The following is a 100992-nucleotide window of genomic DNA, read 5'->3' as shown; positions in this document are numbered from 1 at the left end:
AGATTTTTCCCCAAAGTTTTCTTAGTTAAGGATTCCGAAGGTGGTATTCACAAGTTCTTGCATTTAAATTTTTATTGCAATGGTATAGCTGAATACCATCGTTGGTATCCTTAAATTTTATTTCTGCTCATGAAGGTTAATCATGATTGTCTATATAGTAATCACTTATGAATTGTGTTCAGATACAGCAGTTTCAGGTGTAATCATCAGAGCTGGTTAGTCAGGCATTCCAGATAGTGGTTCTTTTCAGAACCTTTTTTAAAGGGTTGGTTAACTACCTCAGTAGCAGAGGATTGAACTATACCCTGTCTGTACTGTACATAGAAAATCTTTGTAGATAAAAGCAAGGCTTGTTTAATATGATATGAGGGTAAGATTATAATATACCAAATGTAACATTCTTAGTTGCCTTTAGTTCCAGAGGCTTTGTAAGACTTCCTCATGACCATCATAACAGGCCTTGCTTTTGTCGTATTTTGTGGCTGAAAAAGCAGCCTTGCTTCTTCAGATATTGTAGTTATTTGGATGTATAATAGTTTAGCAAGATGTTACTTTTGTAAGACATCAGATGTTCAAAAAAGTGCATCAGCAACTTGTACTAAATACTGCAGTGTCCCTTTATAAAAGGTCAGACTAAAACTGATAACTGTACAGTGAAGCCTGACATTTGGATATTTTGAAGTTTTTCATAAATCATAGAATAGTATATGGCTGTAGTTTAGCTTTTTAGGTAAAAGGTATGTTTTCATTAGTGCATTTCTTATTGCTGATCACTGTAAAAACATGTGGATCAGCTTTCCATTTCTCTTATGCAGATCATGATAACCTGTAGAGTAGAGTAGAGTACAATCATTTGTGCTATGTTTTTAATTTTCTAAAGCACCTTGATGACAGTGAGTGTTCAGTGGTGAAGCATCCTCTATTGAACCACCCTTAAAAAAAAAAAAAACAAAAATGAAACAAAAACAACAAAAAAAGAACCTTGCCAAGTCCAACTTCATATAGGTAAAAGGTAGATAAAATTATGGCTTACTTTGGACTTGGCATAAAGAGCTTCCCTTAACCCCCTGCCCAAAGGGATACTGCAGTTATACTACATACCCATAGGCACCACAAGGAAAATTGAAGCTTATACCTAATTTAGGTTTTATACACACCAGTTCCCCCAGTAAATGCAAATTTTGACAAAATTAGACATGTCATATGTTGAAAATGCTCATGGCAAACAATCATTTTGCATTCCTGCAAATAAAATTGTTTTATACTGTAAGCTGGAGGCGAGTGTAACTTATTTTTGTAATAAAGTTTTTATTTTTTTTATGTGTCATTAATATAAATGTGTGTTAGTACAGAGATCTTCTGGTTTAAAAACTTAGAATCGCACACATTTCAGTATGTTTACTTGTATTTACATAATTTTTAGAATAGTGGTTGCCAATAGCCTGTATGTTTCACATTAATTGATTTTTTTTTTTGTTATCTTAATAAACCATTTTAGTATGTTGTATGTCAATTACTGGGATAGCTGGGACATGAAGTGTAATTTAAAATTGTCAAGTATTCATTGGAATATGTAAATGTGCCTTGCCAGTTTTGAACTTTAAGACAAAGTAAGTGAATGATGGTGAAATGAGTAGTCAATGCATAAGAGACTTGCTACCACAGTTTCATATACTGCCCTTGCTAAAAAAAAAAAAAAAAAGTAACTTTTTCCTCAGATTTGAGCATAAAAGTATGCAGTTGCATTAGCTTCTGAATTTTCAAATCTAGTGATAGAATATTAGGCTTATGGAAAGTGGGTTTGCTAATTGTAGCCTTAAGTATAATTTTGAATTTCAATGTAATCCTTGGTGCTGGCATTCCCAGTGCCAAGGAGTTTAAATGCTCCCTTCAAAGAGGTTGCCATGCCTACTGGCACTTTTACTGTCATATGGTTTTATAAGGAACACTGTCAAGGTGTGGAAAGCAATTCTGAACTTGCTAGAAAATGAAAACACTGGGGGCTGTAGGAGAGGGGAAGTCCTCAGATTTCTTAATCTTGAAATCTCTCCATTGCTGGAAAACTTTAAACACTTGTGGGATCACAAGTGCTAGTGACCAGTTCTTAGTCTGGAAATGTGTTTAGGGGTGGGGGGGGTAATATATTTATGGAATTCTAACAGTTGATGGAAGTGCATAAAAACATTGCTGTTAAGGCACTACATGTGTTGAAATTGAGGATGATACCCTTAATTTCAGCTCTGATAAAAGCACGGGGAACTATTGCAAAAATGTCAAAATTGACAGGAAAGTGTTTGTTTTCAGTGGAATGCAAGCAATGGTGAGTGAGCAAAATATCAAGATCTTGACAGTGTTCCCTCTAATTATGAACTCAAGCCATTATAACTTTTAAAATTAAATATGATTTGCACTGTTCTGATATTGGTGCAGTTTTTTAGCAAAATGATCAGAAAACTAAATTGCATGTGGTGATTAATATTGTGGAAAACTAAAATCAAATAATGTTGTTTTCAAAGCTTTAAATTTGGTTGTGTAAAGAAAAACCCTTCATTATTAAGTGTGGAAAGACTGGTGAGAGTGGGCAAGTGCATTATCTACAGCATTGGTTCAGTTGCGCTGGGTGTTGGTAAACTTGAAATGTTCTCCAGTAACACATCTCTTGCAAGGTGCTTCAGCGACAAATGGGCACCTAACACGCAGTTCTTTTTGGCATGTTAAAGGCAAGTTTTGACCTACTGGATATGACCTATATCTGGATTATGCTGCCTCTGATTATTCTCATAGGAGGCCTTCTACACTGAAACACCTGCGAAGGTTTGAGCATAGCTAGCAAGAGTTCCACATTGATTTGTAATGCTTTCGTAAATTTGAAGCCTAATTGAGTTTAGTAAGAAATTAGAAACTGCTGCTTAACACTTCTGGTTTGTAAACACTCCGATACACTTCTTGAATTATACTTCTGTTTTAACATTTGTTTGTTTGAAGGGGTTTCATCCAGGTCGTACCACTGTACTTTTTTTTGCAGAGGAAAAGTGTTAGAACGTAAAACTTAGGTTTGTTTTTAGTGTTTGGAGAAAGGCTGTTAATACAGATACTAAGACCAGCTTCTGAAATTCTGCACAGTACAACTCATACCTAAATGCTGTCTTAAAATCTAAAATAAGGAATACAAATTCTTTTGTTGGCAGGGTTGTGGGGTATGACAGTCTAAAATAAGCTTAGCCTCCTCTGAAGGTAGGATTCCCAACTTCGCGTTTTGTTCTAAAAATGTTTTATGTGGCTGCAACTTACTTTCCTTTGTGTCTTTGATAATTCTTCAGAGGCATCACACTTCTCGTTCAGCCTGGCAGTTTTGTCTTGTTGGTGCTTCTCTATGTCAGTGGCAACAGGTACAAAACCACTTATAAAATTTTCTGAAAAGCGTGTGCTCAAATTGATACATTCCACAAAATTACTACTGCTTGCTCCTTGCATTAGTGAAAGCTAAGTGGAAAATATTAGCCGTTTAAAATGGAGTGGCAAGGTTTGGAAGTAGGTAATAAGGCAGTAAATTTTGCAACGTAGTGCTTGGAGAACTGAAATCAGCAAAGCTGGAGTTTGTGTTTGTAGCTTGAAGCTTATGAATCCAAATTTCATGACTGGCTTTGATGGACTTAGTCTGTCTTCACTGAGTGTCTTGCCGAATTAACTCCTAGCGCTAGTGCATGACATCCCCAGGCTGGGACTAGCTGGTTGTGTTAGTTGGGCAGAGGAAACGCCAGACTGTACTTTCTGCACTTGCTTAGTCAGATTAAAATAAGTAAATGTGTTGTAACAGGAGGAAGAAGCCTAGCTGAAGATACTTGGATACCTGATACAGGTGTTGGTGGAAGAAGGAATAAACTATTAGGTGTTACTTTAGGGCAATTAGTGCAAACAAACAAAGCTTCCCAGAAAGTGATATTAAACTTTTTTTCTGGGAAACTGATTTTCACACAGTCATCTGATTGATTGATCAACACTTTCAAGTATTTAGTTTCACTTGTGTTATAAAATCCACAGGATGGAAGTGTAACTTTTGTGGTCCTGTTTTGTCTTGACGGTTACAATAGATAAATACGCTGAAAAGTAAATCTAGGGCTAGCTTCTAAGCTTACTTGGAATTTGGAGAGAGGGGTGATCGTCTCATGTAATGTCTCTTTCTTGCCAAGATATAACTGGTTAGATTTTTTTTCTACAGACTTAATCTGAAATGGCCAGTTCTCGAGTGGATGTTGCATAGCTGAGGCTATCTGAGAGCATTGGGTTAAATTTGTTTAAGGCTATCTTCGTGAGATCTTCTTTAGACTGTCAGGCTTCCAGGTACATGGTAAAAGCTTAAAGCATCTGTGACAATGTGGAAATAAGTCATGGGAGGTAGGGAGGTAAATACAGTTTTAAATTTTAAGTTTGAAGAATTAAATTGTTCTCTCACAAGATATATTCTATTTCCAAGTGTTGCTTTATACCTGAATGTTCATTATACTATCTGCTCCAAAGTCAGCACTTATCTTCTGACAGTCATTTAGGTGAAACAGCCATGTCAGAGATCTGGGTTCCTTCTTGTCTGAGACCGATCCAATTGTCTTGATGAATGGGAATAGTTCATGATCTCTGTTTGTACAGTTGGTATGGCAAAGAAGACCATTTTGCTTGTTTTGGCCACTTTTGCAGAAGAAAAAACATGGAACCTTACTCCTTAGTTTCCTTGCACTAAGGAAGTTACAAGCACATTCATAGTACTGCTACACACCCAATAGAGTAGCCTAAGCTGTTGGACTGCAGAGATGATAATGGTAAGTAAAAATAGACATTCCAGTACTTAAATGACTTTCGGGACCTAAAATCTAGCTTCAGTACACTAATTGACTTCTTATCTGCAGGGATTAGGAAGGTTTTATGGTTTTTAACTTAAACTTTTGAGTGTTTACTTCAATGCTAAGTGAACATTGAGTGTAATCTCATACTGTTAAATACTTTCAAGCTAAGAATCTCTAGAAGGCTTCATATATATCCAGTAGATATTGTTGAACTGATGAGTTAGCAGTTATAGTTTCAAGGGAATTACCCATGAACACGTCATAGAAGAGCCAGGAACGTCAGGTACTGAGTTACTGGTTCCAAGGGTAGCATTTCCAGTATTGTTCTGCTATCTAAAGTAACTTTCTTTGAGGTTTCTTTTCTTCAGGGGAATGAAAAATGCACCTGTGATGAGCGTTGGTTATTTAAAAACTGTTTTATTAAACATAGCTAATTTGGGATAAAAAAAAGATTCTTCTCTGAGAATTGAACAAAGGAACTGAACTACATAGATACCAGTAAATTACTGCTTTTTCTAAGTGCTATTTCAGTATACTTAAGAATGGAGCTCTCTTATAAAATGCTAGTGAGAGCTAGTCCAAATAAAGAAGAACTCTATCATTCTCATAATACAAATATATCAGAAGCTGAAGGTGATTTTAATACTACAGCATTTAAGCTGACAAAAACATACCTGATCTCTGAATGTGGAAAAACTGAAGTGGCTACTGAAGTACTGTTCCTATTTTAGGTTATGGCCAAAGGGTTCCATTACACTGTGCAATGAAACCTTTTTTTCTAGTTCAAACCTGTTTCTGATCCACCATTTTCAACAAAATTTCAAAATTTTGTGCACTTAAATTTATGCTTTGGGGGAAGACAAAACCTGCAGTAACAGTCGTTGGGGTATTCATGAGTAGTAGTTTCACCAGAAGCGCACAAGTTGACTTAAACTAGCCTGCTCTTAATTCATATTAACATACTTCTGTAAAAGTGTAGGCGATTTACTCTTGCTTTTGAATTAAAAGCTACTCTGAGAAAACTACAGCAAGGTACATTTTTTAAAATCGTCAAAATCTAAATGAAATATGCTGCAGCTTTTCTGGTATCAGAATTAATATAAAGGGAAAAAACTGTCATAACTTGTCTCACTGAAGGTACTGTAAACTTTGGATGGATTTAAGCTTTACCAGTGAGAATGGTGGAATCTGGCTCTGGCTTCATAATGCTAACAGAGAACCTCTTAAAAAGTTTTTTTTTAAACAAACAAACTCATAATGGTTTAAATCCATTGAGTTTGATCCCCAAGTTAAATTTAGGAAGAACATGGAAGGTCTTAAATCCATTGGATTTAAAGCGGCTGTTCTGTTTGTGGAGTTTGCAACTTGGTTTTACCTATCGTTGTGATCTTACAATAGGAATGGTGTAATAAATGGTACTTCTTTTTAATGGCATGCTAATCTGATAAATACTGCGTTTGGTTACTGATCTTCTGAGCCATTTAGGTTGCCATGTTTCTATGTTAAAAAAAATCTTAATACTTCTATGGTGTTAGCTGATCAGTAAGTTTCAGGCCTAATAGCTGCTGCTTTCTGGCATACTCAGTCTTTTCTTAGGTTAACTGTTGAAAATAGTACAGATATCTGATGGGAAGTATGGAGGCTTGTTTTTTGTAATGCCAGTGGGTAAACTGTTAGCCTGTTGCTCTCAGTGTAACGTTTCTAGGAGTAGTGCTTTTACTGAGTGATAAAATGAGAGAAGTACACAGATGAACTGTGAAAAAGCATTGCTGGTTAAGCATTTCAAAAGTGAAGCCTCCCAGTTTGTAACTGCACTCAGAGGTGCATTAAGGTGTACCCACCACACAGGTATAAATTGCACGGAAGTAAATTGGGTAGCAGTCACAGCTCAGCAAGGTTGGCACAAATTGCCCTCAATGATAGCTTATGTTAAAGTGGCTGATTTGGTACTGAATTATGCTGAAGTACTTGTGTAGTTCTGTTGTGCAGCCAGTAAAGAACAGCTGGGTTGGTAGCTCCAGTGCAGCAGCAGGTAGAGGATCATCCACTTGTAGTCTTGGAGAAACAATAGATAGTTGTGATGCATAGTGTGTTTTAAGCATCTTTTAAATTTCTGTGTCCCTTTGAAGCAGCCTTTTTTGACTTTAAAGCATGAAGATACAAACTTGTAAGGTTCAAATTCTGAACGCAACTTAAAGATAGAAGGAAATGTTTGCAATTCTGGTGTTAAGAGCAGACGGTTGGGTGAAGTTAGAGCCCAGTAATCAAAGCACATATTTTAAAATTGTGTGGTAACTCTGTAAAGAAAGGACCTGTTATTAAACAGGTATTCACTTAGTCTATCTTAGAATGTCTGTATCTAGCACAAATGCATATATTGGGTAAGGAAGAAAAAAGCCAAAACCACAAAACAAAAACCTGTCTCTGAGAAGTGTGTAGGAGAGGACTTGAATATGCGTTACTTTCCAAAGGCGTGCAGGTTACTAGGTGATAGGTACTGAATTCTTGGATATGGGGTAAGTGAGATGGATGTGATAATGTTGGAACCTCTACCCATCAACCACATGAAAGAGATTACAAAGATATTTTAGGTTTCACAAATAAAATGAAATCATATTAGTCTCTAGTTTAAAAAAAAAAAATGTGGATTTGACTTGGACATCTTAAACAGGGAAAAATGTCCCTGTGAAAATTGAAACTTAGTCACCTGTAAATGCTTTTTTCCTTTTTTTTTTTTTTTTCCCCTACCCTTGAAGCAGTGATCGAAAGCCAGGTAGACTCCCCTCAGAGAAATACAAAGGAGTATGTTTGTCTGGTATTTAGATGGTTGATCTCTAGGAGTGATAAAATCACTAATAATTCCCTGCTTTGGAGAGTCCTCAGCAAAACACGTTCTTGTCTGACTCAAGAGAAAACTTCAGGTCATGTAACAGCTGGAGAAAGAAATCATCCATCCACGGGCACAAGAATACTATTAAATGTGCCTCGACTACTGGCAAGTTTGTAGTCTAGGGTTAAAAACAAAATAGCCAGGTAAATAACCTGGCAAACCACGAGGTAGAAGGACTTCACTTAGTTGTGTTACAGCTTTGTGGAATCATTCTTGCTATTAATCAGTCTGTCCTTTTCCTGTGAAAGGTAGGTATACTCTAAAGCAGGCATCATCTAGCAGCCACAGCAAGATGTGAAGGGAAGGTCAGGTGATGGATCTTGCCCAGGTGCAAACATCAGGTTGAGAGCAGACACAGGGCCTTGGACTTCATGTGAAAAGGTAAGGAGATTCTGTCTGGGCTGGTGTAACCATTGGGGCCTCTTACCTCGGTAGAAGTTTGGGAAGAATGGCAGGAAGGTTGTGGGAACGTGTCCAAGAGAACCAGGGAATTCTGTCTGAAAGTATTCCTGTAACAAAGGAGGTTTTGAATACAGCAAAACAGAAAACCAGCAGAGAAAAACTCTTGCCATGCCTCAATTATGCTACTATTTTAAATGCCCTGTTTGGAGAGGTGAGTGATAGTCCTGTGGCTGGTAATCGTAAACCTGCTGTTTTGAAGTGATGGGCTAATAGCCTCAGCATCAGCGAGCAAGAGACCCTCCTGAATATCTGATGTACCTGTGCCAATGGCTGACTTGTTTTGTGGTATAGGTGAGGAGTTCTTCCATTTCTTTTTACTGGTATTAAATTAATACCTTTAGTAATACTTTAAAGTGTAGTTAAAAGTAGGGTAATAAGAAAAACTTTTTAATAGGGCCTGACAAGACCTCCATATTGAGTGGTGCTTAGGGAAGGAATGTCGTGTTCATAGTGAAGCCTCATGTACCATCTTGATTTGAATGTCTTTTAATCCAGGGGACAAAGTGAGCGAATAGGTGTTCTGTTTGGGAAGCTGCGGCAAATCAAAGCCAACTCAGCAGTCCCTTTAGAGATATTCAAATTGAGGATGGGCCAAATTGGCTCCCAGGTACACCACCAGGTTTTTGCATGGGGTTGTGCTTTTTTTTTTCTGAATAAGTATCCAATCCCAGCAGCCGGAGGGAGAGAAGCGGCTGGTAATTTCTCAGGACTCAGTCAGGACTTGGGTGGTGCAGGTAGATGAGCTGGATATTTTCTACAGTGGAGGTGGTCTTCATGCTCAGAAATGAAGGTACATACAGGGATCGATACGTGCTTGAAAGCAGGAGCTCAAGAGATGATAAGGATGTTACCAATATGGAGGTTGCTAAACTTTGAAGATGTTCAAGTCATGATAGAGCTTACATCTTTTGATACCAGAAAATACACTTTCTTAATGAACAAAAGGGATTTTATTCTAAGCCTGTCAGATGCAAAACCTTGCATCAGGTAAAAAGGCAGGGGGAGGCTGGAAAAGGAGTAGGGCTAAGGCAGAATATATTTGCCCGATTTTGGTTTGCTAGGATGGTCTCTCCTTACTAAGAAAAGCAGGTCAAGAATAGATAAGACTTCGTGCTCATGAACAAGGTACAGAAGTGGGCAGCTTGCAATAGGGGAAAGCTGTCATTTTCTCTGCAGGTGAGCAGCATCTTTGAAGACTCAGTGGGAGATAGGAACATTCCTGACTGTAGAAGTGATGGGAATTGAAGCGTCCAGTGGAGACCGGTGTGCATGTTCTAAGTTCTTGGTGAAACTCAGGTGAGCAGCTTTGAACTAAGAAACCTTGGGCTATGTTCAGCACTTCTGTGTCCCCTCACAGCCAGAACTGCTCCTCCATATAATCCATGACCTTGTTCCTTTCTTTGTTCTGGCTTTTAACTGTTGCCTGTGGGCTTCAGGGAAGGAGAGGAGAGAGCCGTTAAGACTTTTCCAGACCTAATGAACAGGTAAAGGAAAAAAAAAGGAGAAGGAAGCAGAGCTGTGCATTGGTTCCTACCATTGTGGTCCAGGAGAATCTCCAGATAGACTTGTCAGAGTTGAGACCAACTGGTATTCCAAGTTTCCTGAACATAGCATATCCCCAAAATAACACTGGATGCAGACAGTACACCACAGTATGATGATAGGTTAGAACTCGATCTACAATTTGCTGTGTCCAAAGTGGACGATAATGTTCAGTGGAGAACTTACTGCTATTCCTAAACAAACGATGCTTTTGAGGGTCTTATACAGGCCACTAGGAAACCTATATGGTATTAAAGCATCCTTTCTCTGTTTTCTTATGAAGCAAAATCTACTTTTTTGAGGGGGAAAAAAAAAGTTCCTTCCCTCTTGTATCTGAAATGCACTGAACCCAACTTCGGGTTTACCTGATGCCACCCAGGTCCACGTGCAGTGTTGAGAGCTATCTTACATGCATCTGTTGAAATTCCAAATCTCGATCATTGTAATTCCTGGTGGGGGTGCAGAAACTGGATGTACAGAGAATACTCTGAAGTCCGGAGATAAGACTGGAAGACATGCAGCTTCTTGAGGAGAAGAGAACATCATTCCTTGCAGTTTGGTACGAAAGATGGTAAGCTGATTTTCATATTAAGAAGCCCATATATTAGTATATATTTACAAATATTTATATATCTGTGAAAGGGGGAGCCTCATGCCTACCTAGCATTTAAAACATTTTTATACTTCAGTAGAAAAATACAGATAAACCAGGTAGATGATGTAGTAGTAAATCATTTGGTCACATATCAGAAACTGAGAAAGTTGCAGATTTATACTGAATGATGATAATGTTCCCTCATACAATCTCAGTTCCTAATAGCTCCAATGCCTTTCCCAGCTAGAATACTAGTTACTTAAATAAAATAAAAAGCAAAGCAAGACTTTAATTAGTGCAGAACTTTGATGCTTAACTAGTAAATAGATCAGGCTCAGATCTAGATGAAATGTTCAGTTGGTCTGAATTCATTTATCCAGAGGAAATTTGTCTATCCTATGAACTTCAGAGAAACTATTCTATAACTTGTTCAGGTAGTCACATAAATTCCACTACAGAAAACCTACTGATAGTACAGATAGCTCTTCCAAATAGTCTTCATTTCTTGATTTTACAATTTGTCCTGAAAATACAGTTCAGAGTCCTCTTGTCTGCCTAAGCATGCACGCTCCCTTCCCAAAGGACTATTTAGGGAAAACCACTGTGCAGGTGCCAAGCGTGCACCAGGAACTGCATTGCAGAATATCGGGGAGGAATCGCAAGCAGCTGTTCTTCACTGTTCTGGAAGAGAGACTCTTGAGTTTCTATCCTACTAAGGTATGTCTGCTAATAGGCCCCTGGAGGGATCATCTGCTTCCACAGAAGCACCAGTGATACCAGGGCTAGAAGTGAAGTGGTACATAGCAATACACCATAGTACCACTTTTCTATTAAATGAGACAGCATTTTGGGGGAAGAATGGTTTGGCGTACCTTCAGGAACGCGAGTAGCAGCTGTCTGGTAAAGGTGGCGTTGATCAGTTGTGAACTGTAAAGAAGCTTGGCCTTGCAGAGCTCACTACTGAATCCTAAAATTATCTAATTAAAATCATATTCCTCTTACAGTGGAGCTTTACCATAGGGCTGTGTGCTCAAGTTATACCGCAAAATGTCATACTAGCAAGCTGCCCATATGCTTCAAGAAGTTCCTACAAAAATCTTCAGAACTCATCCTCACATATGAAGAGGAATAACACTCTGTTCTGAGTCTCTTTCTCTGGAGATATTCAAGGCCCGTCTGGACGCCTACCTGGGCAGCCTGCTCTAAGGAACCTGCTTTGGCAGGGGGGTTGGACCTGATGATCTCTGGAGGTCTCTTCCAACCCCTGCAATTCTGTGATTCTGTGTGATTCTGTTCATGCTCTCTCACAGTATCATCCTGTGCATCAGTCTGCTAGCATAGAATTATTTTGCTTTTGTCATGTATCCCATATTCTTTCAGGGAAACTTAACGTATATGTCCCATTGTTTTTTTCTGAAAACATTTTTTTGCTGTGCATAGAATCATAGATTTATGATTCATCATACATAATGATTCTACATCATTTAAATGAAGGGAAAATGTCCATTGTATACACCCTCAGCCAACAAATGATAAATAAAACAACCTTAGTTATACAGCTCATTCTGTAACAATTTCTGTAACGTGGTGGTTGAAAGACTTAACTGAAGCACAAATAACTTTCTGAGGGTGATAATTGATGTTGTTTAGCTCTTAACCTATACCACTTTTAAATACTTCTTGTTCTTGGAGAAACTGGTTGCTCAAACTAAAAATATCTCTGTGGAATTCTGACCTGACAAAAACACTCAAGGCATTTACTGCTGTACCTACAGAAGCTAAAGCAGCGGAGTTCAGGATACCAGCTTGCCTGTCACCATTTAAAAAGGAAAAAAAACCTAATTTCTGCATGTGAGTTTACACGATCAGTATCAGGAGGCGCAACAGATGTTAGTATCATTAGAAAGCTTTTTCTGATACAAGCTGGCTTACAACAGCAATCTTCAGTTATAATCAGGCTTTTTTTCTAGTTTTGGGAAGTTCTGAGTGTTGACCAGAAGTTATTGATTATGTGATGACTTGAAGTTGGGGGAATTTTTGTCGCTGTTCTGCTCCTAAGGTGGAAATTGTGCCCAAAGGAGGCAAGAGGATCATAAATCTTTGTAAAAGGCAGACTGTTCAGGTGGTCAAAGTCATTTGATACAATGATAAGCAGAGTAAGGAATGAGTTTTCACCATCTCTTTATAAAATAGTCAGTGAAAGTTCTTTGTGAGATTGAAGGTACATATGAATATTCAAGGAGGATAAAGTGGTGGAACTCCTTGCAGTTCAAAAAGCAACTTGAAACTCAGGGAAAAAAATTCCTTCTCAGGATATCCCCAAGATGCAAATCGGAGTCAAAGAATGTTCTGGGAAAGTATTATATTCCTGCTGTGCTTTTAGAGCTCTTTCTTCTAGGTATCCCCTGTTGGCCGTTGTCACAAACAGGATGTTCACCTGGCTGAAGAGCTGCTGACCCAACACAGCTGTTCTGCGTATCCATCAAGTGTCTGTGGTGGAAAAACTTGCACTACCTTTGAATCCTCCAGGTCTCATCATAGTTATGAAAGGCACAGGTGCTGCACCGCTTTGCAGCTTTTACCAGAAACACATCTTACAAGTATTTTCTTGGCACTTTCTAATTCAGCTGAATCAAGGGAAACTGGCTCACGTTCCTCCTCAAACTCCCTACTTGAGAATTTCCCCCATTAACCACAAAGTTGTCTGGAAACTCCCTCAGGACCTGACATAGCTATTTTCACAAAGTGTGTATCCAGGGCAAGGTTTTCTTTATGCCCACTGTAAACATCTTAATTTTCATTTAGACTGAGCTCTTAAGCTGTGCTGTGGCGTTCACTTAACTATTTGCATTGGTACAGCTCCTTATTTCTTTCACAAACTTTTTCTTACATTTTCTTACAAATTCTCAAATCCAGCCACCATGAAAATCTTCCTCCTTGATCAGTCCAGGTTTATGGAAGGAATTTACGGCTTCAGATAAGTAACTTTCCAAGTCTTCCCCACGCATACCAACCAACTCAGCTATCTCAATACTAAGTTAAATCTCACATCCAAAGAGCCTCTCTCTTGCTCTGGTGGAGGAAAAAAAAATTACAAAAATTCTGTAGACTATAATTTTGCCAAATGTTTACCACACACCTAATGTTCATATCTTTAAGCATTTCTCCAGTGTGTCCTGTATAGGTCTAATGCCTCCCTTTATGCATATTCTTTAAATTTTTTGGCCTCTGTCTTCTGCACCCACCTTGCAATTTTCCTTTCAATATCTTTCTCCCTTAGTTTGTCCTGTACAAATGGTAATTTATGGGACATTATTTTCATCTCTAATATCTTAATGCTCTCCATTATCTAGTCTTTAAAAGAATGCATTCAGAACAGTCCTCTTCATGCAAACAATTTGGAGAAACACTCTAATGTTGCTCTGACCCTTTTCATTTTTTCTCCTTGAGAGTTACAAGTTCCTCAAGACAAAACTGCCTCTATTATCTAGCCATTTTTTTCTTCTTCCCAATGGTACATTTTCCAAAATGAACCTTGTTTGTCCTGGTGAAATTCCAACGTGTTCAGTATTTCCTCAATGTCTGTGCACCTTTGTTTTCCCAAGCATCAGTCCTGTTGCGCATAATAAACTGACCTTCTGGACATTCACTCAAAGTAGGTTCTTTCACTTGAATTTCCTTACCAGAGCAGTCTCTGTGCCTTTTTTCCGGGCCAGTCTTTATTCTGCCTGGTACTTATCTGTGGTTTCATGACCTCAGTTCTTCTATACCACAGCTTGGTATAGGTATTTTCAGTTCATTTACATGAATTTTATTTTATACTTAAAGGAATGATGAATTTTGGGTGGCCTGTTACAACTGATATCCCTTAGCCACCCAATTCAATTTCCTGCTGAATCTTTTTATTTAAAACAAAACATTAAATCTCTAACATCGTTGGTCTCCACGCTTAGGGAAAAAATGAATTGCCAGCTGATTTTTTGAGAAGCATCATCTATATTTTTTTTTTAAGATGATTTTTCCTTTCATTCTACTGTTATGCTCCTCATTCTCCTGGAGCAGCTGACCTCCCCTGTTCTTCTAAAAAACAACTTGTGTGCGATTTTACCCAGTAATCCAAAGCCTCTGTTGCTGTGTCCAGCGGGTACTTTTAACCCCAGCTTATCATTTCCCATCCACTTTGCTTTAATCTTGTAATACCGTGGATCAGCTCATGGTCCATAATGTGGTGGTCCAGGAAGCAAATGTAAGAACCTAGAACCACCACTGGCAGCACGCATTCCCATGCAACTGAGAAGCGCAGGTCTGTGAGTCTCAAATACAGTGAAACTCATTATTAGCAGACTATTAACTCGCTAACAGACTAATGAACATTACTGCATTTGTAACAGTAAAAACAGTTTTGTTTACCTAAATGCTAATAATTATCATCCTACCCAAATCAATGAAAACTGGAAATAGTCAGCCTCTGCTTTCCCCTAAAGCTCGAGTGTTCTTTCAAGAGAGAGGCCAACAAGCCTGTGCTAATAAAAAATTTCACTTCGTTTTTGAATGCAGCTGAATTACCTGAGTTCATCAGCTGAAACTGGTAACTGTTGGTGTATGCCCTTTAAGTTTTAAACTGAAAAGTTGAGCCTAAGTTGCCTACTAAAGCTTAATTTTCTTGGGATTTGAGTCCACGTTCACTTCTTTATTTCTTACCTGTTCCCTAAGTATTTGCTTAAAATTAATTTCAGAGATTGCTTAGGAGAAAGCTGTTGAAGTTAAAAGTTAATATGATTCCTTTGGATTAAACTTCTGGAAAGGACCCACAAAAATGATAAGGGACTTGTGGGGAATGATTTATAAAGGAAAACTAATTCCTGATTGGGTAAAGATGAAGGATTATATTATGGAAGTTAGCCTAGAACAACCATATCCTTGAGGAAAATAAGTAACTTGAAGAAGGAGGCATTATAGACTGGCAACTTTTTTTTTTTTTTAAGATACTGGAGAGTAAAAGCAGACTGCTTGCAGAGTAAACTAAATGCAATCAGCCTGTGTGAATCTGTATTACAGTTCACTGCCTAAAGAAACAACTGAGTTTAACCTTAAAAAAAAAAACAACACAAAAACAGTTAAATAGAATTTCAGCCTTATGACTAACATTTTTCAGTCAACAAGCATCTTTTTTTTTATTTCAAGTTATGCTGGAAAATCTCCACTGGTGTATTTTGTTGTTAGAATATGCGACCTTTGGTTGTAGTTTTTAAAAGAATAAAAAATGGAGAACTGTTTCCTTTCTGTGAAAAGGGAGACTTGCTATTGCCGGTGAATGGTTGAAGTTTTCATTTCTCACGTAAATCTCACTGGAATTTTGAAAAGCTTGGTTTTGTCAATATTTCCCTTTTGTTTTTCCATCTTCTTTTGCTGGAAGACAAACCTCAACTACGTCTTTCAGTGTAGCAGAACGATCCAAGTAGTTGTAGAGCAATGGGCTGCAGAGGGTGGTGATCTGTGGTGCTAGCACTGCTATGTCTGTGGCAGAGGAGGTTGGGACAAAACAGGTTGTTGTAGAGTCTGGCCAGCACAGCTAAACTTTGTGAACTAAAGGAAATCACAGGGCTTCTGAGATGATGAGGTACAATTACTGCCAAATGGGAATGTGGCACTTTCATGCTAAATAAACATAACCCTGAACAATGAAGCTATAATTTAAGAAACTTCACCCAGAGCAGAGAACTCAAATAGAAGCAGAAGTTGAACTTCTGTTCTTGCATGCTGCTGGTCTGCTGTGCAAGTCACTTCCACTGTTCCAGATACATGATGCTGGTCACAACATCTCTATGAAATATTTTAAGCATTACACATAAAAAAAAAAAAGTTATTATTAAAAACATTACAAAATAAATGACTAAAAATTGTAAGCAGTAAAGCTGAGGAGTAAGTAATAAAAATGTGTCTTCTGAGGAAAATTAATTTCCTCTGAATATACTGTATGGAGCTTTGCTGTGAATGTGTACCTTATTTGTTGTTTTTTTTTCCTAATAGAAATCATGTGGACTGACATGAAATAATACTGTGCAGGCGCTCTTAAGGAAATTCAATCCTACCCTGGGCTTTTGCCAAGCTCTCTGAGAAAGGTCAACATACTGAAGTCGAACTGCAGCATTTCACCTGATCTAGAGGTCAAGGGAAGTGTTGCATAAAATGACAAACATCTGAGAGAAGTGTCTGAAAGCTATTTTTGGCTTTTGATTTCTAGATACCGACTCATATTCCAAATACTGTATTTTCCTTCATGGGATAGTCGGAGGGTTTGCACTACAGCTTTGTAAACACGATTCTTTTCTCAATAGACATAGTCTGTGTACACTTATGTATCCGCTTCCCAAATATGCCTGTGTGGGGCTGGTGCAAATGAGTATAAAAGGCAACACCAACTTCTCAATGCAACTCAAAAATAAAGGAAGGCAGTTGTACTTGAGCAGATATCTTTTATATCTGCAACTCAGAAGCCCCCCTCTCAATAAGGTTTCCTAGGACCAGTCACTTAAGCGCTTTTATTTTGCCCACTGAGCTAATCTTCCCCTAACCAGCAGTGTTACATGAACAAAACTTCTGAGCTTCCTGGGACTGAACAACCTCGGAGTTGCTCAGAGCACTGGAGCAATTTGACGTGGCTTAGGCAGTACCTGAAGGCTGTTCCTAATGTGCAGTTGGCTTTAAGCCTTCCTCACTAGCAGTAAACTACATTCCGGGCAGCGCTTTGGCAGCCTGCTGTAACCCTGTGTGTATACTTTGTGATTTTAAGGGGGGGAGAGGCTCTCATCCCTTTTTCTACCCTGCTCCCTTTGCTTCGCGATGCCCTATGAAGCACTGAGGAGTGTTTGCACAGCTTTATGCTCCCGATTCCTGAACGCTTTAGTTCAGTCATCAGCTAAATATAGGGCGTTTTAGCCAGGTGCAGCAGCTCCTGGGCGCCGGCTGTCCCGACCCCGAGCGTTTATGTAAGCGCCCTGTCACCGGAGATCAGCGTAACGGGGTGCCGCTGGAAAAGCCACCCCAGCCTTCCCAACGCCTTCTCCCCGGCCCCCCTCGGCACCTCTCCTCCCTCCCACCCTTCCGCCGCTCCACCCCGTCGCGGCGCCCGGCGGAGAGCCGCCTCCTCCCGGCGAGAGGCAGGCGAGGAGGGAGCGCCCGGCGCCGCCAACAAGATGGCGGCCGCCCCCTGACGCCGCCCGCCATTCCCGGAAGCGGCGCGGCCTGCCCGGGTCGGCTCCCTGCGGGCCGGCTGAGGCGGCTCCGGCTCGGCGGGGGCCATGGGCTGGGCGCGGGCGGCCGCCGAGCGGCTGCGGCAGCGGGCGAGGGGCGCTGAGGTGCTGCGGGAGACCTGCCGCCAGTACCCGCTCTTCTGCTGCCTCCTGCTGGGGCTGGCCGCGGCCACCCTCCTCCTCAACCGGTAACCCCGCTTCGGGAGGGGGGGGGGGGGGGACCGGGGGGCAGCCTCGAGGCAGGGGGTGGCTGCGGGGTGGTCGTCGTGGGGAAAAAAAAAAAAAAAAAGTGAGATCTACGAGCGGTGACCCCCTTTTTCTGCTTGCTCGGAAGGTACCTCCACGTCCTGATGGTCTTCTGGTCGTTTGTGGCCGGCGTCGTCACCTTCTACTGCTCGCTGGGACCGGATTCCCTCCTGCCCAATATTCTGTTCACCATAAAATATAAACCCAAGGTAAGCGCGGCTCTCCGTGGGCTGCCCTGAAGTTCAGTAGCGATAGACAGAGATAGTAATTCTGGTGGGATTCTTGCTGTTTTCAAAACACTATACAGTTTGTATTTATTTACTGATAGATACCTTGTGGCAAATATACTGATTACAGCCTTGGGTTTTTCCTGTATCTGTGCATAGGCCCATCAAATCTACGTATTCATGTAAAGCTGCTGTTGGGAGAGTTCATGGATGTTTTCTAACCATTTCACCTACTTTTCACTTAGGGCATTTCACTTGCAAGTAGCCTAGGAACTATTTAACTGTGTTCTCTTTTATTAAGACTCTTTAAAATGCCTTGCCTTTTGTACGCTACTCCTAACTCTTCTTTATTGATTGTAGTCAAGCTTCCTTAAGTGGTACTGAACTTCAAAGGAAAAAGCATTCCCAAAGGAAATTGCTGTTTTCTATCTTTTGAGGCTATAGCAAGGCAAGGTTTGTAGAGAAGCTAGTTGATCTGATCACAGGCCAAATGATGTCTGGGGAGATGGGTAGAGATGTACAAGGCTATCTACTTAAGTTTTGTTTTAGTGGAAGTGATTTTCCTGATCAGTTCGGTTGTTTCTCATGCCGTGCCTTGTTATTTTGCTTTCCTGCTGGGAAAACACTTTTGCCTGTCTACTGTTCAGTTCTCTGTAATTGTATACTCTAGAAGGAAATTTACTGATGTCTTAACAGAGTCATCATTTTGAAGAATATAAACTTGTCCAAATGTTTTCTCCTAGCAATTGGAATTGCCGGAGCTATTTCCCCATGGTCACAGTTGTGCTGTGTGTGGCAAAGTCAAATGCAAGAGGCACAGGTAAATTAAATGTGACACTGGTAATGATAGTATTTTTGTACGCTTCAGTAGGGAACTTGCATTGTTGTTACATCTACTTTTTTGTGCTCTCCTACAGACCTGCTTTGCTCCTAGAAAACTATCAGCCATGGCTGGATCTAAAAGTGCCTTCCAAGGTTGATGCGTCCCTCTCAGAGGTAATTGCTGCTTTATTTCTTTATTTCCTTGAAATTCAATGATTTTTTTTAATTTCATATTTCTTAGACCTGCTAATTCCAGTTGAGTAGATGAGTCAGATATATGTGCCATGTATGTTAACTTTTCATGTAAAACTCAAATCAAAAGAATATATGGCAGGTGCAGAGAGGCAAGGTGGCTGTTCGTTAATGCAGATGTGACTGTCCCTGTAGTAGTGTGCCTAGAACTCGAGAAACATCTATGCAAATTGGAAAATATATAGGAAAGAACAGCTCTAAACAGGTGACTGTGAAACATGTCAGATTCTTGAAAGGTTGCGGATTTCAGCCTACTTGGTTTGCTGAAGCAGAGGCTAAAGGATGATTTGCTCTAGCTACAAAAATTATGTGATGGAAGATAAGCATGTGATTGTACCTATTTAAAGTCATCAAACAAAGCTGTAACACAATTGGTCAAAATAAGTTAGTCCGTGGAATTACTGAAAGAAGGATAGCATAAATACATCTTTCTGATAAGACTGTAAATCAGGAATTTTGTTTTATTCTTTTCTCTTTAGAAAATATCAAAAGAGCTATTTTGGTTTAGGTTTGTTTCCTATCAACCCCCTCCCCTTGGTTGGTACTTGATAAAATATATCGGCAGCTAAGAAAATAACTTTCAGTCCATTTTAAAAGCTAGGAAAATAAGCAAACATTTGTGTAGCTTAATCTCTATTTAGAATTCCACCTTTGGAGTTCTATGGTAAAGGGAAAAATAAATGGCATGTCAGAGATGAGCAGATTCTTACGTGTCAGCTCTCATAATTACCAGCCTGATGTATGAAGTCAATGCTGTGTGTGCTTGAGGTATAAGCTAATTCTTTAATTCAGCTGTGTGTGATGCTGTTCAGGGCATGCCCCATAACAAGCGTAGCGAAAGGACAAAAACCTTAAGGGAAGGGAGGGATGGATAGTTGAAGATTTTGAAAAAACAAAAACCAACCAACCAAAAAACCCGTGGAGATAACTTGTTGACTTCCTTCAGTTTAATATAGTGACTTCCTTTGCAATTTCGGAAGCAAACATTTGTTGTTTTAAAATTACACAATCTATTAAAATTATTGACTTTTTTAGAGTAAGTTTAGGCCCAAGTATATTAAAAGAGCAGTACCACTGAGTGTCATACAGATAGGCTTATTTTTTGAGCCTCTTGTTTTAATACTAGAATACGAAATAAATACTTTTGTGTCCCATTTTTTCTAGAACTTTGGGCAGCAGATAGTTGTGACAGTTTACCAAAGGATGTGTTAAGTGCTGAAGGACTGGAGGTTGTCCTGTTCAGCTTAAAATGCAATTTTATGCTGAGGAAGTTCTTTGTAGTCCATTACTAGTAAGAGAGCTGAGTAGATACTATGGTTATCTTTTAACACTGCTTCTTGAAATGTGTTGCTACACAATGGTATTTTGTATTTGCTTGTTGTTACTGTAGTTCTGCTTTTACTGAAGTGGTGTGGGTGTTTTTGTTGGTGTTTTTTTATTTTCTTCCTTCACTGTTGCGTCCCCCCAGGCCTGCTTTATTTAGCAGCATCCACGTGGCTGTTGTATATCTATGCTGTGTTTCTCGTTCCTTTCTATTCTTTGTGTGCTTCACTGGAGGGAAGTGTCAGACCTGGGTTCTGTGTGTTCCTGGCACAGTGTGCCGGGGTTATAACCTTTGGTGGACCCAGACAGACTTCTGTTCCCACACTGAAGTCGCCTTTTCACACGTTTAGGATACTAGCTGGAATGAGAAATCCCACTGCATTGTTGCCTGTTGCAACTCTTCTGTACCTGTTAAGAAGGCAGCAGAGGTTCTGCCCATGCCATATTGCTCTTCATCTGTGCTAGGGATCTGCAGCATTTAATGTGTGACTGGAATTGGATAGCCTGCTCAGGGCTGGAAGGAAGGACGGACTGCTCTTATTTTTTGTGGGTTAGGCATGCAATAGGGGGAAGCTGATACACTGAGAAGTGAATTAAGATTAATGAGATTCCGAAGGAGTATGGAGCGTAGCCTGCTTCTGAAAGGCAGATTCTTCAAATAATTAAAAGAATTCTGGGATTTTTTTTTTGATTCTGAATTAGTTTTCATAGTAGTTCTTCTGTGGGTTGAAAAATTTTAGAAACATTCTCATTTCCTAGTGTTTCTAATTTGAATCAGTTACATAGTCTTTAAGCATAGGTTTTCTAGTGGTTAAAGAATAATTTAATTCCCATTTGAATCTGAACGAATGCAATTTTTTCTCACAAATATGGATTTTTCACTCTTGGGTTATGTAGACAGTTTGTCTCACTTTGCAGATTCTTATTTTTTTGCATCCTTGTTTTGCTTATTTAGCTGTTGTACGTGGTTTAGAACAATAAAATTCAAGAACAGGGTTTTCTTCTTTCCCCCTGCATCTATTATTTTTTTATAGTTAAACTGTAAACTGCTTTGACCATACAGCTATCAATATTACGTAGCTTGGGTTGTATCTTGTACAAAAATAATGTAATGACCTAAATGTAATTTTGTTTGTGGGTTTTTTAGTCCATTGTGCTTTATGGTAGTTTTCCTCATGCTTTCTTCCTTTTTGAGTTAAGATATGATTTCTGTTGGTCAGCTTTACATTAAGTAAAATTAAGGTGTTACAGGTTGTGTAAAGGAAAATCAAATTTTATTATTCAGTTAATGAACTCATCTCTACTTACAATCTCATTTTGCTGTGTAAGGTATGGTTGCAAATCAAATTTACAGAAAGCTGCTCACCTACTCTCGATCAGCATCAAGGAAGAAATGGGTTACTGGATCAGGGTGCTGTCTGTTGACTTCACCAATTTTTCATTAATTTTTAGGATCTCAGGTTCTTGCTTTTAGTATGGGACCAGAATTTCTTTTTTTTTTTTCTTTTTCTTTTAAAAGTTGTTAATGGACAAATGAATGGCAAGAAGTTGGTTACTGCCTGAGCGTGCTCCTCGCCAGTCCAGAACTCTTGTGGCACAGTGACCTGCATGGTTTGTGTTGGGAATTGCTTGTTCTGCCCTCAGGAAGTGGCCTCAGCTATTTAGTTGCACAGTCTTTAAAGGCTTTTTATATCATCTCTGTGGTTTACTATCAAATTCTTGCTGCTTTCCAATCTAATTTGGCCTAGTACTTCTGTCCTGCTACTGAATCGTTTATCACTTAGCTCTTACAGCTCTTCCTCCTGGCAACTGGAGTCTGTTTGATGGCAATCCTCAGAAAGCTTGGCTCAGCAGCAACAGACTGACTAGCTTGCAATGTTTTTGTGCTTGCTAGAAATGAATTTCTCCACTTTTTTTTTTTCCTTCAGCTGCTTCCTATACTGAACCTGCTGCATTTGGTTGTATGCTTTTCATTACTTTCCAATTCAAAACTTCACACACAGAACCAGTCATTTTGCAAAATGCTTGAAAAATAGGTAGGCTTTAAATGAAATGACTCATCATTTAAATTTAGAGCTGGAGAATAATACTTTCTATAAGGTGTAATTGCTTATCATTATCTAGCATTCTTTGAAGTGTCCTATCTACTCTATTGGCACGTGTGTGTAGTGTGAATAATTGAGCTTGAATGATATTTTTGGTGCTGCTGCACTAGAAGTGGGTACACATCTCCTGCTTTCTTTGTGCTTTATGAAAATGCAGTGAATGATGTGACATTTTTTTTCCTTGAGTCAGTTTCCTGTGATTGCTTGAGTGCTTGTATTTTGCAGTATGGGTGGTTTCACACTGTATCTCTCTTTTAGCTTCGTTATGCCACCTTGGTGCAAGGGAGCATTGTGCGTAACTGTCTCTGCCATGCTGTGTATTTAGCAAAGATATAAATAGGGATTGCCTTCTGTGTGTCTGGGGTCAAGGCATTTTTTATTAAGGTCATGTAGATAACTTGAGTTCTACTGGGGTGTGTCTTGACCTCTGATATCAGGACCACCAACATATGGACTTCAGGTGTCTTTTGATTTAGTTGTCTGCCTGGTCTGTCTCTGTGCATACAGTCTTTGGCTTAGTGGGATGGTCTGCTTGGCATTTTCCTGTGTAATTATTAACATGGAGCCCTTGCTTACAATGTGGATCTTGAAGCAAAAGATACCAAGAGGAAGACAGACAAGTGCGTGCCATGGTTCAAGTGGAAGTCAGTTACTACAAATATGGAGTGAATCTCAAGAAGACTTTATCCAGAGGGTGCGATGAGCCATTGTGTCTAGCATTTTTCCTGCTTTCTTTTTTGATTTAGTAACCAAAGGATGATTTATTGATTTATTTTTTTCCTCAGAACCATGCATGTTTGGTTTAGTAATCAAGTAAGAACAAAACTTCTCACTGTTGGAAATGATTCTCCTGGTAGCTTTAGAAGCCTCCAGACTGTAGGCTGAGAGAGTGTCGATAAACTGTGCTAGCAGCTGATGAACAGCTGATGAACTGAAGTTGCGGTGATGTGGACAGGTTTTCAGTTTCAAAATAGTAGTCACACACAAAGAAAGCTCAAGAGGAGAGCACTGTAATCTCTTTGAGTACATCGTCTTATGCTTGAAGGCTGTCCGAGTACACTTTCTACTCCAAGGGGAAGATGATCTGCTATAGTTGTTCTTGATGGGGGGTTGCATAGCAAAAGTGGAGGAAGAAAGAAAAAGGATCTTTTAACAGATAGATGCATAGCATGTGTTGTTCTGCAGGTCTTTCCTTTTGACAGGCACTTCTTTGAAAGAGTCTGTGGTTTGACCCCTGAAAGAGGTTTTTTTAGAAACTCTGCATGAACAAAAATAACGCTGCAGTACCTGTGAGACTGAGGTTTCTGGAGTAAATTGGTGGTTTATGTACTGGTAGTATTACAGAAGGCATCAGTAAAATTGTCTTGAGTGCTCTGATCTATTGCTGTTAAGGCCAGTCATCTGTGTTCGCCGGCTGGAGCGGGATTTGATTTCCTTCCTGTTGACTGAAGATTAACTTCCAAAGAAGATTCTTAGGAATTTCTTGATCTTTCCTGTCCTGGGAAGTAAGGCATCTGTCATGTTGTCTCTTCTTCCCTTTTTAATGGAAACATGAGGTAGGGGTGAAAGAAGTTTTTTGGCTTATCTGTCCATCATCAACACATGATCATGTTGCAATTTCATGATTTCAGAAAAGCTTTGGTTCTGGGATTGCATGATAAAAGTTTTAGACTGGATGGGGAAGCCTGGAACAAAAATCCTGCTCTAACAAGAGAAAAAAAGAAAAACAAACACTAAAAATATATTCTTCATATAGCACACGGTGGTAGGAGAAAAGACATTGACCACTTTGTGTTGTCCACAACACAGACACCTAAAATTATCCCAAGCCGGGAAGCATCCCTTCAGAGAAGGTAAAGGAACAAGATTTCTCCTTCACTCTTAAAAACAAAGGGAGGAAAATCCCCGAAATGAAACAGTTGCAAAAGGGAATGTTTCTTATCAAACTTGAGTAGACAGTATTCTTAGTAGGGAGGACAGTGCTCATCAACTGCTCAAGCCTGAAGAACTGAGAGGAATTAGAAAGGCCACAGTGTGCATATTACTGAGCGTACTTACACAATCGTGAGTAGAGCAGAGGCACGTCGTGCCCTAAAGAGAGCATAAATTTAGTAAGTCTTGAATTCTTGTAGTGCATACGTACACGGTGTGAATGAGAATAGCAGCAAATCTTCTAAGAAGAGTAATGCTTATTCTCATAAATCAGCCTTTTATACCAGCTGTTAAATTCAGCTTCCCTTTCAAACAGATCTTAGGTTTTTCTCTGAACGCAGTGACTTCTTTTCAGAACCTCCCCTTCTGTAGAATATGGCCTAAGGGCCTCACGTAGCAACAGACACATTCTGTCTTACTGCCCTTATCAGCATTGATGCTGCTGATCTCTGAAGCAGTCCTAGAATCACAGAATGGCTTGGGTTGGAAGGGACCTTAAAGACCATGTAGTTCCACCACCTCTGCCATTTTTTCCCTTGTCCCTTTTTCTCATTCCTTTCCAGACCTTTTTGCTAATTGCGTTGCAGTGGCTGTACCAGTGACTTGAAATGTTTGTGTGGGTGTGAGGAGGGGTGCCAGAGCTGCATTTTGGCTAGCAGTACACCTTCTGTATGTGGTGGTGGCAGCCTGCTGACTGAACAGGCACTGTCACCTTCCCTGCCTGCCTTCCTTCCGTGATGTTGAAAACGAAGCTGAACGTGGGTGCAGCAGCACTGAGAAGCATGGAAAGGCAACTATGGGACTGGCCTGTGAGGAAGAGGTCTGGTGGAAAGGGTGGAAAAGATTCTCCCATGGAGATCCATATAGCTGGGATATACAGGGGCTAGGAACAGGTACAAGAAAGCCATGAGGATATACATGTAGGATGTGTCACTCTTCTTCAGCACTTCTGCAGGAGGTGGCTGGACCGTAAGGTGGGTTTTGTTGAAAGCTGTGGTGCAGGATTTGGTGAAAGGAGAACAGCGTTCCTAGATGCTGCTTTTTAGGATTCTTCTTTTACTGTCTCTGAGAGGTGAGCATGCAGTAAGGACCATCCCTCTTTCTGTCCTTCAGAGCACTTGTGTCACAGAGCAGCCACAGTACCGTGCTTTGTGTTGTCCGTAATGGCAGCTGTTTCGTATTGAGATCACATGAAAACATCAATTAATTAATGTTTCCCCAAAGTACTGATTATTATGCAAAATGATCAATCTCACAATAGGACTGCAACGTATGTATTTGTACATTGAAGTTTTATGATATAGGAGATCACATTCTGTGAGTTTTGGAGGATGCTTGTGTTTCTAACTCTTTTAACAACGACTTACTTTATTTCGTAATGCCTTTGTCTTTATTCCACACAGGTGCTCGAATTGGTGCTGGAAAACTTTATTTATCCATGGTACAGGTATGAGCTTTTCCTAAAAGTTCCTATTGTTGAATAACATAAATATCAGCAAGCTGTTTAATAGAAACATTTTTGTTTCTTTAATAAAATACAAAGCATGCTTTTAAGTGCTACAATTTCATTATGTTGGTGTCTCTATGTGCAGGGTAGAACAGGTCTTTTAATAATTTAGAAGTGATAGGGATTGTTCTGAAATTTGTATTTCATCCTAAAATCACATTTTTAGATTATTCCTCTTTATATATTAATTTTCTAATAACTCTCACTTGGAAACATGGCTTGTTTAAAACCTTGTAAGAATGTGTGTAGGTATATGGGGTTAAAAAAAAGTATTTCCAGACTAGAGGTATTGTCATCTTTCGTGTCACTTAAAAAAAAATAAATCTTAAAATATTTTACTTCATAGATTTTTTTTTTTTTTAATAAAAACTACAGGGTTAGTTAATATAGAGAAGTTATTCTAAATATGTTGTGGCCACCTTCTTGCAGAGTATCTGCTCATTTGAGATTTAAGGTTGTGAGTGGCTGTGCTGAGCTGAATAGAGTAGTACTGTTTAAATAACTTTAAAATAGTACATAAAGAAAAGACTACAGCTGTAATTTATATTTAAATCAGTGCTTCAGAGTACTTTGTAGGAAGATATTAAAAGAAGTTAAAATTTTAACTGATCATGCTATCGTTAATGTATTAAAACAGCATTTTACCTTAATTCTGAATTTTTTTCCTTTCGATTGAGAGGTTGTTTTGTGCTAAAGGCAATTTATGCTTTTGTATTTTACTCTCCGCATTTTTTTTTCTGCCTGTCTGGGATCCAAAATTTCTGGGCAGACTTTTTTGCCTGATTGGTTTTTAATTGTGGCTGATGTCTGCACGTCTCGCATCTGTCTGTTGTGTGATGAATACATTTCAGTATAAAACTCAGCTGCCTACGCAAACAGCAGAGGGAGCCTGAGCACCACGTATTGTCAGTGATCGAGCTGGAAAACTCAAGGGTTTTAACCTTCAAGTTCAGAAAACTAGAGGGTGTTCTGCTGAGTTTGATAAAATAATGGATGCAAGGGGACCATCTTCTATCTAATTTTGATTTATGATAAAGAGGATTTTTTGGCTGGTGGAATGCCACTTCCCACTTTCCCTTGTTTTGGACTGACAAGGCAGTTTGCATTCCACATATTACTTGCATGCCTCTCCAATACCCAAGGTGACTGAAGTCTGGAATATGTTGCATAGTGGGCATAGGAATATGTCCAGTTAGACGTGTGGTGCAAAATATACTTGGTCCAGAGCCAGCCAGCTTGGACCTTGTTCCTTCTTGCCTCCTGGTGAGCTGTGGGGGTGTTTCTGGACTGTCTTTGGTTTTACATGGCTACACCTCTGAATTTAGAACTAGCTCCATGAAGTCACAGCGTGCTGATCAGACCTAATGAGCTTTCCATGAACCTGAAGTAGTGGGAGTTCAGTGAGCTGTGGGGCAGCGGTATCTGTAATTCTTCAGGCAAAGAGCTTGGTCCTGAAGGGTTTGCTGGTTTCAGCCCAGTAATAGTATTGTTAACTGTTGTCTCATTCTCTGTGTTCTCATTCAGGTGTTTCTGTGCTTTTCTGTGTTGCCAGCAGCAGTCACCCAGGGATGTCTGAACTGTGTCTGTGTGCTGCCATTTGAGGTCTCTCTTGTAGAGCATGTTAGTTCTGGCTTTTCCTGCTTAGATCTACCTTTGCTGTTTGTATAGCTCAGCTGATCCTGGAGGAAGGACTCCTGAATTCATTAAATATTTTTCCTGAGCTGCCACGCCTCAGTAACCCCAGCTAATTCTTCACAGAGCCAAATCAGAGGCTTTCACCTCTAGGCTGGGCTTGTTTAGCAATGTGGGTAACCACCAGCAGGCAATTCAGGCTTGCCAGCTGAGGTTGATAAAGCAGTCTGCTGCTTTCCTTGGGAGAAAAGTCTGGGCACAACTCCTTATGCCAGCTGACCCCCTTTCAAATGAATGGAGTTTATGCAGATGATACCTCTTTTTTTTTTTTTTTGTCTCTCCCACTTTCCACTGCCAGCTGATGCTGCTTGCAGCACCTTGCATGCCCTGGGCATTAGACGAGTAATGTGATGCATCCCACTCAGAAGCTGGAGCAATATAATGCTTACCAGAAATGTGTGTTGTAAGATAAAACCATAGATTTGTTGCTTCAGAAATAAAGTCCTCTAATCAGGGAAAAGCTGTGTTTTATGCTTATATCATTAATTAGCAATGTAATAATTTGTAATATTTAATTAGCAAATTAAAATTTAGAGGTAAACATCCGTAAACTAGGATCAATTTAGGAGAAAGAAGATTAGTACTTAAAATCCTGTGAACTCTACTGAAATAGGTAGTTGCACCTATATGAATTGTTTGGGATTTCTCAAGGTATTTATACCGGTCATATTCCAATATTTTTTTTTGAGTTATTTTTCAAGTATATGGGAATAGAGCATAGTTGTAAGTAATCCAAGTTTAAACTACAAAACACCAGTCTGAGTCTACTTCTTATGCAAGTATGCTGTTCAATAAGACTATGTCATGTCTTGCTTTTACCAGCTTATTCCTCATTTTAAATAGTAGACTTCATGGTTATCACATTCAAACTTTATACTTACTGTATTTTTTGGTCATTGATTCCAGTTCTCTGGATTCTAATCTAATCTGAGTAATTACTGCATTTTTGTAATATGTTACCATGAAAACTTTTTTCCTTGATAGTGACTAAAATCAGCATTTTCACGTACGGAGCTGCTTCTATTCCAAGTGTAAACAATGCAGTAAAAATTTGGGATTTTCATCGAATTACAAATCATAGTCTTAGTTTTATCAGCTTGCAATGTATTTCCTTTGTCCTTTTTTATAAGAGTTGGTTAAATTTCATAAGAATAATTGACAATCAGGAAAAAAAAATCACTTCAGTATTTGTATGTGGTTTTCATTTATCAGTGGATCCCATAGAGCTTTGCATGCAAGTTGGGTGTATCTCTTTTGGGATGTTTGACTCAGTAACTGTTTACAATTAGCAGACAAGGCTTTTTTCTTTTAGCAAATCTCTCCATTATACTGGTAGTTGTGTTTTTAAGTTTTTCCTCAAATTCTGGGAAAATGCAGCCAATTTTAAAAATGCTTCTAAGCAAGTTATTTGGATCTTCCACTGTGTCACTGGAGACTTGGTTTTACAAGTTCTTGATGTTCTTTTAACCATTCTTCAGCCCACTGATGATTAAAAGAATGTCTCTGTTAACCTATGGCACGGCATGAAAGTACGTGGCATAAAGCTGTGTCCAAGTAGAATTAGCCAGAATACTGGTTAGCCAAGTGTCAATAAAATAGCAATGTCTTGGTCCAAATTACTTCATCTATCTTTTTGTCTGTAGAATATTAGTAGTACAGTCAGAAAATCTGTTTGCTAATCCCTTGGCTTCCTTACACAGCGTAGCTATTTGCTAACCATATTGCTTCCAACATGTCAGCTGGTGACAAACCAAGCCTTCCCCTACAGTTTTCTTATCTGCACATGATTAGCTGAGGATTGCTGTATTCCTCATGCCAGGTTGCTTTCTCTGAGGTGCCTTTTCATGCAGTGAGTTATATACTTTATTATACTATGGTCAACCATATCTGCTGCTAACAGCTCACATTCAAGATGCGTTTGGATGCTGTAACTTGGGCTCACATTGCTTTAAAAATCAGATGCTGAATAATGTAAAATGATGCTGTAGGCATAACATACTTGTTTTTCAAACATCCTGTTGAGGCTATTTTTTAATACAAAAGATATTTGCTTTTAATACAAAAGATATTTGCGTTTAATACGTATGCAGAACCATTTGGGGGGTTTGCATATGCATTATGCAAACTGAAAGCTTTGATGCTCATATGCTCATTAGCTAAAGCAGGAGGTAGCTTTCTTTGTTGTGCCATTGCTCAGCTATTACAATGCAGTTTTACCAACATCTTTACTAATACTGTAGTGTCCGTATATGCTTAAATGTTGGTATGTTTTTAACCATTTTGTTGCATTTTGCAAAGTGCTGCTGTTATGGTCCCTTTTTCCACTTAATTTAGTTGCAGTTTCTGCATTTACGACTTACCGTAGTCCTCGTTTTCATCCAGTTTCCCAAAAAAAGATATGGAATTAGGTATTTTTCTCTTGTAATCAACGTCAAATGGTTTTAACGTGATTTTTCACTCAGCATTTCATTCAGTATTGCAGCAGATAGAAACTGGCAAACCGGATTAAAGTTTAGCTGATATTTTGGCACAGTGATATGCAAAGTCTGTTTTAAGTTCTTTATTTCTTTGTTTCCAAACAGGAACCATGTTAAATAATTTCAGTTGTTTCAAGCGGCTGTAGGTTGAGGTTCTTGTTTTGTTCTCTTTATAATTGATAGAGTTTCATATGTCATGCTACATCTAAGGTAGATCAACTTTTAAATAAGTTCTCTCTTGATTTCCTGTGCTATGCTTCCTTTTTTTCTTCTAGGAAATGATTATCTCTATTTAGACCAGAAATAGTCTCAATTCTATATTTTTAACAGGGAATACTATTGAATTAAATGACATCTAAGTATTAGACTTTTGGAAAAATTTCTGGTGAAATTTTTCTATTGGATGAGGCTCAGCTGAAATACCAGGAATGTATCTATGTCATTAAAAGCTACATGAGAAGCTACCAACTTTATAATAAAACTTCAAAAGGTAACAAAGCCACATCTGTACTGAACCAGAAGATGATTTGAAATTGTGTAGTATAGAAGTTTTTGGAGTAGCCAGTATGGAAAATACAGTTTTGACTAGTTTAACTGGAATGGGTGCTTGCAGTACCCTTATTCTAAAAGTTTTGCAGATGTTAATTCAGACTCATTCAGACTTCACATCAATGAACTAGGAAACAGTCACTGTTTTCAGATATGTGGAAACTAGGTTAGATTTTACTTGGCCAAAGTCACGCAGACAATATATTAAAGCAGACCTTGGTGTATAATTCCAGTTTACTCTGAGACATTTTTCTTAAGTCGTTGTGTGCACAAACATACTGGGAATGTTATGTATTTTACTCAAATAGAAGGCAGCTCACTCTGCCCACACTTCTTAGCTTTCATTTCAGTCATTGTCTGTTGAAGCATCACTGACTGTCTTTATTCCAGTTTTTAGTAGTATCATATGCATTGTGGTTGGATTAATATACATGTATTTTCTTCCTTTTTCTTATATGGCGTGTTTTACAATACTGCAGAAATATTACTGATGATGAATCCTCAGTGGATGAGCTGAGAGGCACGCTGCGGTTTTTTGCATCTGTATTAGTTCGGAGAATCCACAAGGTAAGGTGACTTAAAGGTGTGAACATTGTTTTTTTCATCTGAAATAACTGATATCCATATGTAGTTAGTTCTTTAATTTTTGTTAAATGTCAATTCCAAAGTCAGTCTTACAGATAGTATAGGTAGTTTCCATGTCCGTTTTTTCTTTCTATTACCTATTTCCTCCTTCTGGAGCTTATCCTGTGCCTAGTTATAAACCACCTTGGAAGATTCTTGCAAGTTAATGTCTTTTTGACACCAGTGCAAGGCATTATTAAAACCTTGGGATGATCTTTTAGTGACTTAATCTAAGTGGGAAAAAATTGAGAATTATTGAGAAAACTAGTAGAAAATGGTTGATGGTGTACCTGTGTCATGGCTTCTCTTTCCTTGGCTCTTTAAATGCAGACAAGGTCCTTATGTTGTCTGTGGATAATAGAACGTGAGTAGCTTACTGTAAGAATTAAAATAATATCATTCTTATCTTAGTGGAGTTCTTCAGAAACATTGTGCAGAGTAAACATTCAAGTCATTTGTTAGCTACACTTAATACATTAGCACATATACCCAGTATTCTCATAAAGTGCTTCAAGCCTGTTCTACAGGAACTGCTTCTAAATTTCTGGCTGTGCTAAGCAGGAAGAGATGCTAACTCAGCCTCCAGATTTGTTCAGTGCTGGCCGTGCTGTTGGAGCAGCTACCATAAATACGTGTCTTTCCCCCTCCATAGTAACAGCAATATTTTCTGAACTACAACTGGTACATGTACTCAGTCATGTCTGATGAACAGCCTGATTCTGTCCTTGTTATATATCAAATCCAGATGACTTTCTTGTTTACTTGAACTCTGCTTTTAAAGTGATCGTGGGGGAAAATTAGAAAACGATCATTGTAGTGCAGACGTGTAGTTGTGTGAAAGTAAGTAAATCTTCCAAAGTGAAAATCTAGAGCAGGGTCTTAAAATTTAATCTATCTGATGTTAGAATTAAAGGTCTCACATGCAGGTATTACTTGCATTGTTTGTAGTTCCACTGTTGATTCGTAAAATAGTTGTCTCCTCTATTGATCTTGTAATAAGGTATTATTTGTATTAGATCAGCTGTAGCGGCTTTTGCCATCAAGTTTGAATTTCAGTAATAATTTATCCTATCTGTCAGTAATAAAGTAATTACAATTTATTACATTCTATGTGACTGATTAGATGATATATGCAACAAAAACTCAAACATGTATAAGTCTTAAGAAATGTCAGGGGAACTACAAAGCAGAAAGGCCGTTACAGAAATGCATTTCACTTTATAAATGTTTATATTTACTTTATAAATGTTTATATTTATTTGCTTCCATCCTATAGAATAATATGATTTGTCTCTTTGTATGAAGTGTTACAGATATCTCAAGCAAAATGATGTTAATAATAACTCTGTGGTTTGGAACAAAATTGAAACTTGGCATGTTCAGTCATGCAGGGGAGCTTGATATCTGGTGCTATACCATTTTTTCCAGTCTATACTGTTTTTCTGCTGAACAAGTGTTTCTGTGTGCGCACACCCACATACAGATGCAGACAGCCTGAACTAATAATGATTGTGATGCGTATAAAGCTGAAAACGTTGTGCGTAGAAATAAGAGTTGATATGCAAGTTGCAAATAAAATACTATTTTTCTTTTTCATCTTTGGAATATGAGTTTAAAACTGCAGTAATTAGCTGAAAAGGGTTATGACAGAATGTTTTATAACCTTTCATCTGCAGTACAATGTCATTTATAACTTAATTTCAGGAGAAATTCAACACAGATTGCAAAATAAGCCTTTGCCAAACAGCTGTACTTTGATTTGAATTTATTATTAAACGCTTGAAAGCCATAGCTCTGGCTAATGGAGATATTAATCCCAGAATTTAAGATTTTATGTATAAGTAAAAAGCAAAAACAACAAAACTTTATTTCCTTTTTCAGTTTAGATCTTTATTTTTGTTGCTGAGGAATCTTTTGCTTTTGAATTATGGCTTAAAATTACAAATTGCTGCAGTTAATTGAATTTGTGTTCTGTTTAAGGTTGCCTAGGTGGAGTTTTTGAGGTGTGGCTGTTGGAACAAAGCAGCAGACGCTAGTAACAAAGCTAGTCAGCTCTTAACGGTGAAAAACATTTATTTATTAATTTTGACTTCAGCTTGATCTGGGTTTTCCTTGTTGGGGCCGTTTCTGGGTTAGTTTTTTAGTGTTTAAGGGAAAGTGAAGGGCTTTGCTTTGTATGTTGTGATGTAGCAGACCTGCATTTGATTGTTGTTGATGCTGAAGTAAAACCTATCTTTTGACAAAAATTTCAGTTTGCTTGCTGTGATCTTTGCCTTATCTGTGCAGAAGTAAGCACTCTGTCCCTGTGTTCCATAGGAAACTTTTTGAAATATGACTGAAATGCAAGTCCTTAATAACAGGGTTTTACATGGATGAGCAGAAGCTTGAGCTGTGCACCTCAAGTATTACAGAGGAGTATGCAGGAATACATGCTATTCTTATGTGAAAGAATAAGAAACAACTTTCTTCTCAGATCTAGGGGCCTTTGCAATTTTAGGCTCCTTCCTTGTCTGGCAAGAAGCACTCTATGCTTCTGTTTTATTATTTAAGGCCTTTATTTGACTTAGTTTTGAGGAGGGCCAAACTCCAGTAGGACTTCTGAACGTGTATTTCTGCTTCTCTGAGGTGTCATTTGTTCTGGCTTGAAATAGCGGGCATGCAGCGTGTAAATCAGTTTCTAGATAAGTTTCTGTACAGCTGAAATGGCTGAATCCCTTGGATTGGGAATGACTGGCAGTGGAGAGCAGCTCTGCTGCGAAGGACCTGGGGCTCATTGTAGACAGTTGGCTGAATATGAGCCAGAGCATGTAATGGCAGCAAAGAAGATCAACAGCATCATGGGCTGTCTTTACAGGAGCAGAGCCAGTCGGTCAAGGGAAATAGTTATCTCCCTTTCCATGGTGCTCTTTAGGCAGCAATATTTTGGCGCAGTATCTAGGATATCACATCCATTTTAGGGCTCCACAGTACAAAAGAGGCATTGATAGAGTGGAGCAAGTTCAGCCAAAGGACGCCGAGATCATCGGGGCAGGAGCACTTGACCTGTGAGGAGGTGACTGTCTTCATCTCTGGAAGTCTTCAGCGCTCAGATGGATACAGCCATGAGCACCCTAATCTGAGCCTCCTTTGGGCTAAGACATCCAGAGGTCTATTTGTGCCTGAATTATTCAGTAGTCTATACATATTCTCTCTATATATTTCATTCTCATAACTGTCAAAGAAAGTATAAATGCAGGACTGACTAATAAAATCTTTTATTAAATCACATAGGCAGAATTACTGCTTTTTGCTTGACTTATAAACAGGATTACGCAATACATAGTTGTTGGCACTAAAAGTGGTCTTGACTCAGGAACTCAAATTCTCTTTTGGTTCTGCCATCATCTGAGCTTAAATGGTTTTTGTGCGTGTACATAGGGAGGAGTGTTTCACTTTGCTTTTAGATCTTGTGGACTTAAGATTGACGAAGGTTAAAGTACACAAGTACTAGAAGCAGGATGTGATTTACTTACCTTTGGTGGTAGTCAAATCTTCATGTAGAACTAGGCTTCATTTACAGTGACTTGGAAGTCAAGCTATGTTACTACAATTATTGCAGTGGAAGAATCACAGTGAGAACAAGTTGAAAATAAATGTTAGTATTGTTTATGGCATTTAGTTCTACGTGATGTTGTGTGCTTTTCCCACAAGAACGAGCGTAGTCTCAGTTTATCTAGAGAATTCATTGGTTGTTTCTGAAGGACTCTTTTTATGGTTACAGTGGAGAAACAAGAGCAAATTAATATGTTTAATAGTTGTCCTTAATATATTTTGGGGAAGAAACTGGAATAATTCTGGTTTGTTTTTTTTTTTTTTTGAAACTACTCTTTAGGTGGATATTCCAACTGTTGTAACGAAGAAAATGCTCAAGGCAGCAATGAAACACATAGAAGTGATAGCCAAAGCCAGGCAGAAAGGTACTGTAAATACTTGATGTGTTGTCAGCTTCAAATAGCAAGTATAAAAGTTTAATTTTGCATGTTTCATTATATTTGCTAAATCTTTCCACCATCGTTACCTTTTTAAAACAACAACAACAAAAAAGAACAAAAAAACCTAATCCTTTCACATTTTACTTCTGGAGGTTGCAAAGACAAATAAGGAAAATCTTATGGTACAAGTAATCTCTCAGTTCTGAATTCCAGAATTCATGTATCCCCATAACTTTGGAGTACTAAACTTCTTTATCTGTATGGTAAACGAGAATGTGTTTGTCTGTTCAGAGCAATCAAGATCATCTAACAGTGGTTCTTGAAGTTTTTCTTGCGTTACAGCTAAGCCATTATGAATGAAAGGAGTTGCATGTCTGTGCAGTATAACTGTAGCTCTTACATTGTAACTCTTACAGCTAGAATGAGTTCACACCTAACACTGATTTCATACCTGCATCTGGTGGTGAGTAGTTAGTGGAGTTGTTCATTATGTTGAAAAGCTATAGTTATGTTTATAAACTATAGATTTAGACAAGTAGCATATTTAATCATTATCCAAATACAAATATCTTCAATAGCCTAGTATAAAAATTACTAAAACTGCTTATTGAAGGAATATTTGAAAAATACAATGCTTGCTGTTGGAAAATAGTTATCTTTACTTCTTTTTTACTGGCTGTGTTCCACAGTACTGTATCTACTAAATGTGGTTTCATTCAGCTGTTAAGCGTAGATGTTTACTTTCACTGAAGTCACAAACTTTCCTCCCTTCCCTCAAAACATGTGCTTGATATCCATAAATACATACTGTTATTTGAACTTTGGAAGTTCTTATTGAACGTGTGAGTAGTAGGCATGAATAACATGAGATACAGCGTGACTGAATTAGATGTTTTTCAAAGCACAGCAAAAGTTTCAAATGCTAGATTATCTTGCAGTGACTTTTACACCAAATTTCATGTTTCCTTTGATTTCTATGAAGAAGTTGAAAATGCTTTTCTTTAGCAGCAAAGAACTGGATTTTAGATGTACAGCATTGAAAACAGTCGTTTTCTTCAGTTGTTCAATGGAGAAGCCTCTGAGGGCAGATACATGAAGTAGCACCTGAAAATGACTTTTAGCAACACTTCCTAGTAGACGCTGCTGAACCAGCCACCTATCGCACGTTGTTTGGAGGCAGCTCTCTGGCCTTGCTTTGGTGGCTAGTTGAGCTTAGGTTTTTCTGTTAGTTTACTTTCTATATCCTTCTTAAAATTATTGTTCTAGGGAGCATTTCCTTTCTTCCTACTCTTCTTACCTTTACCTCTCCTAATAATTCCTCACTATATACACAGGCACCTCTGTGATTCTCACCTGTCTCTACCAGAATACACGTTCCTCCTCTCTGCTTTTACTGATGCCAAACAGGCAGATTTATCAGGCAACATACATTCCCGCAGCCCCTGTATCAGCTGATAGAATAGAATGGTTGGAGGGACCTGCAAGGATCCTTAAATCCAACTCACAGCTCTTTTTGGTAAAGGACAAGCTATCAGGCTTCTGTGCTAAATTCAATACGCTGAGAACAATCTTTAACCATCCAGATAACAGGTATGTATTCCGTGCCCAACCTAGTACGGTTCTTGCCATCAGTCTGTACTGGATTGATAGTACAAGGAGATGTAAGTTACTGCAGCTCAGTTCTTGCCTTTTGAAGTAATTTGAAGGAATATAACGTTGTTGCTGCAAATTAGCGTGTATGGTTTTTTAACCAGATAAAGCAGGTACTCTTTCAACTCCAGCTGCTTACATGAGGCAGTGTTCTTGCACGTCCCATGCTTGTTTTTGGAACGATTTATGCTGGTTTTATGTATGGTGATATATGTCCCTTCATGTTCGTTTCTAAGTGTTCTAAGGAGGAAATAGATATAACAGTATTGAATAAACGTTTGTTTACATTGATTTTGAATTGTATTGTAGGCAAGTCAGTAGGTAGAAGCCCAGTAAATTAGAGACCAAGAAGGAAGTCAGGAAAAAGCATATAGAGGTGTACTTTGGGCAGTGCAATTTTTTTAGAAGAATCAAAATGTTGAATTCTTCAATAATCATGGATGAAAAAAATCATTCTGGAAATCATGTAAGCTGCAGTTATTTGGTGTAGAAATCCTTATTTTTATGTGAAATTTTTGTTTTTACATAGCCAGACTTCCGAGTCCAAGCCAAGGTTCTTTTTTAAAGTTACAACACTGTATCCCTTTGGCAGTAGTACATGTACTGAAAGTATTAATCTTTAGCTCAAATGAAAAGTGATCACCTCTTTTTTCGCAATAACAAAAAGCTGGAACAACTTGTAATACTTACTTATTTATTTTACTTGCAGTAAAAAATGCAGAATTTCTACAGCAAGCTGCTTTAGAAGAGTATGGACCAGAACTACACGTTGCTTTGAGAAGCCGAAGAGATGAACTTCACTACTTAAGAAAACTTACTGAACTTCTTTTTCCGTATATTTTACCCCCCAAATCAACAGAATGCAGGTATAAAAAGCATTTAGAGTTGTATATCTGCATTACAATATAGTACTGTAATTTTGGGGACTGAAAGAATGAATTCTAGAGGCATCTTCCGTATCACTCCTTGTTATGCTTTCGCTTGCATGTTCAAGGCTGGTGTTAGCTCTTTGCTTTTTAAGACTGATTTTTTGATCAGTCTTAAAGTAATTCTAGCACACTTAAAATGCATTTTTAAGTACTAAAATATTTACAAGTAAAATATAGTGTTATGTAATCTAGTATGGGTACTGATTTTTTTCTTTTTCTTTTCAGATCCCTGGCACTTCTTATAAGAGAGATTCTGCCTGGTTCTGTTTTCCTTCCCTCTATGGATTTCTTAGCTGATCCTGTAAGACTTTGGAACATGTGAATGATCTTTATTTAATATAACTGTTTTCCTCCTAAGTATATTGTGGTAAAACAAACGATGCACAATAGTTTAGTTGCTATGGGTTTTGACTGGGTAAAAGGAAAAAGTTTCTGGCCAACATTTTTGTTCATTATAACTCATTTGAATGATTAACTGACTGAAATTGATTAAAATCCAATATTGTCATGATCTCTTAAGAATGTAATTTTAATGAAGTACTACAATTCTTGTCAAACAGGAGAGTGCTATGCTAGTATAAACACCCTCAAATTGATGTATCCACATTTCAACAGGGGCTCAATTACTTGAACTTGAGCTGTATGCATCTTCATAGCAGTTCAAGTAAACCATTCTTTTTGCAGTTGTATTATTTTGTCTTCAATTCTGCAAATAATAATGCATTTATTTCTGAAGATGGAATGCTGCCATCTTCAATTTTATTTATGTATATATATAAATAGGCAAAATTGCAGTGCTTATAAATGTATCACGTAAGTGCAAGTAGAAGGTACTGTAGTTGTGGAGGCATAGCTCATTTTTTGTTGTTTTTTCCCCTAAGTATTAATATATTCATAGGTTGGAACTTGGGTATAACATGATAGTGAAACAATTTTCATCTAGTTTGTTATTTCTTTAATATTAATTTTGTACTGTGTTTTCTTGCAGGACACTGTCAACCATTTGCTGCTGATTTTCATTGATGATAGTCCAGTGAGTAATGACAGAATTAAAACTAGCCATTTTTTTCCTTCGTTAAAGCAGCTTTCTTACCCAGTTGTGTTTTGTCATTTTTTTCTACAGCCTGAGAAAGCAACTGAACCTACTTCTTCATTGGTTCCGTTCCTTCAGAAATTTGCAGAGCCAAGAAATAAAAAACCATCTGTAAGCAAAGGCAATATTTATTTGTTTTCCTGTTCTGCCGAAGTACTTTACCTGATATATCTATCTACAGCTTTTTGCTTTATGTTCTCACTGAAAATTTGAAAATTGGCTGACCGTGTTTTTAATCTCCTATTAAGGTCCTGAAACTGGAGTTAAAGGAGATCCGAGATCAGCAAGACCTTTTATTTTGGTTTATGAACTTCCTGAAACAGGAAGGGGCAGTCCATGTGCTGCAGTTCTGCCTGACTGTAGGTAAGATTATATGTGTGCTGAGGTGTATTTGATGATCTTTAAAAGGTTTAAGCATTTGTACGTTTAAGTGAATGAGCCTAAGAACAAGGCAGCGTTGTTAAGCAAGAGATTGTGTTTCAGGACTTGTGTTCATTTAATTATGTACTGATTTTTTGAACGCTAATCTTGGCAACGTTAATGTCAGTGTGGACTCTAGGTTGTAATTTTAATTCTGTTTATTGATAAAGTTTGTACGTTTTAAAATAGAATATCCTTGTAAGGAGAAAATTCTGGCCGTAGGTACAAGGTACAGCTGTATCTTTAAAACATATGATTACTAAAGTATTCTTAAAATGAGCCATACATTGTGAAAAGATTCTCATGTTCTTTTATCTCTAAAACCTCTATAAAGAGCAGAAGTGTAACAGGAACAGTAAAGCTGTTGAAACCTCCTCCTATTCAGTAACCTGTGCCTTGCTTATGATGCACGCATTTGGTTTTACCTTTACATAAGTGTTGTCTGAAAAGCCTTCTGCTTTCCAATGATTTTGGAAAGTTTTTTGGTCAACTAGTGGTTAATTATTGGTGTACCAAAAGAATACTTTTTTTTTTGTAAACAAGTATTTCCGTGTTGCATAGGAAATAATGGTTCTGCCTTCATATCCCAAGCTCATACGTACAGCAGCAAAAGATGTTTATTTAAATTAGACAGGCTTTATCCCTGAAACATTGCAGAAATCATTAGTTATTATATAAAAGAAATATAAGTCATCTCTGTGCATGCGCTTTCTTATGGGCTCAGTATCCTTCAAACATGTTGGCTTTTTGTCAAGAAAATCTCAGCAAAGTGATTACTAGTTTAATGCTGGTGATATGTGTAGAGGTTTCTAAGCCAACACAATTCTCTAGAGCTACTTCCTCTAGCGGGAAGGTTACTCAGACTCTGGCTATTGCTAATGATCAATCTTTTTTCTGACTAAGCTTCAGAATTTTCTTCCTTCTAAACTTCTCTTGCTCAATCAGATAATGACAGGACAAGGGGGAATGGTTTTAAACTAAAAGAGGGGAGATTTAGATTAGACGTTAGGAGGAAATTCTTCACTCAGAGAGTGGTGAGGCACTGGAACAGGTTGCCCAGAGAAGCTGTGGATGCCCCATGCCTGGAAGTGTTCAAGACCAGGTTGGATGGGGCTTTGAGCAACCTGATCTAGTGGCTGGCATCCCTGCCCATGGCAGAAGGGGGGGTTGGAACTAGATGATCTTCAAGGTCCCTTCCAACCCTAGCAATTCTATGATGTTTAAAGATGGTGAGTTTGTAGATTACCTTTTAAAACTGAGAGTGAGATTTATGTCTCTCAAATTATGCTATTTCAACTAAATGCCTACTGTAGGTGATTTTTCACTTGATAGAAATATTGTGGAGTCACAAAGGAAACTAAATGTCCAAAAAACAGAAGGATCTTGAAAGACTTTCTCTGAAGAAGCTTATTACTGTCCATTAATTGAAAAACAAAGTGAATGCTACCATATTTTCCCTTCTTTTTGGATAGCATTCATGCCATTAATGTGACAAGCAATAAATCAAGTAGGATTGCACAATGATTGTGCTGAATATATTTTTATTTTTTTTTTGTCAGGGGAAGTGTATTCTGAAGTTATCCTGATACTAAAGATATTATTGATGCATTGGATATTAGGAATGAAATAGCAGCAGAATAGGCAGATGACTAGTTTAAATGGCTGTTAAGGTTCTTCCTGTGCAATTATAGCTTCATGGATGTATCCTCACTATGATAAGAAGAAATTAGCTTTAATGGCAATATACTTTTAGTAATTATATAAACAAATTTAAATTTTAAGAAGAATGCAGCTACCTTGATATTTTGAGATGTCTTCTGTTTGTTTTCTTTGTTTTGTTTTGTTTTAAAGTTTTCTGAATTACTCTATCTGTTGGAAAATGAGTTGATATTGTATGTTGCTTCAAGATGATACTTGTTTGCCAAGTTCATCAACAAATGCATTTTCTCTCCATTAATTCTCAGAGGAATTCAATGACCGAATTTTGCGACCAGAACTATCAGACACTGAAAAAATGGCTCTTCATGAGGAAGTCCAGAAAATTTACAAAACCTATTGTTTGGATGAAAGTATTGACAAAATTAGATTTGACCCGTTTATTGTGGAAGAGATTCAAAGAAGTAAGTTTGAATTTGAAAGAAATCATTTACACTGAAAATTGAACAGAATTCTGTAATAAATTGATTGTGTTAGATGAATTAGTCTTTAATCTTTACTTTTGTTGTAGCTTTTAAGATGTTACCACTATGCTGTGCTTAAGCCTTGCTTTGTCAGTTTATTTCTATTTTTGTCAGGCTTGTATTAGACTTTGTATTAGCTTGCGAAGAAAAGCTGATTTTTTCTCCAAATTTTCTGTAGTTGCTGTAGGTCCATATGAGGATGTTGTGAAACTTCAAACTATGAGGTGTCTTTTTGAAGCTTATGAGCATGTACTTTCTCTCCTTGAGAACGTTTTTACTCCTATGTTCTGTCACAGTGATGAGGTAAGTCTGACAGATTTGAAATGTTAGTCCTAAAGCAAGATTGTATTTTTTTTTCCTAAGATATACTATTTACAAGTCACGTGCACGTGTACCTGAGAAAATGTCTTTATTTTCCAATTGGTTTTCAGCTCTGGCATTTAACTAAATCTCAGTAAGAAAAATGAATTTATTCTAGCTCAACGCCACATCAATAGAATAAAAAGAACCAATGTCTATTCATTTTTGATGTAATAATTTGTGTATAGCACTGCTATTGCAAAATCCCACTCTCCCCACACTTTCCCTTCTTTTACGATTGCAATTTTGGTGCAAAAGTAATCTTCATGATAAACCTAAAGCACTTAAGAATATCTTTATTTACTTTTTAAAACAATATGGTACTTATAGTTACAAAGATTTTATATAGGCTCCTTCAATGTTACTTCTTCCAGCACTTGAAAGTCAAGCGCATGTTCTCAGGAAGATCATTCAAAGTGATGTGTTAGGAATTTGAGATGGTTCTGTGATTAGTGATGAAAACTGGATTCTGAATGCACATTTCAAATTCCTCAAGTTGGCTGCACAGCTGTTTAAAGCCTTCTAATAGGAAACACTTTAAACGCAGTAGTTGATTGAGTTCTTGCCCCTTTTAGAGTTTGTTTGTATAAATCAGGCTGCATGCTAAGCTTCTCACGTTTGAGGCAGATTATATTGGCTGCACTGCAGAGAAGAAACTGGGGGTTCTGGTGGACAAAAATCTCAACGTGAGCCAGCAGTGTGCGCTTGCAGCCCAGAAGGCCAACAGCACCCTGGGCTGCATCAACAGAGGAGTGGCCAGCAGGTGGAGGGAGGGGATTGTGTCCCTCTGCTCTGCCCTCGGGGGACCCCACCTGGAGCACTGTGTCCAGCTCTGGGGCCCCCAGCACAAGCAGGATGTGGGGCTGTTAGAGTGGGTCCAGAGGAGGGCCATGAAGCTGATCAAGGGGCTGGAGCACCTCTCCTGTGAAGAAAGGCTGAGAGAGCTGGGGCTGTTCAGCCTGAAGAGAAGGCTCCGGATTGACCTCATTACAGCTTTTCAGTACTTAAAGGGGGCTTATAAAACAGATGGAGAGCAACTTTTTGCTTAGTCATACAATGACAGGACAAGGGGGAATGGTTTTAAACTATTAGAGGGGAGATTTAAATAGTATAGAAGGAAGAAGCTCTTCAGTCAGAGGGTGGTGAGGCACTGGCACAGGTTGCCCAGAGAAGCTGTGGATGCCCCATCCCTGGAGGTGCTCAAGGCCAGGCTGGATGGGGCTTTGAGCAACCTGGTCTGGTGGGTGGCAACCCTGCCCATGGCAGGGGGGTTGGAAATAAATGATCTTTAAGATCACTTCCAACCTGAGCTGTTCTATGGTTCTCTGACTTACCCTGGAAATGGGTACTTGCCTCATGTGGTGTTACGCTTCATAAAGTGTATCTCTCAAAAATGATATTGATGGTCACCTTTTCAGTAATAGCTATAGTGCTTCAAATGCTTGATTTTAGCAAGGAGAGACATGGATTACAGTGCTTTGTTTTAGTTTGTTTGAATTACAAGGCTATGTAAACTAAAATAAGTAGTACTGGGAGCATTTACTACAATTGCAGTCTGTCCTTTTCTGGATGAATGTTCTCCTCCTCAATTATGGTCAGCCTGCCTTTTACTTCTGATTCTTTTTTCGGAATTCTGCAATGTTATTGCATAGGAGCCCTTACCTCAGTCCAGTGTTTTCTTTGATACCTTATTTTTCTGTTGTAGTACTTCAGGCACCTTTTAAGAGGAGCAGAGTCACCGACGCGCAATTCAAAGTTTAACAGGTAGGTGTGGTAGAATCTTTAAGGTTTTTTTCTTTGTTTTCTAGCTGAAAGTTTCAAAATATTAAACTATGGAAATTTTGCTACTGCCTGATACTAACCAGTGGTACTTCTCTTAAATTGACAGGTTACATGTCAAAGGAGTAAGCAAAATTATACAGGCTGTTTCTTTGATTTGAAGCATTTTATAGAAAAGAATTTAAAATGTAATTTTAGACCTCGATGTTTGGGAAGGGGAAAAATAAATGTACAATGAGGAAAAAATAAGAAAATCAACACTTTACTTCCATTTTACAAGTGACTAATTATGAGTACCATTTTGCTGTGAAATTCTGGGTCGCCTTAGATTTCAGGTCTTAAAGAGATGCGTGTAGCCAACTCGTTCATGCTATGACAATTCTCTCTTGCTGTGACAAGTAAGATTTGCTATTTCTCCTAGCTCAAATGTATTTTCTGTTCCCTTGATTATCCACATTCATTGCAGAAATGTAGTGTCAGAAGCCTTGTTTCTGGGTTAGGGCTATATACTTGCATACCACCTTTAGGGTCCAGGAGTCTGTGGACAAGAAAAGTAAGCATCTCTTGTGGCATGAGTGAGAGCTCTTCCACTGTGGGCTTGGGACAAGTAGGTGTCAGAACTCTCTTCATCTCTTTTCTCCTATTCTGGATGTCTCAGTCATTAAAAAAAAAATCAATTACTTTTACATTCTAGCCAAAAGAAGGAAAACTTAAGTGAGATGGTTTTTAATTTGGGTAGGCTTTTTTTCTTGGTATGAAGTAAGATCAACAGTAAACATATGTTCTGGAGGAGTAACAGCAAATTATTTAACTTTTTCTGCGTAGACACATACTGAGCAGCAGCCCTCTTGACTCACGGCCTACTATGAGTTTTAAGTGATGTGAGATCCCTTTCTCCTCTGCTGATGTTCTTCAAAAACTGCACTGTTTTTCTCTTGTGTCTCTGGCTGTAACATCAATATCTAGTCCTTGTAGTTCTCGTGGATCCAAGGCTTCAGCTTAAGAGTAGTGCTTTCTCAGATTGGTGCTGACAAACTTCTGTTCCTTAGCAAAGAGGTGTAGAAGGCAGCTTGGCCAAACTGTATTTCTCCCTTACTTGATATTCCACTATGAATGGTGACCTTAAACCATGCTCCAGTTTTTGTGGAAGATGGCTATAGGGTTTCATCCAGACCTAAAAATCTGCCTTCTGGTATCTTTTCCAAAGTAATTCATGTTAATGGTGAAAGTATCCTATCACACGTCTTAAATCTAGTTAAACTGTGAAAACATTTAGGCTACCTTCTTGGTTCTTTGCTTTCCAAAAAAGAAAGGGTGAAAGTACAGGCAGTCTGTAGGTGGAGTTTTGAAAATAAATCTTTGCAAAATAAGCAAATCTTATGTCTGGGGACCGTCGTCATACGTTTCCTTGGAGTTCAAGCAGCATCTACAGTGTTACAGCTAAAATTAATCTGTTTTACATTTTAGAATGATTTGAATGCCCTGAGTCAACACTATGGCTAGCTATGTGAGATACTGTATATTCCTGAAGTGGTGCCTCTGTGAATATTCCCATGAAAGAGAGGTCCTATATGAAAGTAGTTGCTTGTTGCTTTGGAGTGTCTGCCTGCAGAATCTGTTATGGAGTCACTGCCAGAAAAAATAAAGAAATTACTTATGGGATTATTCCAAATGTTATCCATATGCATATACCTCATCCTGCCGTTTCTTCCTTCTTCTAGCATCAGTTCCAGTTCAGAGAAATTGCAGGCAAAGAGATTAGTTTTGTTTTCCACATCTTTGATTTGATGCTTTGCTTTGCATGTATTGCATAGATAATGCTGGTTAAAAAGTCTGAGGTCAAGTAGTTGACTGGAAATCCCAGTGGAATGGACATGCAGGCAATGTGTTGAAATGTGTAAAACAATGTCATCTGTGTAGAGCTGTTTCTAGAGAATACAGTGTGTAAGTAGGAGGATGGGAACTATCAATGTATAATTTCCATTTTTAATCATTTTTTTTAACTGTACAAAGCAATCATAATTTTTTGTGTATGGATCAGAGAGACAACATCTGATGAAAACTGTTGAGTTGATAAATAACTACCCTCACAGTAAAGAAATTTTTCTTGATATCTAGTTTGAGAAGAAGCATTCTGATTTGTCATCATTGGGTTAGCAGTAAAAGTAAAACAGTTTTCAAGTAAAGGTCCAAGTAGAAGAAGTTATTAACAATTTTGGGGAGTGGTTAGGAATAAAATGCTCAGAATTAAGTAATTGTATGTAATGTAATTGTTTCTGTTAGTCATCATCAGTTCCAGTTTGCTAGGATATGTTTCCACTTTCACAGTTACCATGACTTAAGACAGTGCAAGATGCCTTAGAAAGCAGTTCGTATTGTAAAACATCTGAAATTTGAGTATTCTGATCCAGTAAACTATATAATATTGTATCAGTTTGTCCAGAGTTCAGTAGCTCCAGTGAATTAAAAACGAATCGTGTGCGGTGGCTGTATGTATGGTTAAGTTTGAACATTTTGGTTGAAACTACTGAGGTATTGGTTCCATGTACCAAGTTATGCAGGATGTCCAAAATAGGTGACAGTTCTTAAAATATGTGAAATTAAAAAAAAATAATAGTAATACAATGTTTTCTACTATTATCTAACACAGATGACTTTACTATGTAAAATAAGTCCACAGGCTTTTCTTCATATTGGCCAAATGAACTAGATTCCTACATGACTTGCCAACATAGATTACAGAAGTTTGCTACCTGCTTGGCACCTTGTGGAAGGTAACTTGAACAATGAAAGTCAACACAAGCAGCTACTGATTTAAAAAGAATGAATGCCAGTGAACGCTCGAAAGTTTTAATAACTAAGGTTTTAAATTCAAAGGCGATGGTGCTGACGACATGTGCAGGCACCTGTTCTTATTTCACTCTGTAAAGATTTTAGTTCAGAAACTCTATTCTACCATGGTTTTGATTAATCTGCGGTGATGGTCCAAGCCTAGTCTGTTCTGTTGAGATAGGTCTGTCAGGGTTTGTTTTTTTTTTTTTTTCTTTTAACATTATTTTCTCCTGGGCTCTGGGGTAATTTTTGTGCCTGTTGTTGCAGAAGTAGCCTGAGTTTGGATGACTTCCGGTAAGTCTATCTAACACTCAATAAATGTTGTCTGCTAGTTGTGCTCCATCTATCATCGCTACATCACACAGCCTTTATAACAGCAATTAATCATCCATTTTACTTTTAAAAACATGCAAATGTCATCTTTTTAACTGCATTTCTCCCCATGTTGTCTTCACATTTGTTTAGAAATTGCTTAATTACTAATTTTCATAAGTTTGCAAAATATTAATATTCTTTGTTGTTAACTATTTGTCTGTTGTTAATTTGGAAATGTATTTGCATAACTTGAAGCGGTTTTTTTGCCTGTGATTTCTAGCTCTTCCAAAGTTTTCCACAGTTTTCTTCCCTGCCTATCGTATTTCCAGATTGTGTTTGAGGTTTCATCCACTTAACTGCTTGTTTTACCTTGTACAACTGTGTCTAGTAGAATTGCCTTGGCATTGCATGCAAACATAACTGCTTTATGAGTATTATGTTTAAAGTCAAGTACTCAAAGACAGCAATTTCCCAAATTAATCATCTATTCAGCCTTTCTCGTGACTGTCAAAGGTTTGATTACAACATACGCTTTTTTTTTATATAATTTTCTTTATTCATGCTCTAGGTAGTCTATGGTTGCTCATTAACGTCTTAATAGCTGTTCAGTGGTTTTTCTCATTATTCGTGCTGCTTCAAATACATTCTATCCAAACTCAGAAAGAAATCTTTTCATTATGGGCTTTTCCTTTGAATTGTCAGTTGTAGCATCAGTATTTATGTATTACTCATAGCATTCTTGAGTCTCAAGGGAACATTAGCAACTTCGTTTTACAGATTAGGAATCAAGTTAATGGAAACTTTTAATCTTTTATGTGCCAATTCAGTGTATGGAGTTATAATTTGCTAGTGTGCTGGGCAAGAAATAGCATTAATATAATTTAGTTTGTTGATTTTAAGTGCAGCTCTGCACACTCAGCATTTTGCCTAATCAGGTGTAGGGATTTTGGCCAAAAGAAAGTGATACTCTGATTTCATGTACATCTATCAGTTTGTCTGATAGATTCAACCTATCTAGTGGTACTCTACCCTGCAGAGGTTCACAGCAGTTTTCTTCAACTGCATAGCCCTGACTGACCATTTGAGATCTGTTCTGTGCGCTGAACGAGCCAGGGATCCTATAAGAAAATTATTTGGTGACCATCCATGATTAAGGAATGCCACAGTGCTCAGTGGCACTAATACAATCCGTGTTCTGCAATTCCTAGCTCTTGAGTGATTAACAACTGCAATTTTGTATGTTACACTTATGTGAATTCTGCAACTTTAAATAAATAAATAAATCTGACCTACTGTCATCACATCGTTCGTCAGGAATGTTGGAACTTGCAGACTCTCCCTCTCAGAGCCTTGCCAAGAAAGTATCCATAGATTGATGGTCTAACGTTGCTGTTCTGTGGATCAGCACTAGAGGGAGTGGGATATTTTCCCAATAAAAGTTTTGTTGACAGTAGCAGACTGGCAAGTCTTGGCAGACTTGGTTCCTCTTCCAAACAGGCCACTGCGTCTCCTCTTTCTTCTTCTGTGCTTTGAACCTGGCCGTGTCTTAATCCCATCTGTTCCCTTTCACCTAGCCTCAGGTTCTTTCTCCTATTTCTACCTGGCCAGTGAATCTATTAATTTCCATCCTGATTCTTGGGTGTTTTTTTAATCTTGCTCAGCTTCTTCAAAAGCTTGAACGTGCTGTTATCTCCATGTCTCTACTAACTTCCCCAGATTTTGTCCATGCTCATCTAATCTGGTTTATGCTGTGTGCTTGCTCAAATATTTCTACCAAACCAGTCCTATGTTTTTACCATATTTTGCCCACTATGTGTCTGTGTAGCCTCTGAGTCACCAGTTTGTGTTCTTAATTCGTGTCTATCGCTGTGAAGAGAAGGCCATCCTAGGTTGTCAACTTATAACTGTTCCAGCGTAGTACTATTCGTGAGGCATGGTCTTACAGGCACAGCTGTATTCTGCCTACTGCTAGAGCATTAGCAGAGTGAAAACAAACCTTCACCAATCCAAGCCTGGGATACTCTACTAAATCTGTAAGCTTGCACAAATTTGCAGTTCTCAAGACTTTGAATATTAGAGTTTTCACAGGAATGACAAAAACTTCTAAAAAATTAAGTCAAGTCAGAAGTATAAAGCATTCACCTTCTTCTAAAGCTGTTTAGCTTTGAATACAGTTTGTACATTGCTAGCCTTATGTTTAAGCTCTTGCACAAGCTTCAGGTAGATCCCAGATGTGGAAGAAGTTCAGCTCAGCTCAATAGCACGTAGTTGTTTTAAATCGAGTAGGACTGTTTGAGCATGGATTAATGCTGCAGTCAGGCAACCTTATCTTTGGTTAGCAGAGATGGAAAAGAGAGATGGTGCTTCTGTTGGAGCTGGTTATGGTAAGAGATAGCAAAAGACTTGAAAGAACAGTGGATAATCATTTTTGCAGTTTTAGTCATGTGTGCAGTCTGGGTAAACTTGTAAACAGGAAGATAGTTTTTGTTAGTAACACGCAGGTGCTTTGAGTCAGCAGTTGGTGATGGCAGCATGGTTTTATGAGAGATGGAGACATCTTACCTGCTTTTTTTGTTACTATCTACTAAAAAGTAGTATTGACATTTTTCGTTTAAAGGAAAACCAAATTTATTTAGGATATTTTTGGTACTGTAAAATATTAATTGGCCTTTGAGTCTTAGTAATCTATAATGTTCTTTTGAGTCTTTGATTCTGCAGTTCACCGTATTGATTTTTTTTTTTTTAACTTACCTATTAACTGTATGTATTGAATCGCTGTAAGTAACCTCAGGTTGATTCCACACACAGTAAACATTTTTCTTCCCAGAGTTAGTCATGACTTGCATTTCTACTTAAGAAATAGTCTCCTCTAGTAGGCCTTCTGTAAGGGCATAAGAATGCTGTGAAATCTGTGTGCAGAGCGCTATTCCTGCCTAAACTTTCTTTTTCCGTAACTTGTTGCTTTTTGGACTCATTATTCTAAGTTGCTTTATTTTTTAAGAAAACGTTACGTCTTCGTCTTTCATTCAGGCTGACTCTTCAAGCCAAGATTTTTCAGTTGCATCTGTTTTGTCTCATGCTCAGTCTTGTTCCTTGTGCATTCCTTTTGTCTGTCCCTAATGCTTAAAAGTCAAGATCTATCTTGAATCATACGTACTTGTAAAATTCTGGGATGTTTATGTGAAAAGTGCATCTAACTACACCATTTATAGTACTTGGCAACAGTGGATAAATGTTTAAATAAGAGTACATGGAAAAGGACAGAGTTAGTGACCTTCTTGGTCTGCATGCCCGTAGGAATACCAGAGTTTCTGCTGTCATAACAAAATTGTTTTGCATAGTTAATTGTTTATTCTATGTACTGCGTTACTGTGATGTTGTTATAAGAGTGCTAATGTTAGCTCATGGCTAAGCAGATGGGAAATCCAAATCTCTAGTAAGAGCAATCAAGAAATTCTGATGATTGATCAATGAACAAGCTTGCCATAAATTAATTTTAAGTTAGGTGGAATTGTATTGACTATGTAGGTTTGCTTTTTTTTTTCTATATCCTCTTAATCTGCAAATTCTGTGCAATGACCTGCTGAGCTGCTGTGTAATATGCCTTGTACTGTGAACTCTGGCTTCTGTAATCCTAGGACCACACAGAAAAGAGGAGAATCATTTGGAATCAGCAGAATAGGCAACAAAATAAAAGGTGTATTCAAGAGTTCTGCAATGGAAGGAGCTATGCTGCCTAATTATAACTTAAATGAAGGAGAAGATGACTTTGTGAGTAAAAGCTCTACATTTGTTGGTAGACCTTTATCATTTCATTTCCCTTCATTCTTGAAAATGTTAAGTGTGTCTTTTCTGCTGTCTTCATTGCAGGTATAACTTAACTTAATCAGAAACCAGCAACTTACCCTCATTTTCCATGTATTTGCTCATAAGTCAAGGCTACATCCCCAGTTACCTTTTGAGCTTTAGTAGAGAGAAATAGTAAAAGTAGTATTGTCAGATTGTTTTGTAAGCAATTAATTTTTCTCTAAAAAACATACTGTACCATTTTATAATTCTGGGTGATAAGATATTCATGGGACATGGCTTTTATTTTGAAATTTGCCACAAGACCTTAAAAACATTAAATAAATTAATGGAGAAATTGCTATGAAGTTGGTCCGTGATCCATTGTATTCTCTCAAGATCGTGAACCAAGTAGTTGTTTCTAATTCATTTTGGGTGTCATCTTCAACTAATGTTTTTCTTTCATGCAAACAGCAATTAATAGAGCCACTGGTAGAATTATTGCTTGAGATGTTGCTGTCTGAAGCACAGTTGAGGGACAAATGGAAAACTGTAAAAGAAGAAGTGGGAGAATTGGTCAGATGTTGGTAGTAATGGTTTTTTTTTTTAAGAACGTGTCTTCAGCCTATTGTACCTGTTGCTCACCAAATAAGATGTGTTTATCACCTTGATAAACTGCTAGCTCATTTTCCACAACCTAAAGATAAGTTTAAATACAAATTTATGTTATTCGCCTTGTTCAGAACCGTGTTCAGAGGAAGGTGGGAAAGAATCAGCAATGTAGGACTCTAAATGTTTCTTTCTTTAAATTGAGAATTTTCTACAGTCTAAATCTTCATATAAGTCATGTCTTTAAATTGTTGCAATTAATTTCTTGGACACTTAAGTTCTTGTTGATGTCATTTATCTTGTCACTCTTGGGAGGCCAGATTCTGATGAAAATGGGTTAATTTTCCAACATTGCTTTTACAGGGTCTACTAGCCAAAGGGTGTAGAAGTAAAATTTCCCTATAGTAAGTGAATTATTATTAGTAGAAGTATAATTGAAGCAGTTGTACTAGAGCTCAGAGAGGGAACATGTTTTTGTTTCAGAGCACAAGAAATTACTTGTGAGAAGTTCCTGAATTCAGTGAGAGACAGACAATGTAGAGTTTAATCCTTACTGAGGAAACTGACAATGGTTTTAACTTAGGCAAGAATAGAAGGTTTTAAGTGCAGCATCGTTTCAAATTCTTTTATTAAATACAGGAGAAGGGAGGATACTACACTTTTACTAAAATCACTTTCTCTAAACTGAGGGAAATACCTCACCCCCTTCACTTGGTAATTGTGTGTGGGATGAAGAGTAGGGGAAAGAAAACACCTAAACTATGGAAAGGTTACTATACATCCAATGAACTGGACGGACCTGTAGCTTCACTTCCTGAGTGAATATTGAATATACAGAATTTAATAGTTTAATAATATCACAGTAAGAGCTGAAGTGTAGTTTGCTGGCGGGTGTCACATAGGGGAAGAGCTGTCCTAGTCAAAACATGATCTGGCAAGTGCTTCAGACAGTATAATTGTAAAATAGCAGCAGTGCAATATACAGACTTAGCAACTTTTGATTAGTGCATGCGCAGAACAAATGGGAGTTATTTCTTACCATAGAGTTTGATCTTGATTTGGTATTGAAGTAATTGGTGTTAATGTAAGTTGGTTGGATTCAAGGTAAATAGGTGAAGAATGGTAGTGAAATGGAGCTCTGTGCATTATGAGAAAAAACAGAACAATGTCTCAGCTTCATTTTTTTCTTTTTTTGACAAAGTCATGTTGGCTACAGTTAAAAGCCTGTATGAAAAATCATGTGGTTTAAGGAAATCACGTACAGATAGAAGTAGGTACTCGCATCCTTCTGTGGCTCTGAGCGATAGCTTTGTAAGCTGCTAACGTGATAACAGTAATTCCATGAAACCAGACTCAACTTTTGTAAACTAAATTTAAATATAACAAGATGTTGTGTGTATTGCATCATGGGTATTGTTCCCACGTTGGCAAGAAGACCTGTAGGCTTGGATTTGTGTCTCTGCTGGATAAAATAAACAGAGACTGAGCCAAGTGATAACTATTATAGATTGGTGGTCTGATTAGAAAGGATTAAAACCTTCAGAAATTCATGCTTCCTGGCTTACAGTTAATGTAAGTGCCATGGTTCCCATAGTGGGAATGCCTGGGAATTTGCATAGCGTTAGTGCCAAAACCAGGCTGGAAGTCAGGTGATGGATCGGGGGAAATTACAAGCGTGTGGAACTGCTGCTGATGGATTACAGTCTCATAAGGGTCAAGTGAACAAGACAGCGAGGTTATGGCCCCTGTATAAGCATCTCAGAAGACCTCTGACCGCTGTATCCGGTCCTTATGCTACCTCTGTGCAGTGGTGTCAGCGTAATCTCTGTGTCAGCCGCTAGGGTAATACAATGCATAAAACTAAATGAGAAGTAAGAGTTGCAAGCAATGGTAAATTAAAGGAAGAAAGAAATTACAAAGTGTAGACAAGAGCTGAGTTTTGCTGAAGTCCATACCTGAGCAAGTAGTCGCTCAGAGAGCTTCTGTCCTGTTTATTCCATTCTTTGGTGTAAGTTGGTCCTGCAGTTGTACTGTGTAATTTGTTCATTTCAGGTTTGGTTTATTTTTGATTAATTACTGTGAAAGAGCACAGGCTGTGATTTAGCCCTCAAATTGTGAACTGTCTTAGCAGAATGTGTTCTATGCGGATTGGCAATTGAGACTGCACTTTGCCTGTCACAACTTCACTTTTAATTGAATAAATTGGGTAAGTGGAAGCAAAAAGTCACGTTGAAAAGAGGAGATTAATGTAGTGAATCTACAGAGATCTGTTGTGGAAGACAGTGGTCCGCAGTAATCAGACTGAGGATCATTTCAGCACTGTGCAAAGGCAAAACAGAATTGGACAAAGATTGCTCGTGTATGTGTATTGGGCTTATGCAACAAGGTTCTGGTAGCAGGGGGGCTGCAGGGGTGGCCTCTGTGAGCAGAGCCCAGCAGCTGCCCCGTGTCAGATCAGAGCCGGCTCCAAAAGGGACACAGAGCCAAGCCAGGGAGCAATGGCTGGTTGAGCCTTTGGGAGAGCAGATCTAAGGAAGGGACAAAAACTGCTGTGTGACAGCAGCTGGGAGAGGAGCAGGCCCCGGGCCGGAGCTGCAGCCCGTGGAGAGGAGCCCACGCAGGAGCAGGGGGTCTGGGGGGAGCTGCCGCCCGTGGGGGACCCGTGCTGGAGCAGTTTGCTCCTGGGGGATGGACCCCGTGGTACGGAGCCGTGTGGGAGCAGTTCTTGAAGAGCTGCTGCCTGTGGGCAGCCCCCGCAGGCTCAGTTCGGGCAGGACGGCATCCCGTGGGAGGGACCCCATGGGGAGCAGGGGCAGAGAGGGACCGTGAGGGAGCAGCGGGGACAAAGCGTCAGGGACTGACCGCAGGCCCTGTCCCCCTGCACTGCTCAGGGGGAGGAGGTGGAAGAGGGTGGATGGGGGGAAGGAGTTTTTAGTTTCCCTGTTCTAGTCCACTACTGATAGGCAATAAGTTATATTAATCTCCCTGCACTGAGTCTGTTTTATCCATGATGACAGTTGTTGAGTGATCTCCCTGTCCCCGTCTCAACCCATGGGTTTGCATCATATTTTCTCCCCCTGGCCTTTTGAGGAGGAGTGAGAGAGCGGCATGGTGGAGCTTAATTACCTGTAGGTATGAAACCACCTTACTGAGTTGAACTATTTATGTTTCTGCTGCAGTTGAGTCATGGTTTTGTGAATATTGTAGCACAGCCAAAATGCATTTGTTAATACGTGGGGAGCCAAATCTGCAATTTATGAAATTATTTCAGGGATGTTGTAGTGCTGTAATGCATTAATTAGATTATCCCAATACAGGCAAAGCTTGTTAAGTCATCTAGGCTTGGTCTTTGTGGGGAATTCAGCTGTAAATTGTGAAGCTAAGGGAAAAGAACTTAAAATTAGATTCAGGTTTTTCAGTTTGCTTTAGTTTTGTGTTTTAAATTTATACGTTAAAATTTTCTATTTTCAATTTAACAATTGGCAGTATTCTCAAGTCTATGTAGCTGAGTCCAAGACCAGTCCTACCCTTCCTTTTCACAGGTGCTTTCTCATTTACAGAAATAATTTTAGTTTCTTCTGGTCACTTTTCTATTATTCTTTGTTCCATCTGCTGAATGAGAATCAGCCTAACCGTTGTTTATATAAATAAATTGCTTTCCAAGGATAGCTGCTTAAGCTTGGATCTTTTAATTTAAATGTTTAAGATAATCTTTCTGCTTGTGATCCTAAAAAAAAAAAAAAAAAAAACCACAAGGTACCAGAAAATAAAAATTTAGTGTGCTGTGTGGCAATTTGGTGATTCATTACCTGTGGGCAGTTTAGTGTGTTTGTAATGAGCAGTATCAGGAACATAAAGCATGTCAGTGTGGTGCTGGGATCACAGTTCCAGTCTGGGAGGATTTCTTCAGCGTTCACATGGCACTGGTTCTAAGGCCTTCTTGCATATGGAAAAAACAGCTTCATATTTTATGATGTGGAGTCTGAGCCTATGAAACTTCAGCACTGGAGCTGCCCTACCCACAGCCAGCAAGGGTTAGATCTGTGTTGCTCCCTGATGCCTCTCTTTATGGGAATGTGATGCTGAAACTGGAACTGATGGGAAATGCAGTGATGCTGACGATGGCTTTGCATGAAACTATCTCTGGCCTGTGGAAATAATTCACTCCCAGTCTTGGCTGTGTTGCACCTTGAAGAGCGAGTCAAATTCGTGTGTCTGCAGCATACTCCAACACACTCAGCTTTTGGGTGGGAGCCCTGTTAGATCGGTGTATTGTTGACTTCTGTCTCTTGTGTTTAGGTAGCTTCTTGGCCTGACCTAATAAGCTCAGGTCTTCAGTTTGAGTACCAGTATGATGGAAAATTCAGCGCAGCTAAGTCTGTGCTGTTCCTGTAGCACTCAGATGGTCTGTGTTGAAGACATTCTTCTAGCTGTCTCTTCCTGTGCGCTTTGCTTCTTTCTCCCCTCTCTCTCTTCTCTGAAGTATCAGATATGAAATTTGATAGCACTATAAAAGCTTTCAGTTATTATTAAAATTTGCCAACTTCAAATTAATCTGTAGCCATTCTAAAAATAAAAAGTTATCTACCTGAAAACTCCATTAATGATATGGATTTTTGTTCTTTTTTCCCTAGTGATCTGGAGCGTGTACTTAAAGACTTGATTCTTTTATTGTCGTATATGCTTTGCAAAGCTAGACTGAACCAATTAAAATAGAACTCGATTGAGTGTTTGAATCCTTACAGATTGAAGAAGGTGTTATGGTGATGGAAGATGATTCTCCCGAGGAAGCTGTTACTACCCCAAATACACCTCGCAACCTTTCTGCATGGAAAATTAGCATCCCATATGTAGACTTTTTTGATGATCCCTCCTTGGAAAGAAAAGACAGAAAGGAGAGAATTCCAGTGTTCTGCATTGATGTGGAGAGAAATGATAGAAGGGCAGGTATGTGGTGTTGTGGATAAATAAAACGTCATTTAAAAATTAACTCACAATACTGTTATGCTGTATCTGACAGCTGTTTCCAGTGTGTTAGGTGTACCTGTTTTTTTCTGATTTCAAAATAATGATTTGAAAATTCTGGGGAAGTGTGTTTGAAAGCTAAATGATTGCATTTACTATTTGCAAGTTGAGAATTGACTCCTCAGCATGAATCAGTTGCACTTAGACTTCACGCAAAAGTTTGAGAACTTCTTTTTCCAAAAGAGAAGGAAAAAAAAGTTGATCCTATGATTCATAGTAATGAACACCTGGCATATTTTTCTTTCACCCTCTTTGAGCTTTGTAATAATGAATAATAAATGTTTTTTTCTGACCTTAAAATATAGCTTTTAGCAAAATAAGCTATTTTTATTGGGAACCACCCTGCCTTGCAGATAGTTCAGTATTTAGATAGCAAGACATCCATATTGAGTCAAAGAATTGCATCATACTTGGGAGTTCATGGATTTGTGTTAGTGAAACTAATACTTCCACAATAAGCAGGAAGTTTTTAAGAGTTGTTTAGTGATATCTTTCAGGAGGAAGAAGGGATAGAATCTGGTGGTGCAAAGGATGTATTCAGCAAGTAATATTTCTGTAAATTACTTGGTTAAAAGTTTGAAAAATAGATCTAACGTAGTCATAATACATTTTAAAGTTATGCAGTGCTCTATTGATTACTATTTAGGAATCCACTAAATGAGATAATTTCCTTCCTAGTACATTTTCTCTCTGTCTAGTATGCATTTTAATTTAATACTTTAATACCTAGCTGTATTTTTTTTAAGTTACTGCAATATGGGGGACTAATATTGAGGTCTTTCCTATAATAATCTAACTAATGTAAAAGTCCAACGTATACTTGCTGTTGCTTAATTTGTCTTTCAAGGGGTATAAAACCTGGTTTATCTTTACTATTGTATTTTTTTATTTCCCCAGTTGGGCATGAGCCTGAACACTGGTCTGTCTACAGGAGATACCTTGAATTTTATGTGCTCGAGTCCAAGCTAACGGAGTTTCATGGTACGTTCTCTGTCACCTGGAAACCCACTTTCCCACTGGTGTGATTTTTTTCAGTATTGAGTTGGAATTTAAAATAAAGAAAATAACGTTTGCTCTGTTAAAGGAATACTTTAACATGCTCAATATCTTTATTAGGTACATTTCCTGATGCTCAGCTTCCGTCAAAGAGAATCATCGGCCCCAAGAACTATGAGTTCTTAAAATCCAAGAGGGAAGAGTTTCAGGAATATCTGCAGGTATCAAACTTTTGGAGGAGAGAATATTCTAAGCTAATAATACAAAACTAATAAATGAATATCTGCTAATTTTTTGTTTATTTCTAAATAATGGGTATAAAGGGTTCAAGTGGTGAACTAAAACTTGCAGTTTAAAGTTTCATGTGACTGAAAACAAATATTTTGGAGATGACAATATCTATGGTAATAGAATGTAGTGGGTAGCACCCATGACCATGGCAGGGGTGTTGGAACTAGACAATCTTTGAGGTCCCTTCCAACCCAAACCAGTCTATGATAATGCTCTTTGAGTATATATTTTTTGCTATAGACAAACTGATTTTGTTAAAGATTAAAGTACTTATACTTCTCTTTCCTTCATTTTCAAAGAAACTTCTGCAACATCCAGAACTAAGTAACAGCCAGCTTTTAGCTGACTTCCTGTCCCCTAATGGAGGAGAGACTCAGTTTCTTGATAAAATGTTGCCTGATGTGAATCTTGGTATGTAATATGCAGTTGTTTGTACTAACAAATAATAATACTGTTGATACTGTGATTGAATACTAGTAGTAATGAATAGATACTCTTGTGTAAGGATGTGCATATGGGAAATAAGAACTCTGCTCCTTCACAGCTGTGATTATAGCTCACAAAGTAAAATATGCTGGTACTTTATCCTTGAAGAAAAAACACATCTTAAAATTATGGAAAAAAAAAACAACAACATTTAAGTGGTTGCTCTTGCACATTTGTGCCAACAAGCAAGGTGATAAGTTTTCTCTAACAAATTTCACAGGGCAAGAAGACTTATGTCATTGTCACAAGTTGCATCTCTACAAGTCAGTCATTTCTTACGGGTGTGATGGTATAAACTGTTTCTTAATACAATCTACCCTTGGGTGTTAGTTGATTAAAAACTGTTCATTTTAATCTGAAAAGTGCAATATTTAATAATTTTAATATTAATTAGTGTTCAGTTCCCTTTTAATGTGAGCTGCTTAATAGCATTTGAAGCAGGGGTATGTGTGATGTAGGCAGGCCAAGTGGAAATTGAGGTAGAGAAATTCTTGACATCTAATGGAAAATCCAGGAAGTGAACTACATTGAAACTTCACAACTTGGCCATAAATGTAGCTTCCTCACAGCAGTGTGCTGGAGCTGCTAAGTCTTACCATTGTGGCTTCTCTGTCTTCATGTAATTGTAGCGCTTGTAGTTTTGGCACCAATGTAGTCCGGGTGAGTTGTGTCTGAACTGCACCGCTGCATTTCTGCTTCTCCCCCTCACTGTGTGAACCTGCTGGGGTGGCCGTGCTCTTAGCATGCTACAAAATTGTTGAATGAGTTTTGATAGTTGTCTTCTAGTAAAGGGTTTTATTTTGTTTCAGACAAAAAAAAAAAAGAAAAAAGAAAAAAACACCCTCCCCTCTAGATGAAACTGCATTGTTCAAACCAGCTTAGAGCGCTTACTGTAAGGCATCTCATGTCTGAGAGTATGCTTCCATTCCATAAACATTATTTTAACAAGTCATGGCATTTTGGTAGGGCTTTTTATGAGAATTAATAATTTTAATTATCATTTAATCCTTTTACGTACTTTCCAATGTAAGTTCCAAAATTCATGATATGTAGATAAGCACTACATTTAGAGCAATATTTTTCTTAAAATAAAGCTAATCCTAGACGCTGTAGTTTTTTCAGCATTTAAAGATACTATGCTGTATCCTGATATATCACCTTATCAGGACAGAAGAGCTGCTTTTTAAGACCACAGCTGTAGCCTATCCAATTTGTAAACCTTTTTCTCAGCAATATTTTCAAGACTGCATCCTTCCAGAATCTCTCCAGCCATAGCTGATCTTTTTAGGGCAAGAAGAGAATTTGAGTTTTTATGACTTCTTTTGTGATAAATGTTTATGAAGGTTTAAGAATTTAGATACTGAAAACTGTGATTACTTTTTTAAGAAATCAGATAATCATCTGTATATTTTTTTGTATGTTAAGCACCTTATCTTAAAGAGTACTAAGTACTAGGTTATAGGCTGAATGTGTGAAAGACTGTTTTCACAGCTTTTTGTACCAACTTGAAAAAAAAAGTTAAACTATAGTATTTTTAAATGAAATACCAGACACTGGCAGAGAAAAATGTCTTGTTTATTGTGGCTTAGTAATTTGTTGTCATATGTAGCTGTTATTAGGCAGTCTCAACAAATATTTTTGAAGTTTTATATAGCAAGATGCTATAAAGACCTTGTGGTCTGAATGGGCAACATAAAGGATGTGAAAAATTGATAGGAGGATAGGAAAAGAGCTGTGTTCTGTTTAAGGTCAGGCAGTAATAATTTTTTTTTTCCTAATTATAGGTAAGATTATAAAATCTGTTCCAGGAAAGCTGATGAAAGAGGTGAGTGAATCTTGCAGGTTGTCAGCATTTTAACTTCAATGACTAATTTTACCAACACAGTAACTAATAGGCTAGTCAAAAACTTGTTTGGAAACTCATGTTTTGTGGGTTTTGTTGTTGTTTGTCTCACTCTCGTGCCCCCCCACTTCCAATTATTCAAGTGATTGGTCACTCATATCTGGTTTCAGAAAGGTCAGCATTTGGAGCCTTTCATCATGAATTTTATCAACTCCTGTGAATCTCCCAAGCCTAAACCAAGCAGGCCTGAACTTACAATTCTGAGTCCCACTTCTGAAAACAACAAGAAGGTACAGTAAGTCATCCTCCTTCTTCACTTTACAGGAATGGGGAAAATTTACCGTACTCTGAAAATGCAGAGAATGAACAGAAAAAGCATAAATAGAACAGCATACCTATTTTGTTTTAACTTTTCACGTGAGAGAGAATGGTAGTGCAGAGAGCTTTATCTCTTTCTGTCATGTATCTTACTCATTACACATTAGGGTAAATGACTTCTAAAGTTCTTTCTGGACTTGGAGATGAGGATATAGAGTAGAGAGCCTGGGAAGTCCTGAGAGAAGAGCGAAAATAGAGGTGTGAAGTGGGGAATATTTTAATGCTTCCTTTTTGAAGTGAAGAGCTTGAGTCTTTGGCAAAAGTACGGTGTGCCAAAGGATTCTAAGACCAAAATTGTCAAAGTGCTGATACGTGTTTATTTTATGTTAGTATTCAGTTCATTAATGTCTAGCATGCATTATAGCTCTTAACTATCAGTTTTTCTCTCTAACATAACCACAGAGAAACCCCAGTGCTTCCATACTGAATTTTTCTTGACTCCAGGAAAAGATGGCAGGTTTCTTTTTTAACCTACTTGTATTTGTGGCTAGAGCCTAGTAAAACCAATTGGAAAGATTTCCATTAGCTTCAGCAGCTTTAAAAAAGCTGTGGAGGAGTATTAATGAAAAGTACTGTCTATGCGCCTTTTCTTCTTGCAAGAGCTAGAAGCCCAAGATCTGTTTATAGTTCTTGTTGGTGATGGGCCATTGTAAAAGTAGACCTTTTTAACTTCCCCTCAGTATGGATGTTTTTGTAGTATTATGACATTTACAGAATTTGCAGCTACAAAACTTCTATACTGATTAAGTGGAAAGTGCCCCTGCCCATGGCAGGGGGGTTGGAATTAAATCCTTTAAGGCTCCTTCCAACCCAAGGCAGTCTATGATTCTAGGTACAATGGCAGTTAAATCTATTAATTTGATTAGATTTCATCTTTTAAACCTGTCTGAATTAGTACAGCCAATGTTGTAGCATTAGCTCATATGCTTATGTAGAAAATTACTAGTTTTCATTTCAAGACTTTTTTTAAACCTTGGGCAGTATTTCCAAGGTTCAGATGTTTTGCTATCGCTGTCTATATAGCGAGGTATAAATCTATCAGCAGTTTTAAAAATCAGATGCAGAGTTTTTGACTTGTTCGAAACAGTACAGGCATAATACTTTAAATATTTTTCATAAACCAGCTGGCAGCATACTACAGCAAAGTATGAATAATCAGTTATTTTTTTACTGTACTTATAATCTGTCAAGAAGTACTGGTGTCAGTAATTTTGATATATTTAACATCCTTTAAAATATCTGAGGAACAAGCTTTGCACTCTGAAGTTTTCCAGTGAAGAAAAGATTCTTTGTGGTATGGTATTTAAAACCATTTTGGATTTGTAAAGAGCTTAAAATTAGCATATAACATTACCCAGTTAAAGTATAAACTAATTTCCTGAAGTGTGAGTGTGTCACTGTTGTAAAAGAACATGTGAAGAAATTCAGGCTTTGAAATGAGGTCTTGCCAATTCTTTTCAGCCATGGTGATCCCAGGAAAGTCAAGAGCTGGCGATACTGTGGTTTTCACTTTATAATACTGAAGTTTCCTTAGACAAGATGAAGATTTCTATTGCTGTGCTTTCTGTATGTCATTCTCAGAAATAATATTGTTGGGGAAATGTCCGTATCACCCCTGACTAATTGTGCATGTATGAACTCCGTTGGAGATACAAGTTGGTAGAGTGTGTCCGACTTGGTAGCAGTACTGCTGATAACCCTGTAGAAGGTGCTTTTGTCATGAGCAGGTGTGTTTCTGTGCAAAGAACAAAAAATTGAGGCTAGTCCCAGCTCTCTGTTCCTTCTTACAACCTGTTGTGGGAGTGAGTTCACTGTTCCTCTACGCAACTTTTTTGTAGCTATTATATGAGTAAGCAATTGGCTCAACATGTATTTTAGGTTTATTTATTTATTTATTCCCAAAAGAAATTGGTTTTGTTTTGGGAGCCACTTGGTGTAAATGTATGGGAAGTTTCAGACTGTAGTACATCTCTGGCAGAACTATGGTGTTGTTATTTAATGATGGGCACTCAAGGCACTTTGCTTTGAGGGGGGCTCGAAGACAGTGCTATGATAAGTTGTTCAGTATTCTTAGATCTGTTTGTGCTCGATTCATGCTACAAATTTTGACTAACATGTATGTATGAGCAATTTGTGTGCTGACTGCTTGCTCACTAACTTGCCTTCTACCAGTTTAGCCAGAGCACAGGTACTTCATCACACGGTCACTGCAGTTATTAGAGATCTGATATCGTAGGTTGTGCTGTGTTCTGGTCTCTGCTGAGTCTTTCCATGCACACCGAAATTCAGCCTTCCTCAGCTGATTTACTGTGCTGCTCATGCCTCATTTGGAAACCAGTTTCTCTTTCTTGAGTCAGCCCATGCTTGGGAAAAGCTTTGTGCCAGGTGCCAAGACGCTGTGCCATTTGCATTTTGTCCCTTCTTGGGTTCGATTTGTAAGCCACGCTGGTTTCATCTGCTGTATCACTTCAGTTTGGACTACTTTTGGAAGCAAATCTCCTAATTGTCAATGCTTACCACCATATTAGAGAACTATATTTGAACTTATTAACTGAATTTCTTTCAGATGAACATTAGCTGGAAAATGCTGTGTAGGAATGCAGGCACCAAGGGTTGCTCAGTCCGCAGGTAGAAGGTAGGCCAGCTCCAGTACATGTAGCATAGACTTGAGGTGTTCAGTTCTGTTGTTTCACATGACTTCTTCATGAAGATTATATGCACTGTGCAGCAGCCCTGTGCCCTTTCCCAACAGAAGCTGGCGATGGAGATGTATGCAAAATGTTTGTGCCAGGGTTGTGTGGGCTACCTGTATGGAGTCAACGAAGAGGTACAACAGGCCATGGAAATGAGATGGAAGGCAGGTCAGGCTGCAGCACTCCTTTCTCTCTAAGCGCCCATCTGTGAGAAGAGCTTGTTATCTCATAGCAAGAAAGTTCTTCACCATGCAGTTTTTGGTGAAAGCTAGGGCAGATTTTCAGTTGATGTTTGCGTTGCCACAGTGTTCCCATGTAACTTATCTGAAACGGATCTGTTTATTCTAGTGTCAGCCTGCTGGGATCTGCTGAGAGTACAAGAACGTGTTTCCGGGTGCTTGTGCTGCCAACTCTGATGCCATGAACAGGGCACACCCAGGCTTCCTCATCATCAGCAGGCTGAACAGTCAGGCAGGGCAGATGAAAGCTTGAGTTTAGTCAGAAATGTGCCTACTTCTCTGAAAGATCTGCGTGTGGCTTCATTCTGGTTGTTCCTGGTGTGTGCATACGTTTGCGTCTTTGAAGTGCCAGTGGAAAACTTTCCAGTTACGAATGCATAATGAAAATGGGTGGTCAGCTGCAGTACAGCCACTAGCAATTGGCTTTTATCCTGCATCAGACTCACCAGATCAAAAGAGTTAACAACCTTCCTGGTTAAAACAAAGATGCAAACAAAAAGCCCTGCACCCTTCTAAGGGCACCAAACAGGATTTTTAGCTTTCCCAGCTATGTTGCTATTCTGTATGTCTGTACCAGCTTGATAGTCTTCTGAACGTACTTTTGTCAGACCTGCTAGAATAGGTCAGGACTTCTCAGCTGATGCAGATTTTGAAAAACATGCCTACAAAGGCATTGTTCTGCTGGCTTGTGATGACCTGCCAACAGCAATAAGAACTGTTCTGAAACATCAGCAGTATAATCTATATTTATGCGTTGTTACTTGGAGGAAAACAGTTGCTTTTCTATACATTAACTGATGTGGTTTAGACACTACATACTCTTTATTCTATTCTATGATTCTTCTTTTTTGTTTGGGTACAGTCATCTGTATTTTGCAAATGAACAGGAAGAACAGTGGGGATGTTCATGCCTCTGGTTGTGGATATTGTTCATAATCAACGGTATTGTTTTTATAAACTTCACACCTGTACTGGAATGTATGGGTGTATGTGTGTGGATGCACTTACTAGCAGTTGAATAACTGTTCGTTTTGTTAGACACTTAATTTAAATACTCATTTTGTTAGCTTTTCCCATTGAAGTACAATAGATAGCCTATTGTATGGGAAATTACTTTGGTTGTTCTCAATACAAGCCTTTTATGTTTCACTCTCTTCAAGAGCTTGTACCATTATGTTGGAACTTCCCCCCGAAAGCACTTCAAGAATATTTCAGAGTTGTAATCACAGTTACTGTTTGATCTTAAAGATCTGAGTAAGGATAACACTGGAGTTTGTCTTGCTTGTCTTTTTTAGTGTAATTACAATAGAGAGCATTATATCATGTCTCAAATACTAAAATGAGCAGAAACATGAAAAAATAAAATCACATGCTTATCTAAATTAGGAATCTAATTTCCATATTTGTATTGGATATCCAGCTGTACATTTTTCACTTTGCTTTCCTTGGAGTCAAAATCCTGGGAAGGGCAAAATACATTCTGAGCAAAGATGTTATGGCTGCTGCATCCTTCAGGTGTGCATTGCTAAAGACTGTATAGTAAACAATTATCCTCAACTAATGCAAAGTATAATTTATAAAATCTGCTCATTGGCTCACTAACTTCAGTGTACACTGATCTGCTATTGCTTTCTAAAATGCCATTTACAAAAGCATGAGCTTTCAAAGCTTGACAATGAACATAGAGCTGTTGTATTTACAGAGCAAGAAATATTATCTATGTGCAGAGGTACATACGGTATCTGAAATATATTGCTTTTGGGTTTGGGGTGAAAGTAAAAATAACTTCAGGAAGTCAGAAAGCTTTGCCCAAAGATAGCCTTTAAGTGTTTTGTTTTTTTTTTTATTGTTTACCCACCAGAGTTAATCATTTAATTTGCCTTGTACACACTCCTCTGAAACTTTATCTGTGTTGCACAATGGGCTGCCATGAGTTGGTTCACTATGTATTGTCTCTGCTAGATTTTGGGGGATATCTAAAAAAATAAATGAAGTTCTTGTTTAAGTTGCAATAATTCAGCTAAGATTTTTTTCTGATGTAGTTTCAGTTTTGAAAAGGCATATAGACTTCAGTTTATATAGGGTTCTTTAAACAACATGCCAGGCATACTTTCATACAGTAGGCATGAATAATTATCTGCTGTTTTTAGGTTTGTTACTTTCTTGGATTCCAGTCGTCAAACATACATTAGCTGTATTTGTTCTTTCATGTAATTTATGTAACAAGTTAGTATTGTTTAATTTGAGTGAACTTTGGGAAAGTGATAATGCCAGCAAGTCAGCACTCATGAAGGAAAGAGCCTAAAGAAGTGCAAGTCAAAACCTGAATCTTGCCAAATTTCCTAGTGTATTTTTTCATAAGACTGCAGATTGTTCTGTTAAGAGACTTGCATGATTCACAGTCTGTTGGGATTTGTATGATTTATGGCCTTATCTACTACAGGGAGAACGATTTTCTAGAGAGTAAACCAAGTACAAGCAAATTGCTAACCATTGCTAACCGTTCTTTGGAACTATTTTTAATTTGGGAGTGCTACTAACAAATTTGTCAGTAGCAATCTTCTCAGTTCAGGCTATACTACGATTACACTGTATTTTCTTCTAATACTGAGATAGTTTTGTTAGAAGCTTGACAAAAACTTTGGAGCTTTCTTTTCATAATATAGTATTATTTTGTATAATTTTTTTTACTGATCTTTGGTTCAACAGGTTTGGGGATAAAATAATTTTAAATAAACTCTTAATGATTATTGTGAGGTATTGTCAGATCTGAAGAGCCTCAGGTCTCAGAGGACTCTTTCCTTCCAACTGCTGGAGCCCACAGGCTTGGTGGGACTGGGAGGAAAGGATTAGTGCCTGGGTGGCATGGGACTACTTAAAGGTTGCAGGACAGAACATCTTTGGATTTTACAAGTATTATAATATGTTTTAGGGAAGAACCAAAGGCAAGAAAAAGGAGGGATCGTGGTGGGGAACATGGGAAAATAGAAGGATAAAGGAATAAAATAGGAAATGGGATAAATGGAAAGAAACCCAAGCTTTGGTAACTTAAAAATACATGAAGTTTCTCCTATAAGTCATCAAGCTGGCGAGGAAAAATGGGGACTTGTGTGCAAAAAAAAAAAAAAAAAAGTGTGTTTTGTCCAGAACCTGTTGTTTCAAAATACAAGACAACAATATATTTTAGGAATGCTTGGATGTTGCAGGTACTCCTGTGATTTATGGCTGACAAACTCATATCCTTTATGCCTCTCAGTGACAGAAGAGGGTGCATGAAAAGAGCAAGGCCTGTAATAAAGTCTGGATGTGTGAAGGTATTGGGAGCAAAAGGGCCTGTGATTTAATGTCTTGGTTGCACCGCTGCCGCATTTTGAATCATGGGGTTTTGGTTGTCGCATATCTTGGCAGCATGTGGTGTGCTTTTTATGTTTTCTCCCTTTGGAATGTGAACAGCTTTTTAAAAAACTTGATATAATGGAAAACTGATTAGTTCTTTGAAAGCTCTGGAAAACAAAGTTACTTCTAATGAAAAACAAACATGCTACAAAAACTTGATGGTTATCCTTTTATTTTTGAATGCAGTGTTTTCCAAGTTATATTTCTGTTTTTAGCTTTTCAATGATCTATTCAAGAATAATGCAAACCGGTCTGAGAATACAGAAAGACGACAAAATCAGAACTACTTCATGGAAATGCTGACTGTAGAAGGTGTCTATGACTACTTGATGTATATCGGTAAGAAGTGACTTCTTTTAGTTATTCTTCTACTTTGTATATATATACTTTCATTAAGAGGTTCAGTTTTTTTGGTAAGAAATAAAATTTGATTGTAGTAATAATTTAGGACTTGTGATGTTAACAATATACAGCTTAGGAACATAAACACTCCAAAAAAAAGACATTACTGTGCTAAAATATTACATTTTATCTCATTATTGTTCAGTTTTTCTGTTTTTATCTTTCTGCATCTTGGACTAATTTTGTGGGAGTAGTGCCCTTTCTCAGACGTCTCTAAGCCGCTTTGTACACTCTGGGAATTAATTTATAGAAATAGTTTAAAGAATATTCGATAAGCAACATGGAGAATAGTAATTTCTCAGTGTTGCACTACCAAAACTAAAATATCTGCTAGTTTACAATCTTTTTTCTTCTTTTAGGAGAATCATATAAATATTTGTTACCGTAACTTTGCAGGTAGGGTAGTTTTCCACGTTCCTGACTGGCTGCATCATCTCTTGATGGGAGGAAGAATTCTCTTCAAAAATACCTTGGAACTGTACACAGACTATTACTTGCATTATAAGTTGGAACAGCTATTTCAGGAACACCGTTTGGTTTCTCTGATAACACTGCTGAGAGGTTAGTAACGGTTACGTCTTTGATGTAGAAGCGTTGCTTTAATTTGATGATAATTGAATTCTCTTCTGTTAAGTTACCACATACTAAACTTTGTAATTCCTGACTAAAGCAGTGGAACTTCAAAAAATCAAGTGGACCTATAAAAAGATTCCAAAAGTTTGTTGCTGAAAAATGTAAAGTTAGCCATGTTGCCTGTCAATCGTGATTACAGGGAAAAAAAAGTACTATGAATAGTTATTTGCTGAGGTGTGCAAAGAACAAGAAAAAGAGAAGAAAGGTGGGTTAATACGTCAGTATGCGAATGGTTCATGCTTCCTTTAAGTTAGTTTTTACTTGTGTTGCATTATCATTAATTTTTTTTGTTCCTTTTATTGTGGTGACTTTTGAGAGGGCTTGAGTGCTTTTGACTTTCAAATAAGGGAAGTGGAGGGAGATTTGAAAAATAAAAATAAAACAAAACAGCACACAAGCTCTCAAATGCAGAGAAGTGTAATCTGACCGCAGTCTGAGCTACATGAAATGTGGCCAAAGCTCTGGAATCAAGACCTGCCCTGTCCATATCAAACCAAGAAGAAATCTTGTGAAAGACAAAAAAGAAAAAGAGTAAGACTTTCAGAGTCTAAAACCAAAACTGAGTGCCAAATATTTCTGATGAACAATAATTATTTTCATTCTTAGGTAAATCTGAAATTTTGGACAGTTTGAGACAGTGCCTTAGGTAAATACTGCTTATAATTTTGAAAGGGCAAGGAAGATTGTAAGTAAGGGGATTATAACTAACTTAAAGTAGAATTGATCCAAACCTAGAAGATAATGCTTTAAAAATTTGAAAAGAATGGAAACAAATAGGCAAAAGATTATTATCCTTCAAGCAGGTGGTTATTATGGATTTGATGAGGCTAATGTAATCAAAAGACTGTTATCTGGCAAGGCTTAGAATTCCCTTCCAGTTAAGATCATACAGAAAAGAAGTTCAACTTTGAAGCCATTATCCAAAACAATTTTTTATGCCAGTGATAAAAAGCTGCCTAAAGACAGTTTCTTCAATGTGTCTTTGCTGCAGATGCTGTGTTCTGTGAGAATACTGAACCTCGCTCTCTCCAGGATAAACAGAAGCGAGCAAAGCAGACTTTTGAAGAAATGATGAGATACATTCCAGGTTATTTATTTAACGGCTCTTTAGAAGAATATGGTTAACTGTTCAAACATACGTACAACCCGAATACAGTAACATTAGCTTTCAAAATTAAATAATTCCTCTGCTGCTGAGGTTTGAGTTGACTGGAATACTGTTAAAGAATTCAGTTTCATCACTTACCTCACTGTTACTGAGTAATGTTGTATGTAGTGTAGTCATTCGTAAAGACATAAATGAGAACTTTACAAATGTGCTTAAAACTGTAATTTCTTCATATTTAGAATGCTCGTGTGCTTTGTATTTTATCCAGATGAAGATCAGGTTAAAAAAGGGATACTGAGAAGCCATGAGATAAATCTGAACTCTACTTAACACTGTATAAACTAGAGAAGAGGGGCCAATATTCTGGGTTATTCAGGAAGTAATTTAAAAGTTCCAGCTTGTGCATTAAACAAAGTGTTCGGACAATAGGTTGAAATTTTAAAAGTGTAATAATTATTTAAGTTTGCAGCACTGAAAATGGGGGTTAAGAAAAGGAGGAACCAGATAAGTGTTTTTTTCTGTTGACTACTTTAGAGGGATAAAACTTGAATTCTCTTTAATTAAAAACATTTTTTTTATATTGCTGAACTTCAAGAAAAATGCCCTCACATGGAATTAGGGAGTTATTTTTATGTCAGCTGAAACTAGTGCAGGGGATGTTACTTAACCAGGTGCTACACTACAAACTGCATAGTACAGCTGTTTTGCAGTGCTTTCCAGTGACTTGTGTATTTGTTGGTGGTATCTGGCCTAGATTTAATCGGCAAGTGCATTGGGGAAGAAGCTAAATACGAAGGCATCAGGCTTCTGTTTGATGGCATGCAACAACCAGTGCTCAACAAACAGGTAACTTGCAACACCTGAGAAACTTTCCATTGGGTAGAGCATTTCCTAAAATGAATGAATGGCTATGGCAGAGGACTGACTCATTCAGTGCAAAAGACAAAAAGCAGTAACGTTGCCTTGGCATATTCTTCATGGTTGGCTGAAGCTATTTGCTTTATTTTCTTTCAGTTAACTTACGTTCTGTTGGATATTGGGATTCAAGAACTCTTCCCAGAGCTAAGTAAGGTATGTACTAACTCTATTCAAGAATTGCAGATTTCTTCAAGCTACTATTGCTCATTGGTCATTGCTACATTTTTTCTGTTGTTCTCTTGTAATAAGTTTAAATATTTGGTGGAAAATATGTATTTTACTAATGCATTGAAATCATTGAAATTCGGATTACTTACATTTCTGATAATTAGGTCTCTGCAAATCTGTTTTGGCCCATTCACCTGGCATGCAGTAAGGGTGCCTTTCAGTACAATTGGGCAGAGTAATCACTTGCCAGGATCTCCATGCATTTCTTTTTGATTGCCTCCATTCTATTTCATGCATTTTCTGTCTTTAGGAAGTGAGTTCTGTATGCAGAGCTCAGATTGAGTTTCAGCATTTTTCTTGAGATTATTTAGTAGAAGGGTTTCTTACCCAAAGTTTGCTCACTGCAATGTCAACTTCCACTATCCAGATAAAGCAGAAAGCATCCTGTGTTGTGCAAATTCTATATAAATGCATATCACTAGGTTTGTGGTCCATCTCATTTAAAAAAACAATAAAACCCCACCTTATTTATCGTTCAGATTTTTGTTGCATGAACCCTGCGTCCGAGAACCACAGGAGTGCCAGCAGTGATTTGTTTTGCATAGTAAACAGAAAGAAATGATAAATGTCAGAACAAGCTAGGGCACCTTCTGTTGTTTTCATTGAAAGGAGAGCAGCTTAGCCTGTTCAGCCTACTTTGTGCATCAGCTCTTAGCTGGCCTATTCATGGCTGTGTTCAAACAGTTAAGAACAAACAAAAGAAGATCCAACCAACCAAGCAAATAAGGAAGTAGCCTAGTGACTTGTGTGCTGCATTGGAAGACCTGACTTAGCCTTGTTGTTTTACTGCAGTGAACTGGTTTTGTACCTCAGCAGCTAACAGTGTATCTATAGGAACGTTAATTTATTTTCCGTTAGTGCTGGAAAAAAGTTAAAGGCTTTGTGTTAAGTACTTAAATAATCTTTAAAGCATCGGTCATGCCTAGAAGGTGATGATCAGCAGTTTAATTGGAGGCCAGTAACCAGAAGGGTACTCCAGGGATCAATAGAGGAACAACCCCGTGCACCAGCACATGCTGGGGACTGCCGAGCTGGAAGGCAGCTTTGCAGAAAAGGACCCGGGAGTCCTGATGGGTGCCGACTGCAGCATGAACTGGCAGCGTGCCCTTGCTACAAAGAAGGCCAATGGTATTACAGGCCACATTAGGAGGAGCGTTGCCAGTAGGTCAAGGGAGGTGACCCTTCCCTTCTGCTTAGCACTGGTGAGGCCCCACCTGGAGTGATGGGTCCAGGTCTGGACCCCCCAGTACAGGACAGACCTGGACAGACTGGAAGGAGTTGAGCAGAGGGCCACCAAGATGCTGAAGGGACTGGAAGACCTCCAGAGGCCCCTTCCAACTTCAACCATTCCATGGTTCTGTAACAGTGTATATATTTAATGGGGGAAAAGATTTTTTTATTTGAAAACAAAACAAGAAAAGGATATTTGATTTAAATGGGGATTAAGGTTTTTACAATTTCTTAATCCATCCTTCCATTCCCTGTAACTGCGTGCCACTGCTTGATTGCTCTGCAGTGTTACAGAAAACCACCTGGCAAGGAAGGACCTCTGATGCTACCTTTGGTCCTAGTGAACCAGAAGTGTTGAGGCCTGGGCTCTGCATGTCCCGCCTCGCTGAAGCTGATGATGGGAGCAGGGAGAGTATTTGCTGGGCCAGATTTCAGTAGGGGGAAGGAAAAGAAGATACTCCAACCAGGAACTTCAGCAGTTTTCCTGTTTTGGATGTGCCAAGAGTAAAACAGAAGAAAGGTCATCACTTCCATGGTGTTTGCCTGTAGGATGTAGTAGTGAGGGTTGTAGGACTGTGGACTAAGTGAGGCAGATGAGGGAGGATCAATATGAAAAGGGAAATGCAAGGGGGAGAGAAAGGATGGGTGGAGGGCAGTGCTTTTCATGTGAAGCCCTCAATTCAAAATATAATTTCTCCCAAATCACTGCAAGCTGACTGTGAAGCCATTTAGAAAGAAAATAGTTTCCTCCAAACAGCTTTGATTGGCAAGTATAAAATTAATGGCTGGTTCTTATGGTTAAAATTAATGGCTAGTTCTTACTTAGTTATCAGTCCTATTGGGGAAAAAAATGACCCCAGTGACTTACCTCTCTCTGTTGAGCAGATGAGTCCTTCTTGAGTTGCATGATTTCAATGTATGTTCATAGTTACAGTGAGGAACAGAAAATATTTCAACTCGGTAAGCATTTAAAGAGAAATTGGGGCATCCTGGAAGTTTTATTTTGAGCACTGCGCGTTCAACAGGGGCAATAGCAACAGGAGAAATGGGAAGATTTCTGTTAGGGGGGATGTCAACCTACTTCCCGCTCCGGAGATTACATCTTGACTTCATCTTGAAGTCAAATCCTACTATATGTACCAATGCAGATATGAAGTGGATCACTACAGATACGCTGTGTTTAATGTCAGCATGCCTAAGTGTACCAGTTCTAACGATAAGAACTGAAAAGCACTTTTATGTTTTGCCTTTGATACAACAATACAGCCAGTCCCCTGGAAGTCTGTTCAGACAGGATATGAGATAAAGGGTAAGCTGAGACAGGAGAAGCTTTCCTAGCAGAGCAAGGAAAGAAATCCAGTTGCAAAAATGTGCCAGTGCCACTTCCAGAGCAGAAAATTGCTGCATTAGGAAAACTGTATTTAGCACTTAAGAATGGAGGAGGTGAGAAATTCCAGAGAAGGAATAACATCTCTCTTTCAAGTAATAGTAATAAAAACCTGAAAGCAGTAGCCTTCGTTTCTGTTATCTCTGATTTCAAGTGGTTGTCTTCAAATATCATTAATCATTGCACATCAGATCAGCCTTTCATATGTAAATATGCGTTATCATAGTTAACTCTTTTTGTTTTGATTACTCTTTAACAGGGTCTAAAGGAAGCTAGCTCTGTGTCATGTTGGATGTGAATGCAGGGACCTTGCTGGACACGTGGCGGAAGCATCTGCTGTGCACTAACATAACGGACATGTGATATTTTAACCTTGCATTGTATATTTTCTTGTAAATAACATAAAATCTAAGTTCTAAAAACCTCTTTATGCAATAAAGACATTAAAATTTAATAACAATTACAAGTAAATAATATATCTGTACTTTTTATTTAAATTTACTTAGCTGCTATCAGTAAGCAGATTTGTTTCCCCCAAACCTCTGCATGTGAAAGTACAGGATGGTATAAAATAAGAGACCAGCCTACATCTTTAGCTTTGCTAAAAGTGTAATAATTGTTGCTTTCCTTTAGGGACACTTAGAAAAATGGATTAGGATCACAGGATTAGAAAAGAGTATATGAGTCTGTTCTTACTGTTTTCTAAACATTTATTAGCACAAAAATGTGTGGAAGATTTTTTCCTGTAAACCTTAATTGGTCGGCTCAGCCTTTATAAAAGACACTTTAAAAAGTACTTATACGTAGATTTTAAAGAAATTTTACTCACAGAACACCACAGAAATATGTTAGTAGACATTCCTTGAGATTTTTCTTTTCACACACTCCCTATTTTTTTTAACAAACAAGCCAAATTTATCTAATGCAGCATTAGTGTTCTTTGTCTATACAACTTGCATTAACTGTCTATACTGCTTTTGTGTACTTTTTCCTTCTGTTTGCCAAAAGAAGGTAGAGGTGTTATTTCCCTCTGCATATACCAAAGGAGGAGTTGTAACTCTTTTTTAAACAAAACAAAAAACAAAATGTGCAGGTACAGCTCAGTCTATAAATGTAGTCTCTGTTACTGGTTTTATGTTGATTTAGGGAAGACCATTCTGTAAATTGGTAACTTTAGGAGCTAGATTTGACAAATCATCAGTGCCATGTTAGAACTGGTACTGTGTCAAGGTCAGCTGTTATTTGTCTCCCTGTTCTAATGAAGCTTATTTAATGCAACTGTGTAGCCCAAATCTTTTCATGCGCAACCCTTGAATTTATGTGAAAACTAATGATGTCTTGAAATTTTGCATTGAATTTAAGTGAGTAGCATGACTCTTGAAAAAGGCATAATTTGCTTTCCAGAAAATCAAAGTAGGTTTATTCAAAATTATGCACATCGATTTAATACAGCAATAAACAATAGGGAGGTATGTTGATGTTAAAATTCTGAATGGAAATTATCTTTAAAAAATAGCATTGTTTATAGTCATTTATAAGCAATCATTCCTTGATAAAAGGGAAGAAATGTAGACTTAGCATTTCATCCTACTTCTGACTTTATGCTTATTAGCCTGCCTCTTACAACTGTGTGTTTTTTAAGCTTAGCCTCCCCATGTAGGATATAGGCTTTTGAATTACGATCACACTTATGATAAAGCCAGGTTATGCTGTAAAAAGCCTCATTACTGGCCAACTTTTAAAGGACTCCATAGTGCTGCAGGAATCAATGTGTGTATATCTGACATTCTCTGTGAACATTGCTGATACAGGGTAATGCTCAGGAGTCCTGTGCTTTGGTCTTTGGAATAAGGTGTAAATTTGAGCATCTTTATATAAAACTGTCTTAAATACTGTCATGCTCTAGCTACAGTCCCCATACTGGCCATATTAAATGCTGAAGTTACATACTTGTTTTGTCAACATTTATCAAAATCAAATCAAACTTTTGTTGTGTTCTTTATTAATGGGAAATACAAAAAGGGGCTGCTGTGTCTTAAAAAGTAAAATGCAAAAACTTTTAATTGCACAGAAACATACTAGTGCTTTTCATGACAGTGAGTTTAATCCAGCTCTTTCAGGCATTCGTGTAGGTAAGATAACTGGAAGCAGCCAGACTTACTGGTTTGAAACCTTATACCCTGAGTGGAGATTAATGGGAGGCTTATACACCTATAATGTATCTGTTTTTAGAAGCTTGTTTACATTACTGCTCTCAGATTCTTAATCAACTCATTGAAACAGCTAAAATAATTTGACAAATTAAGAATAGCCCATTTTGGTTAGTGGTTGTTTGGTGATGGAGGACTGATACTTTGCTTCTTGTAACCTCAACCTGAATCGTGGGTTATGCGCGTTTGTTTGTACCTGCTGCTTCAAAGTAAGCCATGAGTTCTGCCCACTCGTTCACTTCAATGACTATACCAGATCAAAGATAATCACTTGTGCTATTTACTGACTACATGCAGAAACCAAAACATTTGTTCATTTTAAGGTTTGAGAAAAGAGAGCAGTTCTTTTCCCTTCCTCAGCACCATTTCTATCCTTCTGTCTTCTTCTAACTGTAAACACTGAGCAAAAATCAGGTATGCAAGAACGTTACAGTGACCAGTACAGAAATCAGGGTAAGACTTCCTTGGATGAGACTTCCTGAAGAAAACTTTATTCGACCTTCAACTGCTGGGTAAACTCTCTTCATTCTATCGAGGTAACGGGAAACAACTTCTACATCAGGTTCACCTAAGCAGATAAGCAAAAAAAAAAAAAAAAGATTAATGTTCTCTGCAGCAGCCAAGCTCTGCACAAAATTTTAACTTACAATTGCAGTTTTAGCTCAAGCCTTAAAGCCAACAGTTTTCTGCTGTTTATGATCCTCATGATGAGAAGGCCTGCCATCAGGACAACGTGTGGGTGTGGAGAGTTGTGTTCTGTGCACAAATAAAATCTAAAACCACCGTGGTGGTTTGTAACCAAATTTTTTTTGTAATCTCATGTTTTACCAAAACAAAAAACACCTTTGCTTTGTCTGGCTTTCTTGTTTGTTTGCTTCTCTCTGTTACAACGGTAATTTCCAATCAGATGGTGGTAGATTGAAGTCTCTACCAGTTTTGGGTAGAGTGCCATGGATCTGGTGGAGCTGTCTCTTTTTTGAATTTAACTATTTTTATTTTTTTTAGGAAGAATCTCTAGCCAGTGTGCACACACAAATTTTCTGGAGTGGAAGACCCTCTTGAGTGACTGCAGCCAGCCATCTCATTTGAGCCCTTTCTGATCCATGATCGTGCAGTATTTCCATCTGAAAGCTTTTATTGTTTTGCCCCTCTCATATACTGAAAGATGCCACAAGAACCTTTCAGTCTGTTACCTTTCACTATTCCTAATTGTTTCTATGTGAATTTATTTCTGTGTAAACAGTTACTCTCTAAAAACCACACCACTGCCCGTAGGCTGAATTTGATTGTAAACATCACTCCCACTTGTGAGAATCAAATCTAAATTAAAACATCCTGAAGAACCAAGAAATAGTCTGTAAGGAAGGTCCAAAAGGAAGTGGTTTTTTGGTAGTACAAACATGCTTAACTAAATTATAACTATAATCAGTCTGGAATCAGAACATACCCAGGGTAAGTTCCAGATGATACAGACGTGCTCCTAGAAGAGACTTTTGTTTTTCTTTCTTTGTAATAGGGCATTACATCTTTTTTTTTTTGTCTTCAGAAATAATTAATTTTAATCTCAAAAACTTTCTGAAGCTGTCCATTGTCCTACAAGATGTCTATGTTAACTGTGGGAATGCTGCATTTCTAATAGATTGCATACCACTATAAAGGATGTTAGAAAACACCCTGCGTGCTGCTGCCGTTGCTGTGTCGGGCTGCAGAACTCACGAGCAGTCTGATGCTTTTGAAGGCACAGGTTAAGGCCTGCAGAACAAGCTGTTGTCTTTTCCTCCCTCCACCTGTCATGCTCGCCTGAGCTGTATGTCCCTGAGTAGGACAAAGACAGTTCTGCCTTTGCAAATGCTTCCACAGAGCAGAATTTTGAGGTCTAACAGAAATAACACCTTTCCTTTACATCCATTGTTTAGTAATCGGTACAAGTGCAAGGCAGTGTGCATAATATTTAGTCTAGCGTGGTTTTTGCTTTTTCACTGGTTTACCATGATCTCAGAACCGCTCTCTTAAGCATTGACAAGGCTCAGTTGCTTTTTGAAACTTTCAAACTTCTTGAAACTTTATGATTTAACTGTGATTAAAAAAAAAAAAGTTAACTAAAAGCAAAACTAGCACTCTAGAGCCATCAGCTTAGAAACAAATTTATCCAATAAAAGCAAAAAATCTGACACGTATATAGGAAGATCTTTTAGCTTTCAGGAATTGTCTGCTACCTTCTTAGAGCCTGTGCTTACCTTTCTCGTATGCCAGATGTTTCTCTTTGAGCATGCGATAGCCATCTCCACCAAAGAGCATATAGGACGGAAGAGTCACGTTGTATATTTCATCCATCTGCAGTGGGACGTAGGCTGGGACTCTGCAGGCTGTACAAAGCACTTCTATGCTAATAACTCTGTTTCCTGGGTCTCTGGAGAGATCATAGACTACGTGGATGCCTACGAAAAGAATACGTGTTTGAGTACCACTTCTTGCAGTGCCTCTCAAACACAAGGGGCTAGAAGCAGCATCCTCCATAATTTTTAAGATTCTTTACGTCAGCTTCTGTGACTGAGAGGTTATATTGTTCTGAGGGACACTGGTTAACGCTGTGTTTTCTTAGCACACAAATCAACTTTTATCCAAGAAAACCCACGAGTTAACAGAATTGCTGAAGTGCTGCCCCACCTCAGTTACCTGTCTGATCACCTGTTCGCTTCTTGTCACATTTTTCACAGAAACAAATTGGATTAGGATACTGCAAGATGAAAATACCTTCCCTGATTGCTGTCAGCATATGCCTTCTCTTTCCACGGTCCTCTTGGTTGAGATGACTTTTAAAGTCAGCCAGCCTAGTATGGATAATAAGCACTGTCCTGAAGGAAAGAAAGCTAAGCTAGGACTGAATGTTGTGGCTTCTACTCGCTGTAGAAGAATCAACATTTTTCATTGTGAACCTTCCTCGTTAAAAGCCCAGGGAGGGCTAGGCCCTGGGAACAGCACTGCCAAGAATTTGCTGCTCAGGAAGGCGCTGAAGCTAGCCCCAAGCACAGCGTCTCTTCCAGCTTTGGCTCTCCTCCTCTGCATCTTCTGTCCTGAACCCTTTCCAGAGCTACTAGGTGTCTTTTCTTCTTTCTTTCTATGAGAAGGCAGCAGAGGGGCTGCTGCCGCTGCTTTATCTTAGTGGTAACTTGCTGGTGAGAGCACTCGCTGCATGTGAGATGTGGGCTTGACGGGGGCACGTGGGGTTCTGGACCTTGCAGGGGATAAAGTGCCCCAACACCAGGCTATGTGGGGAGAGGCATGAATGGGGAAATCACTCAGCCCCTGCCTGCGGAGCCTAGCTTTTCTGCTAGATAAACAAGGGAACCCGCGCGGCATCACAGGGAGAGCAGGAATAAACATGACTGTAGCCTAGCGCACATCTGGATAAATATCTGGGGAGCTGTGATTCAAGAAACGTGTATGTTTTTAATATTAACTGGTCATCCCTAAACTATTTAGAAATTCACTGGAGCAATTCCATAGCCCTCTCAGACTAACTGAACACATCTCCAGCCGTTAGGCAATGGCACAAACTGATTTTGATAAACTGGAAGTTGGCAACGACTTGGCAGGGAAGCCTGGTCTGGGATTTCAGGCAGGCTTTCAGCGAAGAACTGAAAACAGGAGCTTGCTGCAGCGATAACTTACAGCTCTACTTGACCGTCTCTTCCTGTAGATAATTAAACTGCTACCGATCATGGGTTACTGAAACAACTGGGAATCCTGTCTCTGCCGAAGGAAACAGTGATGGCCTGTGTGCTGCAGGCACTCCCGTGGCTCAGCGAAAACATATTCAGGATAAATAGTGTCAGCTGGCACGCGTGAGGCACAGAGCTGGGATGCGTTGCCAGCTTGCTTTCCATTCTTAAGGAGGCAACGCAAATGCCTTCCAGGTGTCATGCAAGCAAGGGCCACGGAGGGGCTGGCTGTTTTGGAAAACCAAGACGAGGAAGGAAGACAGCATACCTCCAACCTGCAGCAGCTCTCCTGTTCCTTTTCCGTACCTGTGCACACTGTGCTCAAAAGCTTCTTTCAGCGTGGAGCCTTTCAGCTTTACCAAATCGAAACGACCTCCAAATGGCAAAACAGAGAGCAAATCTTCCATAGTAATGCTACCTGGGGGAATGAGACTTTATTTACATTCATTAAAAAAAAAAAAAAACAAAAACCATGAAGTTCCCAGTACTATTTTAGGACTGTTCAGCAGTATGTTTTTGACAAGGAAAATGGCAAATGCAGTGTGAGAAACGGAGCACCAGTGTGCAGGTGAGGATCACGCGTATTGTCCCAGTCAGTGAACCTTTGTCATTGTCATCCAGCTGAACAAGACAAATAAACCTGAGCGTGATTTAACTGCACATATTGTGTGCAATATTGTGTTCAAATACCTCTACTGAAAGAGATTACAAACCACCAACCTAAGATGAAGAAAACCAGAAATTCATACTACAAGTCAGGCAGTTTTTCCAATCGCTTAAGATTTACTCATGTAGTCCTAGAGAAGGATTTTGCTAAAAGGAAAAAATGTGTTTGTTTTTAGTTTTCATTTATCTGATATCAGGCAAATAACTGTAAAACCTTAGCATTCAGAAGAAAAACAAATTCACTTATTCTGTGGCAGACTATAGAAAGCTTCCAGCCATTGTAGCGTATGCCACTCTACAAAAGGAGGTAAAGAATAGCCACTGTCTTTCTTTGTTCCACAGCAGCAAGGAGAGAGAACAAAATGTTAAAAGCATTATGTACAAACAATATTAAAAAATTCTAAGAATGTCAGCCTGAGTGCCATTGCACTCCTATGATGGATAACTATTTCAGAGAGTTTGAAATAGCTGCCAAACACGATGCAAATCCCATCAAAACAAGCCCATACCTAACGCTGCGTTCAGGCTTGCATGATAACTTGATTGCTCCTTCCTGATAAAGTTGTCATTCAGCAGGCAACTTTACATACCATTAGCTCTCTGTTCATCAATGGACGACCGTATCCCACCTCCATTCAGGATGCACATCGAAACGTGGTTCCACGACTTCCTATCTGGATGTCTGACGTTCTCATAAAGCTGCCAAAGGAAAATGTTTAAATTGATTTTTTAATCTTCACTTACTCTAGGCTGCGGAAATTTGCACACAATACTGAGACTGAAAACAAAGATTTTCTCTCTTCTCTAATATTACCTTCACATCCAGTGTAAAATACTGATACAAAAAAAAAAAAAAAGGCAAAACACATTAAAATATGTTTTTTTTTTAACTTCTAAGAAGAAAACGTTTTGTCTTTTCCTGTAGAGAACTCTGAAACTTTCCCATAGTGTCTGTGTATATGACATTATCAGGGCAGGCCAGCTGAAAAAAGGATTTGTTTTTACTATTTGGAACGCTCTTGGCAGACTAGAAAGATGTAGGCAAGTGGAGGAATATCAAACAGGCATACTAGGTCAGACCCCAATCCCTGCTTTGTGCAGGATCGTGTCTCCAACAGTGTCCAAACTCTGACAAAAGCAAAATGCAAGGACAAAATAATATTTATTTGCTTGAGACATGCTAAGTAGTAAAGAAAATGGAGGTGAGGGATTTACTCAGTCGCATGAGGATGACGAGCCTACAGCCCGCTGAAATACCTGAGTAGAACAGGAAAGGGTTCAGCGTAAGGAAATAAGGATAATGGAAGGGATGGGCTCGTTTCCATACAGGAATGGCTGTGGTTATGACTTGTCAGTCTCACAAAGAGATGAACTCACAAAGAGAGAACTACGGGAAGGGCACAACAGAAGCCAATAAAAATCAAGAAGAGCATGTGGAAGTTGGATAGGAGTCAGTCTGTTTTCTCGTCTCAAGAATAAAAAAATCTAGAAAAGATGCAGAGAGGGGTGACAAGGATGGTCAAAGACACAGGAAAGCATCTGATCATAGCACGCTGATGTAGGGTAGGACTCCGTTCTGGTAAAGAGAGGATGTAAGGAAAACATTTGACATCTATAAAATCATGAGTGGTGTGAAGAAGGTTCCAGTGCAAGGACGACTCCGTGGCCTCCAGCAGCATCCAGCCAGGGCGGAGCAGGATGCATCTGAAGAATAAGCACGGACCCTCCAGGTCCCCCTATTCCAGTTCAGCCCCTTCTCCCCTGCACCCCTAGGCTGAGGGTTTGCAGCCTCTAACTTGCAGGTGCGTAAATCCTTTGTGTGTCCAGCTTAGTGCTCACTGGTGTTCCCTGAGACCAGATCCATTCTTGAGTTCGTAATTCTTGTTTAATGAATGGATTTTTTTTTTTCTGTTTGCTGATTTTTCAGTCTGAGCTATACCCTCTAATTTAGCAATTGCCCTGGAACAGACATCAGGATTACAAATTGTAATTCCTCGGTACCCCACAAAAATATGCTTACTATGTGCTCCTACACTCACTACTCTCCAGCCCTGAGCATGGAGGCAGTTTGGAAACAAAAGCTTGCACACTGCAGTTAACAAGTCAGCAGTTTCTCATCTGAGTTCCTTTAAATTCCTTTGTAAATGCCATCTGCTCCTGTCAACCTGTTATCCTGAGATTTTGGGCTCCTGTTGGAGAAGCTCCACTGAACCTGGACACCTCTGTTTTGACTCAGCACAATTGTTCAGTCAATTTTTCACTTTTCTCAGTCTCCAGATTTCCCAGCACAGCTCTAAACATTCAAACCCGTGGTACAGAAAGGTCTGTTTTTTCCTTTAATACCCCTGGATGCACAGCACCAGACAGGAAAGCAAGCTTATAACTGGTATTGCAAAGAAAATATAGGGTGGTCCGTGTGGATTTATGATGAATGCAGACGGTTGTCTACAGATACTTACCTAACTAAAGTAGAATTCGACAGTCCAAGACAAAATGTGTATCAAGAAAGCCTACAGACTTATGAAGGACAACAAAGTGACTTCCTTTAAATTTAAAAAGTGAGGAAATATTTGATCACATTTTTTTTTTCCAAATAAACATACAAGAGTGGCTAGCAGGAAGAAAAAGCAAGGCAGTGCCATGCAGAACCGAATGCAGAATTCCCAGATCTTAATCTAATCTGGAAATTAGCCCACAAACTAAGAATTATCATGAGGATTACAAGAAAAGCAGTAACATGGACTGGATAAACAGCTTTGGGGAAATATCTAAATGAAAGCTCATGATCATTAATTGGAGCTTGATTTAGTGGCAGTGCTGGAGGACATTTATGGCAATTCTCATTTTCTGGAAAGAGTTGTGCTGGTAAACCTTTCTGCCCGGAGCATGCAGGGGGGGATGGTGCTACAGCGGGATGGTAAAACAACCCAAACCATTTGTTTTTAAATGATAAGTGACTTCTCATGCAGAGATCTTCTGGTGTGATGTGACTGATGAAGCACCACGATGCTTGTTGGGGTGCAGTGGAGCTGGTAACTCCCTCCAGGCTGGGGTGCCGGGAGCACTGGTGTCTCCCCGTGGGGGTCCATCAGAGCAGGGCCACCAGCCAGGTCCTGTCCCACCACCCTGGCCAGGAGCGGGGCAGCTGGGGGCACTGGGGCAGCCCCAGACACCCGGCACCTCCCTGGGGATGGGCAGGGGCTGTGGGGAGCTGGCAACTGGCCCTGGGGCTGATGTGGGGTCCTGGGGCAGGTGGGCAGGGACAGTGAGGGCTGGCGGTGCCCTCAGGCCCTGACAATACCCTAAGATATTCCAGCCCCTGGGTCCTGGCTCTGTTTCACGAAAAGTCCGTAAAAGGGCACTGCCAGCACTGGCTGAGACAAAAGCGTTGGGCACGCTCACTTGTCAGAGCGAGAAGCGGGGCAGCAGCCTCACGGGCGACAGAGCTTAAAACTGCAGCCTCAGCACCTGCAGGAGCCAGCTGTGAACAAGCAGTTCTCTGTACCAGGATCTATGCAGAGAATAAACTGCTCCTCACTCTACAAAGCAAGACTTGCTGTAGCCTTGCTCCTGCCAGGCCTTTCTAAGGAATCACAAGACGTTATAGTGATGGAAAGCAGCAGAGAAGCTTACACAGAGCTAGTTCAGAGCCTGGGAGCCCTTCATCTGATAGCTCTTGAGTAATTACGTAGATGTGATTGCCACCTGTGGTGGCGACTCCTTACCACAGCATCACAGAGCAAGTTTCCCATGTTGCATTCTTGGAAGCGACACGCTTCGCTCGTACCGTTCAGGTAAACACTAGTTTTTCCAATCTCCTGAGAGTAATTCCCCAGGTTCTTCCTCCATTTTTCCACTTCTTCTTTAATGTGCTCATCTATAAAAAGTAGGATAAAAGTGTAAAATAAGCAGTGCGGTTATTTTTAATGTGCAAAGCATAGGAAAAAGCATGCTCTTTATGCTTCTAAAATGTCACACTTTCCCTAAGGGCTTTTCCAACAAGCTGGCATCTACTCTCGCTTTAAACAAAGCTTAGAGAGGGAGCCAGCGGAACCACACAATCCAGTGAAAATAAACTATTCCCTTGCCACAGCAAGGCTATCTTTCTATTACTCTTAAAGATATTTTTGCCCAGCCCCATTGTAATCTCTGACAGTTGGGGGTTTCTAGCCTCTGCCTTGATAGATGACAGCTACTGTACAAGAATTTTTAAAATATAAGTGAGCCTGGTTTTTATTTGGCATCATCCCTCTTTTTTTCCCCTCTAAATATAGCTTCCTACCCTTTAACACAGTACAAAAAGGAATACTAGTTCAAATATCAATGCCAAGGGGAAAAAGAAGCACATTATAAGAATTAATTCTATATGCATATCTGTGCAAATCTAGTTGAAAATAAACAGATACAAAGATACTTGCATATGCAGACAGATAACGTCACGACTGCTTTATGTCAGCTACTAATTTTAAGCAATCTGCCATGTAACTTTGTCAGCAACAGCAACATTTATAATGGTATAATGTTATGTTCAAATAATACATTTATAAAATCAGAGCACGTATATATCTGAATTTTTGCTCTTACTGTCATCAGAGCTCAAAGTCTCTTAACATCGTCTCATTAAATTAATATATCACTGAGAATAACGTATGATATCTCTGAAAACGTAATTTTAAAAATATTTACTTTGTTAATACTCTGGTAGAATCCAGAAAACCTGGTGAAAGATCAGAGCTTCATACAGTAAACACTAGTGAAGAAACAGAGAACAGAGCATCAGGCAGAGGCGATTGCAGAGCAGACAAGAAGTATGTGACGCAGCCTGGGCAGAATTACGGACAGAAAGCAGCGAAGGGACTCTCCTTCCAGCTCAAGTGTTCCAGAGCTTAAACATCGAGCGCCCTCAGCGCTGACAACAAGAAGCTGTGGGTTTTGTACATTATATTTGCACATTGTCAGAGTATTCCTTTTTTTTTTTTTTTCAAAATACTTCAACATTTCTCTCCTGCCCTGAACTCTGTTCTGAAGAACCCAGTCATCACAATATTTAAAATCATAATTACAGGGCTGCCTACCATGGGACCTGCTGAATGGTAAGGTGTAGTATCACCTGACTTCCCACAAAGGGGCTATCAGTGACTTTAAACAGGCAGAGACATACACTGCATTTGTGCACATTCCAAGACCTTTATATTTCACTGTTTAGAAGAGGAAATATGTAAGACAATGGGTACAAGAGTTACACAACCTGAAACTTGCACCAAAGTGAGCTGCAAGTGCAGGAAGCAAGCTGAAATCTTCCGCAACGTTGTGCTGCATGTTTAACACAACAGCACTTGAACAGGAGTAGAGGGTTGCAGGCAGATTCAAGTTTCTAACTCACGTACCTTCAGGAACACTGTTGTCCAGCAGAATAGGGTTTCCAACGGCTTCGACCACATTTCCTTTCTCGTCAAATGTAACATTTAAGTAACCGAGATATTTTCCGTAAGCGTAAGCTTGCACAACTGGCACCTTCCTCCCATCGTCTGAGTCAACCATGAATGGATATGGGCCATCTGGCTGTTCAGTAGAGGGTGGGGTGCCTGCAGGAAACAACCATGTAAAGAGGGTCTTCATCTTGTGTGACCTTCAAGGAATTTTTAGAATGACAATTCAAATGCCTCTCATCCTTAAAAAAAAAAATGACCAGGATATTAAACAGAACCAGCTACGAATGTATGAGAAGACAAGCATAAATTTAGTTGTTTTGTTATGTTAATTCATAAGAGAGGACGTTGTTTTCAGCTCCAATAACCACCACAGTGTTTTTTAAGTTGTGACAGCACACTCCTCCATGACACAATAGCAACAAAGGCACTTTTCATTCTGATTATCCCAATCTAAACGTCTAAGTAACGCACACATACAAGCCTCTGGCTGAAAAGCCCTCACACTACTTTATTGTGTATCAGATAGAAAACAAGAATGTTAGTAAAACATAGGGAAAAAAGTGTGAACTTTTTTTTTTTCTGATAATATGCAGTATAAGCAGTAAGAATATTTACAAACAGTTCTGTAAATTTTTATGTACACCCAACTGACTTTTTTTTTTTTAACTGTACCAGACTTAGCCTCCAAAATTTCAGGCAGGCTGTAAACCTTCTGCAAAAGCAAACTTAATTAACAAGAGAGTTAAGTAGTCATGGGTTTAAAACCTGCGAAGTTTGAAGAGTGATTAGATGCAGGACTTGGAACAGATACATTCAAGCAAGATATTTCCAGAGAAGAGAGGTATTGGCTCAGTCGGCATAGGCTTCTGCAGGATTTAGAAGCTATGCAGAGGAGGAAAGTGGCAAAGGAATCCGTGCAGCTCTTGCCTCAGGGGTACAAGCCTCCTCTGTGCCCTTGATAATGTTATCTGAGAGGCATCACACCTCAGATATTCCCGTCAGCATTTCCACCCCTGTCAGCAAAGACCAAGGTCGGGTGGCTCTGAGAGGTCCTGCACGCCCCATGACAGAGCCCCACCAAATCCTGCAGCTCTTTTCCCATTTTCCTGTCCACGGGACTGTTGCAGTCTGATGGGCAAGAGCTGGGGTGCCCGTGGGCTGGGGCGTGTGAGAGCATGCGCACAGGACGTGAACTGGGAGGACAGCAGGATCCTGGCTTGCACTGCTCACCGCACAGCTGGTTTCCTCTCATTTAAGGTTGTTTATGTAACATGAAATCCAGGGATGATAAGCATGACAAATGTTCCTCCTAGAACACTAATGCAATTCATATTTATCTCTAATCCCTTCTCTTCCCCAGTGAGAATGGCTGTAACAAATGACAAACTGAACCAAACTCACCAGAGGACTATTTTTTTTCTACTTTTACCCCGGCCAACAGAGTTGGTTTCTTGGTAGTGCCCAGGCCTCTTCACTATGTGACGTTTATTTTGGGAAGAATTTAAGAAATCCTGCAACTATGCATGCAAACGTGACTTTGGGGTTTTGGAACTGAAAAAGGAATTGGTTTTGATCTCTTGCCCTTGTTTAGTCCTTGAATGAATGGAAACATTAGCAGGAGGAAGTTATGCTTTCTGGTCTTCATTTTAGTTTCTATCTATAGTTAGTTTCTATTAGTTTCAGTTGTGAACAGTGACATTTTGACTACTACGGCAAAGATTTGTTAGTCAATGCCCGTAGAGAGCTCGTGTCTCAAAGTGATGGCGGTGGTGGTCAAAGCACCTCACTGGGTGCGCCCCAAAGAGGTGCCACTGGTCACAGCTTGCAGCTGTGAGGTGCCCAAGGGGCTGAGATCTCCGGGTTCACATCCCATCTCCGTCTGTGAGAGTTCACAGGCACACCTCTTGTCATCCCGGGCAGTGCACCACTATCAGACTACGACAGCTGCAATTTTGAGGCACAAACTCTACAGGCATTGGCTAAACAGAGCTCCTCTTTGCAAAGGAGTCCATGTTCTAGCATGTAAATCCATGATGAATGCACACTTTGAGTACTGTATACATCCTTTGTTTTTCCATCTCCCAAAGAGCTGAATAAAACTGCCAAAAAATGCCACCAGCGGGCAGCAGGCTGCAAACGGGGAAAAAAAAAAGAGCAAGGTCCCTGCAGGATGCACAGCTCAGTGCTGGAACACCCTGCCACCAAGTGCTGTGAATGCCAAAAGGCTGCAAGGATTCAAGGGGAGCTGGGGCAAGTTCAGGTAAGAGAAGTTCCAGCGGGGACTAGGAAACACGAAGATGCTGCTTCTGGCTTGGGAAGCCCCTGAGCTGCAAGCTGCTGGGAGCATATCAGAGTACAGCATCCCCACAGGCTTGCCTCTGTGTATGCTTTTCCTTCACCATCACCACTTGGTCACTCTTGAAGACAAGACATCGAGATGGATGGTCCTTTTCTCTGCTACGCTTCAGCCACTCGTCTCCTGCACCCCTTCACTGGACGTTTTGCAACGTCTAACTTGTAGGTGAGTAAATCCTTTGTGGCTCCAGCTTAGTGATCAAAGTTATTCCTGGAGGCCAAATTCAAGATGTATTTTGAACCCTGTAATGTGTAACTGTAGCCTGCAATGATTTCTTTCTACCAAATGGGATAATAAAAGGTGAGAGACCGAGGGAGACAAGATCTGCAGTAAACATGGGATAAATCTGCATGAGAAAGTGAAAGGAGGTGAGTGGGCAGAGGAGGGGATGAAATAGTGCAAATTCTTTTAAGTGGTGAAGTACCTGGGGTACATGGCACTACCCTATGACTGAGGCACAAGTGAAATTTTGCTGAAAATTATAGAAAATTCCAGTTATACTCTCAATCAGTTGATGAAGTTTCTGCTAAATTTAATGCTCTATCTTCTATGCTTTTAAAAAACAGTTTTTGTTGTTGTTTTTCCACTTGTGGCACAGAGAAGGAAGCAGCACTGGAGAAGGAATGAGCTGCTGATGGCAGCCTCTGCCTACAGTAGCAGAAGAAATTAAACCTTATTGACAATATTCATCTCTGGAACCATGTTTATCTCTAGGGGAGAGAAGCATAAAGTCACGTGAAAAGAGAGACTGAACAAGATAGAGGAAACCTGGGAAAAGGGAGAAGCACAGGCATTTTTTAGTGGCAAGCCTAAGATAAACTTATGAATGCATTATCAGGCTCCACATAAGATCAATGTTGGTATCACTTCGGAAGTTTTATATGATTGATTTTCTTGGTTTTGTCACAAATAAGGCTAAATGTAAACATATTGTTTACTCTTTTATCTATCTAAACCTGAAACACAGTATGCGTGGCCATTATTTACCAGTATTACCACCTGTGTGCTGCTTTGTCTAGGTCACCTTGCACATCTGCAGCAGTAAGGAACATTTCAGTGAGTTAGGGCACTTCTTGCTCAGTGACTGTTTAAATATTAGTTTCTTCTGTGGGAGCTATGGAGAGGTACCAGCAATGAAACTGGCCCAGCACTGCCAGCAGTAAACTGCATCTGTGAAAGTATTCTGAGCTTAAAAAGAAACAATCAGTTTCAGCTTTGCTTTAGAAATAACATTTCAGTAAGTAGTAAAATACCTGTATAGAGAAATGTGTTTGTATGTCCTCCGACTACAACATCCACTCCTTTCACTTTTTGGGCGATACTTTGGTCCACAGTAAAACCAGAGTGTCCTAGTGCAATGATTTTGTTCACTCCCATTGCAGTAAGTTTGTTCACTTGTATTTGTAATGCTTCAATTTCATCTTCAAAGATTACATCATTACCTTAAAAAAAAAAAAGGAAGAAGCATGAATGTATTGACAAAGTACCTTAATTACTAGTTTTTCCAACAAATACTATGTGATAGTGCTATTATTTTATATAACTAATGAAACTTTGAATAGCAGTGGCTTTCAAAAGTCCTTAGCTGGCTCAAGCTCCTAACCTGACCTGATGTTCTCCAGTCTCTCAAGAGTCCCTGGATGCTTAGACAAATTCATTATTTTTTTTTCCACTGAAATGTGTATACTTGCATATACTAATTGTTATAACTCCATTAAAAATAAATCCAGTTATGCCAATTGTGGCATCAAAAATTGAATGGCTTTTACTATTAATACGACGATGATGATGATTGTTATTAAGCTAGGAGAAAGGAGACTATATATGTCAGTAAGCGCTTGGGTATAAATGCTTGTATAACACTGTAAAGTTTTTTTCTTCCCATATTATGTTTCTTTGAGATCTTCCACCTTCTCCTAGGTTCTCTCTCTCTCTTTGTACTGTAGACTCATCTCATTTTTCCCCCTCTTCTGAGGCTTTAAAAATCAACTTCTTCAAAGTCCTGCACTACACTCTGAACTGCCTTTTTATACAAATTATCTCACCTAACGAACCACTGTCAGTAATACCAAATGGCAGCACAGAACACAACTGAGCTGCTGTCCCAAAATGAGAACATAAAGAATGGAAAGTCTGGAAAGGAGAAAGCTCCTCTGGACTACAATGTTGGGAAACTCAGTCTTTCCGAAATGTTTCTGTGCCTGCTGAAGTTACTCTAACATGACAAACGGTTACAAGAACGCTAGACAAACATGCACTTTCAACCTGGCCACAGTGTTTATGGTTGCGCAAAAGGACTTCCTATGTAAGAGGCTAATTTCTTTGACAAAGATTTAAGAACAAAGTTTAAGAACACAGTCAACAAACTGTAATCGCAAACTCTCCAGTGAAGACAGCTGAAAAACTGTTTCTACCAATTCTCCGTCTACCTAATGCCCCTCCTGCCTGCAGAGTTTTTTGATCAAACAGTTTTGAAATACGCCTTTAAAGTCAAAAGATTTACATTATTTCATAACAAAGGGAGGAGTGAAACTAATTCATGATTCAATGCAAAATGTCTCAGGAAATGAAGAGGAAACTGCCACAATTGAAGAGATAAAAGAGGGTTATATAAATTGGTTAACCACCACACCCACTGAATAGTTCTACAACTGCCAGAGGGAATCTCTGTACTGCACATTTCGGAGTAAATTGTGTAGAGCATCCCCACATTTTCTTCCTGTGGACCTCTTCTTAGGATCAAAGAGTCATAAACTAATTGAGGTTGGAACGGACCTCCGGGGGCCATCGACTCCAAAACCCACTCGGAGCAGGAACTCAAAGCCAGATGAGGCTGCTCAGGGCCCTGTCCAAGCCAGCTGAAAATCCGCAGCCTCGCTGGGCAACCTGTTTCAGGGCTTAACCGCTCTGACCGTGACAAATCTTTTCCTTACGTCCCGCCATAATTTCCTGTGGTGCTACTTGAGCCCATTGTCTTTTGTCCTTTCTCTGGGCCCTTCTCAAAAGAGTGTCTTCCTGTCTTCTCTAAGACAGTCAAAGACTGCAGTTAGATCCCCCCCTCAGCCTTCCTTCTCCAGGCTGCCAGCTTCAGCCCCTTTGTATGTCCTTGTGGTTGACAGAAGCTGGGCCTAGTTGATGGCTCCTGGCAGAAAACAAAGTGCAAGAAGCACACCTTGAGCGTAGGCCCGTCAAGGTGCTCATCTCACCACCTGTGGCCACACACATCACGGTGTGGGGATCAGTTCTGTAAAGACAGCTGAGATCTCCAAACAAAGGGCCAAACACGGACTGGCTGTGACAGCAGGCAATTCTTTGAACTTCTCCTCACCTTCAAAAAGGGATTCCTACTTTGAGGATGCAGGGACTGCCCTCATACCTTCCCCTTGACCTAGTCATGGCATGCCACACAACTTGGTGTCTCTGCCATTGCAGCACTTCATCAAACTTAGCTGAAATTGGCCAGCAGGTTCAAAAAATGTACAGTGAGGGACCACAAGAGCAATTTAATTCCTCATTTCTCTAGAAATCAGGCAAAAAAACAACATACGGCCTAGTACTCCATTGCCCATTTTTCTAAAACATCTGAATTGAAATATAGGCCTTAAATAAGAGTTACCTGTTGCTTGTGTCAGTATTTCACTTCTCTCTCAACTTATTAAATTGAGGTGACATCCTCTTCTCTTTCTAGCTGGAGGTAGAATTTCAGATAAAACATCCAAACAGAGCAGGAAAAAAGAACTGGCTGCACATTAAAAATGTTACGCAAGCCAGCCAGAACAAAGTGGGATAAATGGAATTTCAAATTCCATTTTAAGAAAACTGGCCAAGCTGATATTTTTAGTAAATATTTTGCTGCCCGTAGGGTTTTAGAGTAAGCTGTTTTGGGTTTCTACCTTACACAAAAAGACAGTGGACAAATCGAGATGTATTATTTCACAGCACCAAACACGTACAGGGCACCTCTCAGGACAGATAAATATTTGCTATTTTGGGGGTTTACAGCATAATGTCAGAACAAAAGCAAGTGAGCCAGTAGCAGCAAATATGAGAAAGACGGTCTTGGGAGGGATTACCAGAGCAAAGCAAGCACATAGACAACTCTGTCAGTGTACCAAGGTATGAACAGCTCTCGCAGGACACGTGGCTGGGCATTCAGCTGAGATAGCTGTATACAGCAACACAGAGGGGAACTTTAGAGAAACTGCCAATTGGCTGTAATCTATAAATTGTGCTAAGCGTTCCTCATCCCTATGGTTTCCAAACAGTAACATTAACAGTACCTTCAGCGGAGATTAATTGTTCCTTCATAATGGGAACACTGAGATTTAAGGACTTTTTAATTTTAGTATGTTGATAGATATTTTACACTATGAAAAGTACAAGCTGTAATTTCATAATTGTGTTGTAGTAATTGGGACTTAACAATGGAAGAAATCACACTCTCAACAAAATTTCCATGGAAAGTAGTCATGTAGAAATTCACGTTTCAGCAATTTCAAGCTTCCTATCTGAAGCCCTGAAAATGCCCTAAGAGCGTACAGCATGCCAAAGCAATTATTGCAGAGGCTGAGCAAACTGAATCATCTGGAAGAAGTGTGTAGAGATAAGCAAGGTGCTGAGCTTAAAATTCATTGAATATCTTATTCATTGGGCTAAGGAATTAGGTTGACAATTATTTTGCCACTGACCCACCTCTGCCATGATTTTATCCATCTGAACGACTGCTGGATCCTGGTGATATACTGTCACTGAGCTACACTAACATGTCCTGAACTCACATTTTCAAAGCTTCCAAATGTTCCTTCACACACAATGAGTAGGCAAAACAGAACACTGTAAAAACCCTGATTGCTATAAATGGTAGCTGTTAGATTTTGTCCTGCTGTTCAGTTACACTGTGGAATAGAAGTATTCCACTTAGCTTAGGGCTGCTTTAGCTGCGTATATGGAGATAACCAGCCTTTCCTTCTAATACTGTTTTTTCTAGTTGTGGCCACTGTTAAAACGTCTCAGCATATTGAGACATTCAATATAATATTTAGATCTTACAGGAAAAGTATTTAAATGCTTCAGAAGATCACTCCAACACTATCTGGCTTTTGCTCTAGTATAGTTATTTGCAAGAAAGTTAACTTGATGATCTCGCGGCACCAGCACAATTGTTTGGAAGAAGAGCCAAGATCTACTTTATTAACTCTTAGTGAAGAACAATACTGGACAGATTGGCTATACATTCATTTCTCAAACTCAGTATGATGTCAGATGACACACTGTCATGCACAGGTGAAATTCTGTTGCCTACTCAAAACACCAATCAATTTTCTTTTTCACTGGGGGACAAATAAGACAGGACTCCCCAAAACACAGCATTGTAAAATAGGAGTCAGATACAGAAGTCTGTTCTGACCTCCGACACCCACTTCCGAATAATTTAAACAAACAGGAATTAAACAGAACGGAAGGAACAGTTTTACATCATAACGCCTCCTGTAAGTACTGAGTATTCATTTTCTCAGGAACATTATACATTACTTATTTATTATTATGCAATGGAAAGAGATGTAATAATATGAAGTTCTTTTTCAGTCTGGAAAATGTTTTAAATAAATGTTTAGGGCACTCCAGTTTCTTTTAGAACCTACTGCAAAAAAAGCAGGAAAGAAAGTCTGATTTTCTCAGAGGGGCACTGAACTGTGAGCAGGCAGTGACTCAGATCTGCTACGGTTGATTTAAATGTTTTCATTTTATCTATAATTATTTGTTTCCATTTCATTTTATTGAAAACAAAAACCCTTAAATGTTGGAATAAATAGTCAAAAATGGACAAGTCTCTTCCTCATCAACTCTAATTTTACTCATGAATGAAGCAATTGTTGTAAAAGTTGAATGGGTGTTCCTTCTGTAGTCTAAATTCTGGAAATATCCGAGAGGCCAAAATCATCTTGGGCAACTTCTGCTTCAAAAACACAGAAGCAGCTCTCCTTGCTTTTACTAGTGCTTAAGCACAGATGCATCCACGAGCAAAATTTCAACACAGTGATGTCTTTGTTTCAACACACATCACTCTAAAGGTAAGCTGTATTCATGACTTAAAACTTATTTAAATGGACAAATAGCAGAATGAATATAAATTAAAAATAAAAACACCAATAACACTCCCAAAGCACCCCCCCGCCCAGGTTTCCCACAATCTCACTGGCCTTCTAAGAATATATTCTTAGATAATTCAGTGACGCTAGATAATTCAGCTCTGTATGAAAAGATCTGTGACAACGAGCCTTCACCAGTTTAATTTCAGGCAGTTAAAAGGCTCAATCATACAGGGATATCTTGAGAAAACAACAAATTTTCAACTGAAACCATGCATCGTCTTTTGATTCAGACAAATAGGTAAGTAATACAATAGCAATAAAGGGTATAGATTTACATACTAAAGAAAACATACCTGGCTGTGAAAGAAAGGAAGTTTCCTTTGTTGTATAGCCAACGATGCCTATTTTTTCAGAGCCAATATGTATTATTTTATAAGGATAAACATATTTCATCATTTCATTTCCTAATGGGGTGTTTCCCTTAATGTTTGCACTCAGGATTGTAAAATTAGCATTTCGAAGTAGAGGATCCAATAATCCACTCACACCTTCATCAAACTCATGGTTGCCCAAAGCCTGTGGAAAAGCAAGAAGAAAATCTAAGACCCTACCTCCAATACTCAGTATAAGTACTGTCATAGATGACATACGAGGTATGTTTGAGAAAACAAAGTCTGGGTTCTACTGAAGAATCACAGAATGCTTTGTGTTGGAAGGGACCTTAAAGCCCATCCAGTTCCACCCTCCCTGCCATGGGCAGGGACACCTCCCACCATTACAGGTTGCCCAAAGCCCCATCCAGCCTGGCCTTGAACACCTCCAGGGATGGGGCATCCACAGCTTCTCTGGGCAACCTGTGCCAGGGCCTCACCACCCTCTGAGTGAAGAATTTCCTCCTAACCTCTAATCCAAATCTCCCCTCTTTTACTTTAAAACCGTTCCCCCTTGTCCTGTCATTATCTGCCTGAGTAAAAAGTTGCTCTTCAAGAACACCGTAGCTTGTTAAAAACAGAACATTCCTGTTTCTCACAAACACAGAAATGTTACTTTTTTTAGGTTTTTGCTTTTCAGATGCTCTTATATCAATACAGATGTGAAAGTCAGAATGTAGAACTATCTAAACACAGGTCTGTATTCATACACCAAATTAGAACCCAGCGGTTTTTCATCCTGTAACTGCAAGAGGGAGGTTTAACAATAACCATCAAGGAAAACATGCATTTTGCGCAAGGAAAACACATTGTTAAAAAAAAAAAAAAAAAAGAAAAAAAAGTGCTACATGCCAATGACAATATATTTTATCTCTAAATAAAACATGTATTTTAAGAGCTTGTGCTTGGAGCACAGTTTATATTTACACTGACATTTAGCAAGAGTTTGTGTGCTCTAACACAACAGGAAAATGTAATTTTCTAGCTATCATCCATACGCAGAAGCTCTAACATGCAGAAGAAGATCTAATATCAGGCAGTGAGGGTCTCCGTAGGCAATCTGCAGTAGATGTGTGTGCCTACAGGTTTAGCCTCCTCAACACTGTGAAGTCTGAAGAGTATCACAGAAAATGAGCAGCCCAGCTTCTTCAGTAGCAAGATAATACTACCAAGAAGAGGATGTTCTGTTGGGTTAGGTTGCCAAACAGAAAATAATGGACTTACCTTAAAAGACCACAGAATCGCTCATCCCCGCCCTGTTTTTGTGCTCAGCCCAAGTTGCCGCATGCCTGTGCCTGCAAGTTTGGCAACAGCCAGCAAATCCCTGCAGAGAGCAGCTACGCAGAAGCTCAACACACGCAAGAGCCTTGTAGCACATTTTGGTGTGAGGAAAGAAAAGGCTTTCTCTATGGAAATGTGGTCATGGAGTAAGTTGGCACATGTAACAATTTCCAGGTGGGAACTGGAGCAGAGCACGAAAGGGGTGCTAGAGTCAATTAGCCAGCTCTTCTAAACTAAAGCTTGCTTGTAATTTCATCCCGAAGATTAAGTTGGGAAAGCTGTATTCATCATCTAAGAAGACTGATATACCTCTCTGCTCTACTTAGACACACAATCCATGTGTTTGTTCCAGTTTTTAGTCCCCAAACAGACTACATCGCGTGGCAGCCCAGGCAGGACCCTGAAGCCCCTACAAGCACGAAAGGCCAGCAATTTTGATCACTGGTGTCTTTCTTTCAGGGGAGACAAAAACAAAACAAAACGAACAAACAAAAAAACAACAACCAACCAACCAACAAAAAACCAGAAGGAATAAAAAATGGAATTGAACCCTACAGAAACTTGTTTCAATGCCAGTTGATGTTCCCAAAGGATGGCCACAGACTGATCGAGCGTCTCAGTACTGTAACAAGCCATTTTCTTTTGGCTGCTGCATATACCTTCCGTTTCTCCTAAATACACAATTATACCCCAAAACAACTGGTTGCGAATTAAGTAAGAATTTGAATTGTATGTAACTGCCACTAGCTCATCATGGAAAAAAAAGGAACGCGCTTATGAAACCTTGTTTCTCTTGGCTTTGTAGCTTGGGTTTGGATTATTTCATGTGCATTAGGATAAAAGCTTTGATCAAAACTTTTCCCATGGTAGGGGTGGTTATAAAGTCTCTTGTTCATGAGAAATCACTGGTGTTTAATAATATTTTTGATGAGGCTTTTCCTCTGGGGAGGAGGACGTGGATCTTTTGGGGTTTCTTTACCCAACCACCCTTATGCACAGAGCTTCTGTGACTTTGTATCTTCGCGATAAACCTTCACCAAATCCAATTACGCTGGCCAATGTGAGTGTAAATCACAACAGGGGATAAACAGAAACATGCAGGCGCACAGCATGTGGTCATTTGATCCTCCTTTTCACAAGAAATCAGGCTAAAAATATTTCAGAAAATCACAATACAATTTAACATGACGATGAGAATTAACAGTAAAACTGGAACACTTCTCTCATCCCACCAGTCACTGTCTTTGTTGTATTTACTGTGATGATTTTGGTGTGATTAACCCCAAAAGGCAAAGCTGGTGACAAGAAGATTTGGAAGGGGATGCCTAGCTAAACAGGAGAAAATAGGTTTGATGGAAAAACAGGCATAAATGGGAAAAGGAGAAACCTAAAAAAGGAAATTTGCCCACTTGTGGAGCAGACCTCTGATAACATTGCCAGGCTGCTCCAGACCCTCCCATGGCTCTCCTGGCCTCGTCCTGTAACAACCTCTGTGACTCATGTTCCCTCCTTCATCCTGTTTGCAATCCTACTCCAGTGTTTTAGCTTCTAACCATTTCGGTAATCCCCACCACTTCTACAGCTGTGGCTTCCCAAATTCTGCTTAAAGAAACACTAGCTCATCTCTCCACAGCACAGCTCTTACCTCGCTCCCTGTGCAAGTGGTCGACTACTTCTCCTAAGGCATTAGCATCCAGCACAAGCCTCTGGATGTCCAGTAAAGTCTGGATTTATTGTTTATTTGTTTTTTAATTTTGTTATGACAAAAAAGCAAATGGGACCTCCTAACCAAACTGCTGATGCTTCTTCCTACATAACGTACTCCTAAAACTAGGCGCTAGCTGGACGCTGATGATTTTGCCTAGAGGAATTTCTTCTTGTGATATGACCAGGAACCAAACAAGCTCCTGGGTCATCCATGAGCCAGTCAAGCCAGCAAATTTTAAGGCTGAGAAAGAGCAGCCAGCAGCAAGCTTTGGGAAGAAAGGTGAGCAAAACCATCCTGAGCTCTCTCTCTGCGCTGCAGAACCCCAAAGCACTTCCCAGCTCTCAGGAAAGACAAGTCCTGCAGGCACACATTCCTCCCCATCACCACTAGGAGGAAAACCCCTGGTGATGTTAGTTTTAGGATTAGGAAAAGGTTCATCAGGCCAAGCAAACAGAGCAGCATCCTCCCCAGAGCCGCCCATCTGGCATGAGGTGTGTTTAGCCCAGGAGAGCGTGCTGGGACAACACTTTCCCTTCTGTAGCTGCTCTGGGCCAGAGGGAAGAAGCGGCTGAAGCCATTTTTGCTGGAAAAGGAAAGTACAGTCCTTTCCTGAGAAAGCAAAAAGATAAAGACAGAGGACGTGATACGCCCAGAACAAGATTTTTCCCTCAAGCTCTCAGCCTGGATGAAATAAATACACAGCCACTCTCAAATGTAAGTTCCATCTCTCTCCTCCTTTCTGGGGTCGTACACAAGCAAAACAAGCCACAGTAATTCTTTACACAGGAACAGGCTCAGAAGCAGAGAGAAAGGACTTAAGCACCCCCCAGCCTCAGTCCCAGATTCCTCAGTCTTTCTCTCAGCACTCAGTAGAGCAGAAGAGGCAGTGTGAGGGCGCAGCACCCTCTGAAGCACACTGTGACGGTCACCGGGCTGTTCACACCCTACCGCAGCCACAGCCGCCTCATGCCCAGACCCTCACATCTCCAAGCCTGGTGGCACCGGCCACAAGCACTGGCTTAAAGCCCCAAACCTTTTGGAGCAGCACCACCACTGCGCACCACCTGTCCCTTCCCACAGGACTGAAGCCGGCTGGGCTGCCAGCCGCGAGCCCCCTCGGCACGGCCTTGAACCCTTGGCAGGGCTTTGACCCCTCTGCTGCAGTCCAGGCTCCTCACCCGGTGCTGCTGGCCCCGCCGCTGTCCCTCCACCAGCACCCCGCTCCTCTCATCCCCGCAACACCGCGGGAGCGAGGAAGGCGATCCCCAACACCCCCAGGAGCGGGATGACCCCCCCCTCCCCTCCGCTCTGCTCGCCGCCCCTCTTTACCATGGCGTCGTAGCGCAGCAGGTTCATGAAGTGGACGGCCTCCCGGCCCTTGTAGCGGGAGAACCACACGGTGCCCTGGTACTGGTCCCCGGCGTCCAGCAGCAGCACCGCGCCTCCTCCCCTCGCCGCCCGCTCGGCCGCCACCCGCGCCGCCCGCCTCGCCACGCCGCCCTCCTCGCAGCCCCGCGGGCCCCCCGCGCAGCCCCGCGCCTCCACCCGCGCGTGGACGTCGTTGGTGTGCAGCACCGTGAGCCGCAGCCCCGCCGAGGACGGGCGGAGGGACAGGGACAGCCACAGGGACAGCCACAGCGCGGCCACCCGCCGCCCCATCCCCTCCCCGGTGCCCCCCGGTGCCCCCCGGAGCCCCCCGGTTCTCCCTCCGAGCTCGCAGCCGGCTGCCCGAAGTGGTGGCACGGGAGGCAAAAAGTCAGCCGGCGGCGAGGGGACAAACTCCGGGAAGGCTGCTCGGTGAATGGTTAGCGTGCTGGAAGGGCTTTCTCAACCTTCGCGTGGAAGCGGTGGCTCTCAGCGTCCCACCCAGCCTTTCCCCTCCTCTTTCTCCGGCGGTGCTGAAAATAAAGAGCGCTGTTTCAGCCCTCGGGATGACTTAGGCAGCTTTAAAAGCTGGTTTAATTATAGTTTTAGTGTTTTCAGGGTAGGCTCGTGAATCGCTTTTGAGAGTGTTTCCGTGGTTAAACGCTAAGCTTACGGTTGCGGTTTGGCATATGCTTGCTGAGGGGAAAAAATAGGAACGCCGATGCCTTAAATAAACAACTCGCGAGGGGTCCTGTGCCATTGCGGTACATCAAAGCGGCCCCCACCTGCCCCTTTAAGCTGTGTACCCACAATGTGTTCTGCTACTAATAAACAACCAAATTATCCGGATAATGAAATTTTGGAAAGTGAGCTTTTGATGTGCTTTAACTTCCCAATAATTCCCTGCAACCTTTGGACAATCTCACGCTGTAAGCAGTGACCCACTGATCGATTTTTCACTTTTATTTATTTATTTTTTCTTAAAAGCAGAAGTTTCCCCATTGCAAGAGAAAGTGACGGTTTCCTACAGCATTACAGAGGCTGCACGAGTTGCTCTCTCCTTTCCGCCGGGTGATGTCATGCCATGGTTTCCTGGGCACCCAAAGTCCGTGGGATGGAATCTGAACTCATTTGGTCTGTTTGTTTCCTCAGATGGCTGGAAAGCGAATGAACCTGTATTTTCTTCCACGATGGCTCCGCTCCGCTGTCCCCATGCTCCTATGCGTGACGTGAATTAAAATAGTTCTGTGGTATCTTCTCATTTCCTTGGATGACTGTGTTGTGCCGTGCCGTGCCTATCCCGTCCCAGGAAAATCCTTAATGGCATGAGCCACGTTGGCAAAACCTGGAGCCGTGCTTCCTCTCCTCCTTTTCACATCCCCCTCCCCTAGCTCTTGCAGACAGCCTGGCTGGGAGCCAGTTCAAAGCCAAGACATTTACACGTAGGTGTCCACAAGTAGGTGCCTACATCTGCTCCAGTTTGGCTGAACTTTCACTGTGGTCAATGGAAATCTGGTCAGGACAGTCACTGGTGCATAGGGAGTGTTCCAGTTGCCCTACAGCAGATGCACCAGCTGGAATTCATTACCTAAACAAAGGCGCTGGTGCTGGTTGGTGGTCTCCAGGTGTCCCTCTAGAAAGGATCATAGATCATGGTTTGGGTTGGAAGGGACCTGTAAGGATCATCCAGTTCCAACCCCCTGCCACAGGCAGGGACACCTCCCACCAGAACAGATTGCTTAAAGCCCCATCCAGCCTGGCTTTGGACACCTGCAGGATGATCTCAGGCAGGTCTTGTGTCATATCGGCCAGCCTCATGTGTCTGTCTTGGATGTTTCGATGTCCCTGTTTGGGCAACTGAGTGCCCTGTTGTGGCTGGTCTGCTGTATTGCCCTTTAGGGTGCATTCCCTGTAGCGACTACATCTCCACTGAGATGTAGCTAGTCACTCTCCTGGATGGCCAGGCTTGCATGCATGTGTGCACCTAGCACCATTTTGTTTGTTGGCACCTTATCGTTCTTCACCAGTCATCATTCACAGCCGCATTATTTTTAAACAAATGCCTGTTCTGCCCACCACAGCTATGTGCAAACATGGAAACACAGGAAAAAAAAAATAATAATGAAAAAAAGAGGTGGGGAGCAGAACATCCTTGCACGCACAATATTGTCTTTGACTTGCCCAGCCCAGCCCAGTTCAACCACAAACTCCACCGACCTCTTCCGTGTCTGGAACAGGCATGCTTTAGTCTGGCCTGGGAAAGCACGTCAGAAACAGCCCGGGATGTCCTAGGGCACTGCTCCTTTTGTTTCAGGGGTGGACTTTGGACTGCTCGTGGAGGGCCACCCTGCCTCTTATGCCTGCTGGCTATGGCCATCCACAATGTCCCCCTTATCAAGCTTCCCTATTTGATTCTGCAAGGGTCTCAGCTCTTGTAACGTTCACGTATGGGATGGTTAGACACCCAGTAGGCACCCTCTTGCTGTAGGAAGGGCTCTCTGATGACAGTGCCTTTATCTTGAAAAACATCTTATTAGACATGAACTAAGGCAAGAAGAGGGAGCAGGTGGGGGACCAGCCTTGTGCTGAAAACTTCTACTCCAGAGCTATGCCTGGATGTGCAGAGCGGGGATATCTGAGCTAAGGGACATGTTACTGAAACAGGATGTCCACTAGATACCTTGTCCATCTGCTCCTATCACAGTCTCTCCAGCCTATCACTGATGTTTTAAGGAAAACATAATGTTGTGAAAATGCACAGAAGTGCATTTGACTTGAAGCTAGAGAAGACAAAAAGTGTACCAGAAAACATGTGTTTATGAGGAAGAGAGAAGGGCTAAAGGGAGGAAAAAAAAGTGTTGTGTGCATAACTGTTAGTTGACTCCTTTCTTTTTCCACTTCTGCTCCTCTGAAATAGGTGTGCTCCAGGATGAGTCAGTGTCATCCTGTGACACTGGAGGCTGGTCTTTGTATTCAGCCCAGGCTGAATACAAAGTCCCTGGAAAGTTCTTCCAGAGGTCCTTTAATCATTTCTCACCCAGGAGAAATGGCTCTGACACAGGCTAAAGATACTCACCACAAATGTCGCAAACCTTGGTTGAGCAAGGGTGAATTCCACACACAGCCAGCAGTACCTCGAGAGAGCATGGGCATTGTCACTCCTTCGCTGTGGTTTCTCTCTAGGAAGTGGGTTGCTCTGTGTTGTTCCCCTAGGTC

General features: G+C 39.6%; 3 protein-coding genes across 9 annotated transcripts in view; 2 read left to right on the top strand and 1 right to left on the bottom strand.

Annotated features, from left to right (window-relative positions):
* SYNCRIP (synaptotagmin binding cytoplasmic RNA interacting protein) overlaps positions 1–2413 on the top strand; it is a 25849-nt gene extending 23436 nt beyond the window's left edge. For all 4 annotated transcript variants that reach the window (XM_083828299.1, XM_083828298.1, XM_083828297.1 and 1 more), the window contains exon 12: positions 1–2413. This exon is cut by the window's left edge. The gene's annotated coding sequence lies outside the window, so the exon portion shown is untranslated.
* Positions 2414–17360: 14947 nt separating this feature from the next.
* SNX14 (sorting nexin 14) lies at positions 17361–72984 on the top strand. 3 transcript variants are annotated; one of them, XM_083828291.1, is made up of 29 exons: positions 17371–17768; positions 17915–18035; positions 18797–18873; positions 18971–19049; positions 25891–25934; positions 31192–31279; positions 35208–35292; positions 37667–37823; positions 38112–38187; positions 38875–38919; positions 39010–39090; positions 39228–39342; positions 41364–41519; positions 41758–41882; positions 43645–43703; positions 46818–46844; positions 50504–50636; positions 56006–56207; positions 57183–57266; positions 57402–57502; positions 57872–57983; positions 59843–59883; positions 60072–60191; positions 66823–66946; positions 67406–67570; positions 68634–68729; positions 69505–69596; positions 69765–69821; positions 72773–72984. In XM_083828291.1, exons 1-29 carry the CDS (start codon positions 17629–17631, stop codon positions 72809–72811), a joined length of 2841 nt encoding a protein of 946 aa, XP_083684417.1. In that variant the 5' UTR covers positions 17371–17628; the 3' UTR covers positions 72812–72984. The 3 variants fall into 3 exon arrangements, with proteins under 3 accessions (XP_083684416.1, XP_083684417.1, XP_083684418.1); XM_083828292.1 differs by lacking the exon at positions 46818–46844 and having other exon boundaries at positions 17374–17768; XM_083828290.1 differs by lacking the exon at positions 46818–46844 and having other exon boundaries at positions 17361–17768; positions 38875–39090.
* A 926-nt stretch (positions 72985–73910) lies between these two features.
* Positions 73911–98237, bottom strand: NT5E (5'-nucleotidase ecto). 2 transcript variants are annotated; one of them, XM_083828300.1, is made up of 9 exons: positions 97741–98237; positions 93345–93567; positions 88153–88341; positions 84499–84696; positions 82837–82988; positions 79702–79810; positions 78714–78863; positions 76961–77161; positions 73911–75291 (listed from the first exon to the last, which is right to left on the bottom strand). In XM_083828300.1, exons 1-9 carry the CDS (start codon positions 98068–98070, stop codon positions 75134–75136), a joined length of 1710 nt encoding a protein of 569 aa, XP_083684426.1. In that variant the 5' UTR covers positions 98071–98237; the 3' UTR covers positions 73911–75133. The 2 variants fall into 2 exon arrangements, with proteins under 2 accessions (XP_083684426.1, XP_083684427.1); XM_083828301.1 differs by lacking the exons at positions 73911–75291; positions 76961–77161 and adding an exon at positions 77191–77578 and having other exon boundaries at positions 78752–78863.
* Between the last annotated feature and the right edge of the window lie 2755 nt (positions 98238–100992).

This window comes from Anser anser (assembly GCF_964211835.1).
Source record: "Anser anser genome assembly, chromosome: 3".
NCBI classification, from domain to species: domain Eukaryota; kingdom Metazoa; phylum Chordata; class Aves; order Anseriformes; family Anatidae; genus Anser; species Anser anser.
The sequence above is the reverse complement of the archived record's forward strand: the minus strand, read 5'-3'. Positions and strand labels throughout refer to the sequence as shown.

Bases quoted from the DNA above. Each gene is read 5' to 3' on its own strand.
- NT5E (XM_083828300.1), bottom strand. From the start codon at position 98,070: ATGGGGCGGCGGGTGGCCGCGCTGTGGCTGTCCCTGTGGCTGTCCCTG. The intron at 88,342-93,344 runs GTATGTTTTCTT...TTTTTTTTTAAG, and splicing joins TTCCTTTCTTTCACAGCCAG to GTAATGATGTAATCTTTGAA. The intron at 75,292-76,960 runs GTAAGCACAGGC...TTATCTGCTTAG, and splicing joins ACATCTGGCATACGAGAAAG to GTGAACCTGATGTAGAAGTT.
- SNX14 (XM_083828290.1), top strand. From the start codon at position 17,629: ATGGGCTGGGCGCGGGCGGCCGCCGAGCGGCTGCGGCAGCGGGCGAGG. The intron at 18,874-18,970 runs GTAAATTAAATG...GCTCTCCTACAG, and splicing joins GTCAAATGCAAGAGGCACAG to ACCTGCTTTGCTCCTAGAAA. The intron at 59,884-60,071 runs GTGAGTGAATCT...ATCTGGTTTCAG, and splicing joins CAGGAAAGCTGATGAAAGAG to AAAGGTCAGCATTTGGAGCC.